At 43.9% G+C, this 110,044-nt stretch overlaps 1 protein-coding gene across 1 annotated transcript; it reads right to left on the bottom strand.

Annotated features, from left to right (window-relative positions):
- Positions 1-475: 475 nt before the first annotated feature.
- LOC141113279 (protein 4.2-like) lies at positions 476-98,175 on the bottom strand. The gene is made up of 17 exons (XM_073606306.1): positions 98,038-98,175; positions 82,186-82,371; positions 75,197-75,430; positions 53,739-53,857; positions 52,816-52,944; positions 52,582-52,744; positions 50,776-50,914; positions 47,362-47,465; positions 41,174-41,419; positions 33,080-33,367; positions 31,003-31,169; positions 21,075-21,208; positions 14,913-15,073; positions 14,054-14,329; positions 7,406-7,560; positions 5,473-5,606; positions 476-787 (listed from the first exon to the last, which is right to left on the bottom strand). Exons 1-17 carry the CDS (start codon positions 98,045-98,047, stop codon positions 619-621), a joined length of 2,814 nt encoding a protein of 937 aa, XP_073462407.1. The 5' UTR covers positions 98,048-98,175; the 3' UTR covers positions 476-618.
- Between the last annotated feature and the right edge of the window lie 11,869 nt (positions 98,176-110,044).

Consider the following 110,044-nt stretch of genomic DNA (forward strand, 5'->3'; position numbering starts at 1 on the left):
ATTTAGCAAGAATCCTCCCAACATTCAACATAATATGTAGCCACAACAACCTAGCTCACATGCCAGCTACTATATACATTCCAAAGACTTTCTGGGAGATTTGTGAAGATTATAAGAATAGGATACTGCAGGTTCTCCTTTATTGCTGTCGCTACTGGGGAGATTTCTCTTCATATCCTGGTGACTAGTGCCACGATAGACAGGAAGTGAAGGGACGTATCTCCAGCAGGGTTGCACACAACAGTAAACCCACAATAATAATAGAAGGTTCAGAACGTTTCAGATTTTTTTTGCATTGCTAATTTTCCCTTACTTCCTGTCTTAAAGACTGGTCCCACTAGGGCAGGAAGTGAGGGAACATTTCCCTAAAAAAACATGGTCGTGGCAAAAACTTAAGAGGTTCAACCATCCCCCCCCTCCCCACTCCTTCCCTCAAGTAGTTTTGGCTTGACACCCACTTTATTTCCATATGGCGGTATAATCCAACAGTTTGTTATGAATCACATTGTTGGCCATTTGGATGTCTCTTTGTTTCTGGCCTGTAGCCTGGTCCTGAATGTTTGTACAATATTTTCCTTTTGGGGCTTGCTTGCTTGTGTTTTTTGAATAAATTACTTTTCACTTGGTGAAGAATAATCTAAATGGCTGGACCTCAACACAGTGGCAGCGTGTCACATCTCTGAACTGCCTGCAGTTGAATTTCATGCAAAATTTCAGCAAGCCCGTTTGGGTTGGAGAAAAACTGATGCGGCAATCTCTTTCACTTCCTGGGTCAATGTTATCACATCTGTAATGAAGATTAAAGGTAAATTTAATCTGAATTCCAGTCATATAGGAAGAAAACACTATTTAATGCAGTATTAGTGATTAAAAATAATGTATTTATTATATGTACTGTAACTGTGGCAGCGCAGTGGCTTAGTGGTGTGCACTTTTGTCTTCGATTTGAGTCCCAGCCACAACTCTACCTGCATGGAGATTTTATATTCTCATTGTGCTTGTATGGGTTTCCTCCGGGTACTCAGGTTTCTTCCCAGACTCCAAAGACGATGTGGTAGGTTAATTGGCTCCTGTCTAAGTTGGCCCTAGTATGTGTATGAATGTGAGGTAGACCCTTAGATTGTAAGTTCCTTGAGGGCAGGGACTGATGTGAACATACAATTGATGTACTGCATAAGTAGTCAGCACTATATAAATACCTGTAATAAATAAGTAAAAAATAACATTGGTATTTGGGTCCCCCAGTGATCACAAGCAGAACATACTGGAAAAGAGAACAGTGTGAACCAATCAGGACTGTTCAGTACACATGTATATGCGCTTACAGAAAGAGAGGGCAAGGATAATCATCTCAACAATTGTCAGGGCTGGGCCCAGCCTTTCCTTCTTTGAGCTGGCCGCTCAGCTGTCGGCTAATTGCCAGCTCCTATCTCTCCACAGTTACTCAGCTGTTGATGATATCCTGCTCGTCAGTCCTTCCTACTTAAGCCGTCCAGCCCAGAGGATCTCTGCCTTCCCCTTAGTCAACATCACAGAGACTATCTCCTGCGTTCCTGTTAAAAGACTTGCTTGGCTGACATCCCTTCTGGCTCCAGATCCTGCTTGCTGTTTTACTACGTTCATCTCCGGCTCCCTGACGTTTGGCTTGTCTAACGGTTCCGGATCCTGAACTCTGGCTATGTTTTGACTATGTTTGTTCTATTTACTTTTATTATTAACCACTTCCCTACCCGCCCATAGTCATAAGACGTCCACAGATGGGATCTCCCATCCTGGGTGGACGTCATATGACGTCCTGGGATTCCCGGCCGTCTAGGGGGCGCGCGCCCGCAGCGTTCCTCGGGACCCGGTGCGTGTGCCCGGCGGCCGCGATGTCCGCCGGGCACCCGCGATTGCCCGTTAACCGGGCCGGCATGTGGATCTGTGTGTGTAAACACACAGATCCACAGCCTGTCAGCTCTGAGGAGAGCGATCTGTGTTCCCAGAACGGAGGAACACAGATCGGTCTCCTCCCCTAGTGCGTCCCCTCCCCCTTCAGTTAGAATCATTCCCTAGGAAACATATTAACCCCTCCCCGCCCCCTAGTGGTTAACCCCTTCACTGCCTGTCACATTTACACAGTAATCAATGCAATTTTATAGCATTGATCGCTGTATAAATGTGATTGGTCCCGAAAATGTGTCAAAAGTGTCCGATGTGTCCGCCATAATGTCGCAGTCACCAAAAAAAATCGCGATCGCCGCTAAAAATGCCATAAATCTATCCCGTATTTTGTAGACGCTATAACTTTTGCGCAAACCAATCAATATACGGTTATTGCGATTTTTTTTTACCAAAAATATGTAGAAGAATACGTATCGGCCAAAACTGAGGAAAAAATGTGTTTTTAAAAAAAAAATTTGGGATATTTATTATAGCAAAAAGTAAAAAATATTGTGTTTTTTTCAAAATTGTCGCTCTTCTTTTGTTTATAGCGCAAAAAATAAAAACCGCAGAGGCGATCAAATACCACCAAAAAAAAGCTCTATTTGTGGTGAAAAAAAGGACGTCAATTTCTTTTGGGTACAACGTTGCACGACCGCGCAATTGATGTTTAAAGTGCGACAGTGCTGAAAACTAAAGATTGGCCTGAGAAGGAAGGGGGTGAAATTGCCCGGTATTGAACCGGTTAAACAAGTGTGATTTAACTGTACTTCTGTTGGTCTGATTTCATGGTTTCTGACAACAATGCACTGTTGCTCCTTAATTGCCCAATCATGGGCAGGGGTGGGTCCCAGGCGGGGTTGTAAAATCTGTTCCCATATCCAGTATGTATTTATTGTGTATTGTTCACCTGAAGTTCAGCTTTCCTTTCCTTTAATCCCTTTGTGCATCATTCAGCCCCTGTGACAAGGGAGCTAGAGAGCAGGAGGTCTTGGAAGGAACGAAGAGAACGATTTGGTTGGTACTTTGAGACAAGGTTAGTGATGTACTGTAGCTGTTGGCCGAGTGGATGGCTTTGTAAGTTGGTGTTTTGAATTTAATTTGTTGGGTGAGTGGAAGCCAATGGAGGGATTGGCAGAGGGGAGTAGCAGGCACTGAACGGTTGGTAAGGTGGATGCACCTGGCAGCAGCATTAACCCCTTACCGCCGAGCGTACACAGATATGCGGCCTCCGCTTTCGGGGGTTATACCGGGATGATGCCCGCAGTTGCAGGCAGTATCCCGGTACAGTTTTTTAGAGCGGGCGATCTGCTTTCTAGGGATAACAACCGGTGCGGCTAAAAGCCGCTCGATTGTTATCTCGGAGGAGCGGGAGGGGACATTCCCTGCCTCCCGCCGCCTCCCACCGCTCTGACCGGGCCTCCCGTCCCACCGGGAGACCCGATCCTCGATCCGCCACTTCCAGCGGCTAGAGACAGACTGGCACGAAGCCGCAAATGGCTTAGTTCCAGTCTCCTGAATGTAAACATGGAAGCGACGTCACTTCCTGTTTACTCGGCTGCCAGTGGCGCCGGATTTTAAAAAATATACAGTATTCAGGATCGCCGTTTTCGGCGATCTGAATACTTTGAAGTGCAAAGGAGGGATTGGAGGTCTTTTAGACCCCCGATCCCTCCATAAAGAGTACCTGTCACCACCTAGTACTGTCACAAGGGATGTTTACATCCCTTGTGACAGCAATAAAAGTGATCACATTTTTTTTTTTTTTAAATACAATTTAATGATATAAAAATAAATAAGAAAAAAAAAACTTTTAAAAAGCGCCCACGTCCACGCAAGCTCACGCAGCAAAGAAAACGCATACGGAAGTCGCGCCCACATATGTAAACGGTGTTCAAATCACACATGTGAGGTATCGCCGCGATCATCAGAGTGAGAGCAATAATTCTAGCACTAGACCTCCTCTGTAACTCTAACCTCGTAACCTATGGATATTTTTCGGTACCATAGTTTGTCGCCATTCCACGAGTGTGTGCAATTATAAAGTGTGACATGTTTGGTATCTATTTACTCGACATCACCTTTCACATTATACAAAAAAAATTGGGATAACTATACTGTTTTGTTTTTTTAAAATTCATGAAAGTGTCCCTTTTCCAAAAAAGTTGCGTTTAAAACACCGCTGCACAAATACCGTGTGACATAAAATATTGCAACAATCGCCATTTTATTCTCTAGATTCTCTGCTAAAAAAAAAAAATATATATATACATATATATATATATATATATAATGTTTGGGGGTTCTAAGTAATTTTCTAGCAAAAAATATGGATTCTAACTTGTAAACACCAAATGTCAGAAATAGGCTTAGTCATGAAAGGGTTAAAGGGGTTGTAAACTCTAGTGTTTTTTCACCTTAATGCATCGTATGTATTAAGGTGAAAAAACTACTTGACCGGCCCCTAGCCCCCCGTTTTACTCACCTGAGCCCATTCCTTCCCTCGGCGGAGATGCGCTGTACCTCTCTGCCCGGGGTTCTTGGCTCTTGATTGGATAGATTGATAGAAGCGCAGTCATTGGCTGCCGCTGCTGTCAATCAAATCCAATGGCGCCGGGGGGCGGGTCCGAGTCCTGCATTCTGTGTCTATGGACGCAAATGCTGGTCCTGGGAGCGTGCCCGCAAGGTAACCCCTGGGAGATCGCTTCTCCTAGGGGGTTTACCGATGCAAGGAGGAGCCGCAAGCGCCGTTGGGGGACCCCAGAAGAAGAGGATCAGGGGCCACACTGTGCAAAACGAACTGCACAGTGGAGGTAAGTATGATATGTTTGTTATTTTAAAAAAAACAAAAACAAAAAAAATGAGGGTTTACAACCCCTTTAATGATGGATGGACGAGGGGAGAGCCTGTGTAGAGGTAAGGCAATGTGGTGGGAGTTGCAGTAGTTGAGGCGAGAGATGACCAGGGAGTGGACTAGGAGCTTCGTGGTGTCATTGGTTGGGAAGGGGCGTACTTTTCAAATGTTGTGGAGGTTTTGGCTGCAGGCTTAGGACAGTGATTGGATGTGGGGCCGAAATAAGAGTTCAGAGCCCAGGATAATGCACCTTGGCATGCGGAGACAAGTTGATAGTTGTGCCACTGATCTTGACAGCGATTACAACACAGAGGTGGGGGGGATTTAATAAAACTGGTGCAGCTGTGCATAGTAACCAATCAGTTTCCAGGTTTAATTGTCAAAGCTCAAAGCAGGACTTCAGTCATTTTTTCATCTTTCCACCTATTAAATCTTCTGCCCTTGTTGTTTTAACTTTGGATAGTAAAACATTTTTTTTTTTGCCAGTAGATACCTTATACAACCCACTTTGAAGAAGCTGATCGGTTACTGTGCACAGTTGCACCACATTCTGTGTGCACCAGTTTTAGTACATCTCCCCCTCAATGTCACATTATTACACAATGAGACAGATTGTTATTCATATAGTATGTTTTGTGAAAATGACTTTGATTTTTGTCTCAATTTAGTTTTCATTGACATCCAGAAATACTCACTTGTAGGATCTCTCTTTGTGTATAAGGCCTTCTCCGGATACTGTTACAGTGCAGTCTTCTAGCTCCTTCTCAAGGGGGTTTGTGATTGTGATTATGGCTGTTATAGGATTGTACAGCGGTGCTTCTTCTGGCATCTGTAAAAGTGATAAAAAATACTGTATATTTGCAACAAACATTAAAGCTTAACTTCAGTCAAAGCTTTTTTAAATATTTTGGGAAGGGGATAAGAGTCTCTGCTGGATTTTTATTGCTGTCTATATTCCAATGGGGGAGATTTTACCTTCACTTCCTGTCAGGACAGATGGCATATCTTTCCAACGGGGACACCGACGAAAACAAAATGCATTTTCTGTAGTTAGGGTTTGACATTCTCTTCTGTGCTTTTATTGCGGTCTATGTCTTCCTGTCCTGGTGACAACTGCACCCCAAATTTTTGTATAGGTGTCACAGGAACAAGAAGTAAAGCAAAAGTCTCCCCAGGGATCACAAACATACATTTTAATTAAATTAATTCTTCTCCCATGTATTTAAAACTAAAATGTGTTTTGAGTTTTTAAAGGTGCAACTCCAACCAAAGCAGCTTTTTCTACTTTTGGCTAGGGTAAGGAAGCGTTAGATTTCTGGAGGCATTGTGTACAGTGTGCCCCCAGAATGCCGTATTGCGAGAAAACATTACATTTGAATATTTTGAGAATTTAAAAAAAGTTACAGAATCAAAAAAAAAAGTTCACCCAGCTGAATGTATCTTAACTTCTAAGTAATGTTGGGAACACTCAAAGGTAGATCAATATCTAAATGAAGCCCACAAATTAATACAAAATCCAGCGGCGCCATTTCCCTGAAATGTGTTTGACGTTTTTCCTGACTCCTGACTCATTGACCAGCCCACTAAATGAAAAACAGTATACCATTCATCTAAAAGAGTCAGTTTATACTTATGTTAGTACAGGAGAGAACCCTTTAGAGGTCCCCGTGTGGAGGAGAATGCTCACCCAGTAAACTGACATGAAATACCTACTTATCTAACAGCTCTTTCTAGCCCTGAACATTCACAGCTGTTACTTTTACCTGTTTTTATTGCTATCTGTGTCCCCATTGGAGAGATTTCCTCACTTTTCCTGTCAACCTTCCCAGGACACTCAGAAGTCACCCAGTATTTAAGGGCCTTCTCTCAATCTCCCATTGGGTGAAGCAAATCTGCAAAGTTCTTGAGAAGATTTTAATCGTCTGAGGAATGGGCAATAGAATGAACTCTGAGCATGCATAGTGTCCTGGGTTTCCCTAATTAATACCCATCCCCTTTTTTCTACTTAATGCCCATCTCTTTTGGAATACATTCCAGGAGCATCAAAACAAAATGTGTGCAAAGTCTTACACTTTTCTTTAGTGGCCTCATTTACACTTGTGTTGCCCTCTAAAGAGTGATCTGAGTTCAGTTCGTCCTTCAGAGGGCATTTGTCAAACAGTGTTGTATCCCTCCTCACTGCCTGTTTTAATCCCTTAAACCTTGCACCAGCGAGCTGCAACCGCATGCAATGCACGCGGTTGTGGGCACCCCCAATTACCTGAATGGGTCATGTTCAGCGGGCAGTACTATCCACTAAATGTGACAGCGGAGGTCATTTTTACTGAGCCACGATGCAAAGCATGCAGCTGTGGCATATGAATATCCCCTCTTGCTGCCTTTGCAGTTGGGAGGCAAAAAAAAGTGGCGTTTGTACTGTCCCCAACCACAATTGTAAAGGAGGCCTTAAACACAGACCAAGCTCTTTCTCTACAGTATGCTGGCAGGAGACAGAAATTTTTAGTCAGAATTTCGCTGCTTTTTAAAGAAAAAAAGTGTAGGACTTTGCACACCATTTGTTTTAGCTGACTTACACAGAAACTTCAATTGGGCTTTAATTTTATAGTCTTGTATATTGCTCAGGCTTACCTTGATAGCAATCTGGGGTTTGTGCAGAATCACCTTCCTGCTTGAGCAGTATGTGCTAGTGACATCTTTCACAAGACCGGTGAGTCTCACCACATTGCTCTCCACAGGGGACACTGCATACTGCAGTCGTGGAATCTGAGTTTTGAATATATGGTCTGATGGCAGAAAAATGTAGTTAATAAAGAACAGCAAATCCAAATGCCTGCCGTTTAACTTGTGTTTAATGTGTAAATCAATGAAAAATAATTATTCGCAGAATTTAGACAAGCCCCACGCAAGTAGGGGTGGTACCAGCATGCTAAATAAATATATGCAGTGAAATTACACAGAGATATATTGGTCTTTCAGTGGCACCAAAATATAACAGATATAAAAAAATCAAAATTTTATTTTTGATTTAATAAAAAGTTCTTACTAAAAGAATCAATGTGACATTTTGTACTAATTACTTAGTCCATAATGTACCCAACCCACAACATTCGTCGTATAAACCATTCATAAAGGTGAATGCTTTTTTAAGACCAACTCTGCTTCTTCAGGAGATGGGAAAAGAAGCATGATCCTAAAAAGATAACATTTCAATGACAAATACTTAAATACATAATATGTAAGGTACATCCATAGCAAGGACATTTTCTGAATGCAATGAACCTGTGTGCAAGATAAAAAGCTTGGCCTATGTGTGGACCTGCAACAGGGCTGAACTGGGATAAAAATTTGGCCCTGGACTTCATCCAGACCGGCCCACTTTAATTGTGCAAACAAGCACAAAAATAGTATATAAACTATACGCAATTGTGCAAAAAAACATAAGTAGCATAACATAAGGAGTCCTCACTAACCTCTTTTACTATTTCACTTATTCTCCTCTGTTTTTTTCTCATCTTTCTCACATCGCTGTGTGAAATTGAAGGGGAACCAAAAAAGCCATTACTTTGACAGGCTGTCACTGAAACCAGCCCACTGAGCCATCGGCCCACCGGGAAACTCCCTGTAGCCCCGATGGCCAGTACAGGCCTGACCTGCAACAAGAGCCATGCCACACTGCAGCCACCTACACATATTTTGACACCTCCCCATACCAACAAAAAACCTTCAGTATTAATGCTAAGCACACACTGTGCAGAATGGTGGGTGTGGCTAGATTGTGCTAACAAGGTATAATTCTTGCCACGGTTCCAGAACATGGTCAGCCATGGGGTTTTCCAGCCCCCCAACCGCACGTGAGAAGATCCTTTAGTTACAGTGTTACATAGTTAGTCAGGTTGAAAAAGGACTCAAGTCCATCTAGTTCAACCAATAAAAAAAAAAAAAAAATCATACAATCCCATATACACAATCTTATACCACAGTTGATCCAGAGGAAGGTGAAAAACCCCAGCAAAGCATGATCCAATTTGCTACAACAGGGGAAAAAATGTCTTCCTGATCCCCCCAAGAGACAATCGGATTTTCCCTGGATCAACTTTACCTATAAATGTCAGTACCCAGTTATATTATGTACATTTAGGAAAGAATCCAGACCTTTCTTAAAGCAATCTACTGAGCTGGACAGAACCACCTCTGGAGGGAGTCTATTCCACATTTTCACAGCTCTTACTGTGAAGAAACCTTTCCGTATTTGGAGATGAAATTTCTTTTCCTCTTGGACCCCTTATGTATTTGTACATGTTGATCATCTCCCTCTTAATCTCCTCTTCTCAAGAGAGAATAAATTCAGTTCCTCTAATCTATCCTCGTAGCTGAGCTCCTCCATGCCTCTTATGAGTTTGGTTGCCCTTCTCTGCACTTTCTCCAGTCCCCCGATATAATTTTTGTAAACTGGTGCCCAAAACTGAACTGAATATTCCAGATGAGGTCTTACTAATGATTTGTACAGGGGCAAAATGATATCTCTCTCTCTCTGGAGTCCATACCTCTCCTAATACAAGAAAGGATTTTGCTTACTTTGGAATTACATGCTATTATTAAGCTTTTGATCTACCAAAACCCTCAGATCCTTTGCCACTACGGATCCCCCCAGTTGTACTCCCCCTAGTATGTATGATGCATGCATATTCTTAGCCCCCAAGTGCATAACTTTACATTTATCGAAAATTAACCACTTGCCGACCATCCGCCGCAGTTGTACTGCGGCAGAATGGCACGGCTGGGCGAAACAACGTTATGTAACGTCGATGGGAAAGATCCTGCAAGCCACACAAAACGTAGTAAAGCACCACTCAGCTGCGTGCGTTAAACACGTCTCATACGCGTGCAAAATGACAAATGTAAAAAGGATTACGCTGCGCTAGAATGTGTTAGACATGCTACTAAATTATAGCATGATAGAACAACTGCATCTAAATAAACGCATGTGGATGTGGGAAACACAATATCTCTACAAGGTAAGTGGACCTAATAATAGATAAATACTCTGAATACAAATGTGAAAATTGACAAATGCGTATAAACGCATCAAAGTATAAATGCAAATTCAAATGTGAAATATGACAGATTAACGCATCAAAGTGCACAGGTACCAATAAGCATAACTGAATCACAACATTACTATTATTACCTCTTTACCTTTTGAGGGACTTCATAGTGAACTATATTTTTTGGTTCCATTGAGGACTTTTTTACACATGAACTGTATGACACCAAATTACTTTTTGCTTTGTATTTTTTGCACTTAGCACTTTTTACATGCTCATATATATATATTTATATTGTAATAAGTATGGTTATTTGCACATTTGCACTTTATGCGTTTATATTTTGCACATTTGAGCTATATTGTCATTTAGTTATGCATATTTGCACATTTGCACTTTGATACATTTATATTCATTTATTCATTGCACTAGTAATGCTGTGATTCAGTTATGCTTATTGGTACCTGTGCACTTTGATGCGTTAATCTGTCATATTTCACATTTGAATTAGCATTTATACTTTGATGCGTTTATATGCATTTGTCAATTTTCACATTTGTATTCAGAGTATTTATCTATTATTAGGTCCACTTACCTTGTAGAGGTATTGTGTTTCCCATATCCACATGCGTTTATTTATTTTTTGTTTTCAAAAGGTTTTTATTTTGTAACAAAAGGAAAACAGATTTAAGACAAGACAGTCAGAACAATAAGCGTAAAAGGTTCAGACATCAGATATTGTTCACAAAAGTAAGGTACAGAATAATACTGCCAAGTTGAATACGCCTATTAAAACAGTTGACAAAATCTGAAAGTCTAAACTCTGCCTAATAAATGAAACACGGCAAGAAACAAAAAAAAGAAAAAACAAGATAAAGTCATAATACAAACAATATTCAAAAAAAAAGAAATTATAAAACGGTCAGGTTTGGAGTCTAAATAAAAACCAAGGATTCCATTTAGCATCATAATGAGGCATAGTGTCGTGTAGGGTATGATAAATCTTGTCAGCAAGCATCATGTGATCAATTCTTGCAACTACTTGCGCATATGGAACTGAGGGCGACTTCCAATGTAGAGCAATCGCCCATTGCATAGCTACACAGATAGAGTGAATCAGTTTAACCAACGGTTTAGGGGAGTCTGGAGGGGACTGAAACAAAAGGCAGTGTTGGTAGGAAATACCAAGAGGTTTACCTGCCAATTTATCTATCACCTTCAAAATCTCCCTCCATGTGGGTTGTAATTTCTCGCATTCCCAAAAGGTATGGAGAAATTAACCTTGTTGGAGGCAACCCCTAAAGCATAGGTGGGAAGATTGTGGGTAGATCTTGTGAATGCGCATTGGGGTGTAATACCAGCGAGTCATCAGTTTGATAGCAGTTTCACGAACCATAATAGCTTTAGTACACTTGCGCAAATTCTGCCAACCGTTTAACCAGTCTATGTCATTGTCTTCCAAACCTAGTTCTAGTTCCCACTGAGATCTATACTTTAGGGTTGGTTTTTCTGTAGTAGCCTCTAAGTAGTTGTAGACTAATGAGATAAGCCCCTTTTGGCGAGGTGATGTGTGGCAGAGGTCCTCCAACAGGGTCATAGAGCTCGAAATAGGGCCAAGATAGTGCTGTTGGAAGAAGTGTCGTATTTGTAAAAAGTTATAAAATTCACTGGCTGGAATATGGTAAGTTGTTTGCAGATGAGAAAACGAAGTAAATTTCGAGTTTAAGAGAAATTTATCTAACGTAGTTAGTTTTAAGTCAATCCAGAGTTGGAAGGAAGAGGGTCTATCATAGGCCGAGGGGAATCTAGAGTCTCCCAAAAATGAGGCACCTAGAGGTGTGAGAGAAATGAGATTATATGTTTTTTTGTATAGGTCCCAGAGTTGAAGGCCTGCATGCGTAATCAAATTTTTAGAACCCAATTCCGATCCAGCCGGATTGTTAGACCACATAAGGCCTGGGAGAAATTGGGGAGCGATGGATTCACATTCAAATTGCACCCAGGGGACTCTAGAGTTGTTAATGTTCCATTGAGCTTGTTGAGTGTATCTACTGGCTAGGTAGTAAAACCATATTTGAGGGACCCCCAAGCCACCCCTTTTAGAGGAGCGGTACAAGACTTCTTTGGCAAAACGTGGGGGTTTATCATGCCAAATAAATCTATTAAATAGTGTCTGGATAGTATGTAAGTAGGTTTTAGATAGTTTAAGGGGCACACATGCGTTTATTTAGACACAGTTGTTCTATCATGCTATAATTGAGGAACATGTCTAACACACTCTAGCGCAGCGTAATCCTTTTTACATTTGTTATGTAACGTCGCTTCCCCCTGTGGCCACTAGGGGGCGCGTGTGCCGCCCGCTCGCCCCCTGAGTCGTTGCGAGTGCCCGGCGGTCACGAGCACCGCCGGGCTCCCGCGATCGCTTAGGGCACAGGAAGAACCGGGATCTGTGTGTGAAAACACAGTTTCCGGTTCTCTGAGGGGAGAACAGACAGATCGTCTAAATCTAATCATTTAATGCAAGGATACATATTAAGTCTAAACTTGGTATCTGGTCTGGGCTTTGAATGCACGTTATCCACTGACATTTGCTACCCACAGTTGCCCTTGGTTATGATGGCTCAGATTGGACTTTACTGTCTCTTATCTGTTTGCCACCTGCTCAGACCTCCTGCTTGACCCTCAACCATACTTTTCTGCCACCTTCTGCCCTGACATTTAGCCTGCTTCAAATACAACTTAGCCCAGTGATTCTTTTGCTTCATTTTTTTTCCAAATTGGTTTCAGAACATTTATTCAGAATAAATTTGTTCAGAACATTATTCAATAAATCCCCTATTTTTGAGACTTCTACAAATGGGGAACATGCGTAAGGCCAAAGTTATAGTTACTATGCTGGCCTTATGAATGGTCCACATCTGTAAAAGTCTCATAGAAAGAGGTTTTATTGATTTTTTTTATACCCATCCGGGGTCCACTATTTTTAAATGCTAGCTTTGATGCTAAAACAGAATGATTTGTTATTTCACTTTGGTCAATCTTGAGGGCGAATGGTCAATCTGTGCCATCATCAACTAATACTAGCCTAAAAGTTTTATATTTTCACTTTTTTTACTTGCATGTTTTGAATATTGAATCTCATGTACAAAGGAGTAACTGCTCCTTGGATTGGTTATGTGTATACTGGGGAAGGTAAGAAGCCACCTTGCCTAATAACTGTTGAGAGCTCAGATTCAGGTTTGCTCAGTGATGCACAGCCATTGTGTGGCAGAAAGCAAAGCCTGAAAATGTGTTGAACATTTATGGTTGCCCCAAGATCAATCAACAATCTTGTGAGCACTGCAATATGTCGGTGAGAAGCCTTCAGTCATGAGAATGTGGGGTATGAATATGAGGTGTCAAATTAGCTCAGATTTAGCACATGGTTTAGATCTACTGTAATTTACAATCCTTGCTTTAGGTGGTAGTAATGCTCCTAAACACATATAAAAGTCACCTCAAACACGCTGCACAGATGTGAACCAACCCTTGACAGCCAGGTCTTCACAATGCTTGACTGCTACAGCACTTCTATATTACACAGACCAATAAGTCCCTGAAGCTTTTTCCAGTCTTATACAACTTTTAAAGCCCTGACATAGAGGGACTTTAGTGGCCCTATTAAGGTGCTGTCCACCGCGTTTATTCCGTATGTTAGGGTAAAACAAAGTGACCTCCCATAGTGTAGTAGTTAAATTGAATGAATTAAAAAAAAAAAAATAGTAACTCTTATAGCCAAATCAATGTTGAAAACGCATTGTTATGTCAAAACATAAGCAGCATGCAGGTCTCCGACATCACTTCCGGTTCAGGATGCCCTACGTGTTACGTCACATCACATCACGTGACTTCATCAGGCCCCTTTCTTGGAAGCTAAAGCTAAAGATACCCCTGAAATGCATCAGCTTTGACATCATGTGTTAGTCTAAGGAATAAAAAAATTAGATTTCAAGACTCTACAACAATTTGTGTTTCCAGCCCGGCCCTGCATGGCACGTGTAGCCTGAATATTTACGACAAATATTATATACTGTAGGTAGGAGAGATACTGGAAACAGTGCCTTTACCACTAGAGCACATATCAACTACTTTGAAAGTACATATTTGCATATGTCAAGATTATATGATAATACTGTACCAAATAGTCCATGTTTAGCTAATGACAATGTCATGCACATTTTTGTTCCATTACCTCTTTTTGCCTGGAAAGACACATCAAAGCTTTCTTGCCAGAAATGTATGCTGCCATTCCCATCCTCATCAACGTACTCTGCAGTTAGGCAAACATAAAGGTTTTTTTGCACTTCGCTTTTGTTGGAGACTTCCAGTGAAAAAGGGATGTTATGTCCATAGAACACTTCGTCTTCTGTGTGGATGCTGAGGCTGATGGGAGCACTGGACTCTCCCTCTTCTGACAGAATAGCGGCTTCTGAATATTTCTGGAATATCTCCCAATGATGGACAGACCCTGTCAGTAATACAAGTGTTTGCTTAGTTATCCCTTCAGAGTGGCACCATATACATTTTTTTAATTGTAATTTCGGTGCATACATTTTATGTTCAAATCTACAAGTGCCCAACTGAATTTTGACTTTGTTTTCTCAAATATGAAAGTAACCTATTACAAACCAAGGCTATTCAGACCATATGGTAGCAAAAATATATAAGCAAAGTTTTAAGAAAATTAGGTATTTTGCCTCCAGATGCAAATAGTACCCCTTTGTCATTTGCAATCACGGTAAAGTGAACAACTTTGCACAAAGTTTACTTTATGGATCATTATGTATTTATACAAGTTGCTCAAACTGTTGGCAATATATACTGTAAATCCTTATAATAATTATAGTAGAAATAACCATTCTCCTTATTAATTCAGTTCCAGAATGTTGCCCTTTAATAAAATCTTTCTTTCCAGAACTTTGCATTGAAGATGAGGTTTTACTAATACTTTTGGAAAGTTCTGTCTCTCTTTTTCTCATCTCTACATCATGAGGCACAAAATGTATTTGCCAAGCTTAGTAGCCTCCCACTCAGTACCCCAAATGACTTACATTCTTCAACATTGTTAGGTAACACTTCCAAATTCTGAAAGCTGGTGATGAGCCCAAGCTTGTCACTCTGAAGCTGCACACATAGTCTTCTGTCACCCACTTGTGTTGGAGTGAAGGCAATTGGGTAGATCAAGTCACCTTCCGGCAGAACATTATGACATCTGAAAGTAGCAGTGGAAAATTCAGTAGACCACATGCAATGCATTACATACATTTACCATATGTTTAAAATGCATTTGATATGAACCTAAAATATACATAAAGTACTGTATATCTAAAGGCAAAACATTTTTTGTGGATAGAGTAGGGAATGTAAACCCTTGTCATTTTTTTTCAGTTTCCAAATGCCTTTCACTTTCTTTCCTGGAGACACAAGATGAAGTGAGAGGATATCTCTTCAAAGTGAGGGGAAATTTCCTCTGAGGCTTCATGGGAGTAAAAAACACCACCTTACAGGTGTCCAGTACATTGTTTTACGACTTTAAACTTAGTTCAATGTTAGCCTATGTAGCCATGCATATTTGACGTTTAAATTTGTATTTTAAGAGCAGTGTTTAGACGCAAAAAAATGCCCCAAAGCTATGTTTGGAGAGGAGCATAGGAGCATAATTTACATGTGAATGAGTAAAATGCACATAAATGCATGCTTATGCACATAGATTTATTCTAGTGACTAGGATAAATTAACATTAGCCAATAGAAGGAGTTTACGCTCATACGCTTATAAACGCACATACCAACGTGCATAAAAATGCATCATTAGAGGCATTTTTTTCTGCCAATATCTGGCAGCATAAATTCGTAAATTCATGCTAGTGTGCATGTGGCCTAAGACAGTGGTTTCAAGAAAGGATGTCCCCATCCATTCTAAGTCCCAATGGCAATTGTCACCGGGACAAATGGAGAGGGTCAATATATTATTCAGAAACAACAACAGCAATAAAACCCTATGGAAAAAAAAGAACACGACACAGCAGGTTTAGTAGTCCAAAAGTATTTATGTTATCACAGAAGTCCAAAAGTTAACAAGCCAACATGTTTCAGGGGCTAAAACATCCCCCTTCAACAGGGCTTTAAGTGTTGGTTTGAAGGAGTAAGGCCCCTTTCACACGAGCGACCCGATCAGGTCCCCCGATCAGGTCCACCATACAGTCTCTTCTTTGGAGCGGCGGACCACCTGATCCGATCCTGTCCGCCAAAAACAGACGGATGGCAGTCCTATTCTCCATCTGTCTGGTGGATCCGATGGCAATGCATGGAATTGGACAGTCCGTTTCCATCCGATTTCCCCATAGAGGAGAGCGCGGGGCAGTGTCTGTGTTCGCTCTGCATAGCGGAGTAGACACGGACCTGTCATGCGCCTGCTCAGCGGGGATCAGTGGAGAGATCCCCGCTGAGCAAGCAGATTCCGCTTTACAGAGGTGCCTGTGTGAAAGGGGCCTAATGGTTTTGCATAAGTTAAATGGAGGGTGATTTAGCTCAGAAGTCGCTACTTTAATCCTTTCCTCCAAAAGTGCTTTAAGAGCTAGCTGTGTTAGAGGGTTTAACATAACGCGGGATCCAGCACCTCCCATTAAAACTTATTTGAGCAAAAGAAACCTGCAAGAAATTTAACATTTCTACACTATGTCCATAAAAAAGTGTTGGTTTTAAATATACATTAAATATGGAAATAAAAGCAAAACACAAACTAATGTCAAACTGACTGGTTAGCTGATCTCATTATTCCATTTACATGAAAAACAAATATAAAAATATCCACGCTATCAGAGTAAACAATAGATGCATAAAAAATGTATAGATACACACTAGCAGCCAGCATAAATATTGTTGATGAGAATATAATATAAATACGAGGGGAGATGGTGAGTAGATGAGACAAGACCCTCACACCAAATTCAGTGTATGTATGGACACACCACACCACAGTGCTCTCTTAAATTACTCTTACCAGAAGGCAGATCAAACAAGCATGTAAGCATAGATGCTAGGGATATCTCCAAACTCCAACATGAATTGCTCTCCCACACTGCAGGCACCGCAACTGCTCTCCTTCTCAAGGATTCAATGACAGGTCTCTGCACAGGATCCAGCTATCACAGAATGCTCCACTTGATTATCCAATGTGGGAGATGAGCCCAAAAATGAATATAAGGAAGTGCATACTGATTTGAGTAAACTCATAGAATCAGGGTTTGAAGAAAAGATTCTCAATCTTTCCTTCTACCTACTGCACCTAGAGTACCAGAGTACTATCTCCAAGGTCCATAAGGATGCAGAAAATCCACCAGGTAGGCCCATTATAAGTGGGCTGGACTCAGTAACTTCCAGAATTGGGAAGTACATTAATGATTAATCAATGTACTTGTACTTGTTTTCTAGACCCCTTTGTTTTTGAAGGATTCCACCCAGGTTACTTGGAGAGATGGATTGGAGGGGTAGCTATCTATTAGCTACTGCTGATGTTGCTTCCCTCTTGGTCCGGGGGTTCTTTTTATTGCCAAAACCAGGGGCTGGCGATGGCAGCCAAGTTTGCCCCAAGCATAGCCAATTTTTTATGGCCAAATGGGAGGCGGATGTCGTCTATGCCAACAGAAGACCTGAACTGGTCTTCTGGGGGAGGTATATAAACGACGTCCACCTACTATGGGATGGTGATCTCACATAGTTGAATTCAGTTTTTGAACAGCTCAATGAAAACTCCCTAGGGATTTCTTTACAACATGAAGCTAGTTTCTCAAAGGTACATTTTTTGGATCTTAATATAGAAATTAGGGAAGGTGCTCTGGTCACTTCGACCTGCTTCAAGTACACTGACCGTAATAGTTACATTGGTAAGGAAAGTTGTAATCATCCATCCTGGCTAAAAGGTGTTCCCAAAAACCAATTTATTTGCTTGAGGCAGAATTGCACTGTCTTTGAGGTCTACATTAAACAAGGTATGATTTTAAAATCAAGATTTATCAATAAGGGTTATGTAGCAAATGAGCTTGATAATATCATTAGTGATGTGAGAAGTGCAGATAGAGCTCTCTTTCTCGGTGTGGGGGCACTGAAAGAAAGAAGGCGGATAAGGACTTTAAGTTTGCCTTCATCACTAGGTTCTCTCAACAATATCTGGACATTAAAAAGATCATGTCTAGACAAAATACTCAAGAATGATAAGGTATTGGGGCCTGCCATCCCTGAATTTCCGAGGTGTGCCTCCTCTTAAATTACAGGTGGCACCAAATATTCTAGTTGCGCCCAATAGGGTCTCTTTCTTCCAGAGACTAAAAAGTTTATTTCCCTTCAGGAGATGTAGTGTTTGTCACCTTAATAGTAATCAAAACAAAAGGATCAGCCAGTTCCAGTCAACAGCCACTTCCAGATCCTATGATATAGACACCTTTATTACTTGCACCTCTCTTGATATCTGTCCCTGTGGCCTGCAATATATAGGTCGCACTACTAGAGCCATGAATGTTTGCATCAACGAACATGTGGCTAACATAAGAAGAGGTTTTCCGAAAAAAAGTGTTTCTAGGCATTATCTAGAATGCCAGAACAAGAATCCAGCGGGCACTGCGTTCATTGCCATAGACAGATTTACTCCCCATTGGAGGGGAAGTTTTGTCAGGCGTAAAATATCCAGAATGGACACCCACTGGATTTATGAAATGAAAAGTTACGTTCCACATGGACTTAGGCCGGGTTCACACTGGTGCCACACGACAGCCGTCCTACTTTGGATCCGACTTTGCCCTGCGACATGAAGCCAGCATGCGTCCGACTTTCAATAAACGGGGATCCGACTTGGATCCCCGCCAATGCCCGGCACTGTGTTTGGTATGAATGTTGAGGGGGAACTCCGCGCCAAATTTTAAATAAAAAACCGCCATGGGTTCCCCCCCTCCACCCCCCCGCCTGCAGACCCCGACAACCAATGGCCAGGGTTGTCGGGAAGAGGCCCTTGTCCTCATCAACATGGGGACAAGGTGCTTTGGGGTGGGGGGCCGCAGGGCGCCCCCCCTGCCCCAAAGCACCAACCCCCCCATGTTGAGGGCATGCGGCTTGGTACGGTTCAGGAGGGGGGGCGCTCGCTCGTCCCCACCCCCATTCCTGACCGGCTGGGCTGCGTGCTCGGATAAGCGTCTGGTATGGATCTGGGGGGAACCCCCACGCCATTTTTTCGCCGTAGGGGGTTCCCCTTAAGATCGATACCAGACCCAAGGGCCTGGTATGCTCTTGGAGGGGGAACCCATGCCGGCATTTTATTTAAAATTTGGCACGGAGTTCCCCCTCAAGATCATCTGAGCACAAGTCGAATGCCGAAGTCCACTTTGATCCGACTTCAATGATAGTCAATGGGCTGAAGTAGGATCAAAGTCGGACCAAAGTAGTACAGGAAGCAGTTCTAAAGTCGGAACGACTTGTGTCGGACCAGTTAGGACGGCTCCCATAGGGAAACATTGAATTTCACACGTCATGTGACATTAGCTCCCAATGTCGGAGCGTTTGTCGGACCTGTGTGAACCCAGCCTTAATGTTGATTGGCATCTGTTACAATGTCAGTCCTCTCTATTCTTCATCATATGTATTTAGTTTTGCAATACTTTATTTCTCTTTCTATTCTTATTCTCTGTCCTTATTATAGGTATTAGACTTTTAGCTAGAAAAGAATTCTTATTTCATTTTTATTTTTTGTTCTATATGTTTTTAAGATATGTCATTTGAGTGTCCAGTCGGTGAAGTTGTGCATACTTGCACGTTTAGACAATCTTATTGTATATTTTGTAATGTACACCTACTTTCAGAACTTAAAGTTGTAAAGATATGTTCATTGTTTCTGATTAGCGTGTGCTAATGTGTTGGATGTGTTGGAACGCATTCGTTTAGTAGTTCCGGACATCTCTAGTTTCGATACACATCCGGTAATGAAAGTTCCGGCTGTGTGTATATATAACTGTGTGCATGTGTCCATTAACCACCCCTCTGACGACGACCTATTAGTTGAAATGCATTAGGTGGTGCCTTGAGGACACAAGAACGCTACAAGCCGTGGCTATTATACTTTTTAAATGCTCGCTTTCAACTCTGTTTGTAAGTACTTTTGAAATGAATTTAACATTTATTCACTATGCGCTTCCTTATATTAATTTTTGGGCGCATCCCCCTCATTGGATAATCGAGTGGAGCATTCTGTGATAGCTGGATCCTGTGCAGAGACCTGTCATTGAATCCTTGAGAAGGAGAGCAGTTGTGGTGCCTGCAGTGTGGGAGAGCAGTTCATGTTGGAGTTTGGAGATATCCCTAGCATCTATGCTTACATGCTTGTTTGATCTGTCTTCTGGCAAAAGTAATATAAGAGAGCACTGTGGTGTGGTGTGTCAATACATACACTGAAGTTGGTGTGAGGGTCTTGTCTCATCTACTCACCACCTCCCCTGGATTCCACCTTTTTTGCATAACTCTTCAGCGCTGCATATAATCTCATTGTATTCTATTTACATGAGCCATGTGTCTTTTGGGGACCCCAATGATGAGATCTCTTTGCCAAAGTTATTAATCAATCTCTGATATACAAAGAAACTGTCAAGTGGTTTAAACTGCACCTGTCAATGGGCTGCCATTACAGCAATTCTGTAAATGTCTGACTCAAGTGTGCAGCATTGAACATTTGAAAGGCACAATTTCTTGAAGCCACCATGTTATGTTAACAGGCAGCAGGCATTTTCAGGAGAGATCAGTAAATGAAGCCAACAAATTAACATGAAATCTTTGATCATTATGAATCATCAAAGTTACAATAGTTCCTAGCAGCTTGGCGGCCTTCTCCCAACTCACACACATTCCTATTGGAGGAGGCAATCCATCATAGTGATGGGCCAATAGGAATGTGGGAGTAGGGAGAGCAGACGAGCTTAGTACAGGAGAATAAGAGCTACAGCAGGTGTGAAATTTCTGCACTTTATACCTGCTATCAGCTCCTATTATTTTGTATTATTTTGTAAGTACCCCCTTAAAGATGTTATTACTGGCTACCCAACCAGTTTGTAGTTGCCAACTGTTCCTGATTGCCAATGGCAGCTATGATGTGGTTGCCTGCAGAAGGCAGAGGAGACAAAATTAAGTATAATATTAATAATACATAATAAAGTTACTGTTATATTTAAAACGTACCTGTATATCCTCTCCTTATATACCAGACCCTTGCCTGTTGCTCTTATCACAATGTTCTTCAAGGTCTCCTTCAGAGGGTTTGTTAAAGTCAACAATGCAAGGACTGGCTGAAACTCCACAGCAACCTTTGGCATCTGTACAAAGTAAAAACAAGTCTAAGCATAGCTGTTGATGAATGTGAGCTTAGGGTCACATTAATTGGTTGTCACCATCTTCCCAACTGGATGACTAGGCTTCTCAGCATAATCATCCATCCCATTATAACCTTAGAGTAAATAGTTTAGCCTCATCAATTTTACGTATAAAAATTCCTTTATAATGCTACATCAAGGATTTATCTATTTCTTTTCAATATATCCAATGTTTCAAAAAATCAATTGTGGACATGGACAGGTTCCTAAAGCGGTTGTATACCCTGCTTTGTTATTTTTACCTACAGGTAAGCCTATACATGCAATGCATACTAGCACATTATGCCTTTATCTTGCAGGTTTTTTTTTTTCAGCGGTTTACAACAGCTTTAAGAGTAAAATAGGCACTGTAAATAAATTTATACAATTTTGACACTATCAAAACACTATTTAGTCAAATGTTTTTGGACATCTTACACTTCTTATAGGGCGTACACACGGTCAGACTTTGTTCGGACATTCCGACAACAAAATCCTAGGATTTTTTCCGACGGATGGCTCAAACTTGTTTTGTCTACACACGGTCGCACAAAGTTGTCGGAATTTCCGATCGCCAACCACGAGGTCACGTACACCACGTACGACGAGACTAGAAAAGGCCGGTTCAGAACCAAGCGCGGCACCCTTTGGGCTCCTTTTGCTAATCTCGTGTTAGTAAAAGTTTGGTGAGAGACGATTCGCGCTTTTTCAGACTTGTGGCTTTCAGATCGTTTTCTGCCGTTCAATTTGTGCTTGTGGGTTTGTATCTGCTCTTCAGTGCGTGCAGCATGTTCCGTGTGACTTTAAGTAGTCATTGTATTCTTGCTCGTTCGTTACTGTTTTTCAGGTCGCTCTTCACAGGCCTTGCTGTTCTTCAGTGCGTTCTGTTACTTCGTTCTGAGCAGCCGACCATTTTCTAGCCATGTTGCTTATGCGTACTCCTCGTAGAGTTCGTGCTGTGCGGGGGCTTGGTGTTGGGGTCCTGACCTTGACACAAGTCCAGTCCATGAACAGGGTGGGGAGGAGTTCATGGACCAAGAATTGGTGGCTTCAGCGTGACCAGTTCTGTCACATGCCTTTGCTCCGTGAGATCCGTGAGAATAATCCTGATGATTTCAGGAAATTTCTCAGGATGACAGACCCCGTGTTTCACCGTCTGTTGGCTTCGCTGACCCCCTATATCAGCAGGCAAGATACCTGCATGAGGCAAGCCATCACTCCGGAGCAGAGGTTGGTCGCTACCCTGCGGTATTTGGCGACAGGGAGAAGCCTGCAGGACTTGAAGTTCTCGACAGGCATCTCCCCCCAGGCTCTGGGGATCATTATCCCAGAGACCTGTTCTGCCATCATCCAGGTCCTGCAGAAGGAGTATATGAAGGTAAAATTTTTATCCTTTTATATCACATTTTATTGTATTGAATGTTTGCTAATATATTGTATTTCTTTCCTCATTCCCTAATTACCATGATTGGAATATGCTGTGAATGTCCCCTTTGTCCTCATGCATGCTGGATTTTTATGTAATTATTATTTTAGGTCCTTCATACATATTTGCCCTTCAATAACCTCCCCAGCATGGTGTCTCCTGCCCTATATTCACCTCATGTAGTCACTTAACAATGTATTTTTTCTGCTCCATAGTAGTGCTTTACCCCAAACACCCCCTGAAATGTTATTTTTGCTTTAAATTCAGGCAGAGTGCCAGAGGCTTTTTTTTTGTGGTGTCCCCAAATAATTTTTAGTAACCCTCCCTCCCCCAACTGCTAAGTCAGCTGATCCCAATTCTCTATCTATCCTCAATCATCTATCTGCTGACTTTGCCAAACCCATACACACTATACCCATCTCTTTTGTGGTCAGATTTATGGATGAATTCCCCAAAGCATGTAGTGCAAGGGCCTGCCTGTATACTTTCAAATGGTACTGTTTAAAGTTTTGGGATCCTATTATTATCTTGATAGGTAATAGCAGAATTTCCAAATGTCCTCAAATGTGTACAGTGTGTATTTCTATCTTTGTATTATGACACTTCTTACCTGTCCAGTGGACTGCCAATAGTGTAACTAAGGAGGGGCTGTTCCAAGTAATACCCTGTATTTAGGCATTCATCTCTCAATGAAGTGAAGAGGGTTACCTGTCCAAGATTTCCACACACCCCTTATAATGTTAGAAATGGCCCATGAGAGGGGGGGGGAGAGGTAATATGATAGGTGTACCTTATACTTTGGCGTTGTTAAATTCCCCTTAATAAATGCTATCTGGAGGTTGCCCCATAATGTTTGTGCCTAATCTGCTTGCCATGTTTCAGAGTAAAAATAGTAATGTTTATTGTTTTTTCCTCAACAGTTTCCTTCCACGCCACAGGAATGGCAGACTGTGGCCTCCCACTTTGCCGAGCGGTGGGACTTTCCTAACTGCGGAGGGGCAATTGATGGGAAACACGTCCACATCGTCCCACCACCCAACTTGGGGTCGTACTATTATAATTACAAGGGGTTCAATAGTATAGTGATGTTGGCGGTGGTGTCGGCTAATTACGACTTCTTGTATGTGGACGTGGGGAAGAATGGCCGGATGTCCAATGGTGGAGTCATCGCCCAGACGGAGTTCTACAGGCGTCTCCAGAATGGCAGCTTGGACTTGCCAGCTCCAGAGGACAATGTGGAAGGACTCCCATTTGTGTTCGTTGCTGATGAAGTGTTTGCGCTGGGGGACCACCTGATGCGGCCATTCCCGATGAGGACCCTCACCCCGGAACAGAGGGTTTTTAATTACCGGCTGGCCAGAGCCCGAAGAGTGGTGGAGAACACATTTGGAATCCTGGCCAGCCGGTTCCGCCTATTTATGACACCCATCCATATGGCTGAGTATAAACTGAACCATATTATACTTGCGTGCTGTGTTCTCCATAACTTTTTAAGGAAACATTCGGCCAACTATGCTGGCTCAGTTCGGCCTGAGGCCGGAATGATACATCAAACCACACTGACGGCGCTTGAAAGTGGCCGTCCTGGCTTGCCCTCCCTGAGTGCCCGTGATGTCCGGTTACGCTACCTGGAGTTCTTTGCGGGTAGGGGGGCTATCAATATGCCAGACAATCTGTGAAGCCTTTTTATAATAAAAAAAAAAATAAATTCTTTGTGGACATTTACTGCTTGTGTTTGTTTTAGCTGACCCTGACAGAAATGTGTGGAGTCCAGAAAATGTCGTGATTGTGTAACCTTATTATACAAAGCGCTGTTATTTACTAAATGCAAAAACACATTTCACTACAAGTGCACTTGCAACTGCACTTGTAGTGCAAAGAGGATTTGCCCTTAGGAAATAACCCCCATTTTTGCTGAAAACAGCAATTACATCACCCCAAAAGTGTTGTAGTGTTGAGACAATAATCCACACATTCTTGAGTAACCAACTTTTTTATACCTGCACAATCACATGTGCATTTACCAAAGGTTTTTAAAACAAACCAACATGTTTGTTGTATAACAATTTTGGGGGGGGCATTATCAAAAATCGAAATGTCCATTTAAGATAAAACAGGCCTGTGTAAAACCAACAAGAAAGACAAAAAAACTTGAACTTACAAAGTTCACATTAGGTAAAACCTGAAGGCTATATCAGACATCAGTATTTAGGAACTGGGTTTGATATAGCGTTCAGATGGGGGGAAATCACCCCTGGAAAAGCCAAATTTGGAAGATGCACACCACGAATGTCAACATGTGCTATCTGCCATCAGGGGGGATCAAGGGACGTGTTTTGGGGGAGCAAGCCCTTCCTCACCGCTACTTTATAATTGAGGAAGGGGTTGCACCCCCAAAACGCGTCCATTGATCTCCCGTGATGGCAGATAGCACATGTTGGCACTGTGTGCATCCTCCAAATTTGGCTTTTCAAAACATTGCAAAAAGTTTTAAAAGATTGGACCACAATCCAAAAAGTGATTTTGTGGGGTTTTAAATTCGCCCCAAAACATCAATGATGTTATTATTTTTTTTAATCACATCATTGATTTTTTGCTGTATGTTTTGCAGTTCTACATTACACCCCATGATCTCCCCGATCAGGATCTGGGCACTTTCTGATGTGAAAGGATCTGGATCACGATCACCTAAAAAGAGCGAAACAAAACAAAAACAGGTATCAAAAATCTGCCACCATCTCTTACCTGAGCCTGTGGTCGCAGACACTCACCTGTTGTGGTGCCAATCTCCACCACATCTTCTTCTTCCTCCTGCTCAGCTTGGGTTGGTGTTATTTCCCCTTCTTCCATAGGTGGGGGGTCTGTGGTCTCCTCGGATGAGGGGTGTCCTCCGAGTCTTTTCTCCCCTATGTAAAACAAAAATGGTATAATTAGCACACAGATATTTGATGGCAGAACTATAAATAGGAAACATTGCTTGGAAGTGGGGTACAATTGTCTATTTTAGCCGAGTTCAAAGATGTCTTTTTTTTATTGCCCTTTGTCAAGCTGCAATACTTTACCTGTTTAGTACAAGCTTCACAGATGGAGACCCCCCTATAGTATACACTGGAGCACCTGTGTGGCCCCCTAATAAAAATGGTGTTCTGGGGTCCCACACTAGTGCTCCAGTGTCCAGATGTGAAAACAGCTGCTCAGTGTCCTCTCCTTACTCAGAATCTAGTTTGCATTTCATTCGAGTAACAAACCCATCTACAGAAACAAATATTTGGCATCCAAGTAGGCCCAAAAAAAATGTTGGAAAATGCATATGACCTAAACAATGGTGTTTTAGAGGCCGAAAGAAAAATGTTTGATACGAACGAATAATGGGCCCATGAACATTAAAGTTGCCCTTTTAAACGTTACAATTAAGAAAAGCATATGGAGAAGCACGAACGGAATAAAGACAGAAAGAATAGGAACACAGCACAACTACTTACTTTTTTGCAGCACTCTCCGGATCTTTCGGTACTGCTCTGGCTCTCTTAATTTCAGGTCCGACCACCGCTTCCTGAGCTGATCTTTCGATCGTCCTACCCCGAAATTCCTGTGCAGACTTTTGATCACTTTCGCCATGATCTTGGCCTTTCTGATATTGGGGTTGGGGTAAGGCCCATACTTTCCGTCATAGTCGGACTTCTTCATGATGTCGACCATCTCCAAAATCTCCCCAAAGGACATATTTGTGGCCTTAAAACATCTCCTTCTGGATCGGGACGTGTCCGGATCCGAGCTTTCCTCCTCCTCGTACCTGCAATTATCACGCACCTGCTGTGACACCGCCATGTGCTCTTCCCCCACTGCGGCGAACGAAAAGGGGCGGGGAATAGACTAGAAAGAACGTCAGGGGCAGGCGGAGTTACACGCATGCGCAGTGTGTATAAAGCGTAACACGCACGATCTGTGAGCGGAGGAAGGAGCATTGGACGCGCCGATCGTAAGAACGAAGGTAAGAGACAAACTTGTGCCTATACTGCTTCTACATTGAGGCCTATATTGTAACAAGATTAGGAGAGTTTTGTCTGACATTAGGCTTTGTCTTGTGTTGTGTCTTGCAGTGAACATGGATATGCTAATGAAAGATAATGACTTCATGTCAGTATTCCTAGATATGTTAAGGGAGCTGCCCTGTCTGTGGGAGATTAAACACCCCCATTTCAAGAACCAAGCAAAGAGGAAGGCAGCACTGGTGCAATTGTGTGAAATTGTGAAGCAGGTGATCCCCACGGCAGACATCACCTATTTAAAGATCTTCATTGGTGGCCTGAGGAGTACATATCTAAGGGAGCACAAGAAGGTCCTGGATTCACAGAGATCCGGAGCAGCAGATGACATCTATGTCCCCAGGATGTTGTACTTTGACAGGCTGCATTTTCTGGCAGGCCAGACTGAACCCAGGCCATCCCTTTCCAGTCTTCCTTCCACGCTTCCTTCCCCCCGGCTGAGGCTTCTGACGCCCAACCTGGGCCTTCCAGGTCACATGTGGAGGAGCCCAGATTGAGCCAGGTATAGCATTCCTCTAAATATTTCTGCTTGTCCAATCAATGATGTTAACTAGATGTTAGTTGGGAGTACTAATTTATGATTGTGATTGATGATGCAAAACATTACAACCATCCCTTTTTCATACACAGGGAAGTCTCAGCCAGGAGGTGGCCGGGCCAAGCCAGCTGGCTGATCTGCAGGTCCCTCCACCCCCCCTGAAAAGAGAAAGTGGCAGGAGGAGGAGTGCCCTAGAGGAGGCTGCCAGAGGACTCTTTTGGAGGGCTACAGAGGTTCTGGGAGCACCACACACCGTGGAGGAGGACATTGCTGCCAGCATTGCCTATAAAATGCAGAGGATGGAGGAGGGCCAACAAGCCATGTGTGAGTCCCTCATATTGGAGGCTCTTAACAAAGGTATGAGGGGCCAAATTACAGCTCAGACACACCTTTGCGATGGTCCTCCTCCTCCTCCTGCAGGTCCTCCTCCTCGTCCTCCCTCTCCTCCAGGTCCTCCCAGTCCTCCTCCAGGTCCTACTCCTCCTCCTGCCACATCTCCAACAGCACAGCCACAGCCGGGAAGGAAGCGTGGAAGGAAGACCAGAAAGTGAGGACCCTGGATCCAGTCTGGTCGGCCAAAAAATGCAGCCTCTTGTGGTACCACAGCCTGGGGACACAGATGTCATCTGCTGCTATCCGGATCTCTGCGAATTCTGGACCAGACTGCCCTCCCTTACATATGGACTCCTCAGGCCACCAATTTTGATGTTCAAGAATTGATGTCTGCCGTGGGGGTCCCAGGCTTCGCTAATTTCTCTTGTTGATCCAGTGTTGCCTTCCTCTTTGTTTGGTTCTGATCCCTTAATAAAGGATTTTTGTTTTGAATTATACTCTCCTATGTGTTTTACTTCAAAAGTGACAGTTTGTTGGTGAGGATTCAGGTACATTTCAAATATACAATGTGAAATGAACAAGGGACACCAACAACAAACTATCTCCTGGAGATTAAATAATAAAAGATATCAATGGTGTTGGGGTAACTTGACACACAAAACACACACAAAAATATTCTGGAGTAAAAATAAAAATAACATTGAACAAAGATCAGCCTTTGAAAAAATACAAACATTAAATAAAAAAAAAAAAAGGCTTAAAATCCCCAAAAAAATTAAATAAAAAAAAAAAATTATGTCAGATGTGACAACTAATAACAATATATTCAGGGAATCCCAATAAAAAAACAAAAATAAAACTTTGTGAGAAGTGTGTGTGAATATCAGCAGCAAAACTACTTCATTCTTGTCACATTATAAAGAAGAAGAGAGTGCGCTGTATTAAACCATTTTTAACATTGCAGCGTGACGAAAGTGCTGTATCCGTTGCGAACGCTAAGTTTACCAGAACGAGCTGTCCCGTCTTGGAATTTCTTCTGAGCATGCGTGGCACTTTGTGCGTCGGAACAGGCCACACACAGTCGGAATTGACGCGATCGGATTTTATTGTTGGAAAATTTTATCTCCTGCTCTCCAACTTTGTATGTCGGAAAATCCGATGGAAAATGTCCGATGGCGCCCACACACGGTCGGAATATTTTCCATCGGAAAATCTGACCGTGTGTGCGGGGCATTACAGTTTAGAGGTTTTAATGCTACTGCATGCAAGAATGTTTTAGACTATTGTGCACCTCCAACCTTCTGGCAACAGTTTGGGGAAGACTCTTTTCTGTTCATGACTGTGCCTCTGTAAACAAAAAGCTTGTGCACACAGCCATGGTTTGACAGGTTTGTTGTGGATGAACTGGAATGGCCTGCACAGAGCCCTGACTTCCGCCCAACTGAACACCTTGGGATGAATAGGAGAACCAACTGTGAGCTAGGTCTTTTCTGTTTCAATCGTTTTTATTAGTATTTTGAAAAAAAAGGCAAAACGTAAATGAGTACTCTTTTCGTCCAACATCATTACCTGACCTCACAAATGCTCTTCTGGCTGAAATACCTGCAGACAAATTCCAAACTTTTGTAGTAACTTCTACATAAATGGGAAGATGTTATAACTGCACAGGGCCACCAACTCCATATTAATGCCCATGGTTTGGAAATGGGATGTCCAACAAGCTCATTTAGGTGTGATGGTCAGAAGTCCACAAATTTTTGTCCTATAGCTTACATATTTTATTACACAGATAAGTGGATGGTTATAGCATGATTGTCTGAATTAAAGGGGATCTTTTTTCATGATTTTGAAGTAGTGATTTTAAAGCTAAACTTTGAGCAGACGTAAAAGCATCCATCAATACAGTTATGTGCTAATTAATAAAACATTACATGCTTTTTTAAAAAAATCAGCTAATGTAAATACATGATTTGCACTTGAATAAAACTAAAAATGTTTTTAAAGCTGGCCACACAAACTACAATATAACTGTATAACCTCTATACCAACAACTGTATAGCATAAGGGACTACCTAAATCTGCTCAATTTATATTGTCAGGTAGATCCATGTACTATATAATTGGTTGAAAATCTAAGGGAGAAAGTTAAAGAGTAAGAAAAGCAAAATGGACCATCATTCAGGAGTATTACGCTTTATTTTTGCCAACATTATAATCATAAACCCTATATGGGGTGTAAATATTGTTTACATATATGTGTATATAAACTGATGTTGCGCAAACTATATATGTTCATCATTAAATTATAAACATTCCATAACCTGTGATATATATTATAATACAAATAAATCAGATATAAAGTGCATCACAATAGTGCAGTCAGTTTCAAAGTGCATCAATATATTATAGTGTACAACAGTTAATTTTCTAGCAGTGATGTGACTAAAATAATCACTTGCTTCCAGAAAAAACACTTCTTGTGTGTAAATGTGTAAACAAATGGTGTACTTCCACCTCCTTGTGACACCTCTGTGCTCCCAGAACTCTCACCTTAATAAGTAATCAAATAAGCCTTTTGATTACAATACTCAGAGCGATGTTCCACCGATCTTAACCTGGTTCCAGATCTGCCAGATATGTCTAGGTGATCCTTGGTAGTGGCCCTATTAAGGTGCTGTCCACCGCGTTTATTCCATATGTTAGCGTAAAACAAAGTGACCTCCCATAGTGTAGTAGTTAAATTGAATGAATTAAAAAAAAAAAAAGTAACTCTTATAGCCAAATCAATGTTGAAAACGCATTGTTATGTCAAAACATAAGCAGCATGCAGGTCTCCGACATCACTTCCGGTTCAGGATGCCCTACGTGTTACGTCACATCACATCATGTGACTTCATCAGGCCCCTTTCTTGGAAGCAAGTGATTATATTGGTCACATCACCGCTGGAAAATGAACTGTTGCACACTATAATATATTGATGCACTTTGAAACAGACTGCACTATTGTTATGAACTTTATATGCGATTTGTATTATGGTCTATATCACAGATTATAGAGTTTTATAATTTGCTTATGCACATATATACTTTAGAGTTTATATATACACATTACCTTTACTTGTGGGAACACAGTGGGTGGCTGCAGCCACTTGTTTTCATTTTGTTTTAAAAGTGCATTCACATCACTATTTTGCACTCAGGTAGCACAGAGGTACACATTTGTTCATTGTTTACTTATACTTTTGTAAAAAAATTGATAACTTTCATTTTGTCATGATATTGATACATGATATCTGCAGTTGAAAATTAGATAATCTTCATTAGTATTCATATTATCTATCTTTAATAAAAAATCAAATTGGGATTGGACTATTGCAGTGCATTGGATAGTACTTGCAGCATAGAGCTCTAATACCTGTATCATTAGATTTGGTTTGCAGACAGTCACGTCTTGTTCCTCCAAAGCAAAGCTGCTGGTTTGGCCCTTTGTATCCTTTACTAGCACAGTCACTCTTAGCAGGTTATTATCCAGCAGAACCTTCGCATACACCAAAGGATTAATCTTGCCAGAGACACTTCTCTCTGCAACGGCACAGAAGGGTCAGTTAGGGTCTTTAGTAATAGTATCATTTTTGTGTATAAAGTGTGATGGTGCTTTTCTCTTTATTGTCTTTTAACAATACCATGGAGTGAATGGATTTCTGCCAGTCGCAGGCTGTGTCACCTCCCTCCAAGCTGTGAATAAGGCCCCTTTCACACTTGTGCGACTTTTCCTGCGACTTTGGAAATCAGAGTCGCATGACAAGTCGTACCCCATGATTCCCAATGATAACCATTCATATCTGTGTGACTTCAAAGTAGTCCCTGTACCACTTTGGTACGACTGTGATGCAAGTTGAGGTCCAAAGACCTCAAGTTTACACAGACATTGCCTGAAAACGCAGCAAAATCGTGTCAAAATCACGCGACTTTCAAGTCGTGGCAGTGTGAAAGGGGCCTAAGAGGGAGGTGAAGCCTCCATTAATCTACATGTAATATCCTGCCCCCATTGTGTTTAGCTGGTTAGTGGGCATGGATGATAAGAAGGGAGTGGGCTGTCATTTACCACTGTGTATACGCCCACATGTGTTACTCTTTAGTGACATGGCCTGCTCAGATGTGATAGGGAGGAAATGCTCAGCATAGAAACTCACTGAAAACTGAGCATTTGCAGAGCTGCCAACATTACTCTGCAAAATTCCCAAGTGCACTGAGGAGATGATCAAAAGGGGGAGATAGAAAACAGCAGGGTCAACCAGGATTTTTGCAAAATACAGAAAACAAGTCTCATAGTGACTCATAGTAATGCCCCGTACACACGGTCGGATTTTCCGATGGAAAATGTCCGATCGGAGCGTGTTTTCGGAAATTCCGACCGTGTGTGGGCTCCATCGGACATTTTCCATCGGATTTTCCGACACAAAGTTTGAGAGCAGGCTATAAAATTTTCCGACAACAAAATCCGTTGTCGGAAATTCCGATCGTGTGTACACAAATCCGACGCACAAAGTGCCACGCATGCTCAGAATAAATAAAGAGATGAAAGCTATTGGCCACTGCCCCGTTTATAGTCCCGACGTACGTGTTTTACGTCACCGCGTTCAGAATGATCGGATTTTCCGACAACTTTGTGTGACCGTGTGTATGCAAGACACGTTTGAGCCAACATCCGTCGGAAAAAAATCCTAGGATTTTGTTGTCGGAATGTCCGAACAAAGTCCGAACCGTCTGTACGGGGCATAAGTATGAACAGCATGTAATACACCATTTATTGATGTTTTTTATGATGTGGGTTTAGTGACACTTTAACTATTCTTAAGCTGGCCATACACAGATCAAAATTTAGCTGCAAAATTCAGCTGGTTCAGCAGGGATCGACTGAATTTTAATCGGTGTGTGGCCGCCCTCACTCGACAGAAGTAGATAATTTTATCGACTTCCATCGAAGGAACATGTTGGTAAACTGCAGCCCCTGATCAGTGTATTCTGACAGCAGTTGGTGCGGCTGTCAGAATACAATGTACTGGCGGGGGTTGGGATTCCTCTATCCACCTCATCGGTGTGTATGTCTTCCAGCTCCTTGGCTAAAACAATGAAAAATGAACAATGTAAGGCCAGCCTAAGTAAGCTGCCACTCTGCTGGAGTAGGGAAGCAAAGTGACATACCTGGTTCTAATGGGTTTGGGTCATGTGACTGACTTTCACATGACTTGAGTCATGTGATAGACATGTGAAGGTCATGTAATAGACTTTCCTTTAACCCAGGTGATTGGCCGCATGGGCACCAACCCTGCCATATAAAAGGAGCCCTTATCCTTGTGTAGGCTCAAAATGTGAGGATTCTTTGAGGATTAGGGGCTGGTTTTGGAGGTAGCATTTCTCTACAGGTGCTGTTTAATTGTCCATTCTGTTCCATATACTGTATATGTTTATTCACAAAAAGTTATAATTACCTTCTCCTGAAATGAGATGGAAATAAAATTTCTCACTCCAGAACTGAGTTCCAGTTATGCCATAGTCATGTACAGGCTGGGCACCAATAACCAGCTCTAGATCCTTCTCCTCTTCGCTCACATTGGTCACTGTAACACTGATATTAACATCTTGCCCATACAGTTGGCTACTCTGGGGTATAATGGATACTAGGATGGGACTTAGGGTCATAGGGTCCTCACTAGCGTCCTCCTTTTTCAGCATTAGCTGTTTGGCTCTCTGAACTGCTTCATATTCTTCCTGACAACCTGTTTGGAATAACATAAGCATGAGGATCATGATTAGGCATGACATTTTACAATGACAGGGTTACAGGACAGCAGTCAGGATAAAAATAACCAGTAAACTTCTATAGTATAAGCATATAGCTCTCCAATGTCCCTGATTTCGAGGGACTGTCCCTCATTCAGAACAAAGTCCCTCTGTCCCTCTTTCCTCCTCATTTCTCTCTCATTTTGGTCTGATCTATATAGTTGTATATAAAATGCATTACTAATAAATAAAAACATGCTTCCTAGTGCTAAACCTTTCATCCAATTTCTAAATTGCAGCATGTGTAAATTCCAAAAGCCAATATAAAGGCATAGTAAAAAGCACTTGTGGGTTTAACCGATCATTTTTTTTTTTTTCACAATTCTCCTTTAGGGGGGCGTGGCAGGGGTGTGTGTCCTATCCCTACATAGTTTTGCTAATAAGTGTCCCTCATTCCCATCTCAAAAAGTTGAGAGGTATGTATAAGGACAGAGATACTTGATGTTACTTTTTTAATTGTAGGCAGTAGCATTTCACATTAAAGGTTACGATGTACAGATCAGTTTCTTTCAGTTATGATTAGAATTGCTTTGCTTGTAGTAGAATGTATGTTGTGTAAGGTATTGATTTCTGTTACAAGTGAACAATTGCCCAGATCACTTATACTAACATACAAAATATTTTCAAAAGTATTGGGACACCTGCCTTTACACGCACATTAACTTTAATGGCATCCCAGTCTTTTGCCCTGTACACACAATAGGATTTTCCGATGGAAAATGTGTGATAGGACCTTGTTGTCAGAAATTCCGACCGTGTGTAGGCTCCATCACACATTTTCCATAGGAATTTCCGACACACAAAGTTTGAGAGCTTGCTATAAAATTTTCCGACAACAAAATCCGTTGTCGGAAATTCCAATTCCAACGCATGCTCAGAATAAATTAAGAAACGAAAGCTATTGGCTACTGCCCCATTTATAGTCCCGACGTACGTGTTTTACGTCACCACATTCAGCACGATCGGATTTTCTGACAACTTTGTGTGAGCGTGTGTATGCAAGACAAGTTTGAGCCAACATCCGTCGGAAAAAATCCATGGATTTTGTTGTCGGAATGTCCGATCAATGTCCGACCGTGTGTACAGGGCATTAGTCTGTAGGGTTCAATATTGAGTTGGCCCACCATTTGCAGCTAGAACAGCTTCAACTCTTCTGGGGAGGCTGTCCACTAGGGATGGGCCGAACGGACCCCTGTTCGGTTTGCACCACGAAAGTTCAGACCCGAATAACAAACCCTATTAAAGTCAATGGGACCTGAATGTCACAAATCAAAAGTGCCCATTTTTTAGGCTTATATGCAAGTAATTGGGCATGGTTATAGGGGTCCGGGTCCTGCCCTGGGGCACATGTATCAATAAAAAAAAGTTTGTGAAAAACGTCATTTAAATTCCTTCCAATATAGTGCCTGGGGAGGTCTACCTGTAAAGTGGCAGATCTGTACCATGTCTAGAATCTGCTGCAGCAATAATTGCATTTATAAAGCCGAAAAATGAAATTTTCCCTGTAAACTGCCTTTAATTTGCTCAGCAACAGCTGGGGAGCCAGTGTGTATGATGAGGCCACAATGGGAACAGGATTAGAGATTTTTTGGATACATTCTGGTGTCATGTTGACTTTGAATAGAAGTAACGGGTGCGTAAAAATTGGTCTTTGGGTGTCGTGGCGCCTTCCCACCATCACCCTATAGAGGTACTCTTGATGAAAGCAAGAATTGGCCTTGCTGTAAAAAATTGCAATGATATGCACCTGTCAAACAGGTGCAGAAAAATTACTCTTTGAGTGTCTGGGCCGCCTTCCCACCGTAACCCCATAGAGGTGCTCTTGATGAAGGCAAAAAAAATTGCAATTATATGGACCTGTCAAACAGGTGCTGAAAAATTGGTTTTTGGGTGTTAATTTTGCCCATGAAACCTATACCAAAAACATTCTTCCAGATGAAATGATTGAACACCCTCAAAGCTAGGCAGCCTCAAAGTCCTGCAGAGATTCTACATCCCAAAAAGACTTCATCAGTGACATTGGCATCAGGGGCTTTATAGCTGGTAATCCAGGACTGATGAATTTTAATAAAAGTCAAACGGTCCACGGAGTCTGTGGACAGACACGTTCTATGATCAGTAACGAAACCTGCAGCACTGAATACCCGTTCTGAAAGCACGCTGGATGCAGGGCAGCCCAACAACTCAATAGCATACTGGGCAAGTTCTGGCCAGTTACCATTCTCATGACACAGTAAGTCAGTGGATCGTCATGTGAAAAGCTCTCCATCTCTGTTTTGGCCCCGAGGTAATCGTCCACCATGTGATGCAGACGCTGCCGATGGAATGTGGAAGCTGACAAATGCCTCACTTAGGCGGACGCCTTCTCCAACGCTCCTCTCTTGACCAACAGAAGACTCAAAACTATGTTTTCCATGACACTGTAACCTACTGGAGTCAGGGAAAACGTTCAATAAAATCCTCTTTAACGCGTCCTCAAGAGATTTTATCTTCTGCACTCTCTGTGGGGACGGGATGAGTTCTGAGACCTTCCCCTTATAACGGGGGTCAAGGAGGGTTGCCAACCAGTAATCGTCCTTCTCTTTTATGCCACGTATTCTTGGTTCCTTTCGCAGGCTTTGAAGCATGAGGTTGTCCATGCGCCTCAAATTTGCAGAGGCTTGGGAAGCAGACTCCTTGGGGTCACTCAGGATGACAGCATCTGGAATTTCCTCCTCCCAGCAACGTACTACTCCCAAGGGTCCTGGGGTTGAAAAGCCATTGCTTACAGATTGACGCATGTCTTCCCCTTATTCGCAGCCTATGAAAGTGCCAGAATCCTCCCCTCTCTCCTCCTGTGTGTTCTGTGATATAGGAATGATGGTGTCTGGATAAAGTGGGCCTTGAGAGGAAAGGAAGTCCTCCTCTTCCTCCTGCTGCTCTGCCTCCAGTGCCCTGTCCACATTGCCACGCAGAGTCTGCTCCAGCAGGAACACAACAGGGATTGTGTCACTGATGCATGCACTGTCACGGCTCACCATCCTTGTGGCCTCCTCAAATGGTGACAATACAGTGCAAGCATCCTTAATGATCAGCCATTGGCGTGGGGAAAAAAAGCCAGGCGGCCTGAGCCTGTCGTCGTGCCGTACTCGCACAGGTACTTGTTGAAGTCCCTCTGCTGCATGTTTAGCCGCTGCAGCATTGCCAAAGTCGAGTTCCACCTGGTGGGCATGTCACAAATCAGGCAGTTTATGGGCAGGTGGAATTGGCTGAATTTCAGCCAACCGAGCACTGGCTGTGTATGACCACCTGAAATGGCTACAGACTCTTCTGGCCAGCTTTAGCACATCTTGAAACCCTGGGTACGTATTTAGGAAATCCTGCACCACCAAATTGAAGACATGTGCCAGGCATGGCACATGTGTCAACTTTCCCTGTCTAAGTGCGGAAAAGAGGTTTGAGCCATTATCATACACCATTCTTGGCTCCAGCTGGCGTGGTATGAACCACCTCTGGGTCTGTCCCTGCAGAGCTGCAAGAATCTGCTCCGGTGTGGTTCCTGTCCCCTAAACACACCAGCTGAAGCACTGCATGGCACCTTTTAGCCTGACTCATGGAATAGCCCTTTGAACGCTTAGGGGATACCTGATGTTCATAGGACAATTCTGCATAGGAGGGCATGGTGATGGCGGAGGAGGAGGAGGGGGTAGAGCTCACAGGTCTGGCATCATCACCACCAGCTGTATGGAGATGTGGGGGCACAACAAGCTGCAGCACTGAGCCCTGTCCTGCATTCTATCGAGTTGCAAGCAGCATTACCCAGTGTGCTGTGAAGGAAATATATCGTCCCTGCCCATGCTTGCTGGACCACATGTCAGCAGTAAGGTGGATTTTATGGCTGACTGCCTTGCCCAACAATGCCAGAACATTCCCTTCCACGTGATGGTAGAGAGATGGAACGGCTTTACGTGAAAAGTAGTAGCGACTGGGAATCTGCCATTGTGGTACAGCACATTGTGTGAATTTACCGAAGGTGGCAGAATCCACCACGCTGAAAGGCAGAAGTTGGAGAGCCAACAGCTTTGAGAAGCTTGCATTTAGATGCTGGGCGTGTGGGTGGCAGGGACTGTATTTTTTTTTTCGCTACAGCAGATGGGGCAGAGAAATTTTCCGGCTACAGTCTACAGCTGGTAGTGCGCTGCTGGCAGATGTGCTGCTAAGACTTGGGACACCCTGTGCTATACTATCATCCCTGTCAGTGGAGGCTGCTGAGAGGTAATGACTCGGTATAGCAGGGGCAGACTGAAGTGGGTAAGGAGGAGGAGGGACAGATTTGTGCCCCTTTTGTGTGGCTTTTAGGTGTTCTTGCAATGCACTGTTCAGCGCCGCAATGCATTGTGGTTGGTTGAGGGGGCGAACAAACGGTTGAACGACCTATTTGTTCGGATGTTCGGCAGACGGCCGAACAATGAAAGTTCGGCCCGAACTCATGCTCGGGCTGAACCGTTCGCCCATCCCTACTGTCCACATGGTTTAGGAGTGTGTCTATGGGAATGTTTGACCATTCTTCCAGAAGCGCATTTGTGAAGTCAGGCACTGCTGTTGGACAAGAATGCCTAACTCGCAGTCCCCACTCTAATTCATCCCAAAGGTGTTCTATTGGGTTGAGGTCAGAACTCTGTGCAGGCCAGTCAAGTTCCTCCACCCCAAACATGCTCATTCATGACTTTGTGGACCTTGCTTTGTGCACTGGTGCGCAGTCATGTTGGAACAGGAAGGGGCCATCCCCAAACTGTTCCCACAAAGTTGGGAGCATGAAATTGTCCAAAATATCTTGATATTCTGACGCTTTAAGAGTTCCCTTCACTGGAACTAAGGGGTCAAGCCCAACCCCTGAAAAACAACCTCACACCATAATCCCTCCTCCACCAAATGATTTGGACCAGTGCACAAAGCAAGGTCCATAAAGACATGAATGAGCGACTTTATGGTGGAGAAACTTGACTGGCTTGCACAGAGTCCTGACCATGAGAGCGGAGACTGCAAACCAGGCCTTCCCGTCCAACATCAGTGCCTGACGTCACAAATGCGATTCTGGTAGAATGCTCAAACATTCTCAAAGACACACTCCAAACTTTGTGGATAGCCTTCCCTGAAGAGTTGAAGCTGTTATAGCTGCAAAGGGTGGGCCAACTCAATATTTAACCCTACGTACTAAGACTGGGATGCCATTAAAGTTCATGTGCGTGTAACGGCAGGCGTCCCAATACTTTTTTTTTTACAATATAGCGTATGTACATCATATGTTCTGAACAAGCAGTAAATGCACTTTAAAACAAGCCTTCAGTCATCTCAATTTTAATAAGCATTGTGGATAAAGTAATTTTAATTCACACCAGAACACTGTGGACAACCTTGCCCATCACAGCTCACCTCATAGACAAGGCAACATAGCTTGTGTCCTATGTGTTCAGTTCACACCACTGATTTGCAGTGGTCTACATTTTTTCACGGCAGTGTGTTGCAATGTTTTACACTGCATCGCAGGTGCTGCGGTGCATAAAGGCAAACGACATGTAATTTTGACATTTCAATAAAGTTCTATATATAAAACAAATATCTGAACAGTAAAAAAAACAAAACAAAAAAAAAAAAAACGCTGTAAATGGGCACCCAACACAATGCATTTTCAGCACCGACATTGTAATCTTAGTCTCCATTCCCACTTAGTGATTTGGATTTGCAGGCAGAATTGAAGTGATTTTGCCTATGATTCCATATAGCATGGCCATTGGTGCAAAACACACAACACGCGTTTGGTTGTCATTCATCCTAAATGGCACCTCAAACGTGGTGTGATTTTGCCACAATTTGCACATGACAGAATCTCGCTGCAATCACGGCAAAACGCGACTTTAAAAATTGCGCGAAGCTTGTCACCCAAAAAGGAGCTCTTTTGAGTGACAAACGTGCATAGGGCAGCCCATCGAAGTGAATGGGCTGCCCTAAGCGTGACACGTGGAATCGCATGAAAAAATGCTAGCACAAAATTGGAAAAGTGAAAATTAGGGCCTAAGCTTTTTCTGTGAGAGGAGATATTGGCAGCATAAGCAGGTGTGTTTTCTTTTGACGCTCACTGAAAACCCAACATTTTGAGTCTTTGTTGTGATCTTTGACATTGAATAACTTCACACTGACCTCTTCAGCTCCCTAGGCCTCATTCACAAGGATGCCACTTGTAGTCTATGAAATTGCCGCGTCTTCAAGCTGTCAGGTGCTGCGTGCAGGCAGCCTCTTTATGTCTATGGCTGTACAGCGGCTGCATGGACGCATTCACTCGTTCCAACCCTACAGCTGTGCAGGTGCTGGTGAACAGCCCTGAATGCAGACAGTGTGCAATCACCTCACCTGCATGCCCATGGCCTTCAAATTGGTACGAGAGGCTGTATCCATGCAGCTGTTGTCGTCCTATAGGCATGCCTTAAGACACAGCCCATTCACAGACTATGGGTGTAAGCACCTTTGTGAATGAGGCCTTAGACGTGTCTGGTATGCTCATAGTCTGAAGAAGTTAAAACAAGCTAAGAGCTGAAGTTAGCAATTTGTTTCCGTTTTTTGCAGCTGCCTCCTAGCCTTGTTGTAATAGTGATGTGGGAGGCTGTAGAGCCACCTAGTGAGTTTTATAGGACTTGTTATGTGTTCTTGCCATCCCTTTGCCCCTCCTCTCCATGGACCACAAGAAACCGCTTCAGGATGGTGAGTGGGAGGAGCTCAGGGAACATCCATTTCCCTATTTCCTGTTGAGTGTGAACCCAAAAGTGCTCAAAACTTTTCTGGGTTCACAGGTGTCAAAATCCTGACTGAAAATCTGGGTGCAGAGGGGATCAAGCACAATCCTGCAGCACAAGGCAGGAAGAGATATTTGGGGTATAATAGAGGGATTTTTTCAGCAGGAACATGGGGAAACGCAGTTCTGGCACCTCCAGAAATGAATGTATGTAAGAGCAAGGAGTGATGGGGTGTGATGGGATCTATTGTTGCTGGGAGGATCTACCACTGATGGAGGGGTCTATTGTTGCTGGCTGCTGGAGGGTCTATTGTTGCTGGCTGCTGGGAGATCTATTGTTGCTGGTGGGGGTCTATTGTTGCTGGGTTGGATCTATTTTTGCTGGGTTGGATCTATTGTTGCCTGCTACAGGTGATCTACTTTACCTTTTCTTGTCATGCAATGGCTGTATCTCTGCAGTTCTAAAGTCTCATTTTTTTACCTTAATGGATTCTATGCATTAAGGTAAAAAAGACCCCACTAACTATTTCCCTTATCCCTAAAAACTCACCAGACTCCTCAACTGATCCAGCGCTGTCCCATCTGCAGCAGTGCTGCTCCCTCTTCCTGGTCTCACAGTAGACTCTGAGAGCGGCAGAAGCCATTGGCTCCTGATCCTGAGGGAGGGAAGGAGCAGATAGAGCTGGGGGACTCCAGAAGAGGAGGTAAATGACTGCTCTGTGCAAAACAATTGCACAGAGCAGGTAAATAAGTATAGCATCTATTTTATTTTTATTAAAAAAATGTTGCCTCTACAATAGCTTTAAATGCATTTCTATAGAATATCAGTCAACTTTTCAGTGTTGTTGTGCTCTTGCCACAAGTGTGATACATTTACCTTAATGGGTGGCCTTGAGTTTCAACATATTTATGGGCTCCACAAAGGTAAACCTGTGTCTGATTTGTCTGTGGTTTAATAAATATGACATTAAATTACCCTTTGGGTGCTTGTATTCACGGGTGATATTATCTTCATGGTTGCATCCCACACTTTTTGTGCTCATTCCATCACCCACTTGTCTTGTGCTGCTGAAAGCCTTCTTGAAAAATCCATCTGAATTTCGCACCCAATTCACAGTTTCTGTGACCACCTTGGAATAGATGAGGTAGGTATCATAATTTAAGTCCACAAAGCCTTCCTTGATGGCTCTCACTGGAGCAGGACCACTACAAAAGAGGGCTCCTGGAATCAAAGGAAGATTTTTAGCCAATGGGATCTTTAAAACAAGCTATACTTTTAACCTTATTTTAAATAACCCCCCTCTTGTATAACATCTAAATCTAATATAATGTTATTTTGGCTACCCTGACCTACTCTCATATGCCTGCACCAATAGCCATGCAGGCTTAAAGTATAACTCCAATCAATATATTATGACTTTCACTGCCAACAGTCGAACGTAATATTTCTTCACACTTTGGGACAATTAGTTCCCTCATTTTGTGTCTCTTGGAAAAGAAGTAAAGGGAATTCTTCTACAGCACTACATAGAGCAATAAAAACTTAAATGGTTCTAACCCTTCCCCACTCTTTCCACAAACTTTATACAACTTTAAAAAGCTGCAGTAAAAAGTTGATAGAGGCTCTAACCCTTCTACACCATATAAAATGTAAAAAAAAAAAAAAAAAACAGTTGGAGTTAAGATTTAATGTGCGAATTGAAATAAGATTCCCTACTGATAATTATCATTTTTTTTAGACAGTCGAGGGTAAGATTGGGGAATCAGTCTGGAAATGAAAATCAACATCACACTCATTCTAGGTATGTACACTATATTACCAAAAGTATTGGGACACCTGCCTTTACACGCACATGAACTTTAATGGCATCCCAGTCTTAGTCCGTAGAGTTCAATATTGAGTTGGCCCACACTTTGCAGCTATAACAGTTTCAACTCTTCCGGGAAAGCCGTCCACAAGGTTTAGGATTGTGAATATGGGAATGTTTGACCATTCTTCCAGAAGCGCATTTGTGAGGTCAGGCACTGATGTGGACAAGAATGCCTGGCTTGCAGTCTCCACTCTAATTCATCCCAAAGGTGTTTTATGGCGTTGAGGTCAGAACTCTGTGCAGGCCAGTCAAGCTCCTCCACCCCAAACTCGCTCTTCCATGTCTTTATGGACCTTGCTTTTTTTCACTGGTCCAAATCATTTGGTGGAGGGGGGTTATGGTGTGGGGTTGTTTTTCAGGGGTTGGGCTTGGCCCCTTAGTTCCAGTGAAGGAAACTCTTAAGGCATCAGCATACCAAGACATTTTGGGCAATTTCATGCTCCCAACTTTGTGGGAACAGTTTGGGGATGGCCCCTTCCTCTTCCAACATGACTGCACACCAGTGTACAAACAAGGTCCATAAAGATATGGATGAGTGAGTTTGGGATGGAGGAACTTGACTGACTTACACAGAGTGCTGATCTCAACCCGATAGAATATCTTTGGGATGAATTAGAGCAGGGACTGCGAACCAGGCTTTCTCGTCCAATTCAGTGCCTGACCTCACAAATGCGCTTCTGGAAGAATGGTCAAACATTCCCATAGACACACTCCTAACCTTGTGGACAGCCTTCCCAGAAGAGTTGAAGCTGTTATAGTTGCAAAGGGTGGGCCAACTCAATATTGAACCCTACAGACTAAGACTGGGATGCCATTAAAGTTCCTGTTCGTGTAAAGGCAAACGTCCCAATACTTTTGGTATTATATAATATCTATCTATCTATCTATCTATCTATCTATCTATCTATCTATCTATCTATCTATCTATCTATCTATCTATCTATCTATCTATCTATCTATCTATCTATCTATCTATCTATCTATATATATATACAGTGCCTTGAAAAAATATTCATACCCCTTGAAATGTTCCACATTTTCTCATGTTACAACCAAAAACGTAAATGTATTTTATTGGGATTTTATGTGATAGACCAACAAAAAGCGGCACGTAATTGTGAAGTGGAAGGAAAATGATAAATGCTTGTCACAATTTTTTACAAATAAATATCTGCAAAGTGTGACGTGTATTTACTCTACTTTACTCTGATACCCCTAACTAAAATCTAGTGGAACCAATTGCCTTCAGAACTCACCTAATTAGTAAATGGAGTCCACCTGTGTGTAATTTAATCTCATTATAAATACAGCTGTTCTGTGAAGCCCTCAGAGGTTTGTTAGAGAACCTTAGTGAACAAACAGCATCATGAAGGCCAAAGAACACACCAGACAGGTCAGGGATAAAGTTGTTGAGAATATTAAAGCAGGGTTAGGTTATAAAAAATATCCCAAGCTTTGAACATCTCACGGTGCACTGTTCAAACCATCAACCGAAAATGGAAAGAGTATGGCACGACTGCAAACCTACCAAGACATGGCTGTCCACCTAAACTGACAGGTCGGGAAAGGAGAGTATTAATCAGAGATGCAGCCAAGAAGCCCATGGTAACTCTGGAGAAGCTACAGAGATCCACAGCGCAGGTGGGAGAATCTGTCCACAGGACAACTATTATGCCGTGTACACACGGTCAGACTTTTCGCCTACAAAAGTCCGAAGGACGCCGACGGACAAAATATGGCTGACAATCCGATCATGTGTGGGCTTCCCCGGACTTTCAGCGGACTTTTCCAGCCGCAAATCTGACGGACTTTAGATTTGAAACATGCTTCAAATCTTTACGTCGTAACTACGCCGGACCCAGAAATCCGCTCGTCTGTATGCTAGTCTGACGGACAAAAACCCACGCTAGGGCAGCTATTGGCTAATGGCTATCAACTTCCTTATTATAGTCCGGTGTACGTCATCACGTACGAATCCGTCGGACTTTTGTGTGACCGTATGTAGGCAAGTCCCTTCGTTAGAAAGTCTGCCGCAAGTCCGCCAAAAGTCCGCCAAAAGTCAGTCGAAAGTCTGTCGGACAGGCTGTCGGACTTTTGTAGCCGAAAAGTCCAACCCTGTGTACGCGGCATAAGTGCATTCCACAAATCTTGCCTTTATGGAAGAGTGGCAAGAAGAAAGCCATTGTTGAAAGAAAGCCATAAGAAGTCCCATTTGTAGTTTGCGAGAAGCCATGTGGGGGACACAACAAACATGTGGAAAAGGGTGCTCTGGTCAGATGAGACCAAAATTGAACTTTTGGGCAAAAGAGCAAAACACTATGTGTGGCGGAAAACTAACACTGCACATCACCCTGAACACACCATCCCCACAGTGAAACATGATGGTGGTAGCATCATGTTATGGGGATGCTTTTCTTCAGTAGAGGCAGGTAAGCTGGTCAGAGTTGATGGGAAGATGAATGGAGCCAAATACAGGGAAATCTTAGAAGAAAATCTGTTATGCCACGTACACACGATCGGAAATGCCGTCAGCAAAACTCAGATGAGAGCTCTTTGTCAGAAAATGCGACTGTGTGCATGCTCCATCAGTCTTTTTGCTGGCGGATTGAGAGCATGTTCTCTATGTTTCGGTCGGGAAAAGTTCCTATCCGAAAATGCGTTTGTCTGTATGCAATTCGGATGCGCAAAAAATCACGCAGTCAAAAATTTGACGCATGCTTGGAAGCATTGAACTTCATTTTCTCGGCTCATCGTAGTATTGTACGTCACCGTGTCCTTGATGGTCGAAAGTTCAGAGGACTTTTGTGTGACCGTGTGTATGCAAGGCAAACTTGAGCGGAATTCTGTCGGAAAAAACATCCAAGTTTTTTCTGACGGAAATTCCGATCGTGTGTACGCAGCATTAGAGTCTCCAAAAGACTTGAGACTGGGGCAGAGATTCATCTTTCAACAGGACAACGACTCTAAACATAAAGCCAGAGCCACAATGGAATAGTTTAGCATATCCATGTGTTAGAATGGCCCAGTCAAAGTCCAGACCTAAATCAAATTAAGAATCTGTGGCAAGACTTGAAAATTGCTGTTCACAGACACTCTCCATCCAATCTGACAGGGCTTGAGCTATTTTGCAAAGAAGAATGGGCAAAAATGGTACTATCTAGATGTGCAAAGCTGGTAGAGACATCCCCAAAAAGACTTGCAGCTGTAATTGCAGCGAAAGGTGGCTCTACAAAGTATTGACTCAGGGGGGCTGAATACAAATGCACCCCACACTTTTCACATATTTATTCGTAAAAAATTTTGAAAAACATTTATCATTTTCCTTCCACATCACAATTATGTGGCACTTTGTGTTGGTCTATCACATAAAATCCCAATAAAATACATTTACGTTTTTGCTTGCAACATGACAAAATGTGGAAAATTTCAAGAGTATGAATACTTTTTCAAGGCACTGCGTGTGTGTATATATATATATATATATATATATATATATATATATACACACACAGTATCTCACAAAAGTGAGTACACCCCTCACATATTTGTAAATATTTTATTATATCTTTTCATGTGACAACACCGAAGAAATTACACTTTGCTACAATGTAAAGTAGTGAGTGTACAGCTTGTATAACAGTGTAAATTTGCTGTCCCCTCAAAATAACTCAACACGTAGCCATTAATGTCTAAACCGCTGGCAACAAAAGTGAGTACACCCCTAAGTGAAAATGTCCACATTGGGCCCAATTAGCCATTTTCCCCGGTGTCATGTGACTCTTTAGTGTTACAAGGTCTCAGGTGTGAATGGGGGATGGGTGTGTTAAATTTGGTGTTATCGCTCTCACTCTGTCATACTGGTCACTGGAAGTTTAACATGGCACCTCATGGCAAAGAACTCTCTGAGGATCTGAAAAAAAGAATTGTTGCTCTACATAAAGATGGCTTAGGCTATAAGAAGATTGCCAAGACCCTGAAACTGAGCTGCAGCATGGTGGCCAAGACCATACAGCGGTTTAACAGGACAGGTTTCACTCAGAACAGGCCTCGCCATGGTCAACCAAAAGAGTTGAGTGCACGTGTTCAGCGTCATATCGAGAGGTTGTCTTTGGGAAATAGATGTATGAGTGTTGCCAGCATTGCTGCAGAGGTTGAAGGGGTGGAGGGTCAGCTTATCAGTGCTCAGACCATACGCCGAACACTGCATCAAATTGGTCTGCATGGCTGTTGTCCCAGAAGGAAGCCTCTTCTAAAGATGATGCACAAGAAAGCCGGCAAACAGTTTACTAAAGACAAGCAGACTAAGGACATGGATTATTGGAACCATGTTCTGTGATCTGATGAGACCAAGATAAACTTATTCGGTTCAGATGGTGTCAAGCATGTGTGGCGGCAACCAGGCGAGGAGTACAAAGACAAGTGTGTCTTGCCTACAGTCAAGCATGGTGGTGGGAGTGTCATGGTCTGGGGCTGCATGAGTGCTGCCATCACTGGGGAGCTACAGTTCATTGAGGGAACCATGAATGCCAACATGTACTGTGACATACTAAAGCAGAGCATGATCCCCTCCTTTTGGGGACTGGGTCGCAGGGCAATATTCCAACATAACAACGACCCCAAACACACCTCCAAGATGACCACTGGCTTGCTAAAGAAGCTGAGGGTAAAGGTGATGGACTGGCCAAGCATGTCTCCAGACCTAATCCCTAATGGGCATCTGTGGGGCATTCTTAAATGGAAGGTGGAGAAGTGCAAGGTCTCGAACATCCACCAGCTCCGTGATGTCGTCATGGAGGAGTGGAAGAGGACTCCAGTGGCAACCTGTGAAGCTCTGGTGAACTCCATGCCCAAGAGGGTTAAAGCAGTGCTGGAAAATAATGGTGGCCACACAAAATATTGACACGTTGGGCCCAATTTGCACATTTTCACTTAGGGGTGTACTCACTTTTGTTGCCAGCGGTTCAGACATTAATGGCTGTGTGTTGAGTTATTTTGAGGGGACAACAAATTTACAGTGTTATACAAGCTGTACACTCACTACTTTACATTGTAGCAAAGTGTCATTTATTCAGTGTTGTCACATGAAAAGTTATAATAAAATATTTACAAAAATGTGGGGGGTGTATTCACGTTTGTGAGATACTGTGTATATATATATATATATATATATATATATATATATATATATATATATATATTTTTTTTTTTTTTTTTTTTTTTTTCATAGTTTAGTTTATCTTTCACTTTCATATAAGGAGCCTCAGAAAAGATTATAATACAGTTGGCAGGTTACCATTGTATTTCAGCTGTGCAGTGGCATCAAGAACCTGCCAGCCATTGAATCCCTTATAGAGATCTCTTCTCTCCATCCAGCACTCATTCCATACATGGAAGTGCCTGCAACAAAACAATGTGCACTAAGATATAAGAAATAGTTTATCAGAATCAAGTTTGAAACAGGAGTATGGGACATCAATAATTTACAGTATATATAAAGTGTAGAGCTGAGTTCCAGGTATGATTTTTTTTTCTTTAGCATATTTACATTGGTCCAGCTTGGACCAACGTAAGTATGCATTTTCCATACATGGACATTTTATGTGAAAACTGAGAATCACAGTAGTAGTCACCGCTACTGCAGCAATTCTAGCTGTCCTCTGGCTCCTGTGCTGAGTGGCTGGGGTTGCATTCAGAGAATGACTTACACTCAATAAATGCAGATGGGTTCACTAATTGTAAAGGTGGAGAGGTAGGGTGTCCAATCAAAGAATACCTTGGAGTTGATTTACTATTCTATCTGCATAGAAACCAATCAGCTTCCATATTTTTTGTCAAAGCTTAATTGAACAAGCTGAAGTTAGAAGCTGATTAGTGTCTATGCAGAGCTGTACCAGATTTTACACTCTCCAGTTTTAGTAAATCAACCTCCTTGTATTCACTGAAAAAAATCCAAGGCATTCTCTGATTGGCCCATGTCCCGAGCGAGCCCCCCCCCCGCTGTTACTATAGATTTATTTTACTTGCATAAACAAAGAACATTTACAAGTATAAATAATGGATAGTAATCAATGATGTTTCTGGAAAAGAGAACACTCAACAATTCATAAGCCACTCCAAAAATATGGTCAGTTGATGTGTTTGAAATAAATTGTACACCACCACAGAGGCACCCTTTAATGTCCAAAAATAAGGTGCTTTTACCTCCTGAGCTCTGGAGTGAACTGAATTACTAGGCCTATGCATAGTGCTACCCATTCAGGGGAAACGTGGCTTCCCTACTCCTTACCATCTTCTCAAAAACAGCTCCCAACTCTCTAATCCCAACCCCGTCGCCCTAAAAATTAACCCAACAATTAGGCAGGTGGAGCCATTTTCTGGAAAAGGGGTGTGGAAAGCATAAAAGGGACCTAACCCTCCCTTACACATTGACCCATGTAAGACTAAGTGCTCTGTGCCTGCTAGATGTACAGCAGTGTTCTAAAGACTATATACTTTGAGGCGTTCATTAAAGCATAATTCCACTTTTGTTGTAGCGGTACCCTCTTGGGGGCTGCTGAGTGTTGTGGACCGTCTGTCACCCTGCCCAGCCAGGCACACAGTTCTCATTTACCCTCAGGGAGAAAACTAATCCTTGAATTGCTTGTATTTTTATTGAGGAGAATAAACTTGGATGGGGATTGGATACTCATGAGATGCCCAAACTGATTGCAAAAAAATATATATAAGACCGACTATATACACCTCTGGTACATACAACTCCAGCACATCACTTACTTGCGGACTATCTCTCCTCAACACCTCCAGCACATCACTTGCTTGCACTTCCTAGACCAGCTAGCACTGATTTGTAGGCCTGACACTGGCTCAGCCAGGCCTAGGGTGAATGCCCTTTGCAGGCAACTTCCGGGGGCCCCTTTAGTGTAGCAAAATGGTAGGTAGTCCCAGTGCTAGCTGTCCATGTGGCTACTGCTCCCAGTACCACCTCTTCAGGCCCTGCCAACCCTCCTGGCTGCAGCTGCCTCTCTCTCTACTGCCCGAGCCACCACTCCACTGGCACCCATCCCAGACTTCAATCTCCCAGTCCTCTCAGACGTGCCTTCCCAGTCCTCTCCAGACTGTGTGTCACTCAACAGTCCTCTTGGCTGCGACCTGTTGTTCCTCTCTTGGAGACTTTGCCCGGCAGTGCTCCTCCGCTGTCCTCTCTTGCTCCCCTGCCACCTGTCCAGGACACCTCCGTGTGTCCTGAAAAGGGTCCTGTCCGCACCCGAACCCAGGCCTAAGGTCACCCCCCCCAGACTGGGGAGCTCCCTCAAAGGCCCCGACAGCCTAACACTCCATCTCCAGCTTCCACTCGAACAACTACTCCCCAGCTGGGCTGACCTTGGGAATTTTAAGGGGCCCTGCCCCCTGCCAATCCAGACTGGGGATTGGTCAGGGCTCCTCAGAACACCCCAAGCAGCTCCACCTCCCCTCTCCACCACCCTTTCCAGAAAACACCAGAACTTCCTGGAAAGAAGTGGGAGGGCTTGGTGATGCTGCCTGTGAGTCACACAGCTCTACTCTGAGTCACTCCCAACCCAGATCAAAACACACCCAGGCTTGGCAGCCAGTCAAGCCTGGAAATTGACCTACTCTCACAAAAACATGCACAATCCTTCTAGCTCAAAAGAGGGTGCTACATTGAGAAAAAAATTCTCCTCTGGGTGATCCTTGTACATTGCAAGGATTAACAAACTTTGTTGCAGATTCCTACCTTTTATTATTCTGATGAAATCACTGTTTGTTCCTCTGTGCTCCTGTGCTCATTGAGACTAATGGTATTGGTTTAATAATTACTGAGCAGCTGCATCACTTACTTGCTGTAGAGCTCTAATGAGGAAAATTGCAGGGTCTGCATCCCTTTAGCCATGAGTTTCTATTGGGAGTATCTTATCAAAAATTACATTTTCGTTGCAGGGGATGCCAAAATCTGATTTGTATCTTAGTGAGTCAATCACACAAGCAGGAAATTATGTTTCTGGGGGGCGTTCTGTACACATTCTGTGTACAGAACACCTCCAGGTAGCCATATTGCACTGCCTTTACAGAAAATGACAGCGGCTACAGATTGAAAAGGAAAGGTCTTTTTTAATAATATTCAAATACAATATGACTTGTGCCGCAATTGTATATGCAATATTATTTTTCTATATGCTATTTTTTCCCATGAAAGTGGAAAGACTTTTTGTGTATTAATGACCTTTAGTAGATATTGTAGTGTGAAGCATATAGCTGTAAGCTGGTAAAACTTACTGTACTTAGCTTAGAGAAACGTATAGCTTTTGTACTGAGAGGTTCGGAGTTTAATAATGTTGTGTAAATTGTTGAGTCAGCAATTGTTCTAAAGCGTACATAGCAACATATCTATGTTAATTGTAATTTGTCTTAACAATCTACCAGGAGTTTGGCTCACATGTATTTTTTTCCGATATATAATTCATTAAACCCTTCTACTTATGTATAACTTGTCAGTTCCCTAATGCGTTGTTAGCATCTTTAACTCGGTGACTGGTGTTAACAGATGTAATGTATATTCTCCATAAAATACTGCAGAATGGGATGGTGCTATATAAATCAGATAAATAAATGATTGTTGTTAAGAAGGGAGTGATGATTCAATTTCACATTGTCATACTTTTCCAAAGTTTAAGAACTTTTGAGTCCTTACCATATACTGTCATTCCTGGACCTGTGAATCCGTGCCCCATTCTCATTGTAATACAAAGCCTTCTGCAGACTCTCTTCTGTGTTATGAGCTGAGTTGTAATTTGTAACAATCCTAGTTGGTATCCCCAGGCAGCGCAATACTGCAGAAAAGTGCAAGATTTATGTTCAGTGTTCAAAATCAAAATATTGGAAAATATGTAGTAGTAATAATAATAATAAAAATAATAATTTTTATCAGTTTTTTTTAATAGACTGGAATACATTCCCCAATTTACTGCAAATAATGCTGGATGTATACCGTATTTTTCGCTCCATAAGACGCACCTGACCATAAGACGCTCCTAGGTTTTAGAGGAGGAAAACAAGAAAAAAAAATATTCTGAACCAAATGGTACTAAAATATTTACCAGTGCCCATGAAATGCAGCCTGATCAGTGCCAATTAAATGCACCTGACCTGTGCCAAACATGCACCTGACCTGTGCCATACAATGCAGCCTGACCTGTGCCATACAATGCAGCCTGGCCTGTGCCATACAATGCAGCCTGGCCTGTGCCATACAATGCAGCCTGGCCTGTGCCATACAATGCAGCCTGGCCTGTGCCATACAATGCAGCCTGACCTGTGCCATACAATGCAGCCTGACCTGTGCCATATAATGCAGCTTGCCTGTGCCATACAATGCAGCCTGCCTGTGCCATACAATGCAGCCTTACCTGTGCCTGGCAAGGACGTCATCACATCCGACAGAACAGCCCAAGCCGGCATCGCGGCCGCACTCCATTCGGCCTGCTCTGTCTTCTGTCTGTGACAGGCAAAGCCGAGTACAAGGTGACAGGCTCAGGATGACAGGATCGCCCGGTGCTCGCGGGAGATGGGCGCCCATTTTTATAACATGGTGGCGGGGGGCGGGGGGGTGGGGGGGCTGGTCAGTATTCGCTCCATAAGACTTACAGGCATTTCCCCCCATTTTTTGGGGGGAAAAAAGTGCATTATTTGGATGGTGCTGAGTAGAAGGTTTCAAACAGGGAGTACTAAGGAAAATACATAGACAAGAGGAGTTATGGCCCATTGCACATGACAAACCAGAGAGAGAGGAAAAAAAAGTATTTTTGATGCCTGTGAGAAACTTTCAGAATGTGATTTCAGTTTTATTACTTCCATTAAATATGTGTTTTGTACCACCCAAGAATAAGTGTTTCTCTTTCTATTAGAGCTGTTGTTGTAGAGGTCATGCAACCACTAAGAGAGCCAGATACCAGAGGGGGGGGGGTGGGGGGGCTTGGAGTGTAGTTTATGGACCTTGTGAGGAAGACACTGAGAAATGTTCTGTGGAAGATCAGAGAGAGAGGGTGACAGAACTATAGTAGGAGACAGAAAGTAAGGTAAAGTTGCGTAAGACATAAAGTTACTGTACTTTTCACCTTGGTGATTGGTCTAGTGGTCAAGCACCATTACACCATATTTATATACTATTTTCAATTAAGTGGTGGAACAGCATATTGAGAGGCTGTTGGAATGTGTTTTATGCACAGCCTGAACCTAAATTGCTTTGTCACATTAATGATGGCCTTCCTGATCCATTAATTGCTGGTTGCGAAAGCCACATACCTGGTATTTCTGGGTATGGGGGAGCATGTGACTCACTCCCCTTCTCATCACATGACAGCACTGGTGCTTAGGGATTGGCCAATCAACCCCATGAAATCCCCAACTAAAACAGATTTAGAGCTAACACAATGCTTCTTTTTCTCACATTCAGCTAATCCTGGAATAGCATGGTATTTAACTACAACCCTGGTAATACCTGTACACAGCACTGCTGTAAACACCCAGTGATGTCCGTATACTGTCCGACTCTCCTCTTGGAACCACTGCCGCAGCACTGGGATGCTGCTAATCCATTTATAGGACGGTCTTCCATTCTCACACATAAAGGCAACTCTGTCTTCATCATCCCTCAGGCCAATCTGCACACAATAATAATATATAGAGATGATACAATTTTTTTTTACCAAATCAATATTTTTAATTTTCTTACCATGTCTCCTATTATCTGGCAGATGTAGACCGGATCATTTCTCTTGATGTAGTGCATTTCTGGTGTTTCCTGATAGCGTGGGTTTGTGTCCAAGAACTTAATGCATATTGCTGGTATGTCTTCCTCAAACTGTAAAATGAAATTCTCCAGACTCAGCTCAGCATCAGCACATAGGAAAATGTAAAAAGCAAAAATACATTGATCATCTAAGGCTAAATGAACAAGAAGGCACCTGTGGGCCTGAGCCTTGGGAAAAAGAGGAAATAGGACACCACCAATCACAACGTGCAGTTTTTTGTTTTTTTTGCATTTTCCCTCCATGTTTGTCTTGTTGTGGGAATTAGGTAATGGAACCAAGAGCAAGATAGACTGAGAAGAGTCTTAAGACTCAGGTGGCCTTTTCATGGTATTTGCCAGATAAAGAAAATGTACTACTCAAAGGATGCCATGGTGTCACAACTACTGGTGGACAGCAGTGTTACTAATGGACATGGTTTATTGTAACACACCTTTTTAGATCTTCCAGTATCACATTCCTTTGTGGCCCTTGGCATTCCTTTACATAACAACTCTAATGATAGGAGACTTCCTTCTGCCCTACACTGTGATTGTACATCTGAAAGAGGGGCAGGTGGCTATATAGTGCCCATCATGTATTACTGACTCTGATCCCACTCTGACTGATGTCTGAATCTATACTTAGGGCCACCAGCCTAAAAAATGATATTTGTACTGTCCCAGGGGGCAAATGTCCCCAAGTCATGTCCTACCCTAGTAAGACTTGAACATGAAACCATCCTTTTTTTATTTGCTGACTATTTCTAGGTAGAGATAAAGATCTCCAACATGTATTAACACACCTACCTGACCAAAGTGCCAGGATAAGGGCTAAGCATGACGGCATGCTGTGTTGACACACCTACCTGACCAAAGTGCCAAGGATGGGGCTGAACATGACTCTCTGTGCCCAGATAGATAATGCCATCTTCACTGAGGACATACTCTCGACGTTCAGCTTCATTGTGCAGGTACACTGGATCATCTAACAGACCAAAAGACCATAAAAAGGTTCAGCTGAGGTCAATGTTATAAAGTGGAACAATAGTCTTTTTATAGGAAACCTGCCTTGGGAGAAACGCTGGGGCTGTAAAAGATGACTTCTTTTAGAAAATGATAGCTGTCTGCCTGCCATGCTGACTCTCCTGGGTCAGTGACTTTGAGTCACTAACTCAGAAAAATATGTTGATAAGTATTTATGTCCTTCTCTGACTTTCCTAATCTGAAAACCTAATCTGGGTCAGACAATCCAAAAATGAAGCCAGAGGGCCTGACGTACTAATGGGTATGCGTGTACGATCACACATTGGTATAACACATACTTCAAAATGTATATAATTAATTATATGTCCACAATATGCACAAACACACGTGCACAGGCTATAGCGAATATACATGAAAGGTGGTTTGCTACAGAATGTATGCTCCAGCATTTGTATGTACATCAGCTGATCTGTGGTATACCTAAAATAAATATGTAATTTTTCCTAATGTTTTTGGGTGTAACTGCTGCTGGCATTTTGAAAAGATTGTACCAAATAGAAACAAAACGGAATCAACTGTGCATGGGTTTAGCTAAAGGAGACTTTAAACAAACTAAACTAACTTTAAATCCTTCATAAAAAAAAAAAAAAAAAAATTAGCAACCTGTGAGGTTGAAATACTAAAATTGGAGAATGCAAAATCTGGTGTAGCTGTACATGGTAGCCAATCAGCTTCTAACTTTAGCTTTTTCCATAAGGCTTGGACAATAAAACCTGGAAGCTGATTGGTTTCTATGCAGAGCTGCACCAGATTTTGCACTCTCCAGTTTTAGTAAATCAACCCCTGTATTTCATGCTCACATGTGGCCAGAAAGCAAAACCGGACTTTCTACGGTATGTGTTCCATGCTACATAACTGGAAAGTTGCAGAGTATGTCCTGGTCGCCAGGTGTGTTGTCCCTGTTTCCATGTTGACCAAGCAACTGAGATTTGATGTTTGTATTACAACTTACATGATGCATTCCAAATATGAGACTCATGTTATTTTTATTGTCTTAACATTTAGCCAAGTCTGCTTTACTAAAGCTTCATAGTTTTAGTTGTAGTTCTGATTTGTAGCAAAATTACAGATTGTAAGGCCATAAAAATCATTTACAATCAATTAGAGGCCTGTGAGGCCCTCAGGCCTTAACCCTTTGCCTAAGCCTATTTCTAAAATTTGTTGCTCACAAGTTAAAATCCGTATTTTTTGCTAGAAAATTACTCAGAACCCTCAAACATTATATATATTATAAATATAAATATAAATATATATAAATATATATATATATATATATATATATATATATATATATATATATATTTTTTAGCAGAGACCCTAGAGAATAAAATGGCAATCGTTGCAAATTGTTTATGTCACACGGTATTTGCACAACGGTCTTTCAAACACAATTTTTGGGAAAAAAGACATTTTCATAAATAAAAAAAACCCAAAACAGTAAAGTTAGCCCAATTTTTTTGTATAACATGAAAGATAATGTTACACCGAGTAAATAGATACCCAACATGTCATGGTTTGAAATTGCGCACACTCGTGGAATCGCGCCAAACTTTGGTACTTAAAAATCTCCATAGGGGACGCTTTAAAAATTTCTACATGTTACCAGTTTAGAGTTACAGAGGAGGTCCCATGCTAGAATTATTGCTCTCGCTCTGACGATCACGGTGCTACCTCACATGTGTGCTTTGAACACAGTTTACATTTGCGGGCATTACTTACGTATGCGTTCGCTTCTGCGCGCGAGCATGGAGGGATGGGGCGCTTTACATTTTTTTTTTTTTTTTTTTTTATTATTATTATTATTTTTTTTTTTTTACACTGTCATCTTTTAAAAAAAAAAAAATTCTGATCATTTTTATTGCTGTCACAAGGAATGTAAACATTCCTTGTGACAGTAATAAGCAGTGACAGGTACTCTTTATGGAGGGATTTGGGGTCTTAAAGACCCCAAATCCCTCCTTTGCACTTAAAAGTATCCAAAACGCCAAAATCTGCATTTTGGAATACTAGGTTTTTTTTTAAATTGGCAGCTGAGTAAACCGGAAGTGATGTCATGACATTGCTTCCGGGTTACTAGAGCAGAGACACGATCGAAGCCGATTCCGGCTTCATTCGGGTCTTCGGCCAGCCAGCGGACGTGTCGGCTGGTCGCTCAAGCCTCCCGGTGGGACAGGAGAGCCAAGGCGAGCCATGGAAAGTGACGGGGGGCGTCCCCTCCTGCTTCTTAGGATAACAGCCGAGTGGCTTCTTAGCTGCATCGGTTAATATCACTAACTGGCTCTAAAAAACAGTACCAGGGTGATGCGCTTACCCCGGAATAACCCCTTTAAGCCAAAAACGCATATTTGCGTGAAAGGGTTAAAGGGGTTAAAGTGGTATTAAACTCTCATTTTATGAGATAGGTACTTTTTTTTATGACAGAAGAGACCCTATTAGTCCGTTCTGCTGTAAATGCTTCCCCTCTGCCTGTCAGCTGTAATGTACATGAGCCACGAGCCTGAAAAAAAGAATTGTTGCTCTACATAAAGATGGCCTAGGCTATAAGAAGATTCCCAAGACCCTGAAACTGAGCTGCAGCACGGTGGCCAAGACCATACAGAGGTTTAACAGGACAGGTTCCACTCTGAACAGGCCTCGCCATGGTCAACCAAAGAAGTTGAGGTCACGTGCTCAGCGTCATATCCAGAGGTTGTCGTTGGGAAATAGGCGTATGAGTGCTGCCAGCATTGCTGCAGAGGTTGAAGGGGTGGGGGGGTCAGCCTGTCAGTGCTCAGACCATACGCTGCACACTGCATCAAATTGGTCTGCATGGCTGTCGTCCCAGAAAGAAGCCTCTTCTAAAGATGATGCACAAGAAAGCCCACAAACAGTTTTCTGAAGACAAGCAGACTAAGGACATGGATTACTGGAACCATTTGGTTCAGATGGTGTCAAGCGTTTGTGGCGGCAACCAGGTGAGGAGTACAAAGATAAGTGTGTCTTGTCTACAGTCAAGCATGGTGGTGGGAGTGTCATGGTCTGGGGCTGCATGAGTGCTGCCGGCACTGGGGAGCTACAGTTCATTGAGGGAACCATGAATGCCAACATGTACTATGACATACTGAAACAGAGCATGATCCCCCTCCCTTCAGAGATAGGGCCGCAGGGCAGTATTCCAACATGATAACGACCCCAAACACACCTCCAAGATGACCACTGCCTTGCTAAAAAGCTGAGGGTAAAGGTGATGGACTGGCCAAGCATGTCTCCAGACCTATTGAGTATCTGTGGGGCATCCTCAAATGGAAGGTGGAGGAGTACAAGGTCTCCAACATCCACCAGCTCCGTGATGTCATCATGGAGGAGTGGAAGAGGACTCCAGTGGCAACCTGTGAAGCTCTGGTGACCTCCATGCCCAAGAGGGGTAAGGCAGTGCTGGAAAATAATGGTGGCCACACAAAATATTGACACTTTGGGCCCAATTTGGACATTTTCACTTAGGGGTGTACTCACTTTTGTTGCCAGTGGTTTAGACATTAATGGCTGAGTGTTGAGTTATTTTGAGGGGACAGCAAATTTACACTGTTATACAAGCTGTACACTCACTACTTTACATTGTAGCAAACTGTCATTTCTTCAGTGTTGTCACATGAAAAGATAGAAGAAAAGATTTACAAAAATGTGAGGGGTGTACTCACTTTTGTGAGATACTGTATATAAAGTTGACATATCCTAAAGAGATCACTCCTTGACACAATGGGGGAGATTTCCTAATACTGGAGCACTTAGGCACCGAACCTTCTCTGCCAGACAAATCACACTGAAAATGTGTCCTCAGTGGTGACCCCGCCGAACCCCACAGCTGCCAGAATGAGGAAGATCGCATGAAGAGCGCCAACCTACAAAATGAGTCCAAGGAACCCTTAACCACTTCAGCCCCGGAAGGCTTTACCCCCTTAATGACCAGAGCATTTTTTGTGATTCGGCACTGCATCGCTTTAACTGACAATTGCGTGGTCGTGCGACGTTGTACACAAACAAAATTGAGGTCCTTTTTTCTCCACAAATAGAGATTTCTTTTGGTGGTATTTGATCACATCTGCGGTTTTTATTTTTTGTGCTATAAACAAAAAAAAAAGAGACAATTTTGAAAAAAAAACAATATTTTTTACATTTATTTTTTTTAAAACAAATTTCTTCATCAGTTTAGGCCGATGTATATTCTTCTACATATTTTTGGTATAAAAAATAAAAAATCTCAATAAGCTTATATCGATTGGTTTGCGCAAAAATTATAGCATCTATAAAATGGGGAATAGATTTATGGCATTTTTATTATTATTTTATATTTTTTTTACTAGTAATGGCGGCGATCTGCGATTTTTATCGGGACTGCGACATTACGGCGGACAGATCGGACACTTTTTTGGGGACCAGTAACATTTATACAGCGATCAGAGCTAAAAATAGGCACTGATTACTGTATAAATATCACTGGCAAGGAAGGGGTTAACACTAGGAGGCGATCAAGGGGTTAACTGTGTTCCCTAACTGTAAGGGGGGGGATGGGCTTACTGGGACATGACAGAGATCACTGGGAACAGTAGATCCCTGTCATGTCACCCGTCAGAACGAGGAACTGCCTTGTTTACATCCCCGTTCTGCCTGTGTACAAGTCAATCATGGGCTGCCGGAGAACATTGAGTCCTCCCAACCCACGGGCACTCCCCTGCAGCGAGAGCGACTGCGCGTCCACCCGCAACTGAGCCCGCGCGAGCCGTTGTACAGCTACGACGATTCGCACAGGAGGGCCATTGTGCCACCGTCAAACGGCGGCGGCTGGTTTCAAAGCTGGTCTCAAATCGTTCATCAAATGACCAAAAAAAAAAGCAGAACTACAACAACATGCTTTGGAGGTCTGAACTCCCCTCCCCCCTCCTTATACAATGGGAGAGATTTACTAAAACTGGAGCACTCAGAATCGGGTGCAGTTGTGCATGGGAGCCAATCAGCTTCCAGGCAGGGCTGGTGCAAGGATTTTTGACTCCCTAGGCGAAACCTCATTTTGCCCCCCCCCGGCTCCACCCTTTTTGCCCTGCCCATGTATACCCCACCTTTTTAATAAGGTGCCCATCAATGCAGCCTTCCAGTGCCCATCAATGCAGCCTCACCAGTGCCCATCAATGCAGCCTTCCAGTGCCCATCAATGCAGCCTTCCAGTGCCCATCAATGCAGCCTTCCAGCGCCCATCAATGCAGCCTTCCAGCGCCCATCAATGCAGCCTTCCAGTGCCCATCAATGCAGCCTTCCAGCGCCCATCAATGCAGCCTTCCAGCGCCCATCAATGCAGCCTTCCAGCGCCCATCAATTTAAATTTGCTTGCTTCCATTCTTTCAGGAGTCAGGACACAGACACATTCCTCTGCTGCTGCTGCGTCTCTGACACTATGTGTGAACGGAGCGGCAGCTGCCTGCTGATGCTGAGACTTATTTTCTTGCTGCAGAGAGAAGAGAGTAGGAACACCAGTGTCCGGGCGCCCTAGGCAGCAGTGTGCCCTAGGCGGGTGCCTAGTTTGCCTAGTGGTAGCACCGGCCCTGCTTCCAGGTTTTATTGTCCAAGCTTAACTGAACAAGCTGAAGATAGAAGCTGATTGGCTCCCATGCACAGTTGTACCAGATTCAGAGTGCTGCAGTTTAGTAAATCTCTCCCATTGTATAAAGAGGGGGGAGGGGAGTTCAGACCTCCAAAGCATGTTGTTGTTTTTCTGCTATTTTTTTTGGTCAGCATATTTTCATGAATGGATTATTGGTATAAATAGGCCTCCAATAGTTCCGGCTTCCTGCAGAATGTCAGGGCTGGCTCCTCCCTCCGACTCTTTGGGGGCGGATCTGACACTTTGTATATCATCTGCTGGAAGATTGGGGGGGAGGGGTCATTTAACGACAGCGTGACCCCAAAAACCCGATACAGATCACTTCCTGCCTCTGGAGACACCGGCTCAGCTATCGTGGGACTTACAGGGAAATGTTACACGGCGATGATAGAATTATCAAATTTAGTTTTATTTATTGGAATTAGAGGTGTAAAAATCATCTGAAAAGCGAACCCGGACTCTTGATATTGTGATGAGATTTTTGTAATAAAGATTATATGGGAGGAATATGATAATGACTCCGGATTGGTATATGTGCACGGCCAGGATGATGATAAACTGTAATTGTGGAGTAATTCCATGACATCGATCGATGACAAACCCCTCCCCCCTGTCATTCCCCCACAATGGAGAGCTGTGAATGGGCCCTACATTTTATTTTATTTTTCTATGAATGGATGAGAGGTATAAATGGGTCTCTTATATCTGCAGTAGCTGCAGGGAGGATTTCACGCTTCTCCTCCTGTGAAGTCACGTAGCCTCGCTCTACCTGCTACGTGCAACACGTGACTCCCGCAGAGAGCGTCGTAACGGCTCAGGCGGGAGTGGGCGTGATCAGCGCATGGGACGGGCGTGACCAGAGGATGAATAGCCAATCAGGAGCTGGAGGCTGGAGCCGTTACACTTGTGACGTCAAGACTTGATCAGATAAATAGCTGAGCAGAGAAGGGAGCGCGTCAGTGTGAGGAGAGCGGAGAGGAGGAAACATCCTCACCACAGAGCTCTGGAGGGAGAAGCTATTGTCCGGACTACAGCCGGGTCACAGCGTGTCTGTGTGTCCGGGGAACCTGCCTCCTCTGCTCTGTAGTTCCTCTGAGGAACTACAACTCCCAGATTGCTGGGACTTGTAGTTCCTTTAGAGCCTGAACAGAGGAGGCAGATCACACAGACATGCCGTGACCCGGCTGTAGTCCGGACAATGGCTCCTCCCTCCAGAGCTCTGTGTGGGGGATGGTCCCTCCTCCCCTGCTCTCCACACACTGACACCCACATCTCCACTCACCTACCACTGAGGGTGGGGCTCCAATTGCTTGTCCTCCCCCACACACGGGGCTGATCCAGGAAACATCTCCACCACAGAGCTCCAGAGGGAGGAGCCATTGTCCGGACTACAGCCGGGTCACAGCGTGTCTGTGTATCCGGGGAATCTGCCTCCTCTGCTCAGGCTCTAAGGAACTACAACTCCCAGATTGCTGGGACTTGCAGTTCCTTTAGAGCCTGAGCAGAGGAGGCAGATCACACAGACACGCCGTGACCCGGCTGTAGTCCGGACAATGGCTCCTCCCTCCAGAGCTCTGTGTGGGGGATGGTCCCTCCTCCCCCGCTCTCCACACACTGACACCCACATCTCCACTCACCTACCACCGAGGGTGGGGCTCCAATTGCTCACCCTCCCCCACACACGGGGCCGATCCAGGAAACATCTCCACCACAGAGCTCCGGAGGGAGGAGCCATTGTCCGGACTACAGACGGGTCACAGCGTGTCTGTGTATCCGGGGAACCTGCCTCCTCTGCTCAGGCTCTGAGGAACTACAACTCCCAGCAATCGCGAGTTGTAGTTCCTCATGTGGACAGAGATTGCTGGGACTTGTAGTTCCTTTAGAGCCTGAGCAGAGGAGGCAGATCACACAGACACGCCGTGACCCGGCTGTAGTCCGGACAATGGCTCCTCCCTCCAGAGCTGTGTGGGGGATGGTCCCTCCTCCCCCACTCTCCACACACTGACACCCACATCTCCACTCACCTACCACCGAGGGTGGGGCTCCAATTGCTTTCCCTCCCCCACACACGGGGCCGATCCAGGAAACATCTCCACCAAAGAGCTCCGGAGGGAGGAGCCATTGTTCAGACTACAGCCGGGTCACAGCGTGTCTGTGTATCCGGGGAATCTGCCTCCTCTGCTCAGGCTCTGAGGAACTACAACTCCCAGCAATCGCGAGTTGTAGTTCCTCATGTGGACAGAGATTGCTGGGACTTGTAGTTCCTTTAGAGCCTGAGCAGAGGAGGCAGGTCACACAGACACGCCGTGACCCGGCTGTAGTCCGGACAATGGCTCCTCCCTCCAGAGCTCTGTGTGGGGGATGGTCCCTCCTCCCCCACTCTCCACACACTGACACCCACATCTCCACTCACCTACCACCGAGGGTGGGGCTCCAATTGCCCGCCCTCCCCCACACACGGGGCCAATCCAGGAAATATTCGATTGCCTCTCAGGGGATCAGGAAGGAATTTTTTCCCCAGCTGGAGCACATTGGATAATGCTTTGCTGGGGTTTTTCGCCTTCCTCTGGATCAACTGCCTCACAACCCAATACTCCCACTCTTCTACCACCAAGAGGGGACGCTACCACCCTGGGTAGGGGGTGAGTGTGGCCAGTGGAACTTCCCCTCAAGTTTCATCTACCCTCACTCCCCCACGCTCAGCATACTGGTAATACCCCCCGCCCCCACCTACACCTACTCATCTACCACCAAGAGGGGACGCTACCACCCTGGGAAGGGGGTTAGCGTGGCCAGTGGAACTTCCCCCCAAGTTTCATCTGCCCTCCCCCACACCCATCATACTGGTAATACCCCCTGTCCCCACCTATATGCAATCATTTACCACCAAGGGTGACAATGCCTTAGGCTCTGCTACATCCACTCATCTACCACCAAGAAGGGACGCTACAACCCTGGGTAGGGGGTGAGTGTGGCCAATGGAACTTCCCTCCAAGTTTCATCTGCCCTCACTCCCCCACGCCCAGCATACTGGTACTGACCCCACCTACATGCACTCATCTACCAACAAGAGGGGACGTTACCACCCTGGGTATGGGGTGAGTGTGGCCAGTGGAACTTCCCCCCAAGTTTCATCTGCCCTCACTCCCCCACACCCAGCATACTGGTAATACCCCCTGCCCCCACCTACACCCACTCATCTACCACCAAGGGTGACAATGCCTCAGGCTCTGCTACACCCACTCATCTACCACCAAGAAGGGACGCTACCACTCTGGGTAGGGGGTCAGTGTGGCCAGTGGAACTTCCCCCCAAGTTTCATCTGCCCTCACTCCCCCACGCCCAGCATACTGGTAATACCCCCTGCCCCCACCTACACCCACTCATCTACCACCAAGAGGGGACGCTACCACCCTGGGTAGGGGGTGAGTGTGGCCACTGGAACTTCCCCCCAAGTTTCATCTGCCTTCACTCCCCCACCCACAGCTTACTGGTAATGCCTCCACCTACATGCAGTCATCTACCACCAAGGGGGACAATGCCTCAGGCTCTGCTACACCCACTCATCTACCACCAAGAAGGGACGCTACAACCCTGGGTAGGGGGTGAGTGTGGCCAGTGGAACTCCCCCCCAGTTTCATCTGCCCCCCCACACAGCATACTGGTAATACCCCCTGGCCCACCTACACCCACTCATCTACCACCAAGAAGGGACGCTACCACCCTGGGGTGAGTGTGGCCAGTGGAACTCCCCCCCAAGTTTCATCTGACCTCACTCCCCCACGCCCAGCATACTGGTACTGACCCCACCTACATGCACTCATCTACCAACAAGAGGGGTCGTTACCACCCTGGGTATGGGGTGAGTGTGGCCAGTGGAACTTCCCCCCCAAGTTTCATCTGCCCTCACTCCCCCACACCCAGCAAACTGGTAATACCCCCTGCCCCCACCTACACCCACTCATCTACCACCAAGGGTGACAATGCCTCAGGCAATGCCTCAGGCTCTGCTACACCCACTCATCCTTTTTTTTACTAAACTTGACATATCCATTAAAACAACCTTCATAACATATTTATATTGATCACATCTTTATCCACTTCCCAATCCCCCCCCCCAAAAAAAACAAAAAAACTTTCTTTCCCTTCTCCCCCCTCCCTCCACCCTCCTACAAATACCTTATATTAAATATGCTCCCAATTCACCCAAACCAAGAGAAAAAAAAATAAGAGGCTTCAATGAGCCATGTCCATATAATTCTTAACACCCCACTCCTTCTTGCCCACACCCCCTCATCTACCACCAAGAGGGGACGCTACCACCCTGGGTATGGGGTGAGTGTGGCCAGTGGAACTTCCCCCCAAGTTTCTGCCCTCACTCCCACATGCCCAGCGTATCCCCTGCTCCCACCTACATACACTCATCTACCACCAATGGTGGCAATGCCTCTTAGGTTCCACAGGAAATGGGGTGCTTTGCCGTGGCTCTGTGGCTTATGCATGCATTTGTAAATGTGTGCAACTAAACCCCTGTCTTTGACACATACTGCTCAACAGGACAGTTTGGTTGGTCACAGGCTGGTCGGTAAGTTGAGTGTGGAAATGTCTTATTTTTTATGTGTTTGCCTTTGCAATGCTCCTTGCTGCAGTGACCAGTTACAGGTGGGGGCAGGTAGTAACCACTTTTTTGTACCAGCAAGGGTGGCAATACCTCCTAGGCTCAGCTACACCCACTCATCTACCACCAAGGGTGGCAATGCCTCTTACTGTAAAGTGTTTTCTACATTTGCAATGTAGTCCCATCTATGGGATTTTTTTTATTGGATATTGTAATAAAATTTGACTACTATTACTTAACAATACTGGTGTGGTACTGTTACATTTGTATATAACTGTGTTCTTTAGGGTGTTTGCTTTATGTAAACAGATGGGAATGGGGATTCCTTTTGGTTTTTCTGATCCGCCCACTGCTTGAATGAAAAAAAAAAAAAAACACTTCTATGGCCAACCATAAGAACTTTAGCAGCCCATAGATTATGCAACTTTCTTTCACACAATGGGTGAACGGAAAGAAAATTGCTTGATTTCCCCCATCAACACAGATGGGGGAATCCCTCTCATAGTGCTATTGTGTTTTGCCAGCAGGGTGCTTTCCCTGCTGGATGAACAGAATGATCACTGCCGGCAGTAATTGCCTGAATAAAAATCCCACAGACTGGTTGTACTGAAGTCAATCGATTTCAGTACAACCAGCCTGTCCATGGATAGATTGAATCTCAGGCCTGTCCCTGCTGTACCAGCCGAGGTTCAGTCCTTCTGTGGCCGGCTATAGATTGTAAGATTCGAGAGGGCTGATATGAATGTGCAATATAAATGTGTAAATTGTCGGCATTATAGAAATACTTGTGATAAATAAAGTACATTTATGTTTCAATAAAATCCCGTAAATTGAAAAGTTGTAGCTGGTGACTGGGTCTCTTTATAGGATATTTAGTGAAAGCAATAAAGAGTAACAATCTTATGTAGGGACAAACCTGCAACTAAACATATATATAGAGTTAGGGCCGCATTTTACAGAGGAGCCTTGGCGGGGCGCTGCGGCTTCCACATAGATTTGCAAATGAGTGCAACAAAAGCCTCTGTTTTTACCCTGAATTGTTAGAAACGACAATTTGTTTCTTTTGCTGGCTGGCTGTTAAGTCTGCTGGGAATTTTTTTGCCTATATTGTGCAACCTCCTTCCATGTGCAACCATAAAAAGACAGAGAGGGCGCCCAGACCTAGTGCTTTATCCTAAAACCATCCCTTTATTAATATAAAAAGTGGTAAGTATTATACTCACAAGATGATAAATGTATCAAGCACATAACATAGTACACCGTCATCCAATCCACATTGCATCATATGGTAGGAGAAGGTGCAGATCCAATACGCTAATGCATTTCGAGGACTAGCTTCTTCAGGGCTCTGAGGAAGAGGCTAGTCCTCGAAACATGTTAGCCTATTGGCTCTTCACCTTCTCCTACCACATGATCTGATGCAATGTGGATTGGATGACGGTGTACTATGTGATGTGCTTGATACATTTGTCATCTTGTGAGTATAATACTTACCACTTTTTATATTAATAAAGCGATGGTTTAAGGATAACGCTATTTTCACATTGGGACTGCGTTAGCACTAAAGCGCCGCTCGTTTTAGTGACACTTTAGCGCTGTTTAAGCGGCGCTTTTCGGCCGCTAGTGTCCCTGATCACTGCCACACCAGTTATATGAGGACACTGTACTGCACTGGTTACAGTATGTAAACAAAAAAAATGGGGAACATTGTTTTTTCTTCATTTCTTCATTTTCCAAAATATTGCAGCAAAAGATTACGACTTCAAAAAACCCCACTGTGCCTCTTACTAAATACCTCAGACTGTCTACGTTCCAAAAGGGGGGTCATTCAGGGGGTATTTGTACTGTCCTGGCATTTCTGGGCCTCAAGAAATGAGATTGGCCGTCGGTACATCAGGATTGATCCATTCTCAGATAGATATCCCATAGCTTGTGGACTCTCTAACTTTCCTACAGACTAAATAATATACACTGATTTGGGTTATATTCACCAAAGAAATGTAGCAGAATACATTTTGGCCTAAAAATTATGAAGAATTATTATTTATTTGTTCCGTTTCATAACAGAAACAAAGAAAAATGTGTTTTTCAATATTTTCGGTCTTTTTTTGTTTATATAATAAACAAACAAAAAAAACCCAGTGGTGATTAAACGCCACCAAAAGCTCTATTTGTATGAAAAAAAAATTATAAAAATTTAATTTTGAGTACATGACCGCGCAATTGTCATTCAAACCGTGATAGCACTGAAAGCTGAAAATTGGCCTGGGCAGGAAAGGGGTGAAAGTGTCCGGTATTGAAGAGGTTAATGAAAAGAAAAACAGTAAAATGGATCCCCTGCAGCTGACCGACCCCCGCTCCCCCAGAAACAATAGACCCCCTCCCCCAGAAACAACAGACCCCCAGCAAGAACAGAATTTCAGAAACAATAGATCCCCCACCAGCAACAATAGACCACCCCTCCAGAAACAATAGACCACCCCCCCGAAACAATAGACCCCCAGCAACAACAGAACTCCAGCAACAATAGAGCCCCCAACCAGCAACAATAGGTCTCCCAGGAGCCAGCGTCAGTAGACCCCTCCCTCAACAGTAGATCCCTCCGAGCAACAATAGAGCCCCCCACCAGCAATAAGCCCCCCCACCAGAACCAATAGTTCTCCCAGGAGCCAGCGTCAGTAGACCCCTCCCTCATCAGTAGACCCCTCCCTCATCAGAAGACCCCTCCCTTAACAGTAGATCCCCCTCAGCAATAAGTGAACCCCCAGCAACATAAGACCCTCCCAGCAGCAACAGTTTTCCCGCCAACAATAAACCCCCCACCCCCCTCGGGATAATAGATCCCCCAGCAGCCAGCATCAATAGACCCTCCAGCACCCCATGGAATTACATACATTCAGCGCTGGAGGTGCCAGAACTGCGCTTCCCTGTATTAACACTGAACAAAGCCCTGTGCTTCGGGTGGTGTGAAGCCTGCCATCTGGGAAGAGGCGGGGCCCCGATGGCACCATTATTACATTTTATAGACATAGAAAACGATCTTCTCACTCCGCTTCCTCAGCAAACCATAAATGCGGTTTCTGCTGACCGTCCATTCACCAACCCATCCTTAGACACACACATTGTACTACTCCCCGAACCACACCAAGATATGATGCATTGCAATATTTAGCCACCTATTTCACGCATTAACCAGTTCCCGACTGCCCCATACCAGTTTTACTGCTACAGGGCAGCCGCGCTGCGCAAGATCATGTACATGTACGCGATCTGTGTTCCCGAGCCGGGGGACGCGTGTGCCCGCCAGCCAGGGGTGCTGTGATTGGCTCCAGCACCGATCAGTCTTCAGGTCCAGGCCAATCATTTTTGCCCTGGACCTGCCGATCGGTTCTGACAAATCACAGAACAGCATGTGCCTGCGCTTATAAAACACAGGCACAGGAAATGATGGCCTCTTCTCTCCTGGAGCCCTTTACAGTTCCAGAGATAGAAGAGATGGCATCAGACAGTGAGTAACAGCAGCACACTGGACGGGTTGTGGCCAGGGGGAGCAGAAAATGTCCTGGCGTCAGTGGGAGTAAACAATGCCCCATCATTGGTATTAGGAGGGAGTAATAGTGCCTCATCTTTAGTATTAGGGGGAGTAAACAATGCCCCATCATTGGTATTAGGGGGAGTAATAGTGCCCCACCTTTGGCATTAGGGGGAGTAAACAATGCCCCGTCATTAGTATTAGGGGGAGTAATAGTGCCCCATCTTTGGCATTAGGGGGAGTAAACAATGCCCCGTCATTGGTATTAGGGGGAGTAATAGTGCCCCATCTTTGGTATTAGGGGGAGTAAACAATGCCCCATCATTGGTATTAGGGGGAGTAATAGTGCCCCATCTTTGGTATTAGGGGGAGTAAACAATGCCCCATCATTGTTATTAGGGGGAGTAATAGTGCCCCATCTTTGGTATTAGGGGGAGTAAACAATGCCCCGTCATTGGTATTAGGGGGATTAATAGTGCCCAGGGCCGATCCTAGGGTCACAGACACCTGGGTGCAGAAATATTTCTAGCGCCCCCACGTGGGCATGGTCATCTTACCAACTCCTCCCTTTTACAAATGTTACTATGGCAACGACTCAAACACAGAGATGCTCCCCTAAGAAGTCTTCACTACCCTGGGATCCTCCTATGATCTTTTAACAATAAAGAAATTACAGGAAGAGGGTACACTAATGAGACCTGGAGGGGAGTCTCTCTGATGCACACAGAGAGGGCTTCTGTTAGAGTATCTGTTAGAAAGAGCCCCCAGACATAGTACAGGAGATGGTCAGAGACTGAACATATAATACAGGATATGGTCAGAGACTGGAGATATAATACAGGAGATGGTCAGAGACTGAACATATAATACAGGAGATGGTCAGAGACTGCAGACATAATACGGGAGACAGTCAGAGACTGGAGATATAATACAGGAGATGGTCAGAGACTGCAGACATAGTACAGGAGATGGTCAGAGACTGCAGACATAATACAGAAGATGGTCAGAGACTGCAGACATAGTACAGGATATGGTCAGAGACTGCAGACATACTACAGGAGATGGTCAGAGACTGCAGACATGTTACAAGAGATGGTCAGAGACTGCAGACATGTTACAAGAGATGGTCAGAGACTGCAGACATGATACAAGAGATGGTCAGAGACTGCAGTTCCTATGGACGTTAGTAGATAATGGCCGATCGGCCCTCTCACCTGACCCAGCGATACAGCAACGGTTCCTCTGATCAGGAGTCAGCTCACTCTGAATTGCCCGTGGCGACTCTGCTGGGTAGAGCCCAGATCTGTATTATGGCAATGACTCCATTCCTTTCTCCGCCAGGGATGGCACTAGGCTGTGTGGATTTCCCTCTGGTGGTGCAGGGCAGCGGGGTTCTCTCTCAGATGGTGTTCCCTCAGCACTGTCCTCTCTCTCTGAAGTCCTGGGTGCACTTCCCTGAAAGCTTTCCCGGGCTCCTGGCTCTCTCTCTCTCCCATTCATCTGAGCATGCTGTGTGGGCAGTGTTACAGTGGGGCTGCCAGTCCTCGGGACTACATGTCCCGCAATCTTCTTCTTTGCTCCTTTTCTTTTTCTTCCCTGGCCGATATGAAGGCGGGGGAAGAAACATAGTGCGCCACTCACTAGTACAGCATCGCGCATGAGGCGGAGCGGGAAAGGGGAAATAAGAGCCCGCGGCTGCAGTGGCGTCACTAGGGTTGGTGTCACCCGGTGCGGTAAAACTTGGTGTCACCCCCCCTCTACCAACTATAGTCGCCCCTCAGTACAGACCCCCCTCCACTAAGTATAGACCCCCCTCCGTCAGTGCAGACCCCCCACTAAGTATAAACCTCTCCCTCAGTACAGACCCCCCATCAGTATAGACCCACCCAGGACAAACCACCCCCCCTACATTAGTACAGACCCACAGGACAAATCCACCCCCTCCATTAGTATAGACCCCCCAGGACAAACCACCCCCCCTCCATTAGTACAGACCCCCAGGACAAACCACCCCCCCTACATTAGTACAGACCCCCCAGAACAAACCACCCCCCTACATTAGACAGACCCCCCAGAACAAACCACCCCCCTACATTAGTACAAACTCCCCAGAACAAACTACCCCCCCTACATTAGTACAGACCCCCAGGACAAACCAACCCCCTCCATTAGTATAGACCCCCCAGGACAAAACAACCCCCTCCATTAGTACAGACCCCCAGGACAAACCACCCCCTCCATTAGTATATACCCCCCAGGACAAACCCCTCCATTAGTATAAACCCCCCAGGACAACCCCCCTACATTAGTATAGGCCCCTGAAGAACAAACCACCCCCCCATTAATACAGACCCCCCAGAACAAGCCACCCCTCTCCATTAGTACAGACCCCCCCAGACAAATCACCCCCCCTACATTAGTACAGACCCCCAGAACAAACCACCCCCCTCCATTAGTACAGACCCCCAGGACAAACCACCCCCTCCATTAGTACAGACCCCCCAGGACAAACCACCCCCCCTCCATTAGTACAGACCTCCAAGGACAAACCACCCCCCCTACATTAGTACAGACCCCCCCAGAACAAACCACCCCCCTACATTAGTGCAGACCCCCCCAGAACAAACCACCCCCCCTACATTAGTACAGACCCCCCGGACAAACCACCCTCCCTACATTAGTACAGACCCCCCCCAGGACAAACCCCCCTCCATTAGTATAGATCCCCCCTCCATTAGTATAGACCCAGACAAACCACCCCCACCCCTCCATTAAGCTAATTAAAAAACACCCGGGCGGCAGCTGGAGAGGAGAGGACAGTGAGCAGCCGCCCGGGTGAAGAACAGAGCGTGTCAGGCTTGGGCAGCAGGCAGGAGTTACACACAGGAGGTAGAGAACTGGAACACGTCGGGCATGGACCGCCCCCCCCCCCAGTGACGTCACTGCGCGGCTGGTCTCTCTGCACACAGAGACACAGCCGCTCCGATCTCCAGCTGTTACCGCTCTCCTCCTCTGACAGGAGGAGGGAGGGGGGATGGACTTGGGCAAGAAACACAGCGGCGGTGACCGGCGGAGAGAGACGTCTACGGACAAGGAGAGGAGGAGGGAGGGGAGCACTCTGGCGCTTCAGCGCCCCCACCTCTGTGGCGCCCGGGTGCACTGCACCCCGTGCACCCCGCTCAGGATCAGCCCTGGAAGTGCCAATGACCAGTAGACATGGGGCTTCCTTTGACACATAAACCACTTGGGGACCCGTTAAAAAAAAAAAAACGATTTAAAGCAAAAATAAAAGGACTTATTTCTATCTATCTGTGCCTGTATACTGTTCTGATTTCAAGCTGGTGGTGCCCATTATTTTGCATAGAACTATAAACTGTATAATAATGGAGAGTTACAGTGCATCCGGAAAGTGTTCACAGCACTTCACTTTTCCCACATTTTGTTACAGCCTTATTCCAAAATGGATTTAATTCATTATTTTGCTCAAAATTCTACAAACAATACCCCATAATGACAACGTGAAAGAAGTTTGTTTGAAATCTTTGCAAATTTATAATAATAAAAAAAAAAAATTACATGTACGTAAGTAATCACAGCCTTTGCCACAACACTCAAAATTGAGCTTAGGTGCATCCTGTTTCCACTGATCATCCTTGAGATGTTTCTACAACTTGATTGGAGTCCACCTGTGGTAAATTCAGTTGATTGGACATGATTTGGAAAGGCACATACCTGTCTATATAAGGTCCCACAGTTAACAGTGCACGTCAGAGCACAAACCTAGTCATGAAGTCCAAGGAATTGTCTGTAGATCTCCGAGACAGGATTGTATTGAGGCACAGACCTGGGTAAGGGTACAGAAAAATTTCTGCAGCATTGAAGGTCCCAATAAGCACAGTGGCCTCCATCATCCGTAAATGGAAGAAGTTTGGAACCACCAGGACTCTTCCTAGAGCGAGCCGCCAGGCCAAACTGAGCAATTGGGGAGAAGGGCCTTAGCCAGGGAGGTTACCACAAACCCGATGGTCACTCTGACAGAGCTTCAGAGTTTCTCTGTGGGGAGAAGGGAACCTTCCAGAAAAACAACCATCTCTGCAGCACTCCGCCAATCAGGCCTGTATGGTAGAGTGGCCATATGGAAGCCACTCCTCAGTAAAAAGCACATGACAGCCTGCCTGGAGTTTGCCAAAAGGCACCTGAAGGACTCTCAGACCATGAGAAACAAAATTCTCTGGTCTGATGAAACAAAGATTGAACACTTTGGCCTGAATGGGAAGCATCATGTCTGGAGGAAACCAGGCACTGCTCATCACCTGGCCAATACCATCCCTACAGTAAACCATGATGTTGGCAGCATCATGCTGTGGGGATGTTTTCAGTGGCAGGAACTGGGAGCCTAGCCAGGATCGAGGGAAAGATGAATGCAGTAATGTACAAAAACATCTTTGATGAAAACCTGCTCCAGAGCGCTTTGGACCTCAAGACTAGGGCAAAGGTTTGTAGAATAATTATATTAATTTGGCTTTATAACCAAGATCTGTATTTATGCTGTTTGAGTTCCCTTTTAACTTTTGCAGTTTTACTCAGCTCAGCATAGGACGAATCTTGAAATAGCTAGGTGTGTTAAGTCATTTTTGTACCAGTTGTTCTTCATGTCCAGAGTTTATGACTAAAGGTCAGTAGGTCAGTGGTTTCACAGATAAGAATACACACAGAGTATTTCTCATAAACTTGAACAAAAATACTTGTAGAGATCTTTTAAAAGTAAAATCATAGTTTATCCATAATATAGTTAGTTATTTGACATAGTTAATTAGTTAGCTAGTTAGAATTTGTGTGAATATATATATATATATATATATATATATATATATATATATATATATATATATATATATATATATATATATATATATATATATATATATATATATATATATATATATATATATATATACATATATATACACACACAATTATAAGTTGATTATGCATTTGTAAGTTTTAGTACAGAACTTAATTTCTGTATACTGAAAGAATGTATCCATTACTTGTAGTGATCGTCTAGCAGAAAGCTCATACACCTTGTGTTTTTTATAGAATACAGTTGTGTGTTACCGTCAATCAAAGAAGTTTAAAAGACTTGTCAGCTATTGGCGAAGTGAATATTTAGAATAATCACGAATATGATCATTTCATCTTTAGTCCAAGCTATATATGGTTATGGCTGCATTTTGCTGACTGGTAGATTTGAAATAGTATAAAGAACAGTGTGACACAAGGCTAGACACACTTCACTTGTCCTTCACTCATACACAGAAGGACTTCACTTCTATTTCGCACACACACAGAAAGAGACACTTTCATACACACGCATCCTTACACTGAAGACATTTTCCTATATACAGCCAAACTCTTAACAGCTGTTCTAACAGGATACCTCTCTAACAATAGAGAAGGACGGAGCTGAATCTTCTCTTGTACTTTCTTTTTAAAGCAGGGGTCCACCTATCTATCGTGTTTTTTTTTTTTTAGTTCATTCACAAACTTTTCTTCTCAGCATTACATACTCACATATTGTGTGTAATATGTCCGCCTGTGTCAGATTTCGTCGGAAAGAATAACTTATATTATTCACTGCAGGCGGTTTCCATCTTCATTGTGGGCATTTGAAGCACATAAGCATTTATTTCCTGGATGCTGTGAATGCTGTTCTCCCAGCATTCACAGCTCGTTCCCGCACATGCTCAGTGGCATCCTGGGAAGCCTGAGACTAGCTCCCAGGAGTCTGGGAGAGGCTAGAAACACGCCTACTCCCACGGGAGGAGAACCAGGAAGTGCAAAGAAGAATAGAAAAATAAAAGGTAATTACAGCGATTTAAATTTTTTTAAACAGCATGTCAGCATCTAGGCAAGGAAGAGAATACATACAGATATTGTTCAAAATTTGGGTGGAACCCCGCTTTAAGCTTTATATCTTTTGTTTTACTACATGAAGCTGTATGAAGATTTTAACTTTGTATGTATTTTCAAGTTGATGCCAAGTGTGACCGAATAAACTCACACTTTGTTTTAAGACAGCCTGGCTATTGAACTTTTGAACAAAACACCTACTAAGACACTGTTGACATAACTCGTGTCTGTGAGAAGAGAAGTTTTCTCTACATTTTACAAGGTTCATCTTCCAACAGGACAGCGACCATAAGCACACAGCCAAAATAACAAAGGAGTGGCTACAGGACAACTCTGTGAATGTCCTTGAGTGGCCCAGCCAAAACCCAGACCCAAACCCTGAAAATGACTGTGCACCGACGCTCCCCATCCAATCCGATAGAGAAGTCCTGCAAAGAAGAATGGGAGAAACTGCCAGAAATAGGTGTGCCAAGTTTGTAGCACCATACTCAAAAAGACTTGAGGCTGTAATTGGTGTCAAAGGTTCTTCAACAAAGTACTGAGCAAAGGCTGTGAATACTTATTACGTGATTTTTTGTGGTTTTGTTTTTTTAATAAATTTGCAAAGATTTCAAACAAACTTCTTTCATGTTGTCATTATGGGGTATTGTTTGTAGAATTTTGAAGAAAATAATGAATTTAATCCATTTTGGAATAGGGCTGTAACATAACAAAATGTGGGAAAAGTGAAGCGCTGTGAATACTTTCCGAATGCACTGTAGAGCAGTTGATTTTATATATACAGTATATATATATTCATACTGTGTGTGTATATATATATATATATATATATATATATATATATATATATATATATATATATTTATAACTATTGATTTAAAGGGGAATAGGACCTGTTAAAGTGTTACTAAACCCACAACAGTGAAATCAGTGTGCATATGCAGTAAAGCATACTTGTTATACTCACTGTGGGCTCAATCCTCAGGGGTTAATCCTCTGCATTGTGTAAATAAGCTGTTTGATCCTGTCACCTCTGATCATTTCCTACTTCCACTGTGTCCAAAAAATAACCTGATATTTACAGAGCCAGGAGACAGGCTGCACATGCTCAATTTGGTGTGTATTGCTAGAGAGATTGTTTTTTTCTTGGGAGAGTGCATGTGATCAGCACAGGGCCAATCAGCACTGTCCAGACAGAGGACAAATATTCTCATTGGACAAATGTGTGAGAATGAAAACTCCTACTACAAGCTTTAACCAGACACTGATAGAAGTCACAAGACTGCTATATACTGCTGATGAGAAAAAGGTATTTAGCAGTCTATATTTACTAAAATAATTCCATTTCCATGTTCTGTGCACTGTGGGAGACCAGATATAGTGAATGCAGGCTCCTGGGTTTAGTAACACTTTAACAACTTGAATAAACAATTCAGTCATCCTATAATACAACCAGAGAATAAAGAAAGTTGTTATTAGTAAAGGAGTGGTTATCTCTGTTTATTTAGAAAAGGGCAGTTGAAAAGCTTAATAATGCCCGACGCATACAATACACTTATAGTAGCCTTACATAATATATGCTTACCCTCACACCAAGGGTTAAAAAGTATCATGAACTCCCCCAAGTTTTCAATGACTCCACTGGAGGTTTTGATTGACATCGTATAGTATCCAATGATGGCATTGGCTGGTGTGTTGACACACACTTTCCACAAGCCTTGCTTGCAATCAACGACCCTGGCACTCCATGTCTTCCTGTCACTAAGGCTGGATATGGGAAAACTGTTCTTAGTTCCATCCTTTTTTGAAGGTTTGGGACCTGAAAAACAAGAATTTCTGCATTTAAAAAAAAATAGGCTTGCCTAAGGTCATTTGAACCAGTCATTATCTCAACCTGATTATTACATATGGCTATTTGATTGAGAAATGGAACTTTCCAATGCATTTTTTAATTAAATTGCAAAGCATTCAAAATATAAAACAATTGTTTTGATCGACTGCGAAGTGACACTGTAAAACTGGAGTTGAAAGCAGCAGAAAAATCTGATTGCTTTTGATGAAATCTCCACATTTATTTTTTCTGTGTTGATTCTATTTCAATTTGATCACATTGGAAATTTTGCACATTGAAAGGTGCATTCCATTGATACAAAACCAGATTCGATTTCACATTCAAGCAAATTCTAGTGGTTCATCAAACTTATGGGTGGTAGATTGTTTGGTTTCTGGCAATTACTTTAGATCATATTTGTGATTCCTGATTGATTAAAAGTGGTTAAAATTGACTGAATAATTGCCACGTGTATGGGCAATGGTAAAGTATCACCTGATCAGTGCCGGACTAATGCAGCAATTATGATGTTAATCAAAAGTATTCTTGCTCCTGTTACAGCTTTGTAATGGAAAAACAAATACAAAATACGGTGACTTTGAATTGCTAAAAATGTTGTTAAACTGTTTATACCCAGTGAATAATCAGACCAATATTAATGTATTTTCTCATGAAAGGAATATTTAACAGGGACAATTCACCACAAAAAAAGTCTAATGGCTGTAGACCAGCTCACATCCCCTCTGCTGCTCAGTTTTTTGGGATTGCATTAATTGAACTGTTATGCCGCGTACACACAAGCGGACTTTACGGCAGACTTTGCCCAGCGGACTTTTCGACGTACTTTACGACGGACTTTCTGAATGAACGGACTTGCCTACACAAAATCCACCAAAGTCCATCGAATTCGTACGTGATGACGTACGACCGGACTAAAACAAGGAAGTTCATAGCCAGTAGCCAATAGCTGCCCTAGCGTGGCTTTTTGCCTGTCGAACTAGCATACAGACGGGCGGACTTTTCGACCGGACTCGATTTCGACGTATTGATTTAAAACATGTTTCAAATCTAAGTCCGTCCAACTTTTGAGAAAACAAAGTCCGCTGGAGCCCACACACGATCGAATTGTCCGACGAAATCCCGTCCGCCGGGCAAAGTCTGCCGTAAAGTCCGCTCGTGTGTACGCAGCATAAGGCTCATTCACACTTCCTGTATGATTAATACACCATTTTAGTGTGTGCATGGCTGTCAGTTTTACTTTCAGTGAGCTGCACTAAGGCGGCAGTGTGATGGGTGTTTCAGCGCTGCACACTGTTTCCTTCCTTTTTAAAATGTATACAATAAAACCTTGAATTGCGAGCATAATTCGTTCCAGAAACATGCTTGTAATCCAAAGCACTTGTATATCAAAGCGAATTTCCCCATAAGAAATAATGGAAACTCATATGATTCGTTCCACAACCATTTATTCATAGGTCCTTCAGTTTATTGCCCATATAAAAAGATTATAGCAATGAGGTTGTGTAACCATAAAATGTCCATCCACAAATAGAAGCCTCCACAAGGGGATTAGAAGCAAAATCCATCAGGAGCATAAAAGAGAAGAGAGTCGACTCCAATGCCCCGTACACACGATCGGACTTTCCGACAACAAAACCGTAGAATTTTGTTCAAAGTTTGTTGGCTCCAACTTGTCTTGCATACACACGGTCACACAAATGTTGGACAACAATTATGAACGTAGTGATGTACTAGGTGGTTTTTCAGCTGTTTAGCGCCACTCTTTGGGCTCCTTCTGCTAATTTTGTGTTAGTAGAAGTTTGGTGAGTGTTGTTTCGCGCTTTTCTTTTTGCTTTTTTCATTTACCGCTCTTATTATTATTATTGCTATTATTATTATTTTTGATATCACTAGAATAAAAAAGGCTTTGAAAATTCATTTGCAATAACTCCATCAGTATCACCAGCAAAGCAGCTTCATTATTATCCCATTAAAGAAGAAGAGAATTGTGCCCTGCATTTGGAAATTTCCTAATTTGCCACGTCACGAATGTTAATTCTCCATTACGAACGCTAGTTTACAAGACCGGCCGCTTCTGCTTCTGAACATGCGTGGACTTTTGTCCGACGGACTTGTGTACACACGATTGGAAAGTCCGACAACAAAAATTTGTTGGCGGAAAATTTGAGAACCTGCTAGCCAACATTAGTTGGCGGAAAGTCCGACAATAAATGTTCGATGGAGCATACACACGGTTGGACTTTCCGCCAACAAGCTTACATCCAACATTTGTTGTTGGAAAATGCGATCGTGTGTATGGGGCATAAGTGTAGCAATATGGTTACATTTAATGAATTTACAACATTTAGCAACTCCCATGGTTGATGATAAAAAGAGGCACATCTAAGTATGCAGGTATCCAGGGTAAAGCTGTCCACATAGACCATCCTCCGCACCACTGGCTCTCACCGCTGTCAGTCTGCAATCGTGACCGGGAAGACTACCCTGCAGTAGAGCGATCTGAAAGCGAGGCTTGAACCGCTCGTGGAGCACAGAGTGGAAGGGATGCCGTCAATGGTGGTGCGGAGGACGGTCTATGTGGACAGCTTTACCTCGGATGCCTCATACTTAGATGTGCCGGTTTTACTCATCAACCATGTGAGTTTCTAAATGTTGTACCTTCAATTAATGTAACTGTATTGATACACTTAGAGGCGCCTCTCTTCTCTTTTATACTCAGTTGTGACGTGACGCTACTCTTATATCCAGCAATCGCTTGTATATCAAGTCAAGATTTATTAAAAAATGTTGCTAGTCTTGAAAAATACTCTCAAACCAAGTTACTCTCAAACCAAGGTTTTACTGTATATCCATTTATAGAAAGTGACACATCATTCCTGCTCCACTGCTGTGCCATGACATGAGATGCCTCTTAGTGAGAACGGGGCACATACAAAACAATTTTTTTTCTAGGTACCCTAGCAGTAACTGACATTTATCCAGTACTGAAAAAAAACAGTCATTGAACTAGGTGTGATCAAACCCTTGGTGTTGTCCATACAATTACACTTATGTCAGAGATTAAAAGCCCTCCAGCTTTACTGTACTTTGAACTTTTTATTGTTTTCTTATTATTTCTTGCTTCCAGATCCATCATGGTTTTGAAGGTGCCTCTAGAGAGAGGGTTTTTCTAAATGTTCTCCCTCCCTCATACACATTGCTAATCTTAGCTTGTATCAGGCATCACTAAATAGCTCAGAGCGGTCCAGGTCTGGACCCAGTAACAGTCCTATCTGGACCACAGCCTCGCCAAGTAGTTGCCTGAGTGTCCTCTCCCGACGCCGGCCTGCCGCTGCCGCTATCATCCTTAAATAGGAGCACAACGTGGGAGGCACGGCAGGCCAGTCCCTTTCACAAAATGGCAGTCCCCCATTCCCTACCTTATTTAAACAAGACGGGAAGCACGGCAGGCCTGAACTAAGGGTGGGACGTTTTAAGTTGAGATGATTGGTGATTGGCTACTAGGTTGCAGAGCGATCACAGCAATCAATCTCCCGCCGTTACCATAAAAAGTCCCACCCTTAGTCCAGACCTGCCGTGCTTCCTGTCTTTTGTGAATAAGGTATAGGAGGGGGTAGTGCTGCAATGTTATGAAAGGGACATACAGTGATATCAAGGGAGGATTGTGATGGGGAAGGGCTGGAAGGAGGGGGTCTGTGATTGGGGGACTGTGATTGAGGGGTCTGTGATGAGGGGTCTGTGATGGGGAGCTGGGATGGGGGACTGTGATGAGGGATCTGTAAAGGGGGGCATCTGTGATGAGGGATGTGTGATGGGGGGCTGTGATTGGGGCATCTGTGATGGGAGGATCTGTGATGAGGGGTCTGTGATAGGGGGGTCTGTGATGAGGGGTCTGTGAAGGGGGATATGTGAATTAGGGGGTCTGTGATGGTGGGTCTGTAATGGGTGGTCTGTGATGAGGGGCTCAGTGATATAAAAGGGGGTCTGTGATGTGAAGGGGGGACTGAGGACAACGATATAAGGGAATGTTCACACTTGTGCAGAGATCTATTTTTTTCTGCACTAAAAAAACACAGGTGTGTGCAAGGGCAAAAGAAAACAATTGTTTTCTAGGTGTCCTGTTCACACTTTAACAGTGCCCCTGGGTGTTGAGCAGTGCGTTGCGAAATGCGTACTGTTTTTCTGCAATGGTTTGGAGCTCACCTGAAGGCTGTAGAGTTTTTATGCACTGCAGCTCAGTTGAATGATATGTAATTTTGACATTTCAATAAAGTAGATAGAAAAAAAGGACAAAGCGCGATGCACATAAATGTGCACACCAGTTCCTTGGCCTCACACTAACAGGTGCCCACACAGTAGAACCCTACATTTTACCATAAGGGCCAGGATGATTGGGTCCATAAAGGTGTGTGTGTTAATCCAGTACCCTTGCTGTATGTGCTACTCTGAAGAGTGTCAGATAGAGCAAGGAGTTGCAGCATTTACCAAGTTTTAAGCAGTATTTCTGATGTCCCTTAAGTGGGACTGAAATCAAAAGGGGAAGACTTCTTATATGATAGGGAACCCTGAAAGATTTACCCTTCCTTTTGATTTCCTCCTCCACTTCCTTCCTTGTGCCTTGGGCATCACAGATATATATTTGCAAAGTGAGATTATCTAAGGCAGCCATTCTCAACCAGTGTTCCTCAGGACTCTAGGGTTCCTCCAGAGGTTTCTAGGGGTTCTTTAAAGTCCTGTACATACAGGCTAAATATTGGGTGGTATTGGCCGATTCAATAGAAAGGGGTCGACATTTGGCCCTTGTGTACGGCAACCTGTCCGACAGATGCATGCTGAACGTTTGGCTTCTGTCAAAGGGGCATGACCGAAAAAGATCTTCCAAATGGCATCCAATCAGCGTTCTCAATAAATGCAGCCCCCTGTCAGAACACAATAGCCCAACGGGGGAGATCGCTGTACTAACATTGGATAGTTAGTACAAAGGCTCCTCCCAAGCTCCTCATTTTTTTTCTGTTCAGCCGCTGGGTTGAACAAAAAGATAAACTGCTAGTGTGTACTAGGCTTGAGCTTTGGCTAACTCACCACCCATCTGTTGGTTCTTAAATAGTTCCAGGTTCAATGCCACGTACAATATGGCATGACTGCAAGGGTGACATTCTGCATACCACTGTAAGGGAGATATTCTTCTCAATGACCAACACCAATCTAAGTGGCATTTTTCCCAATGGACTAATCCTATCAAGTGGTTTCCTGGGACCAGAAAATTATTTCAAGGGCTCCTCTGGGATAAAAAAGGTTGAAAAAGACCAATCTAAGGTCTTGATTGTTAGTATCACCAAACTTGGAGTGAGAGTTTGTGATATCACTACTGTGCTGCTTATTCTCCTTTCCTGAAATGAAGATATACAGTATCTGAAGATCTGCAGAAAAAGGAATCTTCCTGCTTTTGCTTCATTCAGTTTGTGAATCTGTGTTTTCTGAACCTCTACACTAAGGATAAGCTCGAGGTTTTGTCTGAACACAAGTGTGGACCGAACTTTGGCTGTTCGTCTGAACGCCGGACTTTGTGCTCATTCTGTGGGAGTATGTGTGAGGAACTGGAACCTCTATGATTTCACCGGTCATAGGGAGACAGTGATCTGTTTGGATGTTGACGCCCCATGTGACTTTGGTGGCCATCTTGGGTGAGGGCAGAGCCTTTTTATAGCCCTGGCTCCTGGGCTTGGCATGCATTTTGGGAGTGGCTAGCATAGGGACAGGACACCTGTCTGTCTGGGACAGTACTTAGAGACATAGAAAGGTTCTGGAGGAGTAGGGACGTGCAGGGATTATGCCATCTTCTCCAAGGTAGACTCCCCATTGGGTTTGGACTGGCCAGGCTGAATTCTACTACTTATAGCAGACGCTGTCTCCATTTCCAGGTCTTCAGATTCTGCTCCACCGCTATTACAGTTGTAAGTGTCTCAGAAGGGGTTGACTCCCCGCTGGGCCTGTTTCTACTTGCTGAACTTTTCTACGTTATATTACTATTGCCAAACTTAGTCTCTGTGTGCTCACTGCCTACCACACAACGCTGCACCTAGCCCAAATAGTACTGCTTCTTTAAGTGGAACTAAACTTTGCAATAATTGCCTTTCCTTCAACAGTCCATTGTCCTTCGCTGGCTCTGCCATCTTCTACCCAGCTTCTTCTTGGTCCTGGGCTGTGGCTGTCTTCATTGACTGGCAAGGGATGACATCATTCCTGCACATAAGCAGGACTTCAGTTATCCAGGCACACCAGCATTGTGAATGTAAACTGAGCTTGCGCAACAAAGGCACATTCTATAGAATACTGTCAGCAGACAGGTAGGTTTCTTCTGCATGTCTCTTCTGCAATGGAGAACCTGCCTGCTCACAGTTAATAAAGTGGTACTTTAGTTCTGCTTTGAATATTACCCCACGGTTCATCAGAGTAATCTGAGGGTAGCTCTGACATGAGGATGCAAAGCCCTGCTTCTCTACCAAGATGGCCACTACCACACAGAGACAAATGTGGAACAAGACATGGTAAGTCAGTAATAAGAGAAATATTAGCTACAGGAAGTTTACAGGCAACAATGGCGACTAGTCCTTTGCCCTCTGCTTGTGTTTTATAAGCACGCCTTCCACAGTTCACTTCCTCCTTAAAGAGAGCCTGCCTGTGCTTTGCCCCAGATGTAATGTTAACTTGTTTTATCTCACCTGTTTTTACAATGAGGCGAAATCTGCTCAGATGCCCCTGTCTTAGGGTCTGGTTTCGAAACTGTAATGTGATCGTAAATTCCTGTCCCCGTCTTATGAACAGGCGTGCCTCTTTGCTTAGGCCGATAGTATGATGCTCCCTGTTGTTTCGTGTCACTTGGAGATCACATGTTACGGGTGGTCGATCTGACATGAAATCAAAACATATATTAGCCTTCATAGATCTGAAATAATTGCACACCCTCCAAAGTAGTTACATTAGGAAATTTTGTTTAACGTTACAAAATGACAAATAGGTTACTGATCATACATATTCCATATTGCACAATACAAATACATCTAACATCTTAGAGGACAACTGAAGGAAAATATTTTAAATCCCTTACCCGCTGCTATACTATATGTTCAAAAAGGTCTGCAATGACAAGCCTTGGGAAGTCAACAGTTTTGCAAATTTTATTTACATGCATGTTTATCTCCAATGAAAAAAATTTAAAAAGCTATGTAACTTTGTGTGTGCGTATATATATATATATATATATATATATATATATATATATATATACTGTATTCTTCCAGACCGGGGCTTTTTGTTTACATGTAACAATGAATATTTTTTGCTAGAAAATTACTTAGAAAATAATATATATATATATATATATATATATATATATATATATATATATATATATATATATATATATATATATATATATATATATATATTTTTTTTTTTTTAAAGCAGAGGCCCTAGAGAATAAATAGTTTTTTTTGCAATTTTTAAATGCAATATTTTTTGAATAAACAATACAGATTAAAATAACAGGCAAACTACCAAATACAAAAAAATACTCTACTTTCTCTAACACCAACGCAGATAATAACCAACACAATACCAAGATACTATAAAAACAACACAAAATCACTCCTCGGATGGAGATTGGGGTCACTGGTGGCTTCCTCTTACTGAAATCCACAACTAGCAACTTTGTCTTTGTTACATTTAGATACAGACGATTAATCTCACAACATGTGACAAAGTTCTCCACCACAGTCCTATACTCTAGTCTCTTCCCCATCCCTGATACATCCCACTACTGCAGAGTCATCAGAAAACTTCTGAAGATGGCAAGACTCTGTCTGCTAGCTGAATGCAGTGGTGTAGACAGTAAAAAGAAAGGGAGAGAGAACTGTCCCCTGTGGAACCCCATTATTGCACCCTATCACCCTATCTGACACACAGTATTGCAAACGCACATACTGTGGTCTTCCTGTCAGGTAGTCTACAATCCATGACACAAGGGAAACATCAATCTGTATTGCTGCTAGCTTCTCGCCCAAAAGATCCGGCCTGATAGTATCAGAAGCACTGGAGAAGTAAAAAAACATGACCCTCACAGTGCTTGCTGACTTATCCAGGTGTGCATACATGTGATTTATAATGAAAATTATAGCATCCTCAACCCCCAGTCTTGGCTGGTATGCAAACTGCAAAGGGTCTAAACTAACACTAACCATGGGTTGTAACTGATATAAAAGAAGTCTCTCCAAGGTCTTCATGATTTGGGAGGTCAAAGCCACTGGTCTATAACTCTTGGAGCCACAAGAACATGGTATCTTTGGCACAGGGACAAGACAGGATGTCTTCCACAACACAGGAACCTTTCGTAGAATCAGGCTCAAGTTAAAGACTCATTGAAAAACACTCCTCAGCTGGTCTGCACATGCCCTAAGCACCCTGGGGCTAACTCCACCGTTACAGGTTACCACTTTAGATTTACAGAGGAGGTCTGGTGCTAGACTTACTGCCCATGATCTGACATTCATGGGAATACCTCACATGTGTGGGACAATCGCTGTTTGTGTGCGGGACCGACACATGCTTTCGCCTTTGCGTGCGAGCACAGAGGGATGGGGGCACTTTAAATTTCTTTTTTTTCATTATTAATTACTTTTTTCTTTTTAATTTTTTTTTTTACACTTTTGCTTTACTTTTTTTTAATCACTTTTATTGCTGTTACAAGAAATGTAAACATTCTTGTGACAGCAATAGGCATGTGACAGGTACTCTTTATGGTGCGGTCTATAAGACCCCAAATCTCTTCTTGGTTCTTTAAAGATGGCGCCGTTGACATCCGGGTAAACTGGAAGTGATATCATGTCATCAATTCTAGGTTACTATAGCCAATCCCAACTTTGCAAGCCGTGGAAGGTGGTGGGAGGGGTGGACGTCACCTCCTGTCAGGGATCTACCAGCACCAGACCGGGGCGCTTGCATGCGCCTATGCGCCGGCGCACCCCTGTTCAGACACGGCAGCAAGCTGCTGCTGTTGCTGTGCATCAGCGTGGCGCTCGGGCGCGCGCGGGTGCGCGGCACGGGTGCGTGCGCGCGCAGGGGCGCGCGTGCGTTCGCGTTAGCGCCGGTTTGGCGCCATTTAGCACATAAAAGTTCTCCTGTTCCATGGGAACATCACTGCTTCGTCTCAGCTCTGTGATTCTGCTTGAACCTGCATCTGATTGTCTGCTACCTGATTTGACCCGGCTTGTTTGACCATCCGACCTGCTCCAATCCCGACCCGGCTTGCCTGACCATCCTGCTGTCTGTATCTACTACCGTTGCCGACCTCTGCCTACTCACCGACTCTGCCTTTGCCTGCTGTGATTACCTGTGCCAGTTACCTGCCGACCCGGACTGTCTGACTCTGCTTGTGCCTGCCGCTCTACTTGCTGTTGCACCTTCAGCTTCAGCTCCTGTGATCCCTCACCTCCAGTGTGTCAAGTCTGCTGCTGTTCCAGTCTCCACTCACCTGCAGTCCTGCCATCCCAGGAGGGATCTTTGCCTCTTCATCAAGAGCCTATACTCCAACAGGCACTCCTACCCCACTGCGCTCAGGAGACCACTGTCCCCACTCCAGTGGCTCCCGAACCAGCGTTGTATGAGAGGTCTTCTCCTACAGTCAGGCTCTCCTACCAGGTACCTAACAGTACGAAGCAGCCATGACTGAGCCTGCAGGAGATACCTCTCCCTTGAAAGAAATATGCACCCACCTTGCAGCCCTCACTCAAGCCGTGCAATCCCTCCAGGATAACTACAACAGATTGGAGGGACAGGTCCAGAACCTTGCAGGGCCTAACCCCCTGGCCTCCTCCTCAGCCGCAACCCCGGCACAGACTACTCCTGGTCCTTCCGTTGTAATGCTTCCACCTGAACCAAAGGTTCCCACTCCTGATAGATTCTCTGGAGATCGGACCAAGTTCCGGGCCTTTCGCAACGCTTGTAAGCTTTTCTTCGCATTACAGCCCCGGACTTTCTCACTGGAAGCCACTAAGGTGGGGTTCGTGATCTCCCTCCTACAAGGAGAGCCTCAGACCTGGGCCCATCGTCTACTTGAGGGGGACTCAGCACTAACCCAGTCCTTATCTTCCTTCTTCGAAGCCATGGCGAAAATATACGAAGACCCTCAACAGACTGCTACAGCTGAATCAGCTCTGTTCATGCTTCAACAAGGCCGCAGACCTGCGGAGGACTATATCATGGACTTTAGACGTTGGAGTGCAGACACTCAGTGGAATGATGCGGCCCTGCGTCACCAGTTCCGCTTGGGTCTATCTGAAGGATTAAAGGACGAACTTGCCCGAGTGGGTGTACCAGATACTCTTGAGGCTTTGATTAACTTGACTCTTCAAATCGACCGACGTATCCGGGAACGTCGATCTGAACGATCTACTTTACAATCCCGCCCGATTTGGATGACAGCCAGAGCACCACTTCCAGCAACACGCTACGTACCTCCATCCAGTTCAAATCCAGCTAATGCCACGCCTGACTCTGCAGAACCTATGCAATTAGGACTGATGCGACCTGCCTTGTCCCCTGAAGAACGGGCCCGACGCCGGCAACTCAATCTGTGCCTCTACTGCGGTGGGAGTGGGCATTATGTCCTGAACTGTCCAGTCAAAATAAGTAAGTGCCCGTCTTCTGTGTATGCCAGTCTCTCTGCTCTGTCTGCGAATTCTACCCACATTGCCATTCCTCTGTCTTTGCAGCTGCAAGAAGGGACAATAACGATCAACGCCATCATTGATTCCGGAGCATGCAGTTGCTTTATCGATTCAAACTTTGCCAGCCAGCATAACATCCCATTACGAACCAAGACCCATGGACACGCTGTATTTCTAGCTGATGGATCCCGCATCAGATCAGGACAAGTAACCCAGGAAACCCTGCCTCTGCCTGCTTCTACTCCCTCCCAACACAAGGAACTGCTGGTTCTTGATGCCATCTCCTCTCCTATGTTTCCCATCATCCTGGGCATTCCTTGGCTGCAGGCCCACAATCCATACATTCATTGGACATCTGGAGAAGTGAAATTCTCATCTTCTTACTGTCATGAACACTGTTTTAAGAAAGATTCGGATTCCTCATCCACCCTACTTTGTTTGGACACTGACCAGAAACTTTGTCAGGTCATACCTAAACAGTATCATGAATTCCTTGATGTCTTCAGCAAGAAGGGGGCAGACTTTCTTCCACCGCACCGCCCCTACGATTGCCCCATTGAATTGCTGCCAGGATCCGAAATACCATTCAGACGCATTTTTCCATTGTCAGAGAAAGAACAGGAAGTACTAAAGACATATATAGATGAGAACCTGGCCAAGGGTTTTATACGCCACTCTACCTCTCCAGCTGGTGCCGGAATATTTTTTGTCACCAAGAAGGACAAGTCTCTCCGTCCGTGTATAGACTATCGTGAACTAAACAAAATCACGGTCAAAAATCGGTACCCTCTACCCTTGATACCAGAACTCTTCCAAAAATTAAGGACTGCCATCATTTTCACTAAACTTGACCTGAGAGGGGCGTATAATTTGATCCGTATCTGGGCTGGGCATGAGTGGAAGACAGCATTCCGAACCCGATTCGGGCATTATGAATACCTGGTCATGCCCTTTGGACTCTGCAATGCCCCTGCAACCTTTCAACACCTGATTAACGATGTCCTCAGGGACTTCTTAGATGTGTTTGTAATCGCATACTTGGACGATATTTAGATTTTTTCAGAATCCCGTGAATTGCATCAAGAACATGTCCGCAGGGTGTTGGGTCGTCTCCGCTTACACAGTCTGTACGCAAAAGCGGAGAAATGTGAGTTCGAACAACAGAGCATTCAATTTCTGGGGTTAATTATCTCTGCAACGGGCATCAAGATGGACCCACAAAAAGTTTCCGCTGTTCTGGACTGGCCGGTACCCTTGGACAAGAAGGGAATTCAGCGGTTTGTGGGGTTTGCGAACTTCTACAGAAAGTTCATCAGGGGGTTCTCAGCCATAATTGCACCCATCACGCAGTTAACCAAACAAAATACCTGTTTTTCTTGGAACCAATCTGCCCAAGACGCCTTCGAAAATCTCAAAAGATTATTTACTTCAGCACCTATCCTCAGTCACCCTGAACCATCTCTACCGTTTATCTTAGAGGTTGATGCCTCCGAGATTGTGGTAGGTGCGATTCTTTCACAACGTAAAGGTAGCAAAGAGATAATGCATCCTGTAGGGTTCTTCTCCCGTAAACTTTCCCCTGCAGAGAAGAATTATGACGTTGGTGACCGAGAGCTTCTCGCCATTAAGACTGCACTGGAAGAGTGGAGGTACCTATTGGAGGGGGCTATGCATCCAGTGCTAATTTATACTGACCATAAAAACCTGGAATACTTACGATCTGCCAAGCGGTTGAAGCCTCGTCAAGCCCGCTGGGCTCTGTTTTTCTCACGTTTCTCTTTCCATATCACGTACCGCCCAGGATCAAAAAATATTAAACCGGATGCATTATCACGTATGCATGACAATTCTAAGGACTTATCCACTCCTGACACCATCTTACCCGCAAACAGTTTTTTACTGCTACAAACAGATTTACTTTCCCTGATTAAGGAAGCATCCTCTGAGTCAGCCAGGCCTACTGGGATTTCTTTAGTAAGAAGAGATGGTCTGTTCTGGAAAGGAAGCCAAATTTTCGTTCCTGAAGATATTCGGGTCAGGGTTTTGACACTTCTCCACGATCATCCATTGGCAGGCCGCTTTGGAGTTCGTAAGACCCTGGACCTAGTACAGCGTACATTCTGGTGGCCCAATCTGAAAGACTTTTGTGAAAGGTATGTCAGTTCCTGTTCCATCTGCATTCAGAATAAGTCATCCAGGAATCGAGCTTGGGGCCTATTGAAACCGTTATCTATACCCGACAGACCATGGAAAATGATTTCTATGGATTTTATTGTGGAGCTTCCATGTTCTGAAGGGTGCTCAGCCATCTTTGTAGTAGTGGACCGTCTAACCAAAATGGCTCATTTTCTACCGTTAAGGGGAACCCCGTCTGCCACCGAAACAGCTCGCATATTTATCAAGGAGATCATCAGACTTCATGGAGTACCTGTAAACATAATTTCTGATAGAGGGGTTCAATTCACCTCTCGTTTCTGGAGATCCCTGTGTGAAACCCTAAAGATTGAATTGGCCTTGTCCTCGGCCTATCATCCTCAAACGAATGGTCAGACAGAAAGGACTAATCAGACCCTGGAACAATATATCAGATGTTTCACATCTTTCACACAAGATGATTGGGTATCTCTACTACCCTTAGCAGAATTTGCGTACAATAATGACAAACATTCTGCTACCGGTCAATCTCCTTTTTTCGCCAATTACGGCTTTCACCTAACCTTTCTACCTGATTTCCTTTCAGAGTCTTCGGTTCCAGCAGTACAAAGTACAGTGGAGTTCCTCAGTCACAACAGCCGGTTGTTGCAGGAAACAGTGTCCAAGGCTCAGGCAGATGGTAAGAGAATCTTCGACCGGAAAAGAAGGGGGGAGCTGAACTTACAAATTGGAGACCAGGTATGGCTTTCTACCGTTAATATCAAATTAGCATGTCCTTCTAAGAAGTTGGCACCTAGATTCATGGGACCCTTTCCAGTTAGAAGGAAAATCAATGAAGTATCTTATGAACTGACTTTACCTGATTCATTTAAAATTCATCCAGTATTCCATGTGTCTCTGCTCAAACCTGTTGTACCTGATCCCTTTCCTGCTAGAGGGACAAGACCTCCTGAACCTGTTGTAATTAATGGCAGCGAGAAATTTGAAGTTGAGGCTATCCTTGATTGTAGAAGAAGGCAAGGGCAAAACCAATTCTTAATCAAGTGGAAAGGCTACGGCCCAGAAAGTAACTCGTGGGAACCGGAAAGTAATGTGCATGCTAGGCGTTTAGTACGCGCCTATTTTTCCACTCACCCTGAGAAAAAGAGGTTGTTGGGCATCCGGAGGCTGCCCCTTGGGGGGGGGGGCAATGTCAGGGATCTACCAGCACCAGACTGGGGCGCTTGCATGCGCCTATGCGCCGGCGCGCCCCTGTTCAGACACGGCAGCAAGCTGCTGCTGTTGCTGTGCATCAGCGCGGCGCGCGGGCGCGCGCGGGTACGCGGCGCGGGTGCGTGCGCGCGTGCGTTCACGTTAGCGCCGGTTTGGCGCCATTTAGCACATAAAAGTTCTCCTGTTCCATGGGAACATCGTTGCTTCGTCTCAGCTCTGTGATTCTGCTTGAACCTGCATCTGATTGTCTGCTACCTGATTTGACCCGGCTTGTTTGACCATCCGACCTGCTCCAATCCCGACCCGGCTTGCCTGACCATCCTGCTGTCTGTATCTACTACCGTTGCCGACCTCTGCCTACTCACCGACTCTGCCTTTGCCTGCTGTGATTACCTGTGCCAGTTACCTGCCGACCCGGACTGTCTGACTCTGCTTGTGCCTGCCGCTCTACTTGCTGTTGCACCTTCAGCTTCAGCTCCTGTGATCCCTCACCTCCAGTGTGTCAAGTCTGCTGCTGTTCCAGTCTCCACTCACCTGCAGTCCTGCCATCCCAGGAGGGATCTCTGCCTCTTCATCAAGAGCCTATACTCCAACAGGCACTCCTACCCCACTGCGCTCAGGAGACCACTGTCCCCACTCCAGTGGCTCCCGAACCAGCGTTGTATGAGAGGTCTTCTCCTACAGTCAGGCTCTCCTACCAGGTACCTAACACCTCCTGCTGCTAGTAAAAGCAGTCCAGTGGCTAGTTAGCCACCAGGATTACTTTTATAAAAGAGCCGACCACCAGCTCTAAAAAACAATACTGGGGTGATGCCTGCAGGCATCATTCTAGTATAACCACTGAAAGTCCAGCAACGTACAGGTACATCACTGGTCAGGAAGTGGTCTAAATAAAAGGTAAATGCATGTGAAAATGAAAAAAAAAAATACAGAATATTTATATTTGGACCCGTTGTGTAAAATGTGAGATTAGAGCCAACTCCCAAGCATCCACATTTTCCCCCAGTGTGAATGAGCCCTAATGGCTCTTTCACGCCACAACATGTGTAAAAACAAATAGAGAATACATCACATGCATTATTATTTTTTTTTTTTATCAAAACATTTTTTATTAGTTATTGCATAAAGTGACCATACAATTGTATTCCGCGCATAAACAGAGCCAATAATGAATACTATCCGTCAAACATACAGATAAAGTGTCAGCAGGTCAGAGAAAATAGAAAACAATTCACATTGGCGTAACAACCAGTAGAAACCCAGCAACCTTAAGTTATCGAAGTTAAAGAAACCAAGTATCCAACAGAACAAAACTAGAACATGTATTAACTTCTTTTCTCCTTCTGCCCATCCCTTCAAATGACTCTTAATGGGGTAAAGCCTCAAAAACCTATCTATTACTAACTGTGGTGGGGCAAGGCTAGGATCATCCAACCAGGGCTGCCAGATGAGATCAAATTTTGACACAGCGTTCCTATGTCAATAAGCCAATTGTTCCCTAAGAAGAAGGGAATTGACATAGGCGATCCATTGTTTCCCAGTGGGCACTGTAGGTGCCATCCAGTATCGAGCTATGAGTTTTCTAGCTAGGTACAGTAGTCTAGTAATTATAATATACATTCCCTTCTGATACATTTCCACATCAATTTCACCTAATAGGCACACTAAAGGAGTTAAGGACACAGGTACCTGGGCTAAGGGGCAAACACACTGTATGACCAAATGAGTCTCCTGGAGGCAAATCAAGTGCTGCAACCTGGTGAAATATTTAAAGGAACACTAAAGGTAATTTTTTCTTTTTTTTTTAAATAACAAACATGTTATACTTACCTTCACTGTGCAGCTCGTTTTGCACAGAGTGGCCCCGAACCTGGTCTTCTGGGGTCCCTCGGCGGCTGTTTCAGCTCCTCCCCGCAAGAACTAATCACCATCATGCGAGCTCCCTCGCATGGTGGTGAGTTCTTGCAGGCGCGCTCCCGTGATACAGCCGGCGGCCATAGCCGCTCACTGTATCACTCGGCCCCGCCCCCCGGCGCGCCGCGTCATTGGATGTGATTGACAGCAGCGTGAGCCAATGGCTGCGCTGCTTTCAATCCATCCACTCTAGCCAATCAGCGGTCAGGCTGATCAATGAAGAGGATGTCGGGGGCAAGCGCTGGACTTTTGAGGGCTCAGGTAAGTAAAACAGGGGGGCTGGGGGCGGTGGTATTGTCGGAAGTTTTTTCACCTTGCATTCTAATGCATTCTAATGCATTCTATGCATTAAGGTGAAAACATTTTTACCTTTACAACCCCTTTAAAGATTGCACGCCTCTTGATTTTGTCCCCCAAATCCCTTACATTCCATGAGAGAAGTAGTAGCCCCTTAGCATTCTTACTCGCCATAAACAGTACTGTTGAGAAAGGAGCATAGGCCTGATGGCCCACCTCCAATTTAAAAATATTTGATCTGAGGTAAACATTGGCAGCAATGACATATAACAGGAATCCAAACATAACCATCCCACCACAGACTCAAAATGTAGCTCAGTGTGCCATCTAGTGTAGGCTGCAGCTAAGTGCAGCAATGCATATACAGAGAAAAGTCCCACCTCTAGGAGAGATAAAAAAAAGTCAGAAAAGAAAAAAAAAATACGTGTACATTCAAAGTTAGTGCATTGTTCGGCCAACCGGGCCTCACAGGTCCAATCAATTCCTCAACAATAAAGGGGGTAGAGTCCTTGTAAGACCATTCTCGGGGGCCCTGTTGCGGTGGCCGGGAGGGAACTCGATGGGCCCTTTCTTTTTAGAAGCACATGATTAGAGGCTCTAAGTGGCTTCAAAAAAGGGTGGGCTCGGGGAGCAAAGTTGTGTGACAATAGCAAATGAATATTCGTTATTGTCTTCCTGATTCTACTCCTGGCCAATCAGGAGACCCGATTGACCAGGGAGTCCATAGTTGCCAACAATGTAAAAAAATGTATAGGGACACTTTTTTGCCTGTAGGCGGAGTCTTATTATACTTAGGGGGCGAAGCACGCTGCAGCAAAAATGGGTGTGGTTTAAGAGGAATATTGGGCGTGGCTCAAAGGGGGTGTGGTTAGAGTCTGAGATGAACGAGGGATGGAGGGAGAAAGAGGGAGGGGGAGAGAGAGAGAGAGAGAAAGAAAGAGATAGAGAGGGAGGGAAGGAGGGAGAAAGAAGGAAAGAAGGAGGGATGGAAGGACAGCAGGCCCAGATCCTACACCACAATAGAAATATGTGTATTTCAGAAAGTATAACAATCAGCAGATAAAGATACTCCAAACACCTGGTGTTAGCGCTTCAATCATCCCAGCACCATGGTTGTTATGGTCAGGATGATTGAAGTGCATTATTACTATTATTACATTGTAATATAAAATGAAATCATTCAACTCACCATAATGCAGAATCAGTGGGAGCCCTGAGCGTGTCACCTGCCACGTCGCCTGCCACCAGATGCCATCAGGTGCCCCCAGCAGAGTCCTTCCTTACATCTGGTGCCCCCAGCGGAGTCCGTCCTTACATCAGTTGCCCCCAGCAGAGTCCATCCTTACATCAGGTGCCCCCAGCAGAGTCCATCCTTACATCAGGTGCCCCCAGTGGAGTCCGTCCTTACATCAGGTGCCCCCGGCAGAGTCTATCCTTGCATCAGGTGCCCCCCGGTAGAGTCCATCCTTACATCAGGTGCCCCCAGCAGAGTCCATCATTACATCAGGTGCCCCCAACAGAATCTGTCCCTACATCAGGTGCCCCCAACAGAATCCGTCCTTACATCAGGTGCCCCCAGCAGAACACCTCCTTATATCAGGTGTCCCCAGCGGAGCTCCTCCTTACATCAGTGTCCCCATCAGTGGAGCTCCTCCTTACATCAGTGTCCCCATCTGCAGAGCCCCTTCTTACATCAGTGTCCTCATCTGCAGAGCCCCTTCTTACATCAGTGTCCCCATCAGCAGAGCCCCTCCTTACATCAGTGTCCCCATCAGCGGAGCCCCTCCTTACATCAGTGTCCCCATCGGTGTGTGCACAAGAAGGTGCTTCTTCTGAATGTCAGATTGTCATGTAAAAGGCATCAACTGCTCCCGCCGCAGCACTGTGTCTCCCGCCGGGAGGGGGTGTCATTGGTTTGCTGCCCCCACCCAAAATATTGAGCACCAGCCACCACTGATGCCAAGAGAGGTCAATGAGGATGTACTGCACAGGCACATGCATAAGAAGGAGCCTTTTACTGCTGGGTGCAAACAATGAAGGTTGTGGCCATCTGATCTGGTAATTATGCATCTGTGGAAGGGTCTGAAAGTGCAGTTATTTTTTTAATTGCTCCATTCACTAGAAGCTTATATAAACCCTAACACATTAAAGTCATTTTAAAAAAAATGGAAATCCTGCCACAAAGGTCCTTGCTTAAACCTTATACACATGAGCCGAATATCGGATGATATCGGCCGGTTCAGCAAAAACAGCTGACATTCAGCTTGTGGGCCAAACAGCCGGTTTTTGTTGAACTGGCATGCTGGAAAACCAGCAGCCAATTAACATCGGTCAGCGCTGGCAGCCAGTAGCTGCCAGCGCTGACCGGTGTGTTCTGGCGGTGGGCAGTGCCCCTGTCACATAGTTAGTACAGCGAACTTCTCAGTTTTTTTCATTCAGCCAGCTGAGTTGAATGAAAAGAAAAATCGAATAGTGTGTACCAGGCTTTAGGCGCTTCTTTTTATAGGTTGGTAATGCTCTGACCCATTCTCCTAATCAGGGATGGACTGGCCATCGGGACTACCGGGAGATTCCCGGTGGGCCGATGGCTCAGTGGGCCAGTTTCAGAGACAGGGGAGGAGAGAGAGATACACAGCTCCAAATGTAGCATTAAAACAACTTTTATTCCACTTAAAGAACGTTACTGACAAAGTTAGTAGGGTGAAAGGCATTGAAACACTGTGCAAGAGTCCAGGCTTGTCATCGATCTGAATTAGGAGCCGCCACCGGGAACCGATTGGGCCAGTAGATGCAGAGTGCATCGGTGTGTACTACTACTTCCTGGTGGTGGAGGAATGATGGCCTGAAGGATGCGTCACCTCCCACATTTTGCATCATTTCCGGATGATGACATCATGTCTGCCCCATCATGCGTTCCACCGCTACCAGGAAGTAGTAGTACACACCGATGCTCTGCATCTACTGGCCCGATCAGTTCCCGGTGGCGGCTCCTAATTCAGATCGATGACAAGACTGGACTCTTGCACAGTGTCTCAATGCCTTTCACCCTACTAACTTTGTCAGTAACGTTCTTTAAGTGGAATACAAGTTGTTTTAGTGCTACATTTGGCGCTGTGTATCTCTCTCTCCTCCCCTGTCACGTTGTGTGTTGGGGGGGGGGGGTACAGAGCTGGGTTGGAGGTGCCCATCAAGTCCTGTAGTAGCACTGCATCTGGTGACATGTGACTTGGCAGGTGACAGGCGAGGGGGCAAGTGATATGTGGCATCTGGTGGCAGGCGATGGTGGCAAGTGACATGCGGCACCTGGTGGCAGGCGACGTGGCAAGTGACAAGCTGCCTCTGCTGACAAGTGACGTGGCAAGTGATGTTTTGCATCTGGTGGCAGGTAACGTGGCAAGTGACATGCGGCATCTGGTGGCAGGCGACGTGGCAAGTGACACACTGCATCTGGTGGCAGGCGATGTGGCAAGTGACGTGGCAGGTGACACACTCAGGGCTCCCACTGATTCTGCATTATGGTGAGTTGAACTATTTCATGTTATATTACAATGTAATAATAGAAATAATGAGCTTCAATCATCCTGACACCATATCAACCATGGTGCAGAGAAGATTGAAGCGCCAACACCAGGTGTTTGGAGTAAAATGGGCCGGTCTGAATGAAGTCCAGGGCCAAATTTTTGTCCCAGTCCAGCCCTGCTCCTAATTGTTATCTATCATTGTCACAATGTCGCACACTCTCCCAATACAGACTATAAGTGCCATGCCCATGCATATTACACAGGAATATTCCACTATTGCCATCTTCATGAATTCAACCTAGAGAAATGTCATGCAGCCATCACTGCAGTATGTGTAGATAGTAAGTGGCTGCAAAGAGGCTGCAGGGAATTAGCCATGCTGATATACAACAAAGGATAATAAAAGATGTATTTTATTCTAAAACAATGACAGTTGTTTATGATACACAGTTATTCTGCAAATGTCATTCATTCAGGGTCCATTTACTTCTTTGTGGTGTGTTAAAGGTGCTTTGCATTAAAGCAACTCATTGAAATGAATGGGCTGCCAATGCCTAATGTGCTGAAAAATAGACGTAACACTTTTCCTAATGCAACACATTCTAATGCACTACTGTGCATTGCGGCACGCTATTGCATTGCCTTAGTGCCTTGCAGTACCAGTTAAAATGAATGGCATTGCAAGGCAGTAAAAATGTTATGTGCGTTACCTTATGTAGCGATAACACACGCAGTACCATGGCATGGCCCTTAAAGGGGTTGTAAACCCTTGTGTTTTGCATTAAGGTGAAAAAACACCTGGCAGTCACCGCCCCCCCCCCCCCCCATTTTACTTACCTGAGCCCCTTCATCTCCTCGGCGGGGACGCGCTGTTCCTTTCTCCACAGGGTCCCGGCTCTTGATTGGATAGATTGATAGCAGCACAGCCATTGGATCCCGCTGCTGTCAATCAAATCCAATGACGCGGGCGCTGGGGGACGGGGCCGATACCGGCATTCGTTTCTATGGACGAAAATGCTGGAATCGGGAGCGCGCCCGCAAGGTAACCCCCTCGGGAGTGCTTCTCCTAGGGGGTTATCCCCTAGCCGCCGGGGGAACCCAGAGGATTATGATCGGGGCCACTCTGTGCAAAACGAGCTGCACAGTGGAGGTAAGTATGATACGTTTGTTATTTAACACTTCCTGACTGCCGCACGACTATGTACGTCTTAAGTTTGAAGGGGTATATCGTTGTTATGGCAGCAGCTAGCTGCCATAACCCCGGTATCCCCGTTTTCGTGCGGCGGCCGGCTTTCAGATAAAAGTGATCCCTGCGGCGGATTCGCCGCGAGATCACTTTTATCGGTGGTGGGAGAGGGCCCCCCCCCTCCCGCCGCGATCCGGTGCCCTCCGCCGCTTACCGGAGCCGTCGGTAGCGGCGGAGGCGATCGCGTCCTGTGCCGTTGTGTGTCTGGAGACGAGTGAGGCCAAGATGGCGCTCACTCGTCTCCATGACACTGCTGGGCGGAAGCGACGTCAAAACTTCGCTTCCGTCCATACCTCTTAAAGGCATATTTTTTCAAATGTCATTTTTCTAAATGACTTTTTTTTTTTTTTTTTTTTTTTTATTGCATTTTAGTGTAAATATGAGATCTGAGGTCTTTTTGACCCCAGATCTCATATTTAAGAGGTCCTGCCATGCTTTTTTCTATTACAAGGGATGTTTGTAATAGAAATAAAAGTGACACAATTTTTTTTTTTTTTTAAACAGTGTAAAAATAAATAAAATATTGTAAAATAAATAATAAAAAAAAAAAAAAATTTTTAAAACCCCCCTATCCCGACGAGCTCGCGCGCAGAAGCGAACGCATACGCGAGTAGCGCCCGCATATGAAAACGGTGGTCAAACCACACATGTGAGGTATCGCCGCGACCGGTAGAGCGAGAGCAATAATTCTAGCCCTAGACCTCCTCTGTAGCGCAAAATATGCAACCTGTAGAATTTTTTAAACGTCTCCTATGGAGATTTTTGAGGGTAAAAGTTTGACGCTATTCCACGAGCGGGCGCAATTTTCAAGCATGACATGTTGGGTATCAATTTACTTGGCGTAACATTATATTTCACAATATAAAAAAAAATTGGGATAACTTTACTGTTGTTTTATTTTTTTATTCAAAAAAGTGAATTTTTTCCAAAAAAAGTGCGCTTATAAGACCGCTGCGCAAATCCGGTGCAAAAAAAAGTATTGCAATGACCGCCATTGTATTCTCTAGGGTGTTAGAAGAAAAACCATATATAATGTTTGGGGGTTCTAAGTAATTTTCTAGCAGAAAAACCTGTTTTAAACATGTAAACACCTAAAATCCAAAACGAGGCTGGTCTTAAAGTGGTTAAAAAAAAATAATAAATTCTTTACAATCACTTTAAGCTGGCAAGAGCCTGCCTGATTGCATACAATTTGAAAGTGTTTGACCTCATATTATACAGTTTTGGTAAATTTAAAGGAAAATTGTATACTGTATGGCAAGCCTTAGGGTTTACATCTATTATTTTAAGTAATATCAAGGCCCTATAAGTACAGCACACGTGTTACACAAAACTGAAGCAAGCTATAATCCAACACAGATATATGCACATACTATCAGCCATAGCTGTTAGGTCTGTGTTCAGGCTATCAGACTATACCCCAGACCATTACAATGATAAAATTCATTTATCAAGCTTGTTAGGTATCCTTCCCAGTATCCATCCTGTTAGCAGATGCCATCTCACCTTTCCTCATGTTTCCTATGGATACCGGACCGGTACCTGTCGTCCTTCAGCTGATTGCCAGCGCTGTCTGACTCCCTGGAGCTTTTTCTGAATTGTTATCTGTCACTTACACTGTGTTATCATCCAGTGCAGCTTCCTCCTCACTGTACGGTGGGGTGTGTGCTCATAAGTGCGTCATGGGGGGAATTCTTTATTTCAAATGTTCAAGAGAAAATAAGATAAAGATTTATTTCTTTGTGTCTCTGGAATCTTCATCATGTTGTAAGAACTGTCATCATGGAGGAAATATTCTCCTTTCCTTTGTGTGCAACTCACTTTTTTGGGGGTAATGTTGCCCACAGATTGGGTGGTCAAGTGTTGAGCTGATTATTCTATATATTACTATATGGTATGTGTTTGGGTTTCAGTTATTTAAAGCAGAACCTCAGTCATTTTTTCAGCTTTCCATCTATTAAATCTTCTGCCCTTGTTGTTTTAACTTTGGATAGTAAAACATTTTTTTTTCTGCCAGTAAATATCTTTATACAGCCCACTTCCTGTTTCTTGTCTACTAAAAAGCCTAGGCTTATGACATCATACACAGCTCTCTCTCATTCTCCTAAGAGTTTACCAGGAAGGGAGGGGGGGGGGGATAAGTCATAAGAGGGCCAATGAGAGCTGCAGAGCTGGGGGTGTGCCTCTGTGTGTCTGTGTAAATCCAGGAAGTGAATAGGCAGCAGCTTCAGCTGCCCACAGTTAAAATGGTTGCAGCCAGACTTAGTGGAGGGAGATTTCTGCAGCATATTTCGAAATGACAGAATCACAGTATATAAAGTGCCTTGAAAAAGTATTCATACCCCTTGAAATTTTCCACATTTCGTTATGTTAAGAGAGGTATGGACTTGAGAGAGATATCATTTTGCCCCTGTACAAATCATTAGTAAGACCTCATCTGGAATATGCCGTTCAGTTTTGGGCACCAGTTCTCAAAAAGGATATCGGGGATCTGGAGAAAGTGCAGAGAAGGGCAACCGAACTGCTAAGAGACGTGGAGGAGCTCAGCTATGAGGATGTCATGGTTATGCAGTAATGTGTGTCTGTCAGCTCACCTTTCCTCCTGTGGTCACCTTTAGAGGCCAGCCACCCTCACCTGACTGTTTAAATAATCTTCCCTCAGCATAGCTCCACCACGGCCTCTAATTAGGAACACTATATTAACCTGGGCATTGCAAGCCAACCTTGCTGATCAACCATTGTGTGTTAGCTTTTGTGTGTACTTGCTGTGTGTCCTATGTCTGATTCCAGTTACCGATCTTGGCCTGTTCTCGACTATCCCTGTCTGCTTGTGACCCTGACCTTTGGTGTGTTATGTTTATCTTTGTCTGCTAGTCGCCCCGACATTTGGCTTATCCCTTTACTAGCCTACTGCCTCTTTCCTCTTCTCCTGTAGTCTACCGTGAGCTGTGAGACCCTGGGTGCCGCAACCTGGAGCCAGACTGCAGCACAGTCCATCCTCACCACTAGAGGCTCTTGTGAACACCTGCTGGCTCTTAGACTCTGCACCCTGGGGAATCTGTGCTCTAGCTCCCAGTGGGATCTGTGTTAGTGATCCAGTAGACCTGCTTCCTGAACCACCCCGAGTTCCATCCGCAGCAGTCAGCCTTAGGGTCCACTACCTTAGCGGTGCACTTCTGACCCCAACGGGGTGCATCTGTCACCTGGGTCTCAGATGACCTGACAGAGGAAAGATTAGAGGAACTGAATTTATTCTCTCTCGAGAAGAGGAGATTAAGGGGGATGTGATTAACTTGTACAAATATATAAGAGGTCCATATAGTGAACTTGGTGTTGGGTTATTCACTTTACAGTCAACACAGAGGACAAGGGGGCACTCTTTACGCCTGGAGGAAAAGAGGTTTCATTTCTGAATATGGAAAGGTTTCTTCACAGTAAGAGCTGTGAAAATGTGGAATAGACTCCCTCCAGAGGTGGTTCTGGCCAGCTCAATAGATTGCTTTAAGAAAGGCCTGGATTCTTTCCTAAATGCACACAATATAACTGGGTACTAACAGTTATAGGTAAAGTTGATCCAGGGAAAATTTGATTGCCTCTTGGGGGTCAGGAAGGAATTTTTTCCGCTGCTGTAGCAAATTGGATCATGCTTTGCTGGGGTTTTTCGTCTTCCTCTGGATCAGCTGTGTGTATAGGATTGGGTATATGGGACTGTTTCATATTATTTTTTATTTATTTTTATGGTTGCACTAGATGGACTTGTCTCTTTTTTCTACCTGACTTAGGCCTCTTTCACACGGGGGATCCGTATGTCCGTTTTTCATCCTTCCGTTTTCGGATGAAATACATGTATCCCTATGGAGCGTCGGATGTCAGCGGTGACATGTCCGCTGACATCCGACCCGCTCCGATCCGAAAAGTGTAACGGAGGAAAACCCTACTTTTCCATCCGTTTTCGGATCGGATCGGGTGACGACGGACACAACGGTCCGTCATCATCCGATCCCCCATAGGGGAGAGCGGCGCTCTGACAGGTCCGTCGCTGCACTGTGTGCAGCGATGGACCTATCATCTTCCTGCTCAGCGGGGATCAGCGGAGTGATCCCCGCTGAGCAAGCGGGTGTTCACGGGGCAGATCATCACTGATCCGCCCCGTGTGAAAGAGCCCTAACTATTAGACATGTGCACACTGAAATATTTTGTTTTGGAATTTCATTTTCGTCCGAAGAATAAATTTATTTAGTTACTCCCAAAATTTGTTTTTATCTATTTCGTTTTTCTTTAAAAATTGCATTCGTCCGAAAATCCAAATTAAGGTCGAATCTGTCATTGAAGGCTTATGGTGTCTGTCGAATGTTCAAAGAAGATTCGATGGAGCAGCTAAACTGTACGACGCCGTTTAGTTTACCTGCTCCATCAAATCTTCTTAGAACTTTCAACAGACACCATAAGCCAAAGTACGTGTGTACTTAGTTCTAGCTATTTTACTGCTCCACCTCTTTGGTTACAATCAGCCAATAACATTCATCATCATCATTATTTTTATTTATCTTTTCTCCCCTACGTCGAATCTTTCCTCCCCTACGTCGAATCTTTTCTCCCCTACGTCAAATCTTTTCTCTCTATGTCGAATCTTTTCTCCCCTACGTCGAATCTTTTCTCCCCTACGTCGAATCTTTTCTCCCCTACGTTGAATCTTTTCTCTCTATGTAGAATAATCTTGGACTAATAGAGTTAAGGTTAGGCACATTCGACCACAGGTTTGATGGACACAGATTGTTATTGTCATCATGTCGAATCTCCTATCTATATCGAACTGTTGTAACAATGAAAACGAAAATAAAGCATTTGTTTATGTCGGATCTTTCGTTTTTCGGATTCTGCACTTTCGTTATCGTTTGTTAAAACGATAACGAAAATACCTGAAATTCGGACGAAAATGCATTCGGACGAAAACTAATGCACATGTCTACTAACTATGTAACTATGTTACAACCAAAAATGTAGATGTATTTTATTAGGATTTTATGTGATAGAGCAACATAATTGTGAAGTGAAAGAAAAATGATAAATGGTTTTCAAATTTTTTTACAAATAAATATGTGAAAAGTGTGGTGTGCATTTGTATTCAGCCCCCCTGAGTCCATACTCTGTAGAACCACCTTTCTCTGCATTTTACAGCTGCAAGTCTTTTTGGGTATATCTCTACCAGCTTTGCACATCTAGAGTGACATTTTTTCCCATTCTTCTTTGCAAAATAGCTCAAGCTCTGTCAGATTGGATGGAGAGCGTCTGTGACGCTGAGGCTGGATGGAGCTGAATCCTGTACTGAATGCTAACAGTGTTTATTGCCCTATGCGCTCAGGGACAAATGGCCAGAACACAGGTCTTCTGCATTCCTAATTGTGTGTACTACTTAGTACATTCAGCCCCATCCAGCTGCAACCTGCCAGGAGGGATGCACTGCAGCTAGATGGCTCTGTATACAGGAGTCCTAATGCTACGATTTTACTAATTGAGTTTTGGTCTACTTTAATAAAGTTTAAAGTGACATTAAAGCCTTGCTTTTTTTTACAAATTAAAATAACAGCCATTGGCTCCCGCCCAATGAGGAGGGAGACAGTGGCTGGAGCTGCTGCTGTTGTACACGTTGCTGGATCAGATCTGGCTAAGGTAAGAAAGGGGGGGGGGGGTCCCCGAAGCACAGAAGGTTTTTCACTATAGAATGCATTAACCGCTTAAGGACCAGCCTCTGTCATTATACTGCGGCAGGTTGGCTCTCCTGGGCAAATCGCCGTAGGTGTACATCGGCCGATTTCAGAGCGATAGGGGGCACACGCGACGCCAGAGACGATGTGCGTGGCCGGCGCCCGCGATGTCTGCCGGCCACCCGTGATCGCTCCACAGAGAGCCAGAACGGGGACTTGTCAATGTAAATAGACGGATCCCCGTTCTGACAGGGGAGGAGAGGCAGATCTGCTGTTCCTAGTGATTAGGAACAGCGATCTCTCTCCATCTCCAGTCAGTCCCATCCCCCCAACAGTTAGAAACACCTCCTAGGGAACACATTTAACCCCTCGATTGCCCCCTAGTGTTAACCCTTTCCCTTCCAGTGACACTTACACAGTAATCAGTGCATTTTTATAGCACTGATCGCTGTATATATGTCAATGGTCCCAAAAATGTGTTAAAAGTATCCGATCTGCCCGCAGTCCTGTTAAAAATCGCAGATCGCCGCCATTACATTAAAAAAAAAAAAAAATGCCAAATGCGCAAACCAATCAATATACGCTTATTGCGATTTTTTTTTTTACCAAAAATATGTAGAAGAATACATTCTGGCCTAAACTGATGAAGAAATTAGTTTTTTTTGGATATTTATTATAGCAAAAAGTAAAAAATATTGTACCGCAGAGGTGATCAAATACCACCAAAAGAAAGCTCTATTTGTGGGAAAAAAGGACATCAATTTTGTTTGGGTACAGCGTCGCACTACCACGCAATTGTCAGTTAAAGAGACGCAGTGCCGTATTGCAAAAAATGGCCAGGTCTTTAAGGGGCAAATCCTTCCGTTCCTTAAGTGGTTAAGGTGAAAATCCATAAGGCTTTAGAACCACTTTATGGTTCAATAAGTTTTTATTGATGTTTCGCAAGAATATAAACATATAAAAAACAGAATAAAGGAGTGTAAACAGTGTCAGTAACCTGACATATAGTCTCCTAATAAACAGTTATATCTTTTAAGTATTAAATTAGTGCAAACGTTTACAGGTGTCAGGGTTATTATAAATGAAGTATTACATTAAACTCGTATACCAAGTGTTTGTTTACATATAAGCATTAACTACGCTATGTTGGGATGCCCCTTTGGGAGCCTGCTGCATCCTTGGACATAGGTAGTCTAGAATAATCAACGTGTACATAAGTTTCAACAGTATGGTTAGTAACAGAAATTCAGATCTCCATTTCCATGGGAGATCCTATGTTTATATTGCATCTAGAGAAATTATATTGGAGACCTAAAAAAGGGGAAAGAAAGGAAAGACAGAATAGATGAAGGCGAAATAGGTGTAGAATAGAAAGATAATAGAAGGGGAGGGGGGATGGGGGGTTGGGGAGACAACGAGCTTCGGTCTATGTATAAGGTCTTTACTGTAAATAACAGGTATAATGGGTATGGGTTTTTCATTCCCTAGGTGGGGTTCTTAGCCGAAAGTCTTTGTTTGAGTTTGTCTGAGGTAGAGTAACTCCTCCAGATACTCCAGACGAAGGAGAATTTAGCATGCTTGTCTAGGGCTTTGGCCTGCATTTCCTCCATTAGCATGTAATTGTTTACCTCTCTTACCCATTCAATTAGGGAGGGGGGCGTAGTAGTTTTCCAGTGTCTGGGTATGAGTTGTCTACCAGCACTAACAAAAAATTTCAGAAGGCCGTTTTTTTGTGATTTGATTGTCCCTGGAAGGATGGATAGGAGGGCGATATTTAGAACCACTTTATTGGCGTTTGTAAACTTGATACAATTTTTATGTTAATTTTAACCTCAATAAAGGGCCTTGACCTCTTGAAAAGCAAATTTGGTGTGATTATTATATTGTGGTCTGTGTCCACTTTGCTTATGCAGAGAGGACACAGCCCACTGTTCTCTATAGGCGGTCAGAAGGAAACTGACCTTCTGTCTGTTTCCATCCGACTGTCATCTGATCCAATCTGCGAGATGGATAGGGAATGGATCCCCCATCCATCTGTTTTCAGTGGACCGCATGGTGCTGCACAATTGGTCAGTTATGACATCAGCCATTTGATGGTTTGACAGTTCAGTTGAGAGTACAAGCAATTTTGACAGTTATCATTCATGGCCTGATTTGAATGTAACAGTTTTGGCAAATGTTAAAATCCATGGGTTTAGTTCTGCTTTAAATTGGTGGCCTTAGTTCTGCTTAAAAAAAAAAACATTCATAAAGTTTTGACTGTATGAGTTACAGTATCTGTGGATTACCAGTGATGTAGCTGGGTGCACAATATCTGACAAGAATGCGCTCCAGCACAGTGAAGGGGTTTTTTATGCAAGGTTTACCTTAATTTAAATTACTTTACAAGGATCCAACTCCACTTTGACTTAAAAAATTAATTTCAGTTGATCAGTGAAAAAAAAAATTAAAATTAAATTCACTGTGATTCAATGTTATGTAGCAATAAAGCATGGGAAACATCAAGGGGGCAAATATCCTCCTTTTTTTTTTTTTAAAGAATTGTTCTTTCAGCTTAGTACATAAAATAAAAAAATGTTTGAGTTACATGTCACTTGTAGAGTTATAGAAGGTGATTATACAATGAGGACCAAGTGATATTACAAACCAGCCAATGAAAAAACATGTTTTGGTCCATCTTTTATACCATGTTTCGTGGTAAACCCATATTTAGGGTGTAACATAAAACATGGTCATAGTCTGCAGCCCTCCACTCCCAAACCATTACCCCTGTCTTTTCCAATACAGGTTTTCTTTTTCTCCCAGTTCTTGTCATTCATTGAATTTGGTGGAGCTGTGCCTGCCTCCTCCCACATTGCCGTGTCATTCATTTACAGAAATGACACAGAGGAACGTGGAACATGTAGTTTTCAATGGAACATATCTGGGCTGACATCCTTATATTTGTAGTCCATTGATACTTCCTTCCGCCCCGTATATGAAGGTCCATACCTTGGTATGGACCTAAGCTGGAGGAATAGTCTTCAGGAGCGCGAGCACTGCACCCAAAATCCACCAATAGTGGATGCAACATTGGAGGCTTCAATGCATAAAACATAAATTCACATTTTTTAAATTAATTAATGAGGGTGCTTTTAATTATTTATATATTTATTTTGCAGAAGGTGAAAAAGCCTTTACCTGTCTTTTATAGCATCTAGCAAATTTAGACAACTACCCAATGTATGTTTGCCTTTGAGTCCTTACTATTTTGCATTTCTTAAATTTGAGTCCATATTACACTGTTTCTTGTATGGTATTATATGATGTCTGATGTTAATGAAAGCTTAGCCTGGATTAAGCTGACAAACAGCATTCATAGAAAGTCAGATACTCCAGCAGAGTGACTACCAAGTAGTAAAGAGAAACTCCCACTGATAATTTTTTAGATATAGAGCTAGGTCATACTTTTGCAATGTGCAGAAGGAAGATAAGATGCAAAAAGAATAGCTCAGTTAGGACTTAGTGATCAGACAACACGTATGTAGAAGTGTTTTCAAAAGCGTCAGATACATCATACTGGTCATAGCCATCTTCATTGTAAGTGGTACCTGGCAAAGGGTAGGATCTACACTATATGGCCAAAAGTTTATAAACAGCTGACCATCACACATATATGAGTTTTTGGATAGTTTGTCTGTGGGAATGTGTACAGAGTACTGTTATATCCTTTTACAACCAACCTAGTAACCAAAATGTCTGCTTGTCTATGGTAATCCTCCTCTGATTCCTCTGATTCCCAATTATGGTGCATCCCCATAAGCTGACCATTAGGTATAATATTTATCTATTCCAGATAATGACAGCTTGAAGTAGGCGTGTACCCATTTCTATTGTTTTTTTTTTTTTAAAAAAAAGGTTCTGGTATATAGTTTCCCGTCCCTTTAATAAATCTCTAAGTCACTCTCACTATTCCACTCCCCTGAAAATGATTTGTTATATTGATTAACTTTTATTTTATCAAAGAAATGTGTTAACGATCCTTCTGGACCTCCCCACACCACTATTATGTGTAGCACTAACTCACGGTGGAGCTGCTGATTTAAAGCGGGCTGTTACCATCACCTTTTTACCTGTAATTTCACCAGTACCGGGTCTAGGGTCCCGTTGAGCTTATTTACCAGACAATGTACCAGCTGACTGGAGAAAAGCCAATGTAGCACCAATATTTAAAAAGGGCCCATAATACATCCCTGGGATTTACAGACCAGTTAGCCTAACATCAATAGTATGTAAACTCTTGGAGGGGATGATAAGGGACTATATACAAGATTTTAGTAATAAGAATGATATCATTAGCAGTAATCAGCATGGATTCATGAAGAATCGTTCTTGCCAAACCAATCTATTAACCTTCTATGAGGAGGTGAGTTGCCATCTAGATAAAGGAAGGCCCGTAGACGTGGTGTATCTGGATTTTGCAAAAGCATTTGACACAGTTCCCCATAAACGTTTACTGTACAAAATAAGGTCCGTTGGCATGGACCATAGGGTGAGTACATGGATTGAAAACTGGCTACAAGGGCGAGTTCAGAGGGTGGTGATAAATGGGGAGTACTCGGAATGGTCAGGGGTGGGTAGTGGGGTTCCCCAGGGTTCTGTGCTGGGACCAATCCTATTTAATTTGTTTATAAACGACCTGGAGGATGGGATAAACAGTTCAATCTCTGTATTTGCAGACAATACTAAGCTAAGTAGGGCAATAACTTCTCCGCAGGATGTGGAAACCTTGCAAAAAGACCTGAACAAATTATTGGGGTGGGCGACTACATGGCAAATGAGGTTCAGAAAAATGTAGAAAAATGTAAAATAATGCATTTGGGTGGCAAAAATATGAATGCAATCTATACACTGGGGAGAGAACCTCTGGGGGAATCTGGAATCTGGGATGGAATCTGGGATGGAAAAGGACCTGGGGGTCCTAGTAGATGATAGATGATAGATGATAGATGATAGGCTCAGCAATGGCATGCAATGCCAAGCTGCTGCTAATAAAGCAAACAGAATATTGGCATGCATTAAAAGGGGGATCAACGCAAGAGAAAAAACGATAATTCTCCCACTCTACAAGGCTCTGGTCCGGCCGCACCTGGAGTATGCTGTCCAGTTCTGGGCACCAGTCCTCAGGAAGGATGTACTGGAAATGGAGCGAGTACAAAGAAGGGCAACAAAGCTAATAAAGGGTTTGGAGGATCTTAGTTATGAGGAAAGGTTGCAAGCACTGAACTTATTCTTTCTGGAGAAGAGACGCTTGAGAGGGGATATGATTTCAATTTACAAATACTGTACTGGTGACCCCACAATAGGGATAAAACTTTTTCGCAGAAGAGAGTTTAATAAGACTCGTGGCCACTCATTACAATTAGAAGAAAAGAGGTTTAACCTTAAACTACGTAGAGGGTTCTTTACTGTAAGAGCGAGGATGTGGAATTCCCTTCCACTGGCGGTGGTCTCAGCGGGGAGCATTGATAGCTTCAAGAAACTATTAGATAATCACCTGAATGACCGCAACATACAGGGATATACAATGTAATACTGACACATAATCACACACATAGGTTGGACTTGATGGACTTGTGTCTTTTTTCAACCTCACCTACTATGTAACTATGTAACTATGTAACTATGTAGGCACCAGTCACTTGAGTATTTTTTCCAATGCTTTAATGGGAGATAACTGGAAGAAGTATCAGGAAAGGGGTAGAAGAAGAGTTGCAGGGAAGTTCAAATACCTTTTCTTGGTGTAGCACTGAAGGAATTGAAATCTTGAATGCACTTTCCTTTCAGAGTTAAATCTTTGCCCACCCGGATAGGTCTCTCTCACCAACCTAGCAGCCAGTACGCAGCACGAACAAAAAGTCTCTGCCACAGACTTGAGTGAAATAAAACCCGTACGATCCTCTGCCACAGGATGTAGTGGTTTTCGATGAACAGCAAACACAGTACCAGAACCTTTAAGCCGACCCGGCAGTACTTGTGCGGTAGGGTAGTTTAGGATACGTCCTCCAATCGAGTCACCAGGCCCTTCTTAAGACCAGCCTTGCATGGTCCCTTCCAGAATGGGTCCTCCCCTGGATCTTCCCGATTGTCCGGCTTCTTCCCGCAGGACAGACAGCACAGGACCATCCCCGCGACAGCAGACCCCAGACAGGCTTCTGGGTCCACCCGCCCGGCTGCAGCAACGCAACCCTCCAGACCGGAGGGCTACGAGGTAGAACTCACTGACACATACCTCTAGGTCAGGAGGGCCACGAGGCCAAAAGACCTCTCTACACATGGCGTCTGCTCCATAAATACCCTCTCCCAGAATGCAACTTGGAGGACCACCTCCGCCGAGTTATCTCCGGGACAGAAGAGCACTCATACCCTTCAGCGTGTTGCCTTTCCAACACCGACCCATGGTGACAACGACACCCACAGGCACAGTATGAAACTACACGCAACACAGCCAAACTGGAGCAGAGGCAAATCTGACTATAAACTAAATCCGAACTATGTACAGAATAGATGACCCACTAAATTTACCTATAAGCGGTAGCTTGAAAAATCTACCAGCGCTACATATGTCATCTATAAATCTTTTAGAGAGTTTCAGTTGGGTCCATTTATAATCATAGATGTGTTTTCTTCCCAATTACTCATAAAGAGGTTAGCAACACTAGGAAAATTCTTTGCTCCCATAGCTACTCCTCTCGTTTGTGCATAATACTTCTTGTCATACCAGAAGTAACTTCCCATTGCCATTTCCAGCAGTAAAAATATATAGCTTTGATTCAAATAAAAAGACACAAATAAATAGAATTATTTTATTTCTTCTTAGAACGCTAGAAAATCATGCATCTTTATATTTACAAACCATCTGCAAAATAATCCCTGCATTACCACCTGATCAGAGTGTATTCCTGGGGATTTACAAGCTTTGTGCAAGCATTTTTGCCTATGTATCAAACTTCAGGGATGGGCAAGGGGAGGAGGGCAGTTGTCAGGTGTACAAACACGTGAATATGTACATATTGCACATTTACAGGCACTCCCATTAAGGTCTATAGGCCAAAAATGCCTGAATGTGCTAAAAAAGCTCATGTACTTTTTTGAGCATAGAGTTTTGGAGCGACTGAGAGTACAACTGTGAACAGGGACAATTGGCGTATACAAAGTCAGGTGTAGGGAAACAAGCTGAAAAAAAGTGTGAATGGGGACTTCAAGTAAAATACTGTGATTAGAGACAACTCTCAATATAGAGTAAAATAATTAGATATAAGATTTTGTCGAAGGTGGCTAGGTAACCAGCTATATCAAAGTCTACTTGGATGTGATATTTCAGTTACTGATAAGGTCTGGGGGCTAAGTTCAGCCCATAGATGGTTCAATTTTCTTTCCGTCCACCACTGGTGGACGGAAAGAAAATTGCTGAATTCTTCCATCAACACAGTTAATGTTGATAGGGGAATGCCTCCCGCAACACTATTGTGTTCTGCCAGCAGTGGTGGGGCATGGGTTGCCTTGGCAGAGCACAATAATTACTGCTAGCCACTGACAGTAAACATATGTAAAAAATCCAACAGGCTGATTTTACCCGAGTGGATGGATCAACTTGGGTACAATCTACCTGCCCATACATGGATCGAATTTTGGCTGGTCCCTGCTGAATTCGGCCAAATTTCAATCCATGTATAGCAGGTTTAAGTAATCTATTGATTGCGTTCTCCCTATTGTTAAAAAAAAAAGAAATCCAACAGGCAGAGTGGGTGTTCCTTATAATGGCCACA

Source organism: Aquarana catesbeiana, linkage group LG12 (assembly GCF_042186555.1).
Source record: "Aquarana catesbeiana isolate 2022-GZ linkage group LG12, ASM4218655v1, whole genome shotgun sequence".
Lineage (NCBI taxonomy): Eukaryota > Metazoa > Chordata > Amphibia > Anura > Ranidae > Aquarana > Aquarana catesbeiana.

Excerpts from the sequence above, each read along its gene's own strand:
- LOC141113279 (XM_073606306.1), bottom strand. Across the intron at positions 31,170-33,079 it reads CCATCTCATTTCAGGAGAAG|AGAGAAGTGTCTCTGGCAAG; the intron begins GTAATTATAACT and ends GTGCCGTTGCAG. Across the intron at positions 14,330-14,912 it reads ACCTAACAATGTTGAAGAAT|GGTCTGTCCATCATTGGGAG; the intron begins GTAAGTCATTTG and ends TATTACTGACAG.